General features: G+C 35.0%; 16 protein-coding genes and 1 long non-coding RNA gene across 20 annotated transcripts; 9 read left to right on the top strand and 8 right to left on the bottom strand.

The window, feature by feature from the left end:
- Positions 1 to 11,139: 11,139 nt before the first annotated feature.
- LOC109151240 lies at positions 11,140 to 12,004 on the bottom strand. Its single transcript, XM_019299162.1, has 2 exons — positions 11,405 to 12,004; positions 11,140 to 11,296 (listed from the first exon to the last, which is right to left on the bottom strand). Coding segments are annotated over exons 1-2 (546 nt in total). The 5' UTR covers positions 11,950 to 12,004; the 3' UTR covers positions 11,140 to 11,295.
- A 5,082-nt stretch (positions 12,005 to 17,086) lies between these two features.
- LOC109151052 (replication factor C subunit 2) lies at positions 17,087 to 22,730 on the bottom strand. The gene is made up of 13 exons (XM_019298957.1): positions 22,625 to 22,730; positions 21,622 to 21,738; positions 21,421 to 21,499; positions 21,179 to 21,258; positions 20,460 to 20,579; positions 20,258 to 20,327; positions 20,116 to 20,189; positions 19,050 to 19,170; positions 18,852 to 18,914; positions 18,199 to 18,258; positions 17,897 to 18,022; positions 17,728 to 17,811; positions 17,087 to 17,400 (listed from the first exon to the last, which is right to left on the bottom strand). The coding sequence occupies exons 2-13, from the start codon at positions 21,663 to 21,665 to the stop codon at positions 17,302 to 17,304; spliced, it is 1,020 nt and encodes a 339-aa protein (XP_019154502.1). The 5' UTR covers positions 21,666 to 21,738; positions 22,625 to 22,730; the 3' UTR covers positions 17,087 to 17,301.
- Positions 22,731 to 33,097: 10,367 nt separating this feature from the next.
- Positions 33,098 to 49,263, top strand: LOC109151314 (histone-lysine N-methyltransferase ASHH2-like). Of its 2 annotated transcripts, XM_019299270.1 has the most exons (19): positions 33,098 to 33,345; positions 34,115 to 35,945; positions 36,089 to 36,284; positions 39,257 to 39,420; positions 39,510 to 39,589; positions 40,372 to 40,503; positions 40,583 to 40,699; positions 41,250 to 41,342; positions 41,858 to 41,935; positions 43,153 to 43,209; positions 43,787 to 44,600; positions 44,715 to 44,770; positions 45,059 to 45,138; positions 45,247 to 45,329; positions 45,430 to 45,509; positions 46,295 to 46,374; positions 47,206 to 47,251; positions 47,975 to 48,589; positions 48,632 to 49,263. In XM_019299270.1, exons 2-19 carry the CDS (start codon positions 34,235 to 34,237, stop codon positions 48,992 to 48,994), a joined length of 4,845 nt encoding a protein of 1,614 aa, XP_019154815.1. In that variant the 5' UTR covers positions 33,098 to 33,345; positions 34,115 to 34,234; the 3' UTR covers positions 48,995 to 49,263. The 2 variants fall into 2 exon arrangements, with proteins under 2 accessions (XP_019154815.1, XP_019154814.1); XM_019299269.1 differs by having other exon boundaries at positions 47,975 to 49,263.
- Positions 49,264 to 50,484: 1,221 nt separating this feature from the next.
- Positions 50,485 to 53,011, top strand: LOC109151303 (NAD(P)H-quinone oxidoreductase subunit M, chloroplastic). The gene is made up of 3 exons (XM_019299241.1): positions 50,485 to 50,780; positions 51,696 to 51,968; positions 52,748 to 53,011. Exons 1-3 carry the CDS (start codon positions 50,568 to 50,570, stop codon positions 52,928 to 52,930), a joined length of 669 nt encoding a protein of 222 aa, XP_019154786.1. The 5' UTR covers positions 50,485 to 50,567; the 3' UTR covers positions 52,931 to 53,011.
- A 2,307-nt stretch (positions 53,012 to 55,318) lies between these two features.
- LOC109151304 (mediator of RNA polymerase II transcription subunit 30) lies at positions 55,319 to 60,427 on the top strand. Its single transcript, XM_019299242.1, has 3 exons — positions 55,319 to 55,804; positions 57,051 to 57,146; positions 60,076 to 60,427. The coding sequence occupies exons 1-3, from the start codon at positions 55,463 to 55,465 to the stop codon at positions 60,172 to 60,174; spliced, it is 537 nt and encodes a 178-aa protein (XP_019154787.1). The 5' UTR covers positions 55,319 to 55,462; the 3' UTR covers positions 60,175 to 60,427.
- Positions 60,428 to 61,756: 1,329 nt separating this feature from the next.
- Positions 61,757 to 69,957, top strand: LOC109151300 (ATP-dependent 6-phosphofructokinase 4, chloroplastic-like). Its single transcript, XM_019299238.1, has 14 exons — positions 61,757 to 62,103; positions 62,223 to 62,269; positions 62,378 to 62,417; positions 62,502 to 62,564; positions 62,635 to 62,772; positions 63,244 to 63,402; positions 63,488 to 63,541; positions 63,631 to 63,699; positions 63,975 to 64,104; positions 64,205 to 64,245; positions 64,586 to 64,810; positions 65,388 to 65,436; positions 67,348 to 67,502; positions 69,519 to 69,957. Exons 1-14 carry the CDS (start codon positions 61,876 to 61,878, stop codon positions 69,684 to 69,686), a joined length of 1,566 nt encoding a protein of 521 aa, XP_019154783.1. The 5' UTR covers positions 61,757 to 61,875; the 3' UTR covers positions 69,687 to 69,957.
- Positions 69,958 to 71,897: 1,940 nt separating this feature from the next.
- Positions 71,898 to 74,395, top strand: LOC109151299 (pentatricopeptide repeat-containing protein At5g66520-like). Its single transcript, XM_019299237.1, has 2 exons — positions 71,898 to 74,200; positions 74,235 to 74,395. Exon 1 carries the CDS (start codon positions 72,266 to 72,268, stop codon positions 74,138 to 74,140), a length of 1,875 nt encoding a protein of 624 aa, XP_019154782.1. The 5' UTR covers positions 71,898 to 72,265; the 3' UTR covers positions 74,141 to 74,200; positions 74,235 to 74,395.
- Positions 74,396 to 79,733: 5,338 nt separating this feature from the next.
- LOC109151302 (derlin-1-like) lies at positions 79,734 to 83,748 on the bottom strand. Its single transcript, XM_019299240.1, has 7 exons — positions 83,647 to 83,748; positions 83,216 to 83,351; positions 82,999 to 83,072; positions 82,609 to 82,702; positions 82,270 to 82,398; positions 80,121 to 80,275; positions 79,734 to 80,009 (listed from the first exon to the last, which is right to left on the bottom strand). Exons 1-7 carry the CDS (start codon positions 83,661 to 83,663, stop codon positions 79,769 to 79,771), a joined length of 846 nt encoding a protein of 281 aa, XP_019154785.1. The 5' UTR covers positions 83,664 to 83,748; the 3' UTR covers positions 79,734 to 79,768.
- A 4,486-nt stretch (positions 83,749 to 88,234) lies between these two features.
- On the bottom strand, positions 88,235 to 95,900 carry LOC109151301 (derlin-1-like). The gene is made up of 7 exons (XM_019299239.1): positions 95,676 to 95,900; positions 93,072 to 93,207; positions 91,832 to 91,905; positions 90,965 to 91,058; positions 90,327 to 90,455; positions 88,893 to 89,053; positions 88,235 to 88,629 (listed from the first exon to the last, which is right to left on the bottom strand). The coding sequence occupies exons 1-7, from the start codon at positions 95,690 to 95,692 to the stop codon at positions 88,371 to 88,373; spliced, it is 870 nt and encodes a 289-aa protein (XP_019154784.1). The 5' UTR covers positions 95,693 to 95,900; the 3' UTR covers positions 88,235 to 88,370.
- Positions 95,901 to 103,291: 7,391 nt separating this feature from the next.
- Positions 103,292 to 104,296, top strand: LOC109151319. Its single transcript, XM_019299278.1, has 2 exons — positions 103,292 to 103,355; positions 103,801 to 104,296. Exons 1-2 carry the CDS (start codon positions 103,313 to 103,315, stop codon positions 104,292 to 104,294), a joined length of 537 nt encoding a protein of 178 aa, XP_019154823.1. The 5' UTR covers positions 103,292 to 103,312; the 3' UTR covers positions 104,295 to 104,296.
- A 720-nt stretch (positions 104,297 to 105,016) lies between these two features.
- On the top strand, positions 105,017 to 106,564 carry LOC109151316. Its single transcript, XM_019299275.1, has 3 exons — positions 105,017 to 106,210; positions 106,287 to 106,451; positions 106,541 to 106,564. The coding sequence occupies exons 1-2, from the start codon at positions 105,440 to 105,442 to the stop codon at positions 106,353 to 106,355; spliced, it is 840 nt and encodes a 279-aa protein (XP_019154820.1). The 5' UTR covers positions 105,017 to 105,439; the 3' UTR covers positions 106,356 to 106,451; positions 106,541 to 106,564.
- Positions 106,565 to 107,062: 498 nt separating this feature from the next.
- LOC109151318 lies at positions 107,063 to 108,285 on the bottom strand. Its single transcript, XM_019299277.1, has 2 exons — positions 108,208 to 108,285; positions 107,063 to 107,768 (listed from the first exon to the last, which is right to left on the bottom strand). The coding sequence occupies exons 1-2, from the start codon at positions 108,248 to 108,250 to the stop codon at positions 107,275 to 107,277; spliced, it is 537 nt and encodes a 178-aa protein (XP_019154822.1). The 5' UTR covers positions 108,251 to 108,285; the 3' UTR covers positions 107,063 to 107,274.
- Positions 108,286 to 111,154: 2,869 nt separating this feature from the next.
- Positions 111,155 to 124,005, bottom strand: LOC109151315 (putative leucine-rich repeat receptor-like protein kinase At2g19210). Of its 3 annotated transcripts, none has more exons than XM_019299271.1 (13): positions 123,860 to 124,005; positions 123,181 to 123,763; positions 118,732 to 119,228; positions 117,759 to 117,900; positions 116,073 to 116,144; positions 114,804 to 114,875; positions 114,512 to 114,589; positions 114,219 to 114,382; positions 113,626 to 113,861; positions 112,400 to 112,523; positions 112,177 to 112,239; positions 111,862 to 112,051; positions 111,155 to 111,737 (listed from the first exon to the last, which is right to left on the bottom strand). In XM_019299271.1, exons 1-13 carry the CDS (start codon positions 123,954 to 123,956, stop codon positions 111,320 to 111,322), a joined length of 2,736 nt encoding a protein of 911 aa, XP_019154816.1. In that variant the 5' UTR covers positions 123,957 to 124,005; the 3' UTR covers positions 111,155 to 111,319. The 3 variants fall into 3 exon arrangements, with proteins under 3 accessions (XP_019154816.1, XP_019154817.1, XP_019154818.1); XM_019299272.1 differs by having other exon boundaries at positions 113,626 to 113,855; XM_019299273.1 differs by having other exon boundaries at positions 123,181 to 123,754.
- A 3,490-nt stretch (positions 124,006 to 127,495) lies between these two features.
- On the top strand, positions 127,496 to 128,092 carry LOC109151186 (ATP-dependent DNA helicase pif1-like). The gene has a single exon (XM_019299104.1). The coding sequence runs from the start codon at positions 127,496 to 127,498 to the stop codon at positions 128,090 to 128,092; it is 597 nt and encodes a 198-aa protein (XP_019154649.1).
- Positions 128,093 to 133,904: 5,812 nt separating this feature from the next.
- Positions 133,905 to 135,997, top strand: LOC109151317 (60S ribosomal protein L15). The gene is made up of 4 exons (XM_019299276.1): positions 133,905 to 134,010; positions 134,105 to 134,271; positions 135,058 to 135,255; positions 135,544 to 135,997. Exons 1-4 carry the CDS (start codon positions 134,007 to 134,009, stop codon positions 135,787 to 135,789), a joined length of 615 nt encoding a protein of 204 aa, XP_019154821.1. The 5' UTR covers positions 133,905 to 134,006; the 3' UTR covers positions 135,790 to 135,997.
- Positions 135,998 to 136,452: 455 nt separating this feature from the next.
- On the bottom strand, positions 136,453 to 138,519 carry LOC109151185 (probable LRR receptor-like protein kinase At1g51890). Its single transcript, XM_019299103.1, has 6 exons — positions 138,339 to 138,519; positions 137,828 to 138,048; positions 137,530 to 137,656; positions 137,315 to 137,377; positions 137,004 to 137,193; positions 136,453 to 136,875 (listed from the first exon to the last, which is right to left on the bottom strand). Exons 1-6 carry the CDS (start codon positions 138,517 to 138,519, stop codon positions 136,461 to 136,463), a joined length of 1,197 nt encoding a protein of 398 aa, XP_019154648.1. The 3' UTR covers positions 136,453 to 136,460.
- Positions 138,520 to 140,180: 1,661 nt separating this feature from the next.
- Positions 140,181 to 141,591, bottom strand: LOC109151320. The gene is made up of 3 exons (XR_002049285.1): positions 141,495 to 141,591; positions 141,191 to 141,262; positions 140,181 to 140,268 (listed from the first exon to the last, which is right to left on the bottom strand). It is a non-coding gene; the product is annotated as an uncharacterized LOC109151320 (long non-coding RNA).
- Positions 141,592 to 142,113: the final 522 nt, after the last annotated feature.

Genomic DNA, 142,113 nt, shown 5'->3' with positions numbered 1-142,113 from the left:
GCCTCCGCCTCCGCCGATGGACGACCGAGCAGCGGACGAGGATACGGGTAAGACTTCTAAATATTGTCGCTATCACAAATCTTATACTCACAGCACAGAAGAATGCTACTATCTAAAGAAGATTATGGAGGGGATCATCCAGCAAGGGACACCGCCCCCTAACCAATGGAAGCGAAGGTCGACCGGTCGAGGAGGTGAGGGACCCGTCGCCGACTCAGAAAACAGCCGAGGCAAGCAGCCGGCTTCCGAAGAGGACGAAGCCCAATGGCGCCAGAAGCCGGTCATTAACATGATAGTCGGTGGGCCAGAAGGCGGCGATTCCGCGAACACCCGAAAAGCCTGGGCTCGGCAGCTATATGTCGGAACAGTCTATGGTCGAGAAGAGAGCTCCAAGAAGATATGCCGGGAGCCCATCGTGTTCACCGATAAAGACCTGCCAGCCGGGGAAACCCCGCATCGAGACGCGTTGGTCATCGCCATGGATATCAACGGTGTGGTCGTTCGCCGAATCCTGGTCGACACCGGGAGCAGCGTCAACGTACTGTACTTGGAGACCTTTACCAAGATGGGGATGACCCGAGAACAGCTCAGGCCCGTGAACACCCCTCTCGCCGGTTTCACCGGGGACTCGGTAGAAGCGGAAGGGTCCATCACTCTTCCTGTGGAAATGGGCAGCTATCCGAACGTACAGCAGTTGAGCATGAAGTTCATCGTGGTCGATCTAGCCTGCTCACACAACGCCATACTCGGCCGCCCGGGTTTGGAAGACCTCGGGGCTCTGATCTCAATCGAACATTTGTGCCTGAAATTCCGCACGCCGAACGGAATAGGAACGGTGCGTTGTGACCGCAAGGTCGCCCGCGACTGCTATCTGCAGGCATGTAGAGGTATGGGCAAGCGTGGGATGCAGGTCCATGAGATCACCGAGAGGCCCCCTAAGAAAACAGTGATACCACGCCCGGAGCCGGCCGTCGAGCTAGAGGAAGTTGAAGTGGACCCAGCGCAGCCAGGCAGGCGAGTGAGAATCGGAGTCGGCCTTTCGGAGAAGTTAAAGGGGGAAATCACGAGAGTACTCCAAGAGCATCGGCAGGTTTTCGCCTGGGGCCCAGAAGATATGCCCGGCGTAGATCGATCGATCATATCGCATCGACTCGCCATAGACCCGGAGCACCGGCCGGTCGTGCAAAAGAAACGATACTTGGCCAACGATCGGAGGGAGTTTGTGAAGAAAGAAGTCAGCACGCTGTTAGCAGCCGGACACGTCCGTGAGGTTAAGTACCCGGAATGGTTGGCTAATGTGGTCCTTGTGCCCAAGCCCCCGACGTGGCGAATGTGTGTAGACTACACGGATCTTAACAAAGCATGCCCAAAGGATCCGTTTCCTCTGCCCCGAATCGACCAGCTAGTTGACGAGACGGCCGGGTCGGCGTTGCTCAGTTTTATGGATGCCTTCAGAGGGTACCATCAAATATTCATGCACCCGGCAGACGAGGAGAAGACCGCCTTCCTAACTCCGGACGGAGTGTATTGCTATCAAGTCATGCCATTCGGACTCAAAAATGCCGGGGCTACGTACACCCGAATGGTCGCCCGGTTGTTCCACCACCTGCTAGGAAAATCGATGGCCGCATACGTCGACGACATGCTCGTCAAGAGTCGAGAAGAGGGCAAGCACGCGGAAGATTTAGCCGATTGCTTTAAAGTAATGGTAAAGTACAACCTCCGATTGAACCCAAAGAAGTGTGCGTTCGCCGTCCAGGGCGGTAAGTTTTTGGGCTACATGGTCACCAAGCGAGGCATTGAGCCTAACCCAGAGAAAGTACAAGCCATCCTCGACATGCAGCCTCCTACTACTATCAAGGACCTACAACGCTTGACCGGACGACTGGCCGCTCTCAGCCGTTTTCTGAGCAAATCGGCGGATAAGACTGTGCCTTTCTTCGAAGCCATGAAGAAGAAAGAGGGATTCGCTTGGACTGCCGAATGCCAACAGTCGTTCGAGGAATTAAAACGATATCTGTCGACTCCCCCAGTACTGTCTACCCCCCAGGAGGGCGAGCCCTTACTGTTGTACCTCGCCGCCTCGGCCAAAGCGGTAAGTTCGGTGTTGGTTCGAGAGGAGGACCGAGTCCAGCACCCGGTTTACTATGTAAGCCGCTCGTTGAAAGCTGCCGAGATACGGTACACTGCCCTGGAAAAGATTGTGTATGCCTTGGTGGTCACCGTGCGCAAGTTGGCACCTTACTTCCAAGCCCATACCGTCCGGGTCCTGACGGATCAGCCACTCGGGAGTGTGCTACGGAACCCCTTGTCCTCCGGCCGGCTGGTAAAGTGGGCCGTTGAGTTGACTCAATACGGGATCGAGTACCAACCCAGGCCCTCCATCAAAGGCCAAGCTTTGGCCGACTTCCTGGTCGAGTGTACGGCGAGCGAGGAGGAGAAGGAAAGTGCCTCGGAAAGCACCCCGGGCGAGTGGTGGGAGATGCATGCGGACGGAGCATCAAGTCGACAGCACTGCGGAGGCGGCGTTGTGCTCATCACCCCGGAGGGATTTCGGCTGTATTACGCCCTAAGGTACCTGTTCTCTGTATCAAATAACGAGGCCGAGTACGAAGCAGTATGGAACGGCCTCCGACTCGCCAAGGGTCTAGGAATCGAACGGCTACGAGTCAAAACCGACTCCCGACTAGTAGTCGGGCAGATCTCGGGTACGTGCGAAGCTAAGAACGCGAGGATGGCGTTGTACAAAGAATGTGCCACCAAGATGTTGAAGGGGTTCGAAGCTTATGAAATAGAATACATATCCCGGGCGGACAACGTAGAGCCCGACATCTTGTCTAAAATCGCCCTGGAGGGGGTGCCGGACCGCTTAATAAAGATTTGCCAGAAGGAGGAGCTAAGTCGGCCGAGTGTCGAAGAGGCGCCGCTAGATGTCCAGCAAGTAAGCATCGAAGGGTGGGATCGAGAGAAAAACCCGGAGATGTTCTGGATAGATGACATCCGGCGATTCAAGGAAACAGGCGAGCTGCCAGTTGACCCGTCAGTCGCTGCGAGGGTTCGGCGGAAAGCCCCCTCCTTCCGGATCGTGGACGGAGACCTGTGTAAACAGTCATTCGGAGGACCCCTGTTGAAATGCCTACTTAAGCCTGAGGCCGAGAAGGTGATGGACGAAGCCCACAGAGGCATTTGCGCTGCGCACCAGGGTGCTCACACGCTCGCCCGAAAATTGGTCGTTCAAGGGTATTACTGGCCGACCATGATGCGAGACTGTGTTGAACGGATGTCCAAATGCGGCGTTTGTCAGGCATTCGCCAGGAAAGACACTCGGCCAGCCACCTTCTATACACCAGTCACCACTGCCATTCCCTTCGCCAAATGGGGAATAGACCTGTTGGGGCCATTACCCGTCGCCCCGGGAGGATTGAAGTTTTGCGTCGTGGCCATCGATTACTTCACCAAGTGGGTCGAGGCGGAACCCCTGGCTACCATCACCGAGTACCAGTGTCGACGTTTTCTGTGGAAAAAGGTGATCTGTCGCTACGGTTTGCCCGAGCACATCGTCAGCGATAACGGGCGACAGTTCGATTGCCAGGCGTTCGCCGAATTCTGCCGCCGACACGGCATTAAGCATACCAAGGTGTCGGTGGCCTACCCCCAAGCGAATGGGCAGGTTGAGAATGTGAACCGAACCTTGGTCGATGGGATCCGGAAGAAACTCGAAGACGTCCAAGGACACTGGGCGGACGAGCTTGATCAAGTCCTTTGGGCCTATCGCACTACCCAGCGGTGAGCGACGGGAGAGAGTCCGTTCTCGCTCGCATACGGCTTTGAGGCCAAAGTTCCCGTCGAAGTGGTCGAACCCACCCACCGGGTTCGCACCTACTCGGACGCAGCAAATGAGGAGAGCCTACGGATTGAGAAAAATTTCCTAGAAGAAAGAAGGGAAGCCGCGAGTGCGCGAATGGCCGAGTATCAGCAAGCAGTGAAAAGATACCGCGACCGCAGAACTCGCCCGCGAACCTTCCAAGTTGGCGACCTAGTGCTGCGGGATCGACAAGCCAGCCAGCCTACCGAAGGAGGCAAGCTCGCGGTCAAGTGGGAAGGACCGTACCGCATTGCGGCCGTAGTTCAGGCCGAAACTTACAAGTTAGGGACCATGGAAGGCAAGCTTATAGATCGAACATGGAATGCTACGCATTTGAAAAGATTTTATCAGTAGCCAATGACAAGTCATGTATGAGATCGAGGATTCCAAGAAATCTGAATAAAAGTGCGTGGGTTGCAGCCAATCGTCCCCAGGGACTCGGCAAGTATATATATAGAAACGCCGGGGCACTGACCCTGAACCGTTTCTGAGAACAGAAAAAGCCTAAAGGAGTCGCCTCGACTGAGAGACTCGGCAAGTATATATAGAAACACCGGGGCACTAACCCTGAACCGTTTCTGAGAACAGAAAAAGCCTAAAGGAGTCGCCTCGACTGAGAGACTCGGCAAGTATATATAGAAACGCCGGGGCACTGACCCTGAACCGTTTCTGAGAACAGAAAAAGCCTAAAGGAGTCGCCTCGACTGAGAGACTCGGCAAGTATATATAGAAACAACGGGGCACTGACCCTAAACCGTTTCTGAGAACAGAAAAAGCCTAAAGGAGTCGCCTCGACTGAGGGACTCGGCGAGAGAAAGATAGGAAACAAGGGCCCAGACCCTTAGACGTTTCCGTGAAAAAGCCAAAAGGAGTCGCCTCGACTGAGAGACTCGGCAAGTATATATAGAAACAACGGGGCACTGACCCTGAACCGTTTCTGAGAACAGAAAAAGCCTAAAGGAGTCGCCTCGACTGAGAGACTCGGCAAGTATATATAGAAACAACGGGGCACTGACCCTAAACCGTTTCTGAGAACAGAAAAAGCCTAAAGGAGTCGCCTCGACTGAGAGACTCGGCAAGTATATATAGAAACAACGGGGCACTGACCCTAAACCGTTTCTGAGAACAGAAAAAGCCTAAAGGAGTCGCCTCGACTGAGGGACTCGGCGAGAGAAAGATAGGAAACAAGGGCCCAGACCCTTAGACGTTTCCGTGAAAAAGCCAAAAGGAGTCGCCTCGACTGAGAGACTCGGCAAGTATATATAGAAACAACGGGGCACTGACCCTAAACCGTTTCTGAGAACAGAAAAAGCCTAAAGGAGTCGCCTCGACTGAGAGACTCGGCAAGTATATATAGAAACAACGGGGCACTGACCCTAAACCGTTTCTGAGAACAGAAAAAGCCTAAAGGAGTCGCCTCGACTGAGGGACTCGGCGAGAGAAAGATAGGAAACAAGGGCCCAGACCCTTAGACGTTTCCGTGAAAAAGCCAAAAGGAGTCGCCTCGACTGAGAGACTCGGCAAGTATATATAGAAACAACGGGGCACTGACCCTAAACCGTTTCTGAGAACAGAAAAAGCCTAAAGGAGTCGCCTCGACTGAGGGACTCGGCGAGAGAAAGATGGGAAACAAGGGCCCAGACCCTTAGACGTTTCCATGAAAAAGCCAAAAGGAGTCGCCTCGACTGAGAGACTCGGAAAGTATATATAGAAACAACGGGGCACTGACCCTAAACCGTTTCTGAGAACAGAAAAAGCCTAAAGGAGTCGCCTCGACTGAGGGACTCGGCGAGAGAAAGATAGGAAGCAAGGGGCCAAACCCTTAGTCGTTTCCAAGAGAAAAAAAAAAGCTGAAAGGAGTCGCCTCGGTTGAGGGACTCGGCGAGAAAGAGCTGGGAGACAAGAGCCCAGGCCCTTAGTCGTTCCTCGGAGAAAGCATGAAAGAGTCGCCTTGACTGAGGAGCTCGGCGAGGAAAAGGTAAAGTTCAAAGCCTTAGAAGAATGCCAATATTAAAAGAGCCCAAGGACAAATTCCGTGAAAAGAGATGGAAAAGCTGTTTCTTTATTAAAATACGGCCGATAAGGAGGCCAGCCCTTACAAAAGAGGGTCTATTCTAAAAAAGACCCTAGGCTACAGCAGAGGAGGTATCGACGGCGACCCCTTCCACTTGCACCCCCGCCGATGGTCCAGCAAGGGGAACAGAGGAAGGGTCCTCTGCCTGAGGAAGGGACTCGGCAAGCTCTGGAGGCGTCGCCGCAGGAAGAGTCGCCGGCTCAGTAGGCGCAGTCGGCCCATCAGCGTCCAGCACCGGCTTGAGGCCCCAGCTCTCGGGAGTGAACGAAGAGTCGCGGGCCAACAAGGTGGCGTGAATCTCCATCTGCGCCTCGCGGAAGCCGAGGCGGTAATCTCGCTCGCCCAGGTCGAGGAGGAAATCATCGCCCTCCGGGGTCGCCAGCCACTCCTTGGCCACCTCTCTCCTTCGAGCTGCCACCGCCGCCTGCACGTCCGCCTCGAAGGCCGCCGACTTCTTATAATCTGCGACGGAAGTCGCGGCGATCGTGGCCACTTTGCCCTTCTCCTCCTCCCATTGACGGGTGACCCTCAGCAGCTCGGCGTTGTGCACCTCCACCATCTTGAGTTGCTTCGCCTGCTCTTCCAGAAGAGCTTCCTCTGTCTGGCGCTGCTTGGCGGTCATGGCCCGCATATCGTTCCTAAAGCCCTGGAACCGATTGCCCAGTTCCATCTGGAGGGCGAGGTCCTGCACACCCAGCCGTCAATCGAACAGAAAAGAAAAAAAAAAAAAGAGAGTAAACAGAGGGAAAGGCCGAATGAGTAACACTTACGCGATATGACTGCCGGAGCAAAGCCTCGATGATGAACCCGTCGCCAAGAGCACGGGTCGACTCCACATCCTTTGGCAAAAGGACATCCTTGCACCACTTGCGAACGGAGGTGTTGCCCATCCAGATTTGGGCGTCCTCGTCCACCTCGTGGCACAGCCTGATCCTCTTTGGAGCCGGCCCCTCCGTAGGCTCAGCAGGCCGCTTAGAACTCGGACTCTCAGTAGAGGGAGGAGGCGGCTGCCGACTGGGCGATACCACGGGCGAAGGTGTGAGGTCGACCACGTTGTGGGAAGGTGGAGGAGTCGGCCGGACCGCCGGCGATGGCTGAGAAGAGGACGCAGTGGCCGTACCCGTGGAGCGTTGCGTCAGGCGACGCCTCATCTTTTCCGCTCTATTGGCCATCTCAGGAGTCGGTGCGATAGCTTCGCCGGAGCAGGAGGTATCGGAGTCGTACGGACCTGTAAAAGAAATACACTCACTCGTGAGTGTTCCCGTAGAAAACAAAAAGCAAGACGAGAAAGAAGAGGAAAGAGACGCTACCTATGGTGGCGGCGCCCTCCGGCAGAAGGCCATGCTTGGCCATGGCCCGGACTCGAGACCAGTACTTAACGGAGTACGGCCCGAAGCCCTTCAAGAAGTCACCGCCCATGACAGCATCCTCCGTAAAGACGGCGCGCCGAGAGCAGGGCTTGAAGAGAGTCGCCGGCCAGAGGGTCGGAAAGGTGAAGGAAGAGGAGCGAGGTCGGACGAAGAAATAAAGGGGCTTCCACTCTTTTATCGAGTCGGACAACCCCTCGAAAAGTTGTCGCCCCGGACGGGCGGCGACTTGGATGAAGCCGGGCGAGTGAGAGCCGACCTTGTTCACGGTAAAGAGGTACCGGAATAGGTCCAAATCTGGCTCGCACTGCCACCAATGGCAGAGATTGATGAAGCTGGTCAGGAGTCGGTGAGAGTTAGGCACTAACTGGCCCGGGACCAAGTTATAATGCCGAAAGAGAAGCGAAAGAAATGGGTGTGGGGGCACTCGGAAGCCGAATGCAACCGAGTGCAAATGGATACCCACAAAACCCTCCGGCGGGTCGTGGATAGGCCGGCTCTCCGCCGCGACGACCATGGCCGAAGGGCCAAGCAGAAAGCGGGCCATATCCAGGTCCGCCGCTGTGGCGGACGACGGAAGACCGGATGGCCGGACAACCGAGTCAAACTTGCCTCGCGGCCGTACAACGCCGCCCGGCAAAGCCGCCACCGTAGTTAACGGGGCTGGGCTCATCGGAGTGGCCGCCCCAGAAGAAGAAGGGGCTAAGAGGGAAGAAGAAGACACCGCCTGGAAGCCCGCCGGCATTTCCAGGCGGCGGACGACGGAAGAAGAAGAAGAGGATGATGGAGAAGTCCCCGCCGGATTGTCAAAAGACGGCCGACGGGAGGAAGAAGAAGAATGAGAAGAGGAAGGCATTACTTACAGGTTGGAGTTGAAGCTGAGAAGACGATGAAAGAGCAGAAGCTTGGTGAGGGAATTGAAGAAGAAGAACGGAAGGAAAAGGCCTTTTAAAGGGAGAAGGAAGTCCAAGAGGCTGTCACGCGGCACCTCCGTAGTGGAGGAATCGGAGGCGACAAGACGTCGAAGGGACGCCGCATTTAATGCCTCGATAGGCGGAACGACGGTTCAGGCCTAGGGCTAGCCTGCAAGCGGCGCGTCTACCCTAGGCCAAGGCTGAGTGACGATGACCCGGCCTGCCAGACCAAAGGCCCATCAAGGCAAAGACTATGGGGGCCCATCCATATCTCGCTGGAAGTTTCTAGAAGTGACTCGGCCGGGTCCGGCCAAATAGAGAGGCCCGGACGAGCTTCAGGTTGCAAGGTCGGCCGACAAATTTGCCGAGTCCTACACCCACGGGACTTAGTCGGACAGAGTTTACAAGTCGGTCATAACGACCAAGAACCGGCCAAAGGAACACGCAAAAAACCAGGGACCGAAAAGTAAAAACAAGATTTTATTCCATAAAGACAGGGGTGCAAGGCCGAGGACTCGGCTATAGGCATTACACAGAAAAGACAGGCCTAGGGCTTAACTTCCTCCTCCTCCGCGTGACGCACCGGCTCCGGACCCTCCAAATAGTAGTGGGGGCGGAAAGGCAATGGACTCGGCTCAGGCTCGGGCTCGGGCAGTTCATCCAGATACACAGCAGGCTTCCCATCTACGACCATCTGCAGGGGCCTCTCCAGAGCGCTCGGTGACATGGCCACGCCAAAAAGCGGAGGAGCCTCCCAGTCTAGGTCCCCCTCTGGCTCTGGATCTTCTACCATGGGCACCATCTCGTCCTCCTCCGGTTCCACAACCGTCGGATCAAGCATGTCAGGAGGCACCACGATGGGATCAGAAGCGGAGTCGCCCACCAGGTACCCTCCGCTAGCCGCCCTCTTCCGCCGGAGCTCCTCCTGCCGAGCATGCTCCTTATTAGGGATGGACCAACGACGATCACCGTCCCTGAAACTCATAGCTTGAGGTTTTGAGGTGTAAAATGGTGAGAAAGCACAGAGCTACCAAAAGCCCTTATATAGAGCCTCGAGAGAGCAACGACCAAGGCGCAAATCACGGAGGGAATCGTAACTGACATAACTGAGCCGGATTGGATGGGCAGCGTGAATCTCTGTCAGAGATTAATCCCATCCAATTAGCTCGGGAAGGGTGAGATTCGCACGCTAAACTGAAAAAAGCCTGGCTCGCCCTGGGAAGCGAGATTTACAGGTGTCAAGCGGAAGGAGGACTCGACATCGCAACCGACTCCTCGACAATTGAGACGGACGAGTGCACTAAATATACTGAAAAAGATGAAAACTGAAGGCCGAAAATATCTTATTATAAAATAAAGAAGGTGCAGGTTACAAGGAGCTTATTACAGAGTAAGCGAGTGCTCCTAACAGAACTACCCCTCTAGAGAATCCGGCCGACCCCAGTTCACAAAGATCACTCACTCGGCGAGGAGGAGCCGCTTCCAAAGAACCCTCCTGATGGCCCAGGAGAAGGTGGGCAAAGCGAGTCCCAGAACGCCGGCATGAGTGGCGGCACAACCAGCTCCTCATCGTCCGGGTACCTCTCCTGATAACGAGCAAAGTCTTCCTCATTCATTAGCCCGGTAACCGGACCGTCCAAGTCATCCAGAGGAATAGAAAAGGTCATACGAAAGGTCAGCTGCTCTGGGACAGGCACGTCAACAACGGTCCCGCCTGGAGAAGTTACTCGAGCAGACCCCGGAGGAGGAGAAGGGAGAGAAGTCGGAGCGACTTCACGACGAGCAGGAGTCGGCGGATGAAAAGCCATAGAGGCAGCGCCAGCAGGTGATCTCTGTGGAGTCGGACAGGGAGCCTTCCTTTTAGGCTCCCTCTCAGGCCGAGTCCGTTTCAAAGGCAAAGGGCGCCGGGGCGACCCAAAATCAATCTGCTTCCCTTTCAGTGGTGAGCGACCCATAAGGAATCAGTAAGTTAAGAGAAGAACGGCCAAGGTCATTTATAGGTGCCAGGCCAGGCCGAGGAGATCAGAACGGTCCCGCGAGATCCGGGAGATAGCGAATAATCTGGGCCAATCCTGAGTCATTCAAGGCACGGATTCGGTGAGCAGGAGATGGTTACTACTTTTCCAAACCCAGGTTGGTGGACCGGGTATGGAAAAGTGAGGGACTAGTTGATGGGGTGAGAACCCCGGCCCAAGAAAAGAGGCCCAGAAAGAATGCATGGGCCGAGTCCTGGGAGGCCCAGTTCAGAGACCGGAAGGACGGCCCAATGCCAAACGGGGACGAAGAGTCGGCCCAGGCCCGGCCCAGGAGAGGACTCGGTCCAGAGAGCCGTTGAGGGAGCCTGCAAAGCAGTTAAGACAAGGAGCCGTTGGGGCATTAAAGGCCGGACTCGGTCCGCCAGTTACTAGCCAAAGAGAGCCGTTGGCAGGGTCCGTAACGTCGCCCAACGGCTCGGCACATTGAATGTAATCTTTAAGTCGGTCATCATGAGCCTTTAAGTCAGTAGAGGAGGAGCCACTATAAAGAGGGCTCCTCCACCCTTGTACGAGGCAGATAAAAGGACCCGGAGAGGGAAGAGACAAGTACTATTAAGCATCATATTTTACTAAGACTCAAACCCTTTTTTGTGAAAGGTGTATCCTCCAACTTAAGGTTGTGTTGGACCTCCTTGGGCCCGAAAACCCAAAAACCATCAATTATATTATCTACTCATAAATATTATACTTTAATTCACAACAGTATTATACAAACTTTATACGGTATATAACAACGTCAAACGGTAATCTGAATGTCGCCAAACATAAATTTGAATTTCCAAAAGATAAATATCGCCTATCTAAAAGGCACTTTCCCTGATTGATATCCAACTTTAGAGATTTCCCCTATTTCGAATCCCATGCTAATTTCTTTTCCCCGATCAGTTAATGATACAAACTTAAGAACTTTCCTTTCCAATTCAAGAAAATTAACAAAATTAATTTCAGCGATCCATGGTTTTCGTCACCGTCATATGCATTGACTGGGCGTAACACGACAGTGAACCGCCTCAACAACTCAACACATTACGAACTATACTAGAATGAGAGAGAAAGATATGCTCTGCTCTTATCTTTTATATATATATATATATATATATATATATATATATATATATATATATATATATATATATATATATATATTCTAAAACAGAGCGAAGCCGGCCCATTCGGCGTCGTTTACGGGCCGGGGCGACGACGATTCATTCGACGAAAATGATGAAGATACGGGCGACTGGGAGAACGGGGAAACAGATTTCCTGCTCGAAGCGGACCATCTGGGCAGCGTCTCCAGGTCGGAGCAGTAATCCGGTTCGGGCTCCGGCAGGGCCTTCGCGGTTGCGCGCTTTAGCAATGGGGACGGGAAGCACCGGGCGACGGGCTGGGTAATGCCAGATAGGTCAAAACGGTAGCGCTCCGATCGAGTGCGCGGCGCGGACCTGAAAGACCGGGAGCGGGGCTCCACCGCCGGTGTAGGCTGGTAGTAAAGCCGGCCGGCCGGCGGAGGCCTGAGCATCCTCGGGGTGTGTAAATGTAAATCTGGACGGCTGTGATTGCTCGGCGCCTGCTCCTCCTCTTCACGGTATGGTAGTTGGAGAAGATCCGACCCGTTGCTCTTGGGCACACCGGGTCGGACTTCCCACTTAAATGGAACGGTTCCTGGTTTCTTGAACGAGCCATCCACCACCATTTTCACTCTCTCTCTCTCTCTCTCTATATATGGATTCAGTATAAGAGAGAGTGAGTGTGTGTATAGATGTAATGTGTGTATATATATATATATATATATAGGTGGGAATGAGAAGACAAAATGAAGAGAGTAACGGCTTGATGAAAGGCGAGATGAGTGGGGGGGCTGATATGGTAGGAAAACAATTATTATTGACAAAATGTTTGTCTCTTTGACGGTTTTGTGTATGATTTTATTTTTGAATTACTAATTACTAATTTGACTATACTTTTTACTTTTAAATTTGACATTATTACTAAATCCAGCGTTTTACACTTATTATTATAGTTGCTTTTAAGGAATGAAAAGATTTACTAATTTTGATTAGGAAACCTGCCTAAATTAAAATAAGTTGCTTTTAAGGAATGAAAAGATTTACTAATTTTGATTAGGAAACCTGCCTAAATTAAACCAGATTTTGATTTGTTTCTTAAAGAGTAAATACCCAAAATGGTCCCTCGACTATAGCTAAATTCACAAATTGGTCCTCAACTTTCAATTTCATCCAATTAAGTCCTTAACTTTGTAATTTTAACACAATTTGGTCCTCTGTCTATTTGACCGTTTGTTGACTGTGATTTTTGAGGATATATATGTAATTTCATGGTCCATCGTCGATTTTTTAAGGTTCCGGTTGCATTTCCAGACCGCACTGTTACATTTGAATCCACTGTCGAAAGCAATCTACCAAACCCGGTCACCTTCTTCATCCTCTCTTTGGATTCAATGTAGTTGAATTCGTACCAGAGCGAAGAAAACGACGTGTTTCCGAATCGGTGCAACGTCATCCTGGAGGCCTCCACGTGCTCCGACGAGAGCTGAAGGTTTTTCTGGAGATCGTCGATCACGGTCAACAAACGGTCAATTAGATGGAGGACCAAATCGTGTCAAAATTGCAAAGTTAAGGACTTAATTGGGTGAAATTAAAAGTTGAGGATCAATTTGTGAATTTAGTTATAGTCGAGGGACCATTTTGGGTATTTACTCTTTCTTAAATTGCAAAATCTTCTTTCTAAATTTTGAAAAGAGGAAATTCGCTGAGATTTGGTAAAGATACATTGCATAGGAAAATTATTGTGTGGACCATGAATATCAGGGACATTTTTAATATATTAAAAGTATATTATTTTTGTACTGAAGATACATTATATAAAATAATGTACCTTTAGTATATTAAAAATATACTTTTAAAAAATATATCTTACGTACATAAATAATGTACCATCAATATATTAAAACGTACCTTTTATTTATGTTCCACACAATTATATAGACCATGGTCCATGTAATAATAATTGCATTGCATATTCATTTGGGTATCCTTGGTCTTGCTGTCAGCTTGGCCCGGCTCAACAAGGCGCTTGACTACCTCTCGAACAGATTGCCTAACAGGTGACCCCGACTAGATACCCTCGCTACTTCGCTAAGTATTCATCAATAATAATAATAATAATAATAATAATAATAATAATAATAATTATTATTATTATTATTATTATTATTATTATATTTAAGAAATTATGTGAACAAAAATTGAAAGAAAATAGATAGGTAAATGACAAAGTATTAAGGGGAAGCATGCTCAAACAGTATTTCATGTTTTAAAGCCGTGATTGAGTTTTATTGATTGCAAGTCTAGAATGTCCACATACATCTTGTCTAGGGGATCAAAAGAAATTGAGTATTCTATCCATTTCCAAAGAATAAAATTCAATTTAATTTATCTAATCTTTAACTTTTTACCCTTACTCACAACTTGTTACTCAAAAACTAATTGAGCTATTTGTAAAAGTTTAATTTTTTACATTACAGTATTTTAGCCAATATATAAATTAGTTGAATTTATCATATTATCATGCCATCATAATCATAAAACATTGATGGTATAAATTGAATGAGGACAGAATTGGAGACCTAAAGTAATGCCATAATCTATACTATATATAAAAACAAAATCTTGAAATTTTAACTTCCCGCTCAATTCCTAAAAAATCTCTCTTCTCAATAAAATATATTGATTTCTACTTTCTCATTCGTACAATAATTCTGGGTAAAAAATTCTATTCTAAAATTATAAAATAGTGTAATACAATTCTCTTTGCACATCTAATCTATATCTATACTATATATAAAAACAAAATCCTGAAATTTTAACTTCCCGCCCAATTCCTAAAAAATCTCTCTTCCCAATAAAATATATTGATTTCTACTTTCCCATTCGTACAATAATTCTGGGTAAAAATTCTATTCTAAAATTATAAAATAGTGTAATACAATTCTCTTTGCACATCTAATATATACTATATATATAAACAAAATCCTGAAATTTTAACTTCCCGCCCAATTCCTAAAAAAAATTTCTTCCCAATAAAATATATTGATTTCTACTTTCCCATTCGTACAATAATTATGGGTAAAAATTCTATTCTAAAATTATAAAATAGTGTAATACAATTCTCTTTGCACATCTAATCTATACTATATATAAAAACAAAATCCTGAAATTTTAACTTCCCGCCCAATTCCTAAAAAATCTCTCTTCCCAATAAAAATATATTAATTTCTACTTTCCCATTCGTACAATAATTATAGGTAAAAGCTGTGAAGTGTCAAAAGTTCGGCAATGCATAACTTTTGACTCGGTTGTCCGTTTTGGACAAATGTTTTTTTGAAATTGTGTATTTTTTCGAGATATATCCACCGCAAACAGCCGTTGGCGGTTTGGCCCACTAATTTCTAAAAAAAATGCTTTATTAAATAGTTTCTAAGAAAAAACTATGAGAACCTTATGTTTTATTAATAAATTTTTAATTTTTTTAATTAAAAAATTGTCCCGTGCATTTTTTAATAATCTCTCTTTATAATTGGTCAAATTATTTAATTATGGTAAATTAGGGATAATTAATGATGGTAATAGAAATCCTATAAGCGACCTCTGGTGAAATTAACTCTTAAATAATTATACATCGATTTAAATATTCTTAGTATATTCCAACAATTCTATTCCGTGCATCGCATGGGTGAAAATACTAGTAGATATAAAACTGCAATATTTATTGAGTATTTGACTTGTAGTATTGCCAAATGAGTTATTTCCAATGAATCATTGATATGATGAGATGGTTGAGAGTTTGAACTTGTTAGGACAGTTAGCTCTGTTTTTTAGAACGTTAAAGATGTTCTTCAAAAATTGAGTAATGATGTATATATATTGGACTTAATACTCAAGTGGCATATGATCGCTACTACAAAAATTGATTTTTACGTCAGCACAAAGAGTCAACACCGTCTCTACTGAAACCCAATCTTATGACTTTCCATATGGGAGAGTTACTACATGTCATCTGAGCACAAGAGTTAAACACAATAATAACTAATAAAGAATATGCCCTAATAAATAGTCAAATACATAACGGATTAATCCTTTGAAGGTTACGATCTAGTTAATTGCGCACTATATGCTAGCTTTGGGTTGAAGAAATTAAGATTTTCATCTTATCAAAATGGTATAAATAAATTCCTTTTGGAGAAAGAAAAAATTGATTGGATAATTTTACCCTTGCCTAAAATGAACTTTGACCAGAAAATTTTTTGGAAGGACCAGAAGTGTTGAAGATTTAAAAGTTTGGATGATTGAAAGCAAAAATGATAGTCTGGAACTAAACGTAGAATTGCTACGAAAATATTAATTGTGGCTGCTAGTCTAAAATATTAATACAATTTCTTTCCCCCCCCCCCCCCCCCCCCCCCCAATATTATTGTCTTTCCATTATTATTTTTCTCCTTTTTTCTATATTATATTTATATATATTGACCAACTATCATGTAGTGTGATGTTATCACGGTTACCATTCTAAATAGGTGGTCATAGGTTCAAAATCTGGTGATGAGAGCTTAGATTTTTTGGGTTGAAATTGTTTGAGAAAATATAAAATTGATACTAAGCTACCTTGTAAAGAATAATAAGTCGCATATGAAGATACTCATATATGCATTCGTTTTTCAATCCATGTACAATTATCATTTTTATTATATGTATATGTTTGTAAATAACCATATTATATCATTATAATTGAAATTTTTAATTTAGATAATGGTATAAAAATGGTTTTTCAATTATTTTAAATTTTAAATTAAAATTTTTTTTGAACGCACAAGTCCAAAATTATTTATAGTACGATTATAAAATTGCAACTCATAATTTTAAAAACAAATGGGCTTGTTGAGCATGGTGTGTGATCATACTCCTTTGACTATAGATTTATTTACAATTTTGGAATGAATGCAATGGTATTAAAAGTGACTGAGTCGGAAACAAGGGAGAGAGTCAATTTTGACAATAGGATAAGTGTCTTATAACTAGGATAAAACCTTTCTCAAGAACATTCCAGATTCCTATTACATTCAACTATTCAAGGGCACTCTCATATCTCAAGAACATATAAAAGGCGTTTCCTCAAACACTTAATGTCCTTAACACCACAAACACTCCTCTTTTCTCAAAGGTGAAGTGCGGTTGAGTGGCCCATTGAAGTTAGAATAGGTTGTCAACCCCAATAAATCCTCAATCATACCAAACAACAATCCAAAGTCAAGACTCAATCCCCTACTTTACTAGTCAAAGGCATTCTACCAAACACCTATCATGCACACCTATCCTCCTCCAAGACGAACTACTCACACATGATAGAGAATCAAATAAGGACAATAACAATCATCAAAGCACAATAAATTGCACAATCAAGAAATAAATTGAAGTTCACAATCAATTGTAAGTAAAGAACTAAAGATTCAATTAGAAAGATTTAGCTAATTGTAGAAGATGAACTTGTAGAGATCCCATCCTTGCTTGAAAGTAGAGAACAATCGAATCTACCAACCCACTTTAACTGTACTACTCATTAACAAAAAGATTGAAACCTTTTTTAATATATTTTTCCTTTTCTTTTTATGGGGCAAAAATCTCAAGGAAATGGTTAATGGTGTCAGAAACTACCAAACATGCAAGAAAACATTCTGAATTAAATAAATTGTTAATGTCAATCATGACTAGAATAAAGCTCGAACCTAAAACATTCCTTAAGAAAGATAATAGTGATGCCATTCAAAGTAAATTAGCTGGATTTTAATCAATGAACTAAACATCTAGTCTCATGTCAGGGCAAAAACATCTTACATCTACTTGCATAAAAACACTCTAATTAAAGCATTCAAGAACACGTCACACAATACTTTCACAAACAAAACAGACCAAGTGTTAATTTACAACATCTAATTGACATGAACCACTATCATAACCCTAGCCATCCTACTCTAGTAGGTCATTTCCTGCGGCATGTTGCAAAGTGTTTGCATAGTGATGCTTGCAACATCCAAAAGCTGCAAATATTCATCTGCTCCATCTACAAGAAACTGCAGTAAAGGTGGGGTATTGTTTTCAGCTCATGTGTTCTAGAAGATAATACCATTTATACATGTAGTTCCACATAAATCCACAAGTTTGGCACATGGGGTTAGAATTGAATTAACAATTTCAAAAGCACGGCATGCAACATTGCAACTATGTTAAATGCTGCTCAGCCAAAATTTGGACATACGTAGTAAAGTCAGGTTTTCACTTTGTTATCATAATCATCCTCATTCTATTTTAAACATGAACAAGCCAAAGATCAAATTAAAATGCAGCAGAACAAAGGCTTCATTGCTTATTTGATAACGATGATAATAATGAGTCATTACCTTATCTGTTTCTCCCAATTTCTTGCATATTCTTGCTTTCTGTTCATCAGATATGTCATCTGCTTCAACAACTAAATCATATAGCTGCAAGAAACATTGTGTTAGGATAACAGTATTGAGCAGAAAGCATAAGTTGATTTAGTATGAAATGAGGCAGAGATAATGGGACCTGGGAAAGCATCTGAGAAGCTGGATATCCTTCTGCTATTACATTATTCACTTCTTTGTCTGCTAAGTCAAAGTTGCCACTTTTACAAGCTGAAAATATTGCATGAACAACTTCCTCTGGGATTACCTGATAATTACAATAAGTATGTTCAACTAAAAGAGTAGTCAAATAAACAGCAAAGGGAGGGGCAGAGGGAGATAGAATTATTTTCATCTTTAGAGTTAAATCCATGCCAATCACAATGGTAAGTTAATATGTAAGTCACAGTAAATGAAGTTGAAAGACCAGTATAATCAACTTACCCCAGAAACAGTTATCAAATCCCTGGATGAAATAGATGATCCAAACAAGCGAGCAGCACTCTGTAGCAGATTCAGAAAACAAACTTATTGAGGTCAATAATATTCTTCGTTCAGGAGTCAAAATCACAACTTACATACAGTCAACCTTCATTTACGATACAGCATGCATAATCAACTGTTCATAAGCATGGAATGCATGACTGGATCGAATATGGTAAATATCCTTCTTAGCTCCCTCCTTTGTTTTAGTCTTTTTTATTTTTATCAGGGACTTTGAGAACATATGATAGGGGATGGAGGAGGTAGGATTTGAACAGAAGTCTTAACTCATAACTCTTATATACACAGCACTTCTATTTGAATCATGTCAGCACACCATTCCACTACATATATCAATTATGTACACTTGAGTTCCAGATGAAAATTCTATATTAACAGTAATCATACTTAATTGATTTCCTAAATAAATTTCAGGAAAAAGCTGGATGAATGAGCTTTCACCTTATGTGTACAATGGATATTAGATTATAGGTTGGATAATTCCACATATGCTTGACAGTGCATGTTACCATTTGTGATTTGACAGAAAATTAATCGTTGTTTTGGCTATTTCAGTTGGCCACAAGTAAAATGAAAAATAAAAGGTGCCGTACTTGTAAGTATGTTATACCCCTACGTAGATCACCTTGAGAGATAGTACTGAGGGTTGAAAGAGCCTACAATCGAGAAAAAAAGGATACAAGGTTACTAAAAATAAAAAATGTTATCTAACGATTAGAAATGTGGGTGAAAACACACTTAAACCAGAAGTACACAACATGCAGAGAAAGCATCAATTAATCTATACAAACCTCTGAGTCCAAGTTAAGACCTTCCTCATTGCAAATGTGTAGTATGCGGCTGCTCATAATTTCTTCTGTAAGTGGCTTGAATCTAAATTTGGCACATCTAGAAGTAAGTGGCTCTATGATCCTACAAAGTAGAAGTCATTTAAATACAGAAAACAAAAATAATAATAATAATAATAATAACAACAACAACAACAATAATAATAATTGAAAACCCATAACTTGCTTAACAGAACTCAGTTAACTGTACAAAACACACAATATAATAAACAAAAGTAGTCTACTTTTCAAGGGACTAATTACCATAAAAGTTACAAACTTTGCCTCAATTGACAATAATGCATTACCTGTGAGTAATTACCTACTCAGGCACAAACTTAAAATAACAGAGGAAACAATCACAACACAGTTAAAACTTGTGTAGTTTTCTTATAGCTACGAAAGGTGAAATCCGGACGCATAACCCTCTTCTATTGATTTTAGTTTAACACATTTTTAATAAACCATTCCGTAATAGATGTGAAGGATGGTAAAACCAATTTTATTAGCAATTCTATAACGTCTGCAGCTCACTTCCAGTCCATTTTCGGTAGATTTTATCCAAAGATGCATGCAAGTGTAAACTTGTCTCTGTAACATTTAAACTAAATAAAAGAGGATTCAGGATTTATATTTTTTTTGTCATGCAGCCATATTCATCTTATAGCATACCCACCCTAACATGCATGAACCAGTGTTTTTTTATCACTATTAATTTTGGGGTTACCTTCTTACAGTGGGAAAATTTCAAGCTCTTAAAGCTACTGGGCGTTTCTTGCCTATTATCTACTCAAGAATTCCTTTTGAGTGTTGTTTATGATGATTTTGTAACGCATAATGAATCTCTTAAAATCCAAACAGTCATGTGCCCATCCCATAGTTCAATACAAGATTGCAACTTAAGCCAAAAGCAATATTAATTTCCTCAGCAAGAGGGTAGCCATTTATCAATGTCAAAGTGCAAATTCCTCTATTTCAAGTTTGGGGAAAATCAAATAGTAGCACATCCAAAAAGTTTAAGACAACTAACCTGCTGATGTAATTACAAATAAAGAAGAATCTTGTAACTCTGGAGTACGTTTCCATAGTGCGTCGCAAAGCATTCTACAAAAGGAAGTTGAATTACCTCAGCAAAACTGATTAATCAGTTAATGATTAAACAGTAGACTTGCCTGAGCATCTTCAGTCATTGAATCTGCTTCATCAAGGATTATGATCTTGAAAGGTGGGCAAGGATAGCCACTAGAAAAATGCAGAAAAGATATTCAGAAAATTTTATAGAATATAAGAATAAATAAGATGTTGTGATTACCTCAAAGAAAGGAAAGGAGATAAATTAGTGTGACCCAAAACTGAAATAGACAAGATTGGTACCTTTGGTGACCAGAACCAACAGCAACAGCAGCAAAATTCTTTATTTTTGTGCGAACAACATTTATACCACGGTCATCACTAGCATTAAGTTCCAACACCCTCGACTTATACATTTCAGGCCTGTCAAAGTAAACAGTGTCACTCATGTCCATGCCAGCAACACATGCCCAACATACACATGGAAGCCATCGAATAAAAAGAACCACTTCTCAAATGGATCAAAAGAAAAACATGATTAGTATCTCTAAAGAAAGAACAATAAAGATACAAAAACAAACAAGCCAAATATTTGCATGTCGCCTTATGTTGTGACTTAAATTGGAGATAACATGTCAGACAAGTCTACTTAAAAAGGTTTCTGGACCGCAGTAGATTCAGTACAAAATGACCAAAAAAAACAAAAAACAAAAATCACATAGATTCCAATCTTCTTGTTATAAAAACAATGTAGTGTGCCAAAACAAATTTTCAGACAAAGTTCAAAGAATCAAAAAACTGAAACTTAACTTGCTAGCTGTTCTCATATTTAAACACTTATGTTCAGGGGAGAAAAGAAAAAGGTAATACTGTTTTCATAAAGCCATGAAGGTTTTCCCTTTTTGTGAATAAAATCTTAACTTATACAATTATTAATAAATAAATTTACACATGCATAATACAAATACATGCACACAAACAGATATATATATATACACATAACAGAGAGATATAGACAGTACCCGAAAAGCTGATGAGCAATGGCAAGAGCAGTTGTTGTTTTGCCAGTGCCAGGAGGGCCATAAAACAGCATGTGCGGGCACTACACAAATATAACAGTGTGCAGAAATACATAAATAAATAAAAATCTAAACAATTATCATAAACCCTAGTATCAAAAATTAAGAGCTTGAATCAACAACTGCAAAAAAAAAAAAAAAAAAAAAAAAAAAAAAAAAAAAAAAAAAAAGGAATAATTGCATACATTAGCAGTCTCAAGTGTGTTTGTGAGGACTCGAACAACCTCATCTTGGTGAGCTACATCTTTCACTTGCTTCGGTCGGCTGTGTAGCAAATAAAAACAGACAAAAACGAACATAAATTGTAAAATCAAAGAAATATCTGCAATGTAAAAATTGGACTTGTTAGATTGTTTAGTTATGAAATATAGAGAGGTAGAAGGTACTATTTCTCCACCCATTGCTGAGAACTTTGCAGAACAGGCGCCATTCTTCTCTATCACTCAAATGAGATTCTCCGCCTCACTACAGGTATACCCTTTTCGCTCTCGAGCGGCCGGGAGCTGCTAGGTTAGATATTTATACACCATATTAATTTATTAATTACTTGGCCCAAAAAATAATAATAATAATAATAATAAATCAAACATTGGAATCTTACAACTTAATACAAACTGCCAAGCCTCTGTATACCAGAGTAGCAGTGGAAATAGGCTAGGCCCTACGACTAGCCTATTTCCATCCCTACACCCGACTAGGGGGTCATTTTGGTATTAAGTTTGATTTTTTTCAGTTTTGATTTTTCAGTTTAAAAAAAAATAATAATACCATTCGGTTTAACATTATAGTTTGATTCAGTTTGAAAAAGTTCGGTTTCGGTTTAAGAACCCCAATTCTCAACATTTCCTAATTTTTTAAACACACTACCCAACGAAACATATTCACATGGTCCAAATCCAAATTCTAAACATTATATAACAAAATAGCAATCCAAAGTCCAAACACACTACTAACTACGAAACATCACATAGTTCAAGTCCAAAGTTCAAAGGCTACAAACATGAAACACATCACATAGTCTAAAGCCAAAGTCTAAAATATAAATATTACATAACAATATAACAATCCAATAATCTTCGGTTGGCCTCACATGTAGACATTGTAGTGTTTTATTGAAGAATTATCCATCTATATAGTTAATATTTAGGGAACAAGAATTATTAAATCAATAATTTTCAAGTATTCAACAATTAAGAATTCAAATAACACAGTTAAAAAAATACGAACATACGGCAATGTTCAGCCTTGAAGGATGGAATTTCCAGACTTTAACGCCGAAAATTCCAGCCTTCCAGGCCAGATTTTCTAGCCTTGAAAGCTGGAAAAAATTCTGGACATAATGAGATATGTTATGAAATCAAGAAGCTGTTAGTAGATTAGTATGAGTACCTTCGTCGATGAGCTGCGGACGGCGGAGAGCCGGAGAGGCGCGGAGCAGTCGGCACTCGCCAGAGACGGAGAGTGAAGACGTGAAGTTAGGGATTTAGGAATTTCAATCCTAATTTCTTTGTTTTCAAAAAAAATAATAATAATTTACCCTAATAATAATAATAATAATAGGGAAAATGACACTTTCCCCCTGAGTTATATACTTAGGGAGCGTTTGGTTCAGGTTATATAACATAACCAAGGGAATGTGACATTCAAAAGCTCACATTCCGGTGTTTGGTTCATATTATCTTTGGCAATCTAACATTCCCAATAAATGTCACATTCCCTCCACATAGGATTTTGAAGGGAATGTGATTCCCTTCAAAATCTTAGGTAATGTAAGATAACCTTGGTTATGTTAGTTTATTTTATATATATATATATATATATATATATATATATATATATATATATATATATATATATATTTGTAATTATATATATATTTTGATTATGTTATGTTAGCATATAAAATAATTTTGTTTCTCAAGTTCAAGATTTTAGTTAATATTTTAAAATCATGTAATTATATATGATACCGTTATTTTATTTATTTATTTTAATTTTTAAATTTATTAAAATATATGAAAATATGTTAAGGATATTATAGTGTGCATAAAAGATAATCCTAAACCAAACATGATTATATTACATACCCCAATTTTAACCAAACACATGAATCTAACATTCCCAGTAATCTAACATTCTCAGCAATCTAACATTCCCTAAGGTAATCTGACATTCCGTGAACCAAACGACCCCTTATTGTACTTTTTGCTCCTAAATTATTTAAGTGGCTCTTTTTACCCCTGAAATGTTAAATGGACATATTTATCCTTAAAATAAATATTTCATTTATTTTTCTTCTCCAAAAAAATTATTACTATAATTTGGTTCAAACCAAACAGATACTATAGCACCAAATCAAAATATTCCAATTACAATTTATAATCAAAATGCGATATTTAGAGTTTATTAAAATCGCGAACTGGAATAGTCGGTTCATGTTCCAAACTGAAAAATAAAATACATTTATTGTTGAATTTAGACTATTTTAAAATAAAGACGGTTCAAAATCGCAAACCAGATCCGGAACCGCCGGTTCACGGTTCATGATCCAGTTTTTTTATTCTTAAATTTAATAAATTGAAATCTAAATATTGGGTTCTAGATCTGAATTATAACCGAAAACGTTTAATTCGATTGCTATAGTGTCTGGTTCAGTTCGAACCGAACCGTGATAATCGCTACATATACACAATAATTTTTTGGAGAAGTAAAATAAATAAAATATTTACTTTAAGGGTAGAAATGTCAATTTAATATATTAGGGGGAAAAACCACCACTTTTAAATTAATTGAGGGGACTAATGTGCTTACATAAATAATTGAGGGGGAAAAAGTGCTATAAATATATAACTTAGGGGGAAAAAGTGTCATTTTTCCATAATAATAATAATAATAATAATAATAATAATAATAATAATAATAACTGTTATTATTATTATATTATATTTTAAAAAATGAAAGGTATTCGGTTCAGTTTGATTTTTAATGAATTGAACTGTTTGATATTCCAAAACTCCTTACCGAACAGTACTTTGATACCGAACCGAAACAGTTCACCAGCTTACTTTTGAGACTTTAAAATTAATAATTAAAATTTTAAAATAAAAAATAAATCTCTTATAATATAAATATAAATATATAAAAATAAATAAATAAATAAATATATATATATATATATATATATATATATATAGAGAGAGAGAGAGAGAGAGAGAATCGCACTCACATGCGAATGCTTCGCCAAACCCGAAATATGAATGATTCTGTCCGTCCACATGTCCAGATCTAATGGATGAGAAACATTGATTTAAAAAAAACGCGGTGGCATTTTCATAAATAATTGAACATCGAAGTGCAAGTAAAATGTATTACAAGTGCATGTAAAATGTATTATAGGTGCAAGTAAAAGTTTACACTGAGCATCAATACTAAGTGCATCAATAGTTATAAGTAGTTGCACCTATAGTTCTAAGTAGTTGCACATATAGTTATAAGTAGTTACACATAGGTGCATGAATGTTTGCGGGTGGTTTTCAGGGGTATTACTACCCGCTAAACTCAGATCAATGAATGTTAACAAGGCAAAATTACATGCACTTATAGGTAGGGGTGTTAGCGAACAGAGCTTTCGACAAACTACTCGCGTTCATGTTCGGTAAGCGTTCGTTTATGTTCGTTTGTTAAGGTAAACGAACCATTACCAAACAAAATTATAGCTCGGTTAATAAATGAATAGAGCTTGAACAGTTGTATGTTCGTTTGCTAAGAGATCGTGAACAAGATTGTTTGTGTTCATTTAATAATGTTCGTGAACAAACCGTTTGTGTTCGTTTAATAATGTTCGTGAACAAGCTCGTTTGTGTTCGTTTAATAATGTTCGTGAACAAGCTCGTTTAGTGTTCGTTTAATAATGTTCGCGGACATGAACGTATATTATTTATTGTTCACGAACGAATTGTGATCATAAACATGTAAAGGTGTTTGGTTATTAAAGGTTCACGAACGTGCTCATGAACGTAAACCAATATGTTCGTTAACGTGTTTGTTAACGAACATGTTTGTTAAGGTTAACGACCATGTTCGTGAACATGTTTGCGAACGTGTTCATTAACGTAAATGAACATGTTCGCGAACGTTAACAAACACTAATGAACGCTTAACAAACGAACACGGGCATGATTTTCAAAAACCTTAACAAACGAACACGAACACGAACACCCCAAAATTCTTAACAAGCGAACACGAACAACCTTCGTTCGTTTATGTTCGGTTCGTTAAAAGTCCTACTTATAGGTGAAAGTAGGTGCACCTATAGTTATAAGTAGTTGCACCTATAGTTATACATAGTTGCACCGATAGTTATAAATAGGTGCACCCAGGTGCATGATGTTTGTAGGAAGTAAATGTTAACAACGCAAAATTACATGCACTTATTGGTGAAAGTAGGTGCACTTGTAAGTGATTTTACTTGCACTTCGATGTTCAATTATTTACGAAAATGCCACCGCATTTTTTTAATCTATTAGATCTGGACACGTGTCGCGCGCGGATTCGTTCGCATATTTCCTCCTGGGCACTTATTCGCACCTGAGTGCATCCATATATATATATATATATATATATATATATATATATATATATATATATATATATATAAATCAATGTTAGTAAGGTTATAATGTGAATAAAAATTACGTTGGTGTAATAATGTGTATTCATAACTTGTACATTTTGATTTATTCATTGTACAATGATAAAACATTTTCAAAGTTACAATTCCCTTTTTACTTTTTTATATAGCTATAAGCTTTAATAACAGAATATTATGTTGACTTATTATTATTATTATTATTATTATTATTATTATTATTATTATTATTATTTTGAAAATCAAAACCAACAATATATTAATTTCCATCCATTATAAGGTCATTACAAATAAATAAATGAGGGTGTAGAAACCACTCCATATGGTCAAACATATAAAGGGATTCCCAGGCAAGTCTATGGGCAATCCTATGCGCATACCGTTTAACAAAATAAATATCCACTAACTGGAGTTGACCTAACATATTTTTTATATCAAGAATAATGAGATCAAAATAATAAACATCAATTGGGCTCTTTAAAATTTTGCACAAAGAGTCAATTTCAACCCATACTTAGGAGTAACCATGATTTTTTATCTAGTTCAAGGCCTCTCGGATAGCCAATGTCTTTGTCTCCTTTGCTGAATAACCACCCTTGCAAGGTGCACTCACTTTTGCCATGAAATTTCCAACTTCATCCCTTAGTACCCATCCATAACCTACCATATGATGTGTTATGTCCACCACCGCATTAACATTTATCTTTATCCATCCTGAAGGTGGCCTCTCCCATCGTGTCACAACGCTTGGATTTGTTTTTTTTTTTTTTTCTTTTTTTTTTTGAATCAACTGATTGTTCTCTCCACTCGTTTAGGAAGTGAACTGCTCTTTCTGCAATGACTCTTGATCCCATTGATCGATCATTCCATACTAAGTTATTCATTGCTTTCCATAAACTCCAACAAAACATCACACATCTACTAGCTTGATCTTCCTCTATGGTGCTTGTAACCTCTTATACTCATTATGATAAGCATATGCTTCTCACTAGAGGAGTTGGGTGATTAAATTGACCCCATATGTTGCTATTGCCACTTCACACTCCACCATAACATTTTACTTGGATGACATTTTTTAACAACACCTCTCTCCCAGCTTTTGACAAAAAAAAAAGGGTGGTTCCAACTATGTATTATGGGTACAATTTTCTGTTTTATAAATCTCAAAACTTCCTTTTTGTTTCTCCCTATTAGTGAGGAACGACCAAGATAATTTCCAAATTGTTCGTGACCTCTAATTCTAATTGTTTGACTGATCATCTTTGTCATATTATCAGGTACATTAGGGCTAAATGAGAGCACAAATTTGTTTAAGTTTACTACCTTACCAATAGCTTCACCATAATCTTCAATGATAGCTTTGAATTTAGCTGCCTCTTATGGGTTTGCCTTAAATAAAAATGAATTGTCATATGCAAATAACCAGTGATTCTTGGTGCATTCCTAGCAACTGCAATCCCATGTAACTCCCTTTAGCTACTGCTCTATCAATTAGTTTGCTAAAAACCCCCAGCCACAATGATAAAGAAGTATGAGGATAGGGGTCACCTTGGCGTAATCCTCATTACCACTTTCAAGGATATTATACTTCATAGTTGTTACACGGGACATAACAATAATGTGTGGATTTGACATGAATGAGACAAAAATGTGTAAAGTACTAATGCTATTACCGTATTTTCATAACTCTATTTGAAAAGAAGGTAATTGGACCACCTTCTTCTATTCTTTTTGTTGCTTGGATAGAAAATGTCACAAACTTTTCACATTCTTTTTTGGAATAAGAGTCAAATTGGTCACTCAATTGCGCATCATATTACAATTGAGCCATTGAACTAAAAAAGAATGCAATTGGATCCCTGAACAACGCAAACTAATACCATTGAATTCAAAATGACTTGTTTACCTGGAAACATATGTTACTGAATTTAAAAATATTTTTTAAATAATTTTAAATAAAATAATAATTATAATTTTTTTTTTTAAAAAAAAAACCTCCTTCGTCTCCGGCGGAGACAAAGGGGAGGATTCGTCTTGGGTCGTCTCCATGGCCAGGGAAACGGCCTGAGATGTCGCCTGCCACTTCGTCTCCAGCGGAGGCGAAGGAGGTTTTTTTAAATTAATTTATTTAAATTATAATTATTATTTTATTTAAAATTATTAAAAAATATTTTTAAATTCGGTAACCTATGTTTCCAGGTAAACAGGTCATTTTAGATTGAATTGCATTAGTTTGTGTTGTTTAGGGATCCAATTGCATTTTTTTTAGTTCGATGGCCCAATTGCAATTTGGTGCACAGTTGAGTGACATATTTGACCCTTATTCCTTCTATTTTTAAAAGTTTTTTTTGACTATTTTGCCCTTGCTTATTTTTATAATTCTAAATGTATCATTTATTTGTTTTGTATGTAATTTTTTATTTTGTTAAATACTTATATTTAAAATTTGTATTATTAATATAAATTATACCATATTAAATATCTCGTTGAGGCGATCGAAAAAGACTAATATTGAATATATATTAATTAAAATTTCAAATACATCAAACATAACTAGAACATAATAAAAATTAAAATGCATACGACATAATATTGATATTATAAAATACAACACAATTTTCAAAAATATTGTGAAATTCATTTTTTAAAATAATTAACGTTATAAAAAAATTAATTAATGTTAATAAAAATTATTATTTATATCACAAGTTATATTTTATATTAAACTAATTTAGTTTGAACTAAATTATATTAAACTATTTAAATTCGAACTAATAATTGAGAAATCAAATTATTTTAGTATAGAAATTTGGTGTTTTGGTATTTTGGTGTAAATTGATTGGAGATGCTTTAACAACGCCCAATGTTCCGGTGAGATTTTTACAGAACTACCTGCCTCTCAAACCAACGACTTCAGTATCTTTGCTTTACAGAACTACCTACCTCCCAAACCAACGACTTCAGCCTATTGTCCCGGCAAGAGATAGAAGCTTTCTTCGTCGGACGATGAAGCTTATTTATTTATTGGTAATTTTATTTATTTATTTAAACAAATATCTTTAACTTCATTTATTTACTTAATTTTATTAAAATAATTTATTTATTTTTTTAAAATAACCTGATATCCGCTATTTTAACAATAAATACATAAAATATTAATCGTATTTTTACATTGCAGATCACTAATTTAAATATTTCGGCATTGTAGACTAGTACCGCTACTCGTGTTCCAAAGTTATCATCTGGGATTAAACCCAAGACCTCTAGCATGGCCTAAGCACACCTCAACCCACCAGGCTACACCAGCTATTGTATACCAAGGCGCTACAAATATATATATATATATATATATATATATATATATATATATATATATATATATATATATATATATATATATATATATATATATATATATATATATATATATATATATATATATAGTTGTTCTATATTTTTGGACTGGCAGCATTAACCACCGCTCGGTGACTGGCCGACGGTGCGGCCAGCCGGCACCTCAGGCCATGGCGTGGGCAGCGGGGGTGGTGTGCTCCTTGGCGCACCATCGTCGCCCCCACCAGCTAGGGGTGGTAGTAAGGGGTAGAGATGGGTGGTAGAGAAGGTGGAGACGTGGGTGAAGGCACGAGACATGCATAGACACGTGGAAGATGGATATAGAAGATTAGTCGATGTCGTACACTTTTCAACAATTCGGAAGGCCCTCTACACTATATAAGGCACCTTCCATCCATTTAAGGCATCATCATCTAAGCACGATAAGCACTATAGTCTAGTGGTCTTGATCTCATACTCTTAACCCTCTTGTCTGTAGCATTCGGGTTGCCTATCATTTGGGCCTTGTTTTTTGTTCTATATTTAAACCATCAATTTCCACCTTCCATGAAAATATGATCGAGGATGATATCACAATTTGATTTGCCCAAATTTAATAATTGATGAAAAATAGCAAAGATGAAAGAACCACAATTTGAATTGCCTAAATTTAATAATTGATATTTGAAATGCTTAAAGAATAAATGGTTAACGGTGAAAAAGAAAAACAAAACATGAATTTTGACACTAAACATCATTTTGAACCAGGTTTGCCTTGCAAGTAACCCTAGTCCACAATATAATTGTGTGTCATGAGTGATATTTAATAGTACATCATTGTTATAATTAATTGTAATTGATAAATTTTGATGATGCTGATTAAATTGTAATAGGATATTAGATTCTACAAATTAATGTACGTGACAAACAACAAGGAGATATTGAAAATGACGAAGCTTATTGCATGTGATTATTTATTTAAAAAGATTAAACGTCTATTACAACAGTGGAATGAACTTCCATCAAGTTTAATGCAAGTACAAAAAACGTATACAAAATCTTTTCTTTTCTAACATTTGTCTTGTTTTAATCAAATCACTTGGAATGCATTTATTTTATAGATAGGGTGTGTAATAGCTAGCAAGCCTTCTCTCAGCTCGCTCTATATAAACCCTCATAAGTTTCATGACTTATACACAAAAGTCTTCATTTTACCCAAAAAAAAAAAAAAAAAAAAAAACTTTAAGATCTTTTTATGCAATCTTTCATTCAAAACTCATAAATCTTTTCCTATAAAAAATTATGTCATATCTCATTAGAAACAACATAATTTTCTCTATGCTTACAAAAATGGGAGTCAATTCAGACATATCAAAATGAATTTGATAACATACCTTTATAACCCTAGATTGGAGAAACACCAGATGGTAATGTGGCCTAGTTTTGATAGCTAAATGTCAAAAGAAATATCTATTACACTTACTCATGGGAATGGCGCATTATGTACCAAAAAAAAAATGGGAATGACGCATTGACACTGAAGTGTTTAAAGATGTATGCTACATCAAAAGATAAGTGCAAATTTTCTTTTACAAAGTTTGCATGTCTCAGGCATTCCTTGTGCTTACTAATGAAACCTTTGATGCGAAAAAAGGGGGAAGTAATAAGGAAAAATGCACAGAAATGAAAAGGAAAGGAGAATAAAACATCTTCCTCTTGCTTGTTGCTATTTCTCGATGCTAACCATTATAGATTTTGGATTACATCTTTTTGCATAAACACAACTTCTTGCTCTTAGCTTTGATTTCAACATGGCAATTTCTTCATTGTTCCAGTTAATCCTCCTTAACAGTTCAATAATTATGTTTTGTATTTTGAGCACATAGGAATATCTAACCACCATATGAAGTCGCTACACTCACCAACTTGTATTCATTGCACTCAAACCATGAAAACAATTAAGCCAATACTTGTTTCTTTTTTTATTATTAAACAAAAATCAAACAACAAACAATACATTCTAATCACTTTCTCTAGAGCACACTCATAGTATCTTCGTTGTTCATGATGCTGGTTAAATTGTAATATGAAAAAAGTTTTCACAAATTAATGTGCACGACAAGCAAGGAGATCTAGAAAATTATGAAGCTTATTGCGCGTGATTACTCATTAAAGAAGAGTAACTGTATATTTCACTCACAATGCATTTACTTTTTAGAAAGGGTGCGTAATAGCTAGCAAGCCTTCTCAGCTCACTCTATATAAACCCCCTTAAGTTTCATGACTTCTACCCAATAAGTATTTATTTTACAACAAAAATCATCTTAAGAACTTATTATGCAATCTTTCCTTCAAAACTTATAAATATTTTCCTATAGAAAATTATGTCATATCTCATTAGCAATTACATAATTTTATCTATGCATACAAAAATGAGAGTCATTATTAGGCATATCAAAATGAATTAGATAACATACCTTCATAGCCTTAGCTTAGAGAAACATCATATGGTATGGGGCCCGGGGGCCTAGTTTTGCTAGTTGAAGGTCGAAAGAAATATATATTACCCTTACTCATGGGAATGAATCATAAATTATTTGACACTGAAGTGTTTAAAGATGCATGCTACATCCAAATAAATAAGTGTAATTTTGCTTTTACAAAATTTGCATGTCTCAGACATTCTTCGAGCTTACTAATGAAACCCTTGATGCTAAAAAAAGGGGGAAATAATAAGGAAAAATGCTCATGAATGAAAAAGGAGAGGAGAAGAAAGCATTTGCATCTCCCTTTGTTGCTAACCATTATAAATATTGGATTACCTCTGTTTACATCAACACAACTTCTTCTTCTTAGCTTTGATTTCAACATAGCAATCTCTTAATTGTTCCAATTAATCATCCTTAACAATTCAATAATTATGTTATTGGTCTTGATCACATAGGAATATCGAATCACCGACCTTATAAAGTCACACCCACCAACTTGTATTCCTTGCACCCAAACCATTAAATTTAAGCCAATACTTGTTTTTTTTTTTTTTAATATATATGTATTATTAAACAAAAATTAAATAACTAATAATATATTCTAATCACTTTCTTTGGAGCACACTCCTAGTACCTTCTTTATCCATGATGTTTTTAGCTTCAACAACTATCCACATACACAATATAGATTCTATAACACATTGCCATAGTAAAGGACTTTATACTATCTTCGACTTGAAGATGAATCAGTCTTGCCATAGCTTGATTGCATCTCAGTTGCAGATAATAATTTGCAGAGAGAGAATGAGTGGTTTTTTTTTTTCTTTCAGACAAAATCTAGGGTTTCACTTGTATACGAGTGAACATAGAAGGATAAAACATGAATGCACTAAATTTCTAAAGATACCCTCTAGTTCAAGTGCTTTTGCACAAATTAAACAACTTAATAGATGTTTTTTTTTTTTAATTTTTTAAATTTATTTTAAATGAATAGTCAAATAACCTAATTTGATAATTGATAACCAATTTTGATATTTTGTAATACTCGAAAAATGATTTTTGTGTCGCCCATACATTAACACTGAGGTCTTTTCTATGTCAGGTTGTGGGGAGTGGTTTGATCACCCTCCTGTTTCCTTGTAAGTTGTCTTCATCATAGTTTAATGAATTAAGTTTGATTTCTAAAAAAAAAAATTATGTTTAACATATTCTTTTATTATTATTTTGAAGAAAATAGGTTAAACTTTATCTTATATACAAGATTCAAGATATCGATCTATATCATTCAATGACAAGATTATTGATATAGTTGATTATTCTTGTTGCAACATAAATTATATTGTACTTTTAATTTGTTACAACATATATTATATTGGAGTACAATATGAGTTGCATAAAACGCTCCAATCAAAATCGGTCGGAGCTCCTTTCTTCTGTCTTTTCCCCTCTCTAAAATCCGTTTGCTGATACCGCCCAGCGATTGACACCCGCGCTCTCTCCCTTCCAATTCTCTCTCTACAGACAGATACATACATACATCTCTATATCCCAAGAGATTTCGGAAATTTCGTTTTCTTTTATACAAAGTCTCGAAATTATTCACCGTTGATTTTTTTCTACGCGTTCTTCTCTTTCAACAGGTATGATCTGTAGGTATCATTTTTTTTTTTTTTTAGTTTTTTATTTGTGTGAATGTGATTATAGACTTGTTCAGATATAGTTTACATGTGTACATATCTATCGACATTGGTGTTTGAGGAGTGGTTTTAGGGTTTTTTATTTTTAATTTTTTAATTTTTTTATGATGTTAAGATCAGCAAGCCGAGTCGTCGCTAGGGTTTTGATGTTCTTCTGACTCATTTTTGGGACTTATTTACAACTACATTTATCTGAAAATAATAAATTAGTAACCTTAATTTAATTGGCCTTTGGGATTTTGCTCCTTTCTCTTTCATCTTAGTGCTTATATGGATAGCTGCCCAAGTAGTTATGCAGTAATGTTTTTGAAGGGTTTAATCTGAGAGAGGTGGAGTGGGTTGGTATTTCATGGGCCAAGTGATTGAAACTTTGTTATGTCTACAGTAGTTTCTTTTTTTTTTTTTTGAAGTAAATTTGTAGCCTTTATGATATTGTTGAGCTCTTGTGAAGTTGGAAAAGTGAATAATAAATTATCCTGGAGTCTTAACATATAAAACATGTTTTGGTTTTCTCTGAGGTTGCTATGAATGTGGATTTTCATGGTTACCAGTTCTTTTGTTTTAAGCACAATTTGTAAAATCCTCCTAATTGCCTGTAGGCTTATTATTCTTTTGGTTTATTTAAACATTATTAAACTGTGCATGACCTATTATGTGGAATGTTGTATATACTTCTTGTAATCGAGATACAGATAACCGTTTCTCTTCACAGATTGCTGTTGGAAAATTTTGAAGGTTGCTCTATGCCCTATGTTAGTGGGAGTAAAGAGTTGGATCATTCCTTAGGTTTCTACATCTTTGAACAGCTGTTCATACTTTTAAGAATACTGATATGATTTCTCAGATATCAGTAGGTGAAAATGTTTGTTATTTCAAGGAAACTTCATCATCTATGGATCCTAATAGTGCAATTGTAAAATTATCAGCCTCTGTTCAATCATCTGAACCATTTAGTGAGATAGATGACAAGTTGTCTGAGAGCATGGTTACACCTAATGTTTCAGGAACTGACGTTCTTGTTACTGCCTTTGATGATGTAAATACAGCTGAGCTGTCTGAACAGAAGCATGAAAAAAGAAGTGGCATCCCTAAAGCTGATGATGCATCAGAAAGAAAATGTCCTGACATTGTATGCATGGATCCACCAAGGAGGAGTGCGCGCAAAAGCTTACTGCTCCAGAATCAAGTCAACCCATCTATAAGAAATGCTGGGAGAACAGCAGCTAAAAGAGGAACACTGGATATTAATAATTTGAACATCATACGCCGGAAAAGAACTAGTTCTAGAAAGCCAACTCGATCATCAGTTTGGACATCATTGGGGAATGATATACAAACTTCTGAACATGGTGAAGGGGCTGAGGTAGTTAAAAGTGATCAAAGGAAATCAAGAAGAGCAAAACGGGGTCAGAAAAGTGAAAAGCACGATAATAATCAGGCAGTGCAAAACTTACAAACGTCAATGGCAAAGAATCGCATTTGCTTGAAAGTTAAATTTGGTCAACGTTCTCTTATGGATGTTCTTCCACTTATTGAAAATGGCAATGGAACATATTCATCCACCAGTAAAGAACCAGTAAGAGTTCCAGAAAGCATTTGTGATCAGTTTGAAGATGAGATGAATAAAATAACAGGGTTAAATGGGATCAATGCAAGCTTGGATAGTTCTTTTACATCGTCTGACGCTTCTGTTACAAACATGGGCCCAGCTGGCAAGAACGTTGATGAAAGTCCAACTGAAAAATATTTGGAGAGTCATAATGAGTCACCTACACTCGCAGAGGTTGGTAAATTGGGAACACCAGTTGATGACAGGTGCTCAAATCCTGGAACTTCCCCTGATTCAGAAGTTATCAATCTTATTCCTGATGCTCATATCAGTTTAAAAGGTCTAGACAACTTGCATGGCTTAATGTCAACCCAAGCAAGTGGTGCTTCTGAAGATTTTGCAAGTTTTGGTATAGTAGAGAATTGCCATATAAAAGGAAAGAAAAAAGATAGGCTTGTCAAGACAGCTGATTGCAGTGTAAAAGCTACTTTCCCTAGTTCAGAAATTATTAACAATGAACAACCATTGGGGCAATTCACGCTGGGAGAATTCATTGGTGATGGCTCTTATTCTGATCGGGCTGATACTTATATTTTAACCACATCCAAAAATGCATCTGGGAGTGTATCTAGCACTGAGTTGTGTCCTGGGGAACCAGAACCTTTATCTAAAGTGGATGACTTTGGAGGGTCCTCTGCTTCTCCCATGCTTGAACATAGTGTGGTGGTAAATCTTTGTTCTAGCCTTGATACTCATTCACCAGATTTGCAGATGCCTGAGAAATCACTTTCTTCTACTGAGAAGCTCAAACCTTCAAAAAGGGGAAAGTCCAAGTGGGTAGGAAAGAACCAGTCAGAAATCGTCAATTCATCAAGTAGAGCAAATTCATCTAAAACAAAGGTTAACAAGGGTAAAAAATCTGGCAAGTGTGAAGTAAAGAATAAGCCTCATGGTGTTCAGGGTCTTACTGAATTGGGAAATGATCCAGAACCAGGTAAAAACTTCCAGGCTTGATGATATGCTGCTCTCAGTGACTTCTCCTAACCCTCTCCCCACATTTCTTCAGTAGAGGCACTTAAGTAATATATTTTTTCCTGCCGTCATGAAGATGTAATTTATCGTGAATTAATGTTGTAGAAAACCAAACATCATCTCAGCTTGGACAAATTGGCTCTGGTATCAAAATCTCATGTTTAGGGACATCAAATCAAACTGAAGGTCACACAGAATCTATGTCACTAAGGAATGCTTGGGTGCAGTGTGATGATTGCCAGAAATGGAGGCGCATACCAGCTGTACTTGCTGATCAAATTGAAGAAACAAACTGCAAATGGTATGTAACTTCGCATCTCTATACTAAGTAATTTCAACTGATTGTTTAATGGTATTTCTCTTTGAAGCTCATTTGGTTAAATAGGGCTTCAGCTTTTCCTTTCACATGTTCAGAAATTTAGTTTTGACCTTTGTTTTTTTAGGAAAAAAGGGTCAAACTGCCCCTTAAGTCGAACAGAAGCAGCCCGCTAAGTAAAAAAAAAAAAGAAGCTCCAGCCCCTAAACTAGCAAAAAAGGTTCAATTGAGTTCTAATGTAACATGATTAGCAGGTTAATGCTAATGTGGCTGACACGTCTTGTTTTTTTTATTTTTTTATTTTTTATTTCAATACAGCTCATGGCTGTCTCCTTTCACAGACAGCCGTGGCTGTCCGACAACAGCAACAGCTGTCCCAAAAGGACGGCCGTGGCTGTCATCTACTTCAATAATCTGAAACTAAGGTGGCGACCATGGCCTGTGGCTGTTTGACGACAGCCACAGCTGTCCCAAAAAGATGGCCATGGCTGTCATCTACTTCAATAATCTCAAACTTTGGTGGTGACCATGGCCACCGTCTTCACATCAGATTCCCTGAGAGGAGGAGATAGAGGGTCTGAAACAAAGGTGGCGGCCATGGCCGCCTTCGTTTCAGACCCTCATCTCCCTCTGAAATGAGGGTGGCTGCCACGGCCATAGCCCTCGTTTCAGATGTTCCAGATCTGGACCTCATCTTTGAGGTCCAGATTTGGAAGACAGCCACTGCTGTCTGTGAAAGGAGACAGCTGGTGGATGTATTAATAAAAAAAGAAAAAAATTAAAAACAAAAACAAAAATTCATAAAAAATGATACATTTTAGCCACATAAGCATTGACCTTCTAAGCTGGTTACATTAGAACTCAATTGAACTTTTTTGCCGGTTTAAGTTAAAAAAAAAAAAAAAATTACTTAGGGGGCTTAGTTGCACTATCCGTTTGACTTAGGAGGCCAATTTGACCCTTATGCCCTTTTTTTGAAGAGGGGTGGGGGTGGTATAAGAAGATTTATGGTAAGAGGGAGACAAATTACAGTGTGATGGACAATAAGTCCTCTGAAGTATATCAATGCATTTTGATATTTGATCTGCTACAAACCTTGATATGTTTACTATTTATATCTGTTACATCATTAAAATTATGGTTATAGGAAATTGACTGCAAGATAATTATAAAAGGAAAATGCTCAATGTAAAAGGAATGAGACAAAGAGCTTGTTATATTTGGTCAATTTCCTTTAGAGTACAATAGTGAGTATTTGAACAATACACAAGTACCTACAAGGCTAGGATCAAACTATTTATACAAGAAGTTTAATGGCTCATTTATTAATGCGCCGCATGACCCTGACGTTTCCTGAACGAAGTGGCCCATAACAGTTGTAACGGCTGTTGGTAGGCGCTATTTCTCTGACCCCATGCTCCAGCCCAACTCCTTCTCAGGTCGACCCTTCTAGGCTGACCCCGGGGTCGGCATCCTTGGTCCAGATTTTGAGTTTCTTGGGTTTAAAATCCTTGGGCCGGGTCTAATATATCCATCAAAAGTAATTTGATTCTCAGGTTAGTTTAAAGAGTTAGTTGCATTATCATGGCAGGTTTGGATAAAAAATCCACTATGTTATCTTGGCCAGTTCTCACCTGATATATGGTACCAATTGGCAGGCTCTGATCAAAGAGCTGACATACTTTCTGCCTTTGAATACCCACAGGCTGCTAGGGGGTTTTCCATATAAGATAGATTTACTGTATCCATTGGGATGTAAGGTTGTTTATTCTCATTTTTGTTTTGCACTATTGTATGGAGTTAGATCTTCTGAACCATTTAAATTTTTTTATTAAATAACTAAATAAAAAAAATAAAAATTAATTTCTTTTTAGAATGTTACCTTTTGAAAAGTGTATCCAAACCCGTGAAAGCCACATGAGTTAATGTAATTTTCTTTGGATTCATTTAGGTTATCTTACTCTCCATTTCCAAAGCTTAATAAAAATTCCTAAAAGTTGCATTTTTACCAAATATCTTCTAACAATTTAATTGGATTGTTCTTAAATCTTTTATTTTTGTTATTATTATTATTATTATTATTATTATTATTATTATTAAACGTTCTTTTCCTTATTTTATATTCTTCTATAAAAGAGATGACGTCAAGGTCTTATTTGGTCTTGTTTTTGCGTTAAGAGATACATTATAAATCTTCCTTAGAAGATTGACAAGCAACCAAACCAACAAACTAATTGTCAAAATCTGTTATGCAAAATTTGTATTTCAAAAGTTCAACTTTATACTTTACTTAGAACTTTGAATTGCTGGTTCAATAAAAAGAATATATATTTATATAATAGTATTTTTTGAAGTTTCTCTAGATCTTTTGGTGTTAACTGTTAAGTGTCCCTTGTTGCAATGTTAGTTCATTTCATTTTTTTCCTTCCACTATTGCCCCCACACTTCCTGTTTGCTGGCAATAGAACTTTTCTTTCCCTTTCCCCTTGCCCCCAAAGAAAGAAAGAAAAAGAAAGATAAAGGTCGGCCTTTGGTTATTCATTAAATTTGAGAAATCATCAGAACAGAAACTTCTTTTGAGTTCATACACCAGAACCTGCTGAAGCTTATATGGAGTGTGTTCAAGCCTTTACAAAGTTGCAATATAGAAGACCATTAATATATGAGAAGTGTGCCATCTCAACTAATTTAATATCTGTAACCATAGCTTCATTAGTTATCAGATTTTTGTGCCATGGTTGAGGATAGTTATCCATTATGTATTTTCTCCCAAATTAATGCTGCTGATATTAATTTTTCATTGTGCTGAAGCAAAATGAAATATGCACTGGAAAATTTTAATTTACACTGCATATGGGGAGTATTACTGCACCCTTTTTTTTTTTTTTTTTTTTTTTTTTTTTTTTTTTTTTTTTTTTTTTTGTTCTTATCATTTCCCTATCCTATTGATGTTAAAGGATTTGTAAGGATAACATGGATAAAGACTTTGCTGATTGTTCAATTCCTCAAGAGAAGTCAAATTCAGCAATCAATGCTGAGCTTGAAATATCTGATGTCTCAGGAGATGAGGATGCTTCTCATGCTTCCCTCAATCATAATTGTTCAGGAAAGAAGTCTACAGGTATTTGTTAATTATGGTAACTGTATTTTCTCAGAGCATTATTTCGATGACTAAGCAGATTTCCACTTCATTATTTATATGGACTGCAGTTGATCAGAGCTCATCATGGACATTGATCAAGTCGAACTTGTTTCTGCAGCGTGCCCACAAATCTCAGACCATTGACGAGGTTAATGATTAATCAACTTTACATAGTTTCTGATATTATTTTCTTGGGGTGATACATCTGCCTTTTGGTTTTATATGTTTTTGAACTGCAATTATTCATTTACTTCGGAATTTACGGTATTATGGATGCTGAACTATAAATATTTTTGAATGATTGAATAGATAAGAAATATAGCTCCATGTAAATGTTGCCATGTGTGTTTGAATATTATATTTTTATTTAGTAATTTGGGATTTGGTCGAAAAGTAAATGTTGCCTACTTCTAGGGGGTGTTTGGTTCAAGGGATGTTTTGAGGTAATGTAACATTCCTAAGAATCTTACATAACCTAAGAATGTGGGGGTATGTTATTCAATGAATGTTACCAAAAATGAACTAAAAACGAAGTGTGGGAATCTCACATTCCTGAGGTTACATGAGATAAGCTAAAGCAAATGAACCCCCCCACCCCCACCCCCAGAGTATTACCTAAGAATGTGGGGGTTTTATATGTTTTTTTTTTTTTTCCTTTCATTCAGGTACTTTTGTTAGGATTAATGACTAAGAACACATTACAGTTGACGTGGTCATTTTAGTAGTGTTACAGAAGTTCATTTGGCTAAAACATTACCTCTCCATTTTTGGGCTGGGAATGTGTTGGAGATGGAGCTAAGTGAGAGGGTTAATGAATATGTGCACCATTGGATCTAGCTGCAAAATAGGAATTTTCATGGTTCTTACTTTAGGTTACAGAACACATTTATTTTCTTAAAATGGTTTTTTGTTTTCTTTTATTCCTGCTAGGTCATGGTTTGCCATTGCAAGCCACCTTCTGATGGCCAAATGGGCTGTGGAGATGGATGCCTGAATCGAATGCTTAATATTGAGTGTGTTCAAGGGACATGTCCATGCGGAGAACTCTGTTCAAATCAACAGGTTCATAAAATTTCAAGGAAATTATTTGCTTCTTATCTTCAAGGAAGTCAACACAATCCCTGTTTGTTTCTGCTTGCAGTTCCAGAAGCGGAATTATGCTAAATTGAAATGGTTTAAATGTGGTAAGAAGGGATATGGCCTACAATTGCTTGAAGATGTGTCTGAAGGACGGTTTCTAATTGAATATGTTGGAGAGGTAGACATGCTTTTTCTACAAATCTGCATGATGTTTTGTTACAATTAAGCAAAGTATTGATGGACTTAATGCATATGGATTTCTTTTAGTAAATACTTATTTCTAAATCTTACTGACCTTTTTACTATTTTACATTTTACATTTTTTTCCATTTGAGGGACATTTTAGGTTTATCATCTTCAAGAAAAGATTTTCCTAAAAATTTTTGGGAAGATGACTGAGATGTCAAATTGGGAATGGAGGGTTTATTTTGTTTGCCAAAGAAACCAGAATATCAAAATTGTCACCCTACATTGTATAATTTTTCCTTGTTGCCTCCTTTTTTGTTCAATAATTAGGGGCCAATATTCAAGTTCAACAACATTTGAATTTGTGAAAACTTAATCTGTCAAACTTCTTTCTTAATTCTGTATGAGGAGTCCCATTCCAGTATACTGAATTTTCTTTACCATTTTGAAATTTTGACTTTCCAGTGGGCATATGCACTGTATAAGTATTTACTTTCCTCTGACATGATATTGCTCATGTGCCATAAATTCTGTCTTTCTAGGTGCTTGGTATGCAAGCCTATGAGGGGCGGCAACGTGAGTACGCATCGAAGGGTCATAGACATTTCTACTTCATGACACTTAATGGTAGTGAGGTATTGCAGATTGAAATGGGTGTTCAGCTATCAGAACTTGCTAGTTGCTACGTTCATTAGCTTTTCTAGATATATTATGATTTGATTGTATAACCTGTTAATTATTTCCTATCTTGAAAAAAATAATATTACCTGTCCCATTTATTCGATGATCAAACCGACATTTCTTTTTTCACTTGTTCTCTTCAACATCTCTTATAATTTTCAAATTTGACTTTTTGTGTTTAGTAGAGCTTTTAATGTAGTTTCTAAATATATAAATTTTATTTAATAATACTAAATTAAATAATAAAAACAGTTCAATTGTAAGTAACTTGAGTTAACCCTTGTTGACCATACTGGACACAAAATGGAACGTAGTAACTGATGATATTAATGTGTTTAGTTTGTTGGTGCACTTAGACATGTAATTTTAAATCTCTAATTTCTTTTAGTAAATACATATTTATCTTTTGTCTAGTTTACTTCAGTATTTTGTTAATGTTGCCTAATGTGCTGCATGCTTCACATTTCAGGTAATTGATGCATGTGCCAAAGGGAATTTGGGTCGTTTCATAAACCATAGCTGTGATCCTAATTGCAGTACTGAGAAGGTGCATAAACTTTTTAATGAAGTACATGGTTAAGAATTTTCCACTTTGTCTAGTAACAGTCTTTTAATATAACCTGAAAAGGGTAATGAAGTGTTGCTTTGCTCTTTTGGTCTTCCTGTTGAGAACTACTATCTAGAAAAATTCTAGGAGTTAAGGAATACTAGAAGTTGTGAAATACTAATGTTCGAATGATTAGTATGTTTATACCTAGCTCACGAAGACTATGAGACTAAGGGTCATTTTTATGTATATAAATAGGTGCTTATGCTCATTTCACATGCATTACATTAATATATAACTTCTCTTCTTTTCCCTTTCTTTTAATTCTCCATGGTATCACCAGGTTCTTGTGGCCTGGTTATTTTCAATTTTTTTTTTCCTGAAAAGAACAATGGATGAACAGTACTTGGCTGTTCATCTCAACCACATGGTTATTTTCAATTTTAATTCTTCAGTGAGCTGATTTCCTACAATTGAAGCTGCCAAACATCTTAGGATACCAGGTGAGCCTAGGCAATTCTGTCATCCACCCGAATACCCGCATGTGCCACCACCTTCTACCACACTCATTGTCATGCGCCTGTGTGATGACATCTTCAGTAGGGAAGCAACTACTGTTAAAATTGTCCAGATCCCTTTTCTGGCAGCTTCTAGCCCTAGTGATGAAGTTTGAGGGTTTTATAATAAGAATGACTTTTGATGAAGATTATGTGTCGAGCATTAATGTTCTAGATTCTACTACTACACCAACGGCCATTCTAGATTCTGTTAGTACACTTACCATCATGTTTGTCCCTAATCATTCCAGAGTGAAAGTTATTGTTGCTGAAAAACTAGCCAGGTCACAAAATTATCAATCTTGGTTTGCTGTTGTTGAATTATGGTTTATGGGCCAAGGAGTAGTTAACTGCCTGAACAAAATGGTAGATAATGTAACAGAAACTAAAAGGCAATTTGTGGAAGGATTGATGCCCAACTATTTAGTTTGTAATGGTAGTCTCTCTTTCCAGTTTTGGTGCATCTTTTCATACCATTCAAACACATGATGTATACATGTGAGCAGTTAAAATCTATCAAGCCTTATAAATTAATCAAGGCAATGAGAGAAACAATTCAATGATAATGTTAGGAATCACTATGCTTTTGCTAATCTCAGAATTATTTGATATGGTATTGTGACTATTGGTAACTTACCTTTCTTTTATTTACTGAAACAGTGGATGGTGAATGGAGAAGTTTGTATTGGACTTTTTGCTTTAAGGGACATTAAGAAGGTACAGTTGCCTTCTTTTAGTAGCTGATTAATATTCACTTTTATTTGATGTCACTTCGTTGACTACAGGTTTTCTAAAGCACTGACACTTCATTTTTGGTTAATTTGTATGAATCTATAGCATGGTCTACAATATCTCGTTGTAGCTGATTAATTTTCACTCATGTGTAATGGTCACTTCATAATCATTCACCATACAAGACATTGTAAACCTGAGTTCTTTAGGCCTTAAAAGAAGGCTTCTTGGATTTTTTTCAGTTTCTATGCTGATTTCTGATGAATAATGAACTCTCGTAAGAACATAGTTCACATTAATAGAAGGATCTATGGTTTCTCCATATGTGGTCTGAAGTATTCTTGCAATGTATGAGAAGGATAAGACTGGCTATACATACATTTTTCAGTTCTAGATTTTTTTTTTTTTTTTTTTTTTTTTTTTTTCTCCTTTTAACTCAGTAGCCCTTTATAAAAAACAAAAGGAGAAAAAAAAGAAAAAGAAAAAAGAATAGAGCACAAGAACATTGTTTTTCTAAATGCTTATAATATTAAGTGCTTATGGTTTGGACTTTTCTAATCAGGGTGAAGAGGTGACGTTTGATTATAATTATGTACGGGTCTTTGGTGCTGCTGCCAAAAGATGTGTGTGCGGTTCTCCTCAGTGTCGGGGTTACATAGGTGGTGATACCCTAAATGCTGAAGTAATTGTTCAGGATGATTCGGATGATGAATATCCCGAGCCTGTTGTGGTATGTGAAGACGTAGACATGCATGATGAATTAAACTACATTAAATCATCAGCAAATTCTTTCAGTGGTCTAGAAATGAGAACTGTGGATGAAGCTTCCGAATACAATGACATACTTGTTGGGCATGGTTCTGTGCACACACCATGCTCCGTCAAAACGAAAAATGGGGATATTACTTGTCCAGAAAGTTTTGAGACCAACAAATCTGCTGCTGCCATTGAGTGCTTGAATACTACTTTGAGAAGTGGAGAGTTGCTGGATTCATCAGCCTCTTCTGCTGTGAGAGTGGAAACTTCTGTCACTTTGGAGGGTTCAGGAGGATTGCAGTTCTCTGGAGCTAAAGAAGAGGGGTCAGAGGGTGAAAAAGTTGTAGAAAATTCCGTGTCTCCTGTGGAGTTGGAGGTGACTTCTTCACCTGCAACTCTTAGCAAGCCATTGAAAAAATCAAAATCTGGTTGTGTAGGAGGTAAGGCTGAAGGCACAAAGTCTTGTCCTCTTGTGAAAGCTTCTCGACTTTCATCTTCAGTGAAGAAGGCTAAATCTAAGAGTACCAAAGCACCACTAGAGATAGGTAATAGGTCAAAATTGCCAGAACATAAAGTCAAGAAACCTCCAGAAGGCTCGTTAAATGCCCGTTTTGAAGCAGGTAAATGACATTTTTCTTGTTTTAATTCTTTTCTTTTTCTTTCTGTTTGGTGAATTTGTTTTTTATTGAGGTATGCTTGCTCCTTGGTGTAACCAATTATATTTCATCACGCAGTTGAAGAAAAGCTCAATGAGTTACTAGATCCTGAAGGAGGAATAAGTAAACGCAAAGTAAGTTGTTCTTGGTTTTTAGTTGATTGATGGCACACTTGTTATTCTTTGTAGATTTTAGCTGATTGATTTTGCATTTGTAATTTGTGAGATTTATTTATTGGAAGGGCGTTCATGTCCTTGATTCTTTATTCTTTGCTTTGTATCCATATCTAGTTTTCCAAAAATAAAAAATAAAACACAATTTCGTTTACTGATCTGAAATGATGGTTGAATATTACTGTCACTAGGTGTGCCAATTTAACCGTTTCTAAGATTAATTAATTATTTATTGAATACTTTAAACAGGATGCATCAAGGTGCTACCTGAAGCTTCTCCTATTGACTGCTGCGTCAGGGGGTAGTGGCAATAGTGAAACAATTCAGAGGTACGAAAAGGCTAAACATTTTAATCTTTCCTGCTATGAAGCTACAACATTTGGAGTTGTATATATTATCTTTTACATTAAGTGATTGATGTTACCCATAATTTCCAGCAACCGAGAGCTCTCTATGATCCTTGATGCACTCTTGAAGACAAAATCACGGACAGTTTTGGTCGATATTATCAATAAGAATGGTATTATTTTTGGGATTTTGTTGTGTCCAACAGTTATTTCATCATATAAGGTATTTTGTAGTTGAGAAGTATAACCTAACTTTTGGTTGATGGTTGCTAGGTTTGCAGATGTTGCACAATATAATGAAAAGATACAGAAGGGAATTCAATAAGATTCCAATCCTCAGAAAGCTGCTTAAGGTGATCTAAACTAGAAGTAGTATATAACTTGTACAGTTCCGCCTTTTCTCACCATCTGGGAATCTTATTCCTAAAATCTTAAAAATGTCATCACTAGCTGTTACTTGAAGGCAACAAGCCTTGGTATAAACTAACATATTTCAGATGAGGTTGCTTAAAAGATTATCTCATCCAACATGGCCTTTGTTGGCAGCCTAATACGTGTATGTATATGTTATCACTAGTTGTCATTAATAAGGCATCATGTAACAATAAAAAAAGGCAACAACTCTTGGTATTCATTAGTTTATTTCAGATAAGATTGTGTCAAAAGTTGAAAGGTTGCCTCATCCAACTGTCATTTCTTTATATTTCTGTATGCTTTCCATTTATTTCATTTTCTTCCATCACAAGGTGATAATGCTACTGCTCCTATTGTTCCATTAGATGAACATTCATTTCATTTTATAAGGTACTGAAAGTTAAATGTTCTAAGTTAAATCTCCGTGATACATATAAATTTTTTAAAATTAATGGGCATTCCTTTCAATTCAAATGTACCATGCACTTTCAGAGTAATATCCACTCTTCTCCTGGAACTTCTGAATGCTGATTAGAAATTAACTACAATATTGTCATTCTGAAGTTCTGGGGAAAGTGTGGTATGTGCTGTATTGTAATATGCTTTTGTAGATGTTGACATACTTTTAACATTTTACTGATTTGCACAAAATCTGATTCTTTATTTTGTATATTGGATAAATGTTTTAATTAGGCAAAATCACAATGGGGTTTCTGTTGTTCAGGTACTGGAATATCTGGCAATGAGAGAGATCCTTGCATTTGAACACATTAATGGGGGACCCTCTCGACCTGGAGTGGAGAGGTTGGTGATTTATTGCATTTTCCTTTTCTTCAAATGATGCTGTTTTCCTAGTCCGATACTCTGTTTCTTTCTAATATTTTTAGATACCACATATGGGCATGATATTTGTGTAAAATACTTTGCAGTTGCCAGTAAACTTTTGATTGTGAATACGTATATTCTGCAACCTAATCAGTGCGAAGCTTTCCATACTATTTATTGGAAGAAATTCATATGATATTCATTAATTTGTTTCTATTGCTTGAACTGAATTGGATCTAACTATTCTCCAGTTATCATTTTAATGATTGAATGTGCACACCTCTCGCGTCTGTGGGTTCTTTTTTATTGTGATTTCATACTTATGTTATCTAATTTCTCACATGGTTTTTATATCCATGTACAAGAAGTCAAGAAGAAAAACTTGGAAACATGAATGGTTGCATTTCTCATTCTCAAATGGGTTCTTATTCAATATAAGAATCTATAAATGAAATAGTCTTCTCCTGGTATTTGGTGAACATACATAAGCAGTTAAGCACATAGTTACCTTCCCATTCACTGAATTTATTACTTCAATCTAGGAAGTAGAAGTTTGGATATCTGGTGAGGAGACTTTTTTTCCTACACTTGTTTCTTCCTCATCATTGTATGGTTAATTTTATTGATGTAGTTTTTTACCTCACTTATATCTGAATACACTATGTTGATCAAATTCTCTGGAAATTGATACTCCTTTGCTTATCTCTGTGGCGAATGCATTTCTCAGTTTTTAATCATCTCTGCAATATAGTTTTACACTTCTATTTCAAAGGTAAGCAGTGTTTCTGAAACTCTAATATTTTTTTACAGCTTCAGAGACTCAATTTTAACATTGACAGAGCACATAGACAAACAGGTAATAATCCTTTTGAGCAATTTGCTATGTTTTGTTTCTACTGGATTATAGAATGAATTTCATTGTATTCTTGTGGTGCATTCAGCAACATATACATCTATGGTTATTATTGAGATAAAAGGATTTATTCTTATTTCTGTGCACTGAAGTATGGCACTCTATGTAGGATGAAAGTGTGCTTGAATTATACAAAGAAACTGTTAAATATATGGAGCTAGATTATTTGGTGGGGTCGACATTCCTGTTGGATGTAATACCATGAAGTAGGAAATTAGTCATAGATTAGAAAATAATATATGGTATGGTATTGTATTGTTACACGCTATAAGTCTTCTAATATAAAGATCCAAAGCTGAGTCATTCTCTTTGGCTCCTTCCCCTTTAACCGATTCTAGGGTAGCAATTCCTGATGTAAACTGTTGAAATCAAGGGATTGAAGGCCTTGGCTTGTATTCATACATGCTTTATCATCCTGGGCCACATAATGGGCTAAACTTAGGTTAGTGGTAGGGTTTGTATATTTCAATATGAACAACTCCAGAATTGATGTGCCTTGGAATCGTGGATGATATCTAACCGTGCTTTCATAGCTATCAAATTGTGTCCATATCAAATAATATCATTGCCTGCTTTAATCTTTTAGCTATTTCCTATTTCCTATTATTTGGACTGAATTTATGTGGGGAGTGTCAGTAGTTGACAAGAAGTATTTTTGTTTGCCAGGTTCATCAAATTGCAAGAAGCTTTAGAGATAGGTGGATACCCAGAGCTCTCAGAAAAGGTTGCTTCATGGACAAGGATGATGGGAGGACAGCGTTTCACTCCCATTCGACAGTTGGATCCAACACAGCAGATGCTTGTGCAGTAGATGGCTCAACTGTATCATGCTCTGGTCTTGGGGTATCTAATGGGACAAAGACTCGTAAACGTAAAAGTCGATGGGATCAAGAGGCTGAACCAAAAGATGATTGCGAACAGGACAAAGATGACGCCCCTCCTCCTGGATATGAATTTCCTCCTGGCTTTTCAGCCCCCATAAATAATCCCAAAGAACTTTGCACCTCAAAGCCAGTTACGGGACATTGCCAGCAGACGTTCATTTCACATTTGCCAGTCTCATTTGGAATCCCGTTTAACGTGGTGCAGCAATTTGGAACACCACAAATTGGAACCTCAGAAGTCTGGGCTGTTGCTCCAGGCATACCCTTCCAGCCCTTCCCTCCATTGCCTACATGCTCCCGTGGCAGAATGGACAACGTTCCTCCTCTTCCTAGTCCTCAGCTCTCACATCAACCTGCTCAAACGCCTCCTCCTCAGTGTCATAAGATTGATCCAATGGCTTCTGCTTCTACTACTACTAATAACCAGAAGCTGAATCAGCCTTCACAAAACTGTTTTCAAGAGTATCCGTGTCACACACAAAACCCCACTGGAAGAACATCTGGAGCAAACCTGCCACCTGAGGTTGCAACGGGAGAACAGAGTCATCAGCGACCTAATGGCTCTTTTAACTTGGGAAGGAGATACTTTAGGCAGCAAAAGTGGAGTGGCTCAAAACCACCTCCTCCGTGGCTCCGAATGAGAAATGGTTGGGGATATGCAGGAAACAATCCGAAAAACGTGATGTGCAATGTAGGAGTAGGAAGTGTGGCAACTGATTTTAGGAGTTCTCATGGCCCAGAGGATGTTGGCATGGTGAGGGAGGAGGGTTCAGGGACAGGGCCAACATTTTCTCAAAATTAGCCTTGATTTTCTATAGGAAATCTATGGAGGCTCAGCAAATTATTATTATCTAGTGGTCCTATGTACTTTTAACAATTTTTTTGCGACACAAGTAGCCAAAAATGAAAATTTCCTCCTTTCTCTAGATTTGATTCATTTGTAGATGTAGGACCAATAGTTACTGTGGTTATCCTTGTGCAGACAAATTCATGTTCAGACTTCAGACCTCAAAGAGGTAAAGATTTATTGATTGGAAATTGAAATGAAAAATGTCAAAATTGATTCAGTTACACCAGTTGTCTCTGGATTACCATTTTCTTTCAACTCTCTACGCCCTGCAAGAGAATGAATCTATGGAGTAATACTACACATCTACTTTTTATTTTATTTTTTTTACTTCTTATTTAACATGCTCTGATTCAAATGGATCATGAAAGTTGTTTATGGTCTATGATTATAGCTGAAATTTTGGCAATAGCCAACATGAGTGCATGAAGCAAATAATGATTTATTGGACAACCTTGCAATCATCTAATAGTGACATCAATAATTGACAAACCTACATCTTTAATCTTTTTGCAACACTATCGAAAATTTAATCCATCGATCTTTTACTACTGTGTCCAAATATATGTTGGGAAAATGGTATGTTTTCCTCTGGAATTATAGGCTTAAAGCATTTTTTCTTCTTGAGTTATTCATGTGTCCAAATTTGTCACCTCAATTATTTTAAAAGTTGCAGAGTATATAAATTGTGGACATTTAGACCCGGGACCACATTGGTCCATAGAATAATTTGTGAAATAATCTTGAGTGACTCGAGTTATTGGCAAGTTTGTTTAGACCATCGACCTTATCAATATTGGACTTATTGGGCTAAAATTTGTTTATCAACTAATAATTAATTGTCGGACATGCCAATAATTCAATATAATACACCTTATTGCACCAAAATGCCACGTGGATGACTGTTGGTCCTTAGAGCAACCTCAATAGTAATAAATTTTTGGTGGTTTTTTTGTTATGACAATTGACAACTAGAAAAGAGAAAGAAGGGAAGAGGAAAACAAAAAAGAAGAAAAAAAAAACAAAAATAAAATAAAATTAAAAAAAGTAAAAAACTAAAGATTAACGTGTGTAAAAAACTAAAGATTAACGTGCCCAGCCGGGTGCATGCAGTGCACAAAATTTGTGCCACACGCGAGTTGACTGTAGTAGCTTTGCTTTCCTTTCTCTCATTTGAGTCTACAAAAAACTTACATTTGCAAGAGAAAAAACACCCAAAAAATTCTCTCCCATTTGTTATAATCAGCCCACAAATTTTTTATTGTTCTAAAAACTATCGAAAAACCTCTATTGAGAATCTTATATATATATATATATATATATATATATATATATATATATATATATATCCACAAAATTGGAGGAATAGATATACTAAAGAAAAAAAAAAGTGATGGACCCACAGATTCCCTTAGGCTACTAAAAACCAGGAATTTTTCATCCACACAAAACCAAGCTATACATATCGCTCTGAGACATAACTAACCACTGGGAAATTAAGGAAAGCAAAAAAGAAATTTGTTTAGCCATGGCAACAGCTTCATCCTACATGGCCCGACCCACCCTCTCCATGATGGGCGGCTGGTCAAAGGCCTCTAATATGAGAAAGAGAATTGGTTTTACAGTATCGGCATCATCATCATCATCATCAGGAGTAGAAGAAGAACAAGAAGAAGCTTCTGCAGAGGTCAAAGTTGAAGAAGATATCAATCAAGCACAAGAGCCGCAGAAGAAGCTTGAGGTAATATAAGCCTTTTCTGCATGCTTTCTGTGTTCATTATATTCATATACTAATTAATTAACTATTAGTATCAAGCGCTTATCAAGTTATCACTACACATATTTGAGATGTTAGGTGTTGGACTTGGCCCAACCACCGAGTGTTAAATTGGCTTTTATTGGCCTCCCTCCAACTAGCACTAATCAACTGACTCTATTACTTGTTAGGATCAAACACTTACCATAACAAAAGTTGTAGCTAGTAGCGAAGACATAACTTTATTTTCTTATATCGTTACACATTTTCAAGACCTTAGGTGCTGGACTTGGTCCTTTAAGCCTGGCCTCCGCCGAACAATCCCATGCCAAAAGTTATAACTAGTAACTAAGACACAACTTACCACTTTATTTTCGAGACGCTGGGTGCTGAATTTGGTCCTTTAAGCCTGGCCTCCGTCTAACAATCCCATGACAAAAGTTATAACTAGTAACTAAGATACAACTTATCACTTTATTTTCGAGACGCTGGGTGTTGAATTTGGTCCTTTAAGCTTGGCCTCTGTCCAACAATCCCATTACAATTTTTTATTTATTTATTTATTTTTTTTGAGAATAAAAGCTTAATGCATTATATCAGAACCAAGAATGTTCACCAGGAACTGAGGAGCAGTGTGAAACCACTCCCCCCAACCTGACAAAATTTTTGCAAGAGCATGGGCAACTAATAGCGAAGACATAATTTTATTTCTTTATACTGTCACACATTTTCGAAACTTTGTGTGTTACATTTGACCCTTTAATTAAGCAGGGCCTCCGCTCAATAATCCCCAGTCAAAGAGTGCTAGACTTGATCTTTACGAGTCTCGACCAACATTAATAAACATATATAAACGTAAAAAAATGAATGAATTGAAGTAATTAATTAATGTGAGTGCAGGAAGGAATGAAGACTCCGTTGAGGCCAGTGGAGGCGCAGATAAATGTGAAGAACAGGAACATGGGGAGAGAGTACGGAGGGCAGTGGCTGAGCAGCACGACTCGGCACGTGCGGATATTCGCGGCGTATATCGATCCCGACACGTGCGCGTTCGACCAGACGCAGATGGACAAGCTCACCCTCATACTTGACCCAACTGATGAGTTCCTTTGGACGGATGAGACTTGCAACAAAGTCTACTCTTACTTCCAAGAACTTGTTGATCATTATGAGGTATATATGCAATGCTTCTACTCTATTACATTGTAGTATCTGTTTAAACATAATGAAGCGCCTCCACCGAGGCTCGATCTTATGACCTCTCACATGGAAGAGGTCACTACATGACAGGGACGGAGTTAGAAATTCGGAGCGAAGAAGTAGGGACGGATTTAGAAAATATTTATAGTAAAGACGAAACATTAAAACAAAAGAGATAATTTTTTTATACTAATACTAAAACCCGTACTATATATACATATAAATATTATATATGGAGTGTGGGTAGGGGTAAGGGTGAGGGTGGGGTGAGGGGGGACAAATGCCCCCTGCTCCCCTTTGGCTCCGTCCCTGCTACATGCCATCTGAGCACGATCCATGACCTCTCACATGGGATATGTCATTACATGTCATCTGAGCACAAGGTGCTTGGCTCTTACCATATTAACATTAAAATACATAAAAATATCCATTTTAGTATATTAATATTAAGGACATATGAGGCTCACATTATTTATCTGTGTATTTGTTACGGAGTATATTTTAACTCCTGTTGAATAGCTGTATAGGTTGGTTAGTTGTTGTAACTTTCCTTCTATCTTTCCTCCTCTGTACATTGTTTATAGTTGCCTGAATTTGCATTAAATAATACATTCAGTTCATAAACTCTATAATTAAAAGTTCATTTTTAATATACTGCACATATGTACTTTTAAATTGTATACTAAAAATGAAATTACACTATATTTTAAATGAAGTTTCAAAAAATGAACTTTGAATTTGATTTGTACCAGGGAGCGCCTTTGACAGAATACACGCTTCGGCTGATTGGTTCTGATATAGAGCACTACATCAGAAGGCTTCTTTATGCCGGAGAAATCCAATACAACATGGATGCAAGAGTCCTCAACTTCAGCATGGGGAAACCAAGAATTGGTTTCAATTACGATGGCAAGCTTCAAGACGTAAACCAATAAGCTAATTAAGCACTTTGAATCTATTGTGTCAATTACAAAACAATACAAAAAGAAATTAATGAATTCCTCTCTCTTGTGTTTACTTGGTTATGTCGAGCACAAAGTATATAAGTATAAATATACAGTCCAACTATCAATTTAAACTATTTCTAATTGAGATAAAAAACTTCAATTTAGTACCAAAATCGATCAATCCCAAAAGATCAGACTATGTGTCCATGTCTTAATTGGAGCCTATAAAAGTAATCGGCTCTGTTAAAGACGCTTTAAAAGTTAAAACAACCTCATTCTCAAATCTCAACCATGAGGCACTACATGGTCTTTCCTACTAAAATTAAAGGGAGTTTTCTTGAAATGATTTTATTCCAAAAAATGACTTTTGATACTAAAAATTTATGAGTTAGCATGATCAGGTATAAAAGCAAGACATGTTAATTAGTCCAAAGTGGGCAGATTCATTGTGCGCATCGACATTTGGCCTTGTCTATTGAACCATTGAATCACCGTGATTTACATCATCTCACATGTTCTGTTGGGTCAGAGTGCGAGGGACCCTTAAGGTTGGGGATTCAACCTTTTGGAACAAGACATGTTAATTAAATCACCCCAAGGCTTGCATTAATGAATTAACCGGCCTTCTATTGGAAATTTATTGAGTAAATGTAAGTGGAAGGAAACATAAACCAATGACTTTGTGGTCAAATGGCATAAAGTAACTCTCTCAATAAATGGGAGGTCATGGGAGCATAATACTAAGTGTGTGTGTGTGTGTGTGTGTATATATATATATATATATATATATATATATATATATAGACACACACACACTAGTGTTTTATCTGTTCGATGCACGGAGAAAAAATTTGTTATTATGAATTTAAATACAAAATTAAAAAAATGAAAAGATATTAAAATGTACGATATAATACTTCGTAATATAGTTGAACTTTCATATATTTGGCCAGTATCAATTTCCCTAACATATAAAATTAAAATTAAAATTTTGTATGATTATTATAATCTCTGATCATGTACATATTTAGATAAATTTATAGAGAAAATTTACATAACTAAATTGATTTATTCCTTATTGTATTTCATATATATTAGGCACAAGTGTCAAATAGGTCTATCTACTACTGCGAAGTGCTCAATTCCCACCACGAACTAAATTAAGTGTCAAATAGGTCAATTTACCCGCTAAATTTGTTCAATTAACTTTTTTATAGGTTACAAACAGGTTACCTAATTATTAATTATTAAAAAATAAATAAATAAATAAATAAAATAATTAATTTTTTTTAAAAAAAGATAGCCGGTGGCTATTATCTTTTTTTTTTTTTTTTAATTATTTTATTTATTAATTTTTTAATAATTAATAAATAGATAACCTGTTGGTAACCTGTAAAAAAAGTTAATTGAACAAATTTAATTAGTAGATGGACCTATTTGATACTTAATTTAGTTCGGTGGAAATTGAGCATTTCGCAGTAGTAGATGAGCCTATTTGGCACTTGTGCCTATATATTATAATTCTAACAATATGACTAATAATTAAGAAAATTATATTAAGAAACAAAAAAAATATAAATTTTAAATTTTGTATGAGTAAATTTAAATTCTAATCAGACGCATTTTTCATGATTCTAATTTAACAAAATTAGAAAATTACAATTCACAATTCCCTCAATTAAATCAAACAATGTAATTGAGTTCTTCATTGAATTACAACAACTAAATTAATTCAATCAAATGCCCTGTAATTAGAGGAGCTCGAGGATGACGTTGTACTGGACCAGGGTCCATAATATGGCTGTTAATAAATCGGAGGTTGTTCGTGTTCGTTTGTTAAGCGTTCATTAGTGTTTGTTAACGTTCGCGAATACGTTCACGAACATGTTTGTCAACAAGCACGTTAACATTAACAAACACGTTCACAAATATGTTCGTTCACGTTTATAAACACGTTCATGAATACTTAATCACCAAACATATGAACATTTTATGATCACAATTCGCTCATGAACAAGAAATAATATATGTTTACGAAAAATAACCAAACAAGTAACACAACTATAAAGAGAATACAAACAAATATTAAACGAACAGAAACGAGCTTGTTTGCGAACATTATTAAACGAATACAAACGAGCTTGTTCACGATCTCCTAGCAAACGAGCTTGCAACTATTTAGACTCTGTTCGTTTATTAACCGAGCTCTAAAATTTATTTGTTAATGTTCGGTTATCTTTAATAAACAAACATAAACAAACGCTTATCGAACACGAACACGCGTAGTTTACCGAAAGTTCTGTTTGCTAACACCCCTAGTCCAGAATAAGAATTGCACATTGGTGACGATATAATAAGTTGAGTCGGTCCTTTCAAAAAAAAATAACTTGAGTCGGTCAATAAAGCTAGCGGTTTGACACTAATCCAGTTTCCCTGCTTCGCCGTCTCCGCCACTATACAATCACAGTTGCGCCACCACTGCTCGCCGGGAACTATTAGCAAATCCCTTGACGTACATACATGGAGGAAAAGACAAAGACCATACAGGAACTGGCAATCGAGGGACAGAAGCACTTGGAAGAAACAATCGAAGCAGCGTATGAGATTCTCTCCGCCATGAACGATGAGCTTTGCAACCCTACTCTTTGGTCTACCACTCCCTCGTCTGCCGCTGCACCTGCTTCCGCCATTTTGAGCAACGGCCACCACGCAAGCGGCGAGGTTTCATCCGATTCGTCGTCCTCTTCGTCCACTCACCACTTTGATGTCGGCGGTGGAGCCCTCGATGAGTCTCGTCTTCGTTACAAGTCCTCTGTTGCGGCTCTGCGAACTGTTCTCACTGCCATTTCTAATTCACAGAAGGTAATTTACTTTGTATTTACATATTATACAAATATCGCCCTCCATCTGTGCATGGTGAACTCTTTTCACGCTCCATCTATCAATTTTGTTACTTAAAACCCTTGAAGTTTACATTCTATTACATAGCTCCAATCGCATAATTCTGTCAACAAAACCAAGTGACAGAAAATTTGTATAGCATATCGTTTAAATTTTCAGATTTTGTTACCCTGGAGTGAAATTTGTGTGTTCCTATGGCTGCCCTTTTTCTCTGCCCATTCTATCGTTACTCCGGGAGATTCCAACCAAAAAAGCATATTACACTGCAAATGAGAAGCAATTTAGCAAAATAATGTGAATCAACCCTAGATCCTCACAATACTATCTTTGAGAATGCAACCCAAGAACTCCCAAGGATTCTACCAACCATTATTAGCTTGCGCACAAATGAATATCCAGGGTAGTAATTCAGTATTGTATTAAAGAATGATGAAGAGTTAAGGACCCTTTGTTAAAATGGAATAGAGAATAGTTCTCAATATTCCATCAGCCAAAATTTTTGCACAAACATACACAGGTTCTCGGCAACAATCTGTTTATGGGTGGCATGCTTGCAGTCTTTCGTTTTGTATTTATTTGAAAATTGAAATAGACAATGAGTTGAAAGGGGGAATAATAGTGCAAATATCTTCTATCAGTTGCTCTTAGTGCAAAGTGTATTTAATTTGTACATCCACGGCTCTACCCAACTTCTTTTGAACTCTCACTTTTATGTGAAGTAGTAAATTTTCATTGGTTTTGCTTGTGGAGAAGAACACTTCGAATTGATTAACTTGTTTATCTTTCTGGTGATCTTATTTGAGAGAGAGGATAAGTATATAATTAAAATTATTGTTGGAGTTAAAATATGGATTGGTTATGTTGCTGAACAAAAGCCTGCTATAAAGTATAAAGTGCTTTGAATATTTTAGTTATATAAAAAAAAAATTAGTTAAGATTCTCAAGTCTCCAAATAGTTAGAAAAGATTACTTTTCATACTAGTTTCATTTGCATTTTGGATAAAACTGAGAGAGTGTGTGTGCATGTGTGTTTTGACTGGAAATTGATTAGTGCAATGAAAGAATTTTTTAGTAACCAATACCTCTATTACACTTGGTTTTGCAAGAATTGGTCTATGTGCATGAAATCTTCACCTATGTTTGTTATCAATTTTATGCATGGTTACAAGTTGCAATATAAGACCGTGTTGCCATTCTTGCTAACTAGGCTAAAGCACTTGAAGTCGCTTCAAATGGTCCAACATCACCTGCAGATGAGGCTGAAATTGAGCAGCTAGAAGATCAAGCCTGTAACTTGAGAAAGGTATTTCTGAATGTTTGAAATCTCAGAACTGTCAATTCTATGCAAAAAATCACCTCTAAAATTAGTGTTCTTTTTATGATTTGTTATTATGCATCAAGAGTAGCAGTTACCTTTTTCTAGAAAGGGTTTAGAGAGATCTAAATAATTTATAGTTTATTTTTTATTTTTTATCATTATGATGATTAGAACTTTGGTGGAATAGGTAGGATGGATATTCTACAGTAAATATGAACATTAGTTGTAATTGAGGGTATTAAATGTTCTGGATAAAAGAATAGTGGTGAAAATGATGCTCAGAAAGTGGATGACTACTGATATTTGAAAGTGGAAGGCCTACAAGTAACTTATTAAAAGTTCTCTTTGATCGACTTGTGCAAAGGCCATGGGATGGTAGGCAGGCAAGTTTGGTTTTTACTTTTTACCGGTGCAGTTGGTTATTCAATCAAGGACGATTGGGCTCTTGACAGAAATGGGAGAAATTGATTCGCCTAAGACAAAATAGGACACTTTTCAAAATTGACAAAAATGGGAAAAGCTTGTTTCCCAAATGCATTTGATATTTTGCCTTGTCAGAATTCAGAAACACATACTCCATAGTCCATATGTGTTTGGTGGTATTTTTTGAAAATAAAAATCACATCAAACGCATATCCCAAATGAGTTTGATGTTTTTCTTACAAAAAAAATACTTCATATGCATATGGGAAATGCATTTAACGGATTCTATACGCCAAGCGCATTTCCAATATGCTATTGTCTATTATAATTTTTTTAAAATAAGGGTTAATGCATTTATGGAATGCGTTTGTCATACTGAATGTGAACTATTCAATGCAGAATGCAAAAAATACTCGGAGACTCCACATCAGTTAAATCTAAAAAAGAAATATATTATATATTAAAGAATTATAAATTTTAAAAATAATGAAATAGATACTCCTGCAAATGAGTTTAAGAAGAAAACCACCCTAAGATAAAATCGCAGCAATGAATTCATGCTTGATGCTTTTAGAAAAGAAATATGAAAAAGTGGTTTCATGTTCCTAAAAACACCAATTACTATTAAAAAGAGTTGCCCATGAAACATGATATGGAATATAATTATCCTCTATGAAAAAAAAATCATTAAAAAAAGTTCTAGTAGCCTAAAGTGTTAGGGGTATAGAATAGGTCAAATGCATTTCTCATGTGTGTTTGATTATTATTATTTTCATTAGAAATACAGAAAAATAAGAATCATGTTAAATGCATTTGGGTATTTTTTGACGTGAATTTATTTTTTCCGACCCAACAAATGTATGTGGCATATGCATTTCTGACAATGTAAAATCTCATATGCATTTGGGAAACAAGTTTTTCCTATTTTTGTCCAATTTTGAGAAGTGTCCTGTTTTTGTCCTGGGAGTCAATTTCTCCCATTTTTGTAAAAAGCCAAGGACAATTTGAGTATGTGGAATAATAGATTCCACATCTTAATCAATACTCTCCTGAGACACTATTCTATTTCATGCCAATTCCATGACTCCAATGCAACCTTTGAATTGGCATTTTGTGAGTCCACGGACAATTATGAGGCTGAGGTTGGGAAGCTGCTCCACCTATGGTTGAGAGAGTAGTCAAGAACATATTATGGAGCTGGTCATGTGGTCGACACATTGACGTGTTTATTGAGTTCCAAACCATGTTAGCCTGGGCAGATGATGTCCATCACTAACAGCTCCATAGTCTGCTCTCACCTACTCTCTCCACTGTAGGCAGAATAGGTTTCCAACCTCAGCCTCATAATCCTCTGTGGGCGCAAGCTTATACCCGGGAACATAACATTTTGGTTCTGTCGCCAAGCGTCAATATGGGCGATTTGGCTACCATCCAAACTAAGTTACACTCCATGCAAAACACCCTTCAAAATCTACCTGGCCTTCCCAAGATGGTGCAGTTGCTGGCTGAAACAGTGGCAGCCTTGAGTACCAAGGTTGACTCCATTTTGGCAATTGGCATCTGTCTTCAACACCTCCATTTTTGCAGACAATGCCTGAGCAGAAAGAACTATTCTCCATATTTTCTAGTGCTCTCAGTTTCTCCTCGCAGACTATAATCTTCTAGCACTGGGCTCATGTGACATTCACACAAAATGAGCCTTAGGAAAACAATCAATTTTCCATATGTAAAGTTTAGGGTGGGAAATTTTAGGTGAATTAGGTTTTCAACCAATTCAATTGGTCGGTCAACACTTAGAGGATTGATTTCCTTAATTAATTGTGTGCTAAAGCCATGCTAACCTGTGGGTATCCATTTTAGAATAGATTTCAGTGATTAGGAAATCAAATTTGATGTGAAAATTTTCTACAATGAAGTGTTGAATACAGAAGCTTGTGGGGAACTATTCCCCATTGTTTGATCTGGTGTTTATCATAATAAAGAAGTAGAAAATGTTCTAAATGAGATTGAAACTCGAGTAATATATGTGATTTTTGGTTGGTGGGTATGGAATGCTGGAATAGTGGAATTAGAATAACTGATTTTATGTTTTTAGAATTTTGTTCTCCTGGGAATAGGAATGGGAAAATACTTTTACCATTCCTTCTTTTACCGGTTTTGTTAGAGGAATAAAATTTATATCCTTGCTGCTAAGATCAAGTTGACTTCAATCTCTGTTCAAACCTGAAACCTCCACCAAAAAAAATGTATGTGCGAAACTATAACATGCTTGCCATTTTTGTTTGTTTGTTCTCTCTCTCTCAAAATTGATTTGCATGCATGTGCATATGTATTTTTCACAGCATAAATCTTTCTATTTCAGTTGGAAAATGTGAATTTAAACTTGAACAAGAATGGAAATAGTAATTGTTTCTTGATATTTTAGATTATGATGCAAGAATCCAATGAATAACCTACTTCAGGTAACCATTTTATATTTCCAATACTGTAGGAGCTCACAGAGAAGAACAAGCATCTGAAGCACCTAATAGATCAGTTGCGAGATGTTATTGGTGACATATCGACCTGGCAAAGCCCTTGTTCTGTATAAAAGTTTGGCAAGTCTTGTGAGGCCGGATTCGTAGAAGTAGGAAGTAGAAAGCATTAATCTGTGATTGATGTTCAAGAAGAAGAAGCATCAATTAATGATGTAAACATGCTTTGTTGGTGTGATCTTGAGAAGGCTTCTCCAAGCAGATCTCATGTAGTCATGTTCAAGCAACATGAATTGGTTTTGAACTAAATTTATATTATGTTTGAATTGTTTAATTATAATCTAGTTTTAACAGCTTTGTTCTTTGATAGCTATTTTTCTTTTGGAAATATTCTTTGATAGATATTTAATTTTTAGTGTTGTGTTGATTAGATGATATAAGAGCAACCTCAACAACTAATGCACATCTCGACGTCTTATGATGTACGGCACTAAGCCCATCAATGTACATCCTCATATTTTACGATGCACCACTCTCCAACAAATATTTCCAGTGACCAAAAGAAAATCCAAATGTATTATGCCCTCCAACAAATGTACAACCTAAAGCCCTATGTTGCACCATAACTAGTGCACACTAAAATTGTAGATTTATCATCAAACAAATGAAAATACATATAAAGACAATAGACGCGTGTAATACTAATTATAACGCAAATTATCACATATGGAATAATTCATTCATTATTATTACAAATCATGATACAACATGTGCATACTATGGGGTGTTTGGTTATTGGCTTATAACATAATATACCTATACCCTTAAAGGTCATTTTACATATAATCAGTTAATAGTAAACAACTGATTTATCAAACACATTTTTTCAATCAGCTAATACTAAACTCGATCAGCTACTAGCTTCCAGCTATCAGCCATTTACCAAATATTCCCTATATCTCTAAACAAAACTAACATCAATTCAAAAAAAAAAAAAAGAAAGATGGACACTATTAAAGTCCTCCCACAATAAAACAAATCACAACCCCAAGTTACTTATAAAAAGTTTACATTTTTCAAAGGTAATCAAATCACAATTTCTTTTTTAGGCTGTGTTTGAAATCCCAAAAAATGATTTCTTCCGGATTTTTGGTGTTTGGCTACACTTGGAAAATCCAGTCAACGGAAAATATTTTCCGTTGACTGAGAAAAATGTGCTCAATTTGGCAGAAAATAACTTCCGTCAAATTTTGATGGAAGTCATTTTCCGCCATTTGTTATTTTTTTTTTGAAGTTCCGCCGGAAACCATAATTTTTTTTTTTTTTTTTTTTTTAGTTTTAAACATTTAAAATGTATTTTTTATTCTAAATAAAATAATTAAAATATTTAATTATATCATTCTTCTCATTTTTCAGAAAATGAACCAAACACACCAAAACAGTTTTTCAAATACAACCAAACACTGAAAAATATTTTTCAAAAAATAACTCATTTTCCAAAAATTATTTTCTAAAAGTCATTTTTCTACTTTTCAAACAGATCCTTAATAATTTTGACACTATTACAAAAATTAATGTTCCAATTAAAATTTAAATTTGTAACATTCCATTAAAGAGAGTCACAGTTAGTTATCCGCTTGCCCGTCTTTGTCAAATGGCAAAATTTATAATTATACAAAGATGCAAAGAGAGGAACAGAAGTTAGACTAATCCGTTCTCTATGCAGAATCCTCAAGAACTGGAAATATCTCGTGATCTCCTTCTCCAGTTGACAAATCAAATACAGTACAGTTAGTTCTTCATTCAATTTGATCACAATGGAGTTAACTATTTCATCGTCGCTCCGCTCTAACACTTATACGCCGCTTCGTTTCTCCCGAAAAGCATCGCTGTTTCCTATTGGTTATTCCCGATGTCTAGGATCGTTTCCTTCTAGGGCGCAGAATACAGAGGCTTGCGATGCTAGTGATGGTCATCATGTGGAAAACGATGGTTTTGTGCTAGATGATGTTCCTCATTTGACCGATTATCTCCCTGATCTCCCGGTAATTTATAACTTCATAGAATAATAAGGAGAAAATTTATGCTCTAATTTCATAATATTTTCTGTAAGATTTATGTCGTAATGTTGAAATTCATGTTAATTTCTACATTTTCATTTCAGACCTATACGAATCCCTTGAAAAGGACTCCGGCATATGCGATAGTCAAGTAAGCTTCTCTGGAGCTTCAATGTAACTGTATTATGTGGAGATGCATATGCTTGTTGGTAATACTAAATCCATTGCTTAATAGTTCTATATCATCTTTATTGTCCAGGAAAACCTTTGTCAACCCGGAAGATCTTGTAGCTCGAGATGTATGCGCTTTCAATTAGTGCTTGTGCTTGATTGATCTTTTACTTTCTGAATTCAGTTTGATGGTTGTCATCTTTTTTCTTCAGATTATAGGTCAGAGAGGCAGTTCGAGAGGTGTACATTTTAGACGTGCAGGGCCTAGAGAAAAGGTTTTTACTATTTCATGCATTATAGAAGTGAAATCAGATTAGCCTGGGTCTAATGTACTCCTGATATCAGGTTTATTTCACTCCTGAAGAAGTCCGCGCTTGCATTGTAACATGTGGTGGTCTTTGCCCAGGAATCAATACTGTTATCCGTGAGATCGTATGTGGCTTAAAAAATATGTATGGAGTAGATGATGTGCTTGGGATTCAGGTTGGTTAATGTGAAGCACTTTTAAGGTTCTAAACATAGTCCTGTAGTTTATTTCTTTTTGAACACTAGAACTTATGGCCAAACTCCAAAGTCATATATGCATTCTTATGTCCTATTATACCTTATTAATGTATCTCTTCTATTTTTTCTATGAGTGTCTCTTTAATTGTTTTCTTTTAAATCCTGGAAGGGAAGGGCTTATAACATAGGGTTATCCATCATTTGTTGGGAGATGGTTATCTGGGAAATAAGATGCTTTCATTTGTTGTTATTGAAATAATGTTATTTAAAGACATCCCTTTTCATGTTAGGAATGAAAAACACAACATCTGTAGTTCCTGTCCTAAAGTCTATACAATTGGTATGCTAATCTTTTTGGCAAAGGTGTAATGTCAACATGGCTGTCAAATATTTTTATTTTCTGTAATTCTTAGCTCCTATTTAGTGCTAACATCATTGCTTTTTATTAAGGGAGGCTATAGAGGATTTTACTCCAAAAACACCATGAAGTTGACACCAAAAATTGTTAACGATATTCATAAGCGAGGTGGTACCTTTCTTCAAACCTCTAGAGGAGGTCATGATACCAAGAAGATTGTAGACAACATTGAAGACCGTGGAATAAATCAGGCATTTTAAATTTTTTTATGGGATCTTTGTTAATTTTACAAGTTTTATATCTGTACCTAACATCTTTCTTAATTTCCAATTATAGGTTTACATAATTGGAGGGGATGGCACTCAAAAAGGTGCTGCTGCAATTTTCAAGGTATTCATAAAAGCGTCTTTTCCCTTTTTCCCAATCAATCCATAATTACTGCATTTATTTTGTTAATTGTGATTACTTAATTTGTCAAGGAAGTTACAGAAAGGGGCCTTAAAGTGTCTGTAGCAGGGATTCCCAAGACCATTGATAATGACATTGCTGTAAGTATGTCAGAAAAAAAGTGATGCTTATTGTACAATTAAACGAAGAAATAAAATTTGTGTAGCCAACCCCATCTAGATTGGGAGTACAGCATGGTTGAGTTGAATTGAGCATTGTGCTGGAAGACTGAGATACACTTGGTATCACTTATTCTTTAAGCTTGTGGTTGCTTAGATATAAGTTCAGTAACCTTTTCGGTTTTTGTTCTTACTGAATGTTCCACTTTAGTTCTAATTTGCTTTAGTTTGTTGTTCTTGCATTGATATGCGTTTAGGTAATAGACAAATCCTTTGGCTTTGATACTGCTGTTGAGGAAGCTCAGAGAGCAATTAATGCTGCACATGTGGAGGCAGAATGCATGGATAATGGAGTAGGGATAGTTAAGCTTATGGGTCGACACAGTGGTAAGTAGTTCCCCCCATGTATCAGAGGAAATTCTTTCTCATTGTATCCAGCCAAACACTTTCTAAAGTTCTCTAATTTGTCTTGCTTGTACTGGGATAGGGTCCATTGCTTTGTATGCCACTTTGGCAAACCGAGATGTGGTGAGTCTTCTATCTAGAACTTGTGGTATCTTGTGATATTCTATAATGTCACAACTTATTGCTAGTTTGTTTTCAGCTCATTGTCTGCAGCAAATGCTAAGATTTGATCGGATGAAGTCTGATGTTTTGGTCGATTATTATTTATTATACATTTATACCATTCTTCTTGTCAATTTAATATTTGCTCATTGCATGTGTTCTGGGATTTATTCAAATGATTAACAATACGGGAAAGAAAATTAAAGAGGGCCTGCAATGTTTAGTGCTGCAAGAATGTGAATACTCTTTGCAAGTAAAATAACTAGAGAATTATCATTAATTATTGTTGGGTTGGTATCAGGACTGTTGCTTGATTCCTGAGTCCCCCTTCTATTTAGAAGGTCCAGACGGTCTATTTCAATATATTGATCAAAGGCTTAAGGAAAATGGGCATGTGTTGATTGTATTGGCAGAAGGTGCCGGGCAGGAATACGTTGCTCAGAGTGTGCAAGCTTTTGATGGGAAAGATGCATCTGGAAACAGACTATTACTAGATGTTGGTCTGTGGTTAACACAAAAGGTTAAGGTATATCCCCCCCATGTAATGCATGCCTAAAGCATGTTTTCTTGATGGTTCTTTGAGGTTCCTACTTCCTAGTGTTCTATAAGTTGGCTGTCTATTCCTAAATGATCCTGAAGCAGCTAAATGGTTTACTAATCTGTTTAACTTTTTCTTAAAAAATTGTTATGACATTATTTTAATGAAATTCATATTATATCATCATAAAGAACCTCACATTACATCAGATATTTTGAATGCAATCTCCAACTTTAGTTTCCTTGAGCAATGATTTCAGTTCAGTGAAATCTTTAGATTGTAAGATGACTGAAATGAAAATTTTCTCCATGTCTTGTGCTGAGCCCAATGCCAAACAGCGCTTTCAATTGGAACAGTTGTAGAAACACAATATTTCTTTCCATCTCTTTTTATCCTCCATTACTTTTATTCCCTTCTTTAATAAAGTTTCCTTACCATTGCGTGTGTTAGTATGCATTATTTTGGGACTCTTGTTTCTTTCATATTAAATGATTCACAATGGTTGGTTTATTTATGACTTTGCTTTTATTTATCTATTTCAACTCTTGTATCCTTTTACTTGCAGGATCATTTTACAAATGTTCAGAAGATGACAATTAATATGAAATACATAGGTACCTAGCCTGTCTATTTATAATATGTTATTCTGTTCTAGACTTCTAGCAGCTTTTATCTATTCGTGCTCACTTGCTCAGTACTGTTAAGCTAGTATTTTTCATTAATGTATATGGAGTTGGTAATAGTTTTATATTAATGTTGAAAGTAAAACCCTAGTGTAGCCTAGGTATAACCTTAAGGTTGGTCCTTTTTTAGTCTGTAATAAGAATATAAGCATGTACGTCATTCTCAGAAAGTCAGAATGTATGCATTACAATAATATTAACATAATCAATATACATATTCTTTCTCTAGTTTTCATACATTATCTTCTACCTAACTTATAATTGGTGGCTATTCACCATCCACTAGCCCTTCAATCACACAATTTCAACATGCTATCGGCTCTAAACCCTAGAATATAACCAAAGGCTTATTTTTCCAATAGAAACTCCTTCTCGTGACTGTCTTCTTGTTTTGAGCTTTTTTGGTGCTTGTCTCAACAGAATAATGTAATTGGAACCTTGTCATGATCTAATGCCAAAAGTCTTGCTGTTGGAGTCAGGTGGATCTTCCCTCAAGTTTTTGCCTAGATCTCACTTTCTAGTGATTGTTTACTGACATTGCCCACATCAGTGTGCTCCTCCCCCCTCAGAGACCGAGTTTGTGAAGTTTGCTCGCCATATCCACCATCACACTCCCACACGCCACCACCATGTCCCACAATCAGTAGCCTACCTATATCCTATCTTCTTGCTTTTATCACTATGTCCCAGACGAATCCCTTCGTTTCTCCATCTTTCACCTCTATTGTTTTTTTAGAAAGGAACCCTTTCTTTTTGATGTCATGTCCTAGAGTGCTTGCGGCCTTGCGTCACTGTATTGTTTTGAGGGTGTTTGTGCTGGGTTGTCTCTTGATGCTTTCATCTTAATCTGTGAGGGTCGTATATAATACCATGTTTCTTGGAGCTATTCACATCAGGTACTTTCATCCTCTAGCCATGTCGATTGGGTTTATGATCTTATTTAGTACAATGGAGTGTTTGTCTTAATTTAAGCTTGGAGCTTCCAGATGTTCTAGTTTGAGGGTGAACGTTGAAATATAGAAACCCTAGTGTAGTCCTATCTTAGGATTACCCCGTTATGCAGCCCATTATATTCCTTTATAACTTATAAGCATGCTTGTCTCTCTAATGTAGGCCTAACATTATTCTTAATACAATTCTTTTTTCATAGATTAGCTTCTGCCTAAGTGGTGGGCGGTGGCTATTTTCCTCCCGCCAGGCCTTCAATCCTTTAATTTCAACAATATATTCAAAACTTGTTTCAGTACATTCATTTCAATTGATCATCTATGCAAAGACATTCATGTTTGCGTGTGGGGCTTGGTGGTTAACTCTGACTCTCTGAGGCCCCTTTGCTTCTTCAGTATAATATGACATTATTCTTTATACAATTTTTTTTCTTTATTTCTTTAGTTTTCATAGATTAGCTTCTGCCTAGTTGGCAGGTGGTGGCTATTCGCTTCCCACTAGACCTTCAATCCTTTAATTTCAACAATATATTCAAAACTTGTTTCAATCATTTCATTTGAACATTCATCGTTACATGTGGGCTTGGTGGTTTACTCTGGCACTCTGAGGCCTCATTTTTTCTTCAGTATGATGTTACTTCTAGATTTATTACTCAACCATTATGCACCAATGTCAATATTGCACCCCACCCTCCGTGTGTGAGCATTTGTATGTATGTGGCTGTGGCTATTTCTTTTAGTATTGGATAGTAAAATTCATTTGGGGATTAGAATTGGCTTAAGTGACTAGATGGGCTAAAAATCATAATATTGCTCAATTAATATCTGTACATAGCTTCTTTCTTTCATAGCTTTCAGCAGGTCATTAATTTCCATACCTGTTTTATCTCTGCAGACCCCACATACATGATCCGAGCAATCCCAAGTAATGCATCAGATAACATCTACTGCACACTTCTTTCACAAAGTGCTGTTCATGGAGCAATGGCAGGGTATACAGGTTTCACTGTTGGACCTGTAAACAGCAGACATGTTTATATCCCAATAGAGGTAAGTTTTTTGCGAGTCAAAAACTTGAGAGGTCCCTTTATACTATAGCATTTTGTTTAATTTAGTCCCTATACCCTAATTTTGTTCAATTTGATCCTCTTACTTCATAAGATAGTACAATTAAGTGCAATCACTAACACCATTTAATATTTTTGTTGAGTTTTCTAATGTGGCAGTAATGTCATAAATGCCATGTCAAAATATTTTTACATTGTATAGCCATGTCAGATTTTTAAAAAAGTAATTAAATTATTAATAAGATATAAATTTTGAGGAGGATTACAGTTAGCCTTCTTTCTTTCTTTCTCATTCCACTCCCCTCCATCACCTCAATTGGGGAAAAACCTTAAAACATATTGACAATCTGGGCTCCTTCCACAGCATTGTGGTTTAATAGAATCCAACTCTGAATAGTGTAACTGTTAAACAATAAACTCAATTGTATATTTCTATATGTTCTGTGTGTCAATGTACAAGGAAGTATAGAGCTATTTATATTAGACAAGAACTAATCCTAGCCATAGGTTTCAAATACCTAAAACTAAGGCTAAGAGAGATCCTCTCAACTAACACCCTATTTCTCTAACAGTAACAAAGTGATATCAATGGTTGTAGGAGTGAAGCCATCTTTCAGGTTCCTTCCCCAAGAAATGAATTTATAAAAGTTGATCTCCAGAGTTGAATTCTCCCTGTAATGTATCAAGAAAGTCAATTTATCTATTTTATTTATTTTTGAAAAGAAGATTGGGGGAGGATGGGAAGATGAGATGATGATTGATGACACATTATACTAACAAAAAAGTGAAAAACCATTAGAGGTGGAGAGCATGCATTGAAGCTTGCATTAGAATAACTGGGAGAAGAGGGTTGGTGATAGTGCCTGTACTTCAGGGAGTCGAGCAAGAAGCAAAGGAAGAAAACTTACTAGTCTCTCCTTTAAAAAAATCAAAATTTTAATTAATAATTTTTTTAAAAAAAAAACATCAAAATTTTAATTAATAATTTTTTTTTTTAAAACAAAAACAAGTGAAATTTGACATGGATTTATCATGTTAAAATATTTGATGTGACAGTGACGTCATAACTGCCATGCCACTATGCCAGTGGACTTTACAGAATTCATAAATGATTTTAGTACCATTTTTGGTGTTAAAGACTATCTTGATTGTACCATTTTTGAAGTACAAGGATCAAATTGAATAAAATTAAGGTACAAGGACTAAATTGAACAAAATGCCCCAAGTATAGGGACCTCTCAAGTATTTTGACCCTTTTTGTGCATCTCTGTGCTTATAAATATTACTTTAGTTATTACATGTGTATTTCATTCTCTGTAATCCTGCATTGGTTAGAGCCAAACAGTTACTCTTTAAAATCTGTTTGACCTCTTGTTTGTGACCCTTAGGACATTTCTAGAAAAAGAGGTGTTTGGGAGTTGGGGTTGATTGGTAATGCCAGGGTGTCAGTTCGGTTTATAATTTTTGATGGCCAAGTTATCTATGCCTGACACTGAGTCCTTCAACTTTTCTTGTACTAAATTCATCAGTAACCTGTGTTCTAGCTTTTCCCATGGAGAATAGTGAAATGCTTTTAAGGATGAGCAATAGTTTCCTTCCTAAGGATATGTTGTTGCCGGTAATATTATTATTGTTATTATTGGTATATCTAATGGGGATGAGAGTTGTGATTTGAACCCAAACCCACAATTTAGAAATGGATGTAGACTACAAGCCAAACCCTTAATATGGTTTTTTTATGGGAAGAGCTAAAATTTCCTTCTAACCTGAAACTCTAAGGCAAGAGCGCTATAGTTATCGCTTCTGTGATGATTTCATGGTCTTAAGGCGACTCTCTATGGTGATGTTCTTCTCCAAACTTTGACTTAATATTTTTTACCAATAAATTCAGTATGTAATAATCAACTCTTCTGGTTTTGCTAGTTTTTGAAATTGTAATTTTTATTTCCTTTAAATGTTTACATGAGATCTATTGCTTACTTGGTGGTGTGGCTTGCAGCGTGTGACTGAGACTCAAAACAGGGTGAACTTGACAGACAGGATCTGGGCTCGGCTTCTTGCGTCCACTAATCAACCAACTTTCCTCCACAAGTGCGAGTCTATTCGAGAAAGAGTTGATAAGAAGACTATGGATGCTATTAATGACCAAAGGATTACTTCTATCTAGGTTGATTCTTAAGCAGCTGCTGTGTGTAGTGATTGAGAGGAGGTATGGTTGTGCACATGAATTAGTTGAACAAGGCATGTTCAAGATCCACTTGATGTCTGTTAAATGAATTTTAAAATTTGTTCAAACTTGTTTATTTTACTCGTAGTAAACAAGTGTACTGTTTATTTTTGGTAAATGTATTCTTTTAAATTGAATGCAGACAACTACAAAGAGAGAATGCAAATTTTAAGTGAACCGAGTTTGAAGACTATTCAAAGTTTGGTTTCTATATAAATGAGTTTTAAACACTTTAGGGGATCATGGAATGTTAGATTACCATAAAGAATGTTAGATTACTTTAAAGAATGTTAGATTGTTGGGAATGTTAGATTTTTGTGTTTGGTTTATAATTAAGGTATGTAAATAAGACAACAGTACTAAGAGAAATTGATTAAAATGGCAAAAGTCCAAAATTAGTAATAAGAAAGTTCAAAATTAGTAATAAGACAAAGGAATGTGAGATTACCTAAGTAATTAAAGAGTATCTCATTGTTTCACTTGTCTAATTTATTTCATAATACAATAGACAGTCATCTCCCAATGACCTAGATATCTCTAAGTCATAACCCCATTGATCATCAAATAAATGTTCAACATATATATCCAAGTCCTTGTTTGTTGGAACTTCTGCAATTAATCTTACAACATCATTGCTTAACTTCCTAACTTGAGTTTTTCTTGAGTTACGTTCTTTCTACTCTTAACCTTAACTCAAAAGTTCACATTTTTATCACAAAATCTTAATTGTTTTATCATTTCTTAAATTAGTATACTAGCTCATCACAGTTGAAATGGTCAAAATACTCGACTCTATCATCCCTATAATCAAATTTTGGATGCCAGGCCAAATTCCCACCAATATGGAGTTTTATGCTAAAGATAAATGCTTCCTCACTAACATCTATAAAATGTAGTAAAATAAGTTCTATTTTTACCTTTCACAATTAATTACGGTAAAATAAGTAAATATAAGAAGTCCCATCAAACAATAACAACACAATCATATGTAATGCTATTGAATGAACTTTGGTCTTTGATATGTGGGTATATAAAAAAAAATAAAAATAAAAAAAGAACTTTTAAGCAAGTATAAATGGTCTCCATATGCTTTCCCCTTTTTACTATTCAACTACAAAAAAAAAAAAAAAAAAAAAAAAAAAAAAAAAAACAACAACACATTATCTCTTTTCTTTTTTCTTTGTAGCAGAGGTCCCCACTAAACATTAACAAAAGAACCCAACACATTGCAAATGCTAGCATCACTTAAACCAACACAAGTAAGACAAAATATATATACCTTTTATATGCGAGCAGAAAAAAGAAACAAACACTACAACTTTGACTTATGCAAACATAGTTAAAGTTTGAATACTTACAAGTAGGAGTTGTATTAAACTCACTATCCTCCTACTAGTCATTGCAAATGAATGACGTCCTTTCTTCAATGGGTTAGAGTTTTGGAAAGCTAGGGTTGAAAATTAGGTTGCATAAAAGGAAAAAGGGAAGAAATTGGATAAATATATTAAAAGGGGAAGAAATTGGATAAATATATTAAGTGGCATATGAAATTTTAAAAATGTTCATGGTCTAAACGGTGTTTAACGGAATTATATAACAGAAGGGACTAAATTGGCTAACGTAAGAAAGATTGAGGGATCGAAACTGTTCAAATTAAAAACTAGGAACTACGTTACAAATACGTTAATAATTGAGGAATCAAAAATGCGATTCCCTTTTAAAAATAAATTATGCAGACAATAGTGTCAGATATTATTGTTTTTCAACTGCCTAAAATAAAATTGATACATAGTAAAAAAAATTTGATATTTCAATTTCACTCGTGTGAGTCGTGACTACATGACATTTTTTCCACAACATATGACTTATCTTTAATGTTTAGTACTCACCGTAAGTTTCTACACTTGCGAATCTCTAAGAATGATAGTTCTTTTTTCTTTTTGGTAACTAGAGAATTGTAATTGGTAATCAAGTCTCCATTAGATAAATCCCTTATTTTTGCAGTAAATTCACAATTTTATTTTATATTTTTTGTTGAGAATGCAGTAATTCACAAATTATATAAAATAAATTTTATTAAAAATATATATGCAGAAAGAGATGTTGATAAGAAATAAATTGAATTATGGTTTGCTCACCGGGCATGAGAGTTCTCTTTCACTCACTTCCTGGCTGGTACCACTCTTTTCACTGTCTATTAAATTTCCACTTATCTCTACTCTACTTGCGTCTAATTTCTTGAAACGATTTCATTATACCTATTTGCCCCTTGTTCTATGCCCGTTCTATTATCTCCCCCAGAGACTTGAAATCCCAGATTCTCAAGAATTTGTGAAACCCAATTGCAAGGTCGAATTTCAGCTCCCAAAGCTTCATGGGTTTGCAGTTAAAGCTGGTACCTTTACCCCATTGAAGCCTCATAAATTGGAAATTAGGATTGGTTAGTGGAAATCTTGTCTTAAAATGGCAGAAAATTAGAAGAAAAAAGAGAAAACAGTGAAACTGGGTATTAAGATCATATGGCCATGATGATGCTTCACACTGTATCCAACCCTTCACCACCCAAAGCCCCCACCACTGCCTTCAAATCCAATACCTTTCAGGGAGTTGAGTCGTGCTCAACAATGGCGGAGCTTAAGCAGCTCCATGCCCAATTCATAAAGCTTGGCCTTTCATGTGACAATGATGCCATGGGCCGAGTCATCAAGTTCTGTGCCATATCTGAATCTGGAGACTTGAACTACGCCCTTAAGGTGTTTGATACATTGCCTGAACCAGATACCTTCATATACAACACCATAATCAGAGGGTACTTAAAAAGCCAGTTTCCTGAAAGTTCAGTTCCTTTTTACTCCAAGATGTTACTGAACTCAGTCATACCCAATAACTTCACTTTCCCTCCGTTAATTCGCTGTTGTTGCGTCGCCAATGCGATTGGAGAAGGAAAGCAGGTACATGGTCATGTGATCAAGTTTGGATTTGGGTCTGATGGGTTTTCCCAGAACAATCTGATCCATATGTATGTGAATTTCAACTGCTTGGAAGAAGCTAAGAGGGTGTTTGATAGGTTGCCGGTGAAAGACGATGTGGCATGTACGACGCTAATTAGTGGGTATGCCCAGTGGGGGTATCTTAATGAAGCTTTGAGTGTTTTTGAGTCAATGCCGGAGGAAAAGAACTCTGTCTGTTGGAATGCTATGATTGCATCATATGTCAAGAATGACCGGTTTTACGAGGCATTTGCTTTATTTCAGAGAATGCGGGCTAAGGGCGTTACGATTGATAAATTTGTTGCTGCAAGTATTTTATCGGCTTGTACGGGACTAGGAGCTCTAAAACAAGGGGAGTGGATACACGACTACATCAAGAAAAGCGACGTTTATGTGGACTCCAAGTTGGCAACAACGATTATTGATATGTACTGCAAATGTGGATGCTTGGATAAGGCATTCGATTTCTTTAATTCACTCCTGGTGAAAGGGCTTTCTTCTTGGAATTGCATGATTGGAGGGTTTGCGATGCATGGCAAAGGAGAGGCGGCAATTAAGCTTTTGAAGGAAATGGAAAGGGAGAAGGTAGTTCCCGATTACATTACCTTTGTGAATGTCCTGAGTGCTTGTTCTCATTCGGGTTTGATTGAAAAAGGGAAATATTACTTCGATTATATGACAAAAACTTATGGCATTGAGGCCGGGATGGAGCATTATGGATGCTTGGTTGATATGCTTGGACGAGCGGGATTACTAGAGGAAGCCAGGAGAGTAATCGAGGAAATGCCTATTAATCCCGACGTAGGCGTCCTGGGTGCCCTTCTCGGAGCCTGTAGAATCCACAACAACTTGGACCTCGGTGAAGATATTGGGAAGAAAGTAATCGAGTTGGAGCCTCACAACAGCGGGCGCTACGTGCTGCTAGCCAATCTATACGCCAATGCGGGTAGATGGGAAGACGTGGCCAAAGTGCGAAAGCTGATGAACGACAGAGGAGTAAGAAAGCCCCCGGGCTACTCTATGGTCGAATTGGGTGGCGTGGTTGATGAGTTCATCGCGGGAGGAAGGACTCATCCTCAAGCACGAGAGATATATGGCAAAGTGCATGAAATGCTGGACAGGATTAGGCTCGAAGGCTACGAAGCTGAAGCACATGAAATGAGCGAGGAGGAAAGGGAGAACCCGGTGTACTACCACAGTGAGAAATTGGCAATTGGGTACGGGTTACTGAAGACTGAAGCGGGGGAAACCATTCGCATCACGAAGAATTTGCGAGTTTGTAGAGACTGTCACCAAGCCAGTAAGCTGATATCGAAAGTGTACAATCGAGAAATCATTGTTAGGGACAGGAATCGGTTCCACCATTTTAAAGGAGGAGAGTGTTCTTGTAATGACTACTGGTAAATATGGACTATATTGTGCATTCCCTTATCCGTAAAACGAAAAAAGGAAATGACAGTTTAGTTGAGGGTAAATACTATTGCATTTAGGTCTAAAGTTGGGGCAGAATTAGTTGTTGAGGTGACAAAACTTGTAGTTCTTGTGGGTCTTTGTATAGAGAAAATGGCTTCTTGCTTTGGTTTGGAGATTTGATGGACATTAATGTGGATCTTTACATATATATGATATATGGATGGCTTCCTCTGGTTCAGGTAACAATTTATTGTGGATATTCTGGCTGTTGCTAAATTCACTAATTCAAAGATTCAAAGTCACCAACTTCAATTCCCTGGGATAGTTATGCTGTGCATGGTACATACGGATGCAAAAACGACGTCGTTTTATTAAAAACGCGCGTCTTCCCTTAAAAAAAAAATTCAGGTTTGATTCCCAGCAACAGCATTATGTTGTTCATTCATTCTGGAATTTTAGTTCATAGATTATGGAATTTTAGTTCATTGATTCTGGAATTATAGTTCATCGATTCTGGAATTGTAGTTCATCGATTCTGAAATTTTAGTTCATAGATTCTGGAATTTTAGTTCATTCATTCTGGAATTTTTAGTTCATAGATTAGATTCTGGAATTATAGTTCATAGATTATGGAATTATAGTTTATCGATTCTGGAATTATAGTTCATCGATTCTAGAATTTTAATTCATATGTTGTTGCTGGGAATCGAACCTGTTTTTTTTTTTTTTTTTTTTTAAGAAGAGACGCGCGTTTTTAATAAAACGACGTCGTTTTTGCATCCGTATGCACCATGCATGGTGGATACGGATGCACAGCATGCCAGTGGACCCAGTTCACCTTGCAAGGTGGACTAAGGTCCAAAACGTGCGTTTGGAATGGGACCTTTTTTCAGCCAATGATTTTTTTTTTTTTTGAATATAGAGTTCAAGAATTATGAATATAGAGTTCAAAAATTGTGAATATAGATTCAAAATTGTGTTATACTGTTGGATATAGAGTTCTTAATTGTGAATATAGAGTTATGAAATTGTGTTTATAGAGTTGTAAAATTGTGAATATTGAGTTCAAAAATTGTGAATATAGAGTTTTGCCATTGTGAATATTGAGTTCTGTAATTTTGTATATTGAAATATAAAATTGTGAATATAGAGTTCAAAAATTGTGAATATAAAGTTAAAAAATTGTGAATATAGAGAAACGAATTCTGAAGACAAACAGCAAGTTAAAGACAAGGAAGTAAGCAATTTTTTTTTTTTTAAATATTCAAACAGCGTCGTTTTGAAGCAAAACGATGCCGTTTTGGACCTGGATCCACCTTGCAAGATGGACCTGGGTCCATGGCATAACAACTGTTGTATACCCGAGTAGCGATGGAAATAGGCTAGGCACTTATCAAGGCCTACGGGCTACGACTAGCCTATTTCCATCCCTATACCCGACTAGGGGGCGTTTCGATATTAAGTTTGATTTTTTTCACTTTTGATTTTCCGATTTAAAAAAAAAAAAAGATGATGTCATTCGGTTTAACATTATAGTTTGGTTCGATTTGAAAAGTTCGGTTTCAAATCGGTATTCGGTTTAATTTAAGAACCTCAATTCTTAATATTTCCTAATTTTCTAAACACATTACCAAACAACACATATTCACATAATCCAATTCCAAAGTCTAACACATCATATAACAAAATAGCAATAAAAAATCCAAACACTCTACAAAATACTAATTACGAAACATCAGATAGTTCAAATCCAAAGTTCAACAACTACAAACATGATATAACAACATAACAATCCAATAATCTTCGATTGGCTCATATGTAAACATTGTAGTGTTTTGTTGACCATATGAAGAATCATCCATTATATAGTTAATATTTAATATTAACTTGACCTTTCTCATGTGGGAGGTCATGAGATCGAGTCTTAGTGGAGGCGTTATTGACTCTTTGTGTTTCATTAGATTGAGAAAGTATGTTTGAACGGATACTACAATGTAATAGAGTCAGTAGCATTCAAAAAGAAAAAAGCCAAATTAAACTACCTCAGACGAGCCACAGAACCCGAATTATTATGAATGGATGGTTTACTCCCTATGTTAGTTTATAATAGAGTTAATTCCAAACTTTTTTCTAATAAAGAGGACTAAAAGTTGACTGTCATCTATAAATCTAGAACTAAAAATAGAATTAACTCTTTATAGTATAATATACTACATTTTAAGTGGAGTTAATTCCATTTTTTGTCCTAAATTTATAGGTGGTAGTCCACTTTTAGTCATTTTTTTATCAGAACATCCCTTTTTGGTCCTAATATTATTCTGACATGACCAATTTTGTTCCTTTATCAAAGAAATCGTTAAAGTTTCGTTAAATACAAGGGCATTTTGCTCTTCAATTATGATTTTTTTTCAAAAAAATAAACATAAAAAATATAACTGGTCATCGCACTTTGTATTAAAAAGATCAAAATGTCCTTCAATTTAACAAAATTTCAACGATTTTGTTGATAGAGGACCAAAATGGGCCATGTCACAATAATACTAGGACAAAAAATGAATGTTTTGATAAAAAATGACTAAAAGTGGACTGTCACATATAAATCTAGGACAAAATTAAAATAAAATTAATTCTTCTAAGTGCAATGCACGAATCTGAATAGTGGTAAGTATCATTATTCCAAAAGGCTGAACCCCAACCCTAAGGGCCCCCCACACCCTAGTGGTAAGTATCATGATTGAATATAATGATGCGTAAAGCTAGTTTTTAAAAATCTAACGAACAAATTAAAATAATTATAGGTTAAATATAAACTTCATACTCATTATTTATATAATTTAAGAGTTAACATATTATAGTGGAAAGACATCGGGTGCAAATAATTATTTTTTCATTGAAATCTAAACTTATTTGAGATCATTATTTATTGCACATTCCTAAAACTTTATAAATTGTCTTCATATACATCAAAATACATATGATTGTTTTGCACTCCAAAATGTTTTCAATGAAGTTAGATCACACAAAGGTAGAAGACACAGTAGATGTGTGATGAAGAAGTTAGGTATAGCACACAAAATATGTGATTAATTAAAACCTTCCTATAAATAAACGAACAATATTGTATATCTATCAAAAGTAAGAAAAGTATTCTATCACTTATGACAATTTAGACAAAATGAAAAACATATTTAGGTTGTTTATTTTTTCTTATTTGTATCAACAAAGTTGAGCATGATGCTTTTGGGTCATAATTTGGCCACCTGGGTATTGCAAAATATTTTGGAGCTCATGGTTGTTATCCACACAATTAGTGTGAACGTGGAATGAGGAAACAAAGTCAAGGTCTAAGGTTTCCTACTTTTATGTGAATGCATGGCTGTGTTTAGAGCTCCTTTAGTATAAAAGTTGTGTCCTTCACTATTCATGATGCACTCAAAAAGTTGTGTACTTAGTATATAGTCAGGTTCGCCTACGTGATTGCTAGTGCAAGCTATCCGTAGTAGGTCTGTGTAGCCTGTCGAAAGCGTGTCAGGGTTTTAACTGCACCGTTATCGGGCAAATAACGCTTTTAAGGTAGTGTTATTATAACACGGCACAGATTTTCTTTCTACCATACACCCATAGTGTCTGTGCTTCTTAATTAAAAGGCTTCCAGATCGTGTGTTGACGTTGTACATTTTCACAATAGTATTCACGGCATTCACCACTCACGGCTTCTCCCAGGGCCAGAGGATGTTAATTTTGGGTCTTAACTACCAACAAAGCCATTATCTCCGTCGTGGCCCCGCCCTACGGCAAGCTCACACCACCAGGCTACTACTTGATCTTCCTCGCATCGTGGCATATCCGGGGAATGTGGGTGCATATTAATTAAATACAAGGATGTAATTAAGCCATTGTTTTTTTTTAATTTTGTTGTCGGCTTTCTAGATGTCATTTCTTCAGTGATATTTCAGAATAAAGAAACATATACACAATAGAAAGTAAAAACACACACACAATAACAACAAAAACAATAATAAAATAGAGTTCACTACCTTATACCTCTAAGATTGAGTTTCGAAACTTTCAGAATCTCAGTGATCTTGAGTTCTTATAATTATGTAATTTACTAATTTATATCTTGTCCCTGTAAGTTTGTTGCCGCATAGTGTTATAAATTGAGGAATTATATGATGTGATGCAACAAAAGCAGTGGGTTTGTATGTAGTATTTGTCCAGGTCTTTGTTTGCCATCTCAGTTGTCTGTCAAAGAATATATAAATATGCTTCAAGAATGTCACTTTTCAAGGAATTACAAATTTGAATGATAATTCCCAATTGTTATTGACTATTTTATATGTTGACACAATATAATAAATATTTTATTATTTATTTTATATATATTTACAATCATACAAAAATGTGTTGATATTGAACTTTTGCATGCATGAGACCTCGATTTTCTTAGAAACGTAACAGCCCTAAGCGTGGTCTCCAAAAACCAATTGTTATATTGTGAATCCTGATTCAATACACATAATTTGACTTCATAATGTACAAAAATGTATAAAATTTATGTTCATAATACACATACAAATAAACATGATATAATGAACATGAATTTTGTGCATTATAAACATAAATTTTGAGCATTATAAACATGAATTATGTATATTATGAATATGAATTATGTGTATTAATGTATTATGTTAAGTGTTAATTATGTGTCTTTATTATATTGTATTAATGTGTATCTGTATTATGCACATAAATTTTGTACATTATAAACTTAAATTATGTATATTATGAAGTCAAATTATGTGTATTGCACTGTGGACCCTGGTCCACGATATAAATTGCCTCTAGAAACAGACCTAACCGAACCCACGATTCCAAGCTTCATTCAACCATTAATTAATATGAACAATCCAACATGTAAGTTTACCATTAATTAATTAAATCGAGTAATAGGATCTACATGACTACATGAGTAGATCACCATCAAGTACATACTATATTATGCTTTCACATATATTTCATGGCTGCCATATATGAAAGTGTAGAAGAATATTTTCCATATCTCTCTTGTATATATTTAATCGTATTAATTTTTTAATTTCCATGTAATTAGTATTCTACTTTAGGTACATACATTTTCTGTTCATTGTTACATTTAAAATATCTTGTATAAATAGGCTATGTATGTTTATTTGTTTAGCAGCTACTCCAACTACTATGAGAGGTAAAGGAGTCTAAAGCAAACCTCATTGGTAAGTTTATTGCCTTATTCATGTTGTTAAGATAGCTATCAGCTAACAACCATTTTATCAAACAGGGCCAAAATCATTTTTGTGCAAAGGATTTTGCCACTGTGTCTAACATTTGTCAAACCCAAGTACCCAACAAGGGACTAACCACTTGACTGTGTCCAATTTATAAGTATTATATAACTTAGAGACTGAATTAACAATACTGAGAAAAACTAAGTGAAATTTTATTTAAAATAAAAAATTGATAACGGAAAAAATTTACACTATAGACAATAATCGAGTACTATCCAACCAAAACTCGAATTTAAAAACTATGGACAGTGGCACACAAGTTGGAGAAATTAAAGAAGCATTATTGTAGAAGCTATTATCGGCCGCCTAAGCGATAACTTCTGCCACGAAAAGCTACATTTGAATTTGAATAGGTTGATGTTTCCTCGGTTTGTTCTGAAGTGTTTGTCGTTTGGTTCCTCAACGACGACCACCAAGAACTTCTGCTTCCGTTAAGACGGCGGCCCCTTCCCCGGAAAGCAATTCCGGCCGAGGGATCGCTTCGAAATGGACTGTTCACTTGGAAGCCTTTACCCCAATATGCTACCAGTTTGTGACTATATATACAATATAATGTTAAGAAAACCACATACATCGAATTATGAATAAAATTGTGAATATTTTGTATTTTATTTCAATTTAATCAAATATTAATCACAAAAGGATACACCCAACGAGGAGTCTTGAAGTAGTTTTTTGCGAGAGGATGAAGGACCGTGAGAAAGTAATATATATGGCCGGCAGCTATTCCCAACATGTCTGGTTTTAGAGGATTGCCCAAGATCATATCTATCCCAAGCATGTACCATGGAAGATAGAATCCCTGCATATATATAACAACTCCTATTTATTTAACTAATAACTTGTAAACCATGCAAATAATTACAAACATTCTAGTTGATAACATTAGCCGATTGTAGAAAGGTGTTTGATAAATTAGCTGTTAACTGATAACTGTTTGGTATAATTTCTTTTCTCAAAGAGTTCATTGAAAAAGTAATTTTTTGAATTTTAGTATTTTAAAGTTATAAAAAGCTGATTAACCAAATACTTAATTTTTTTTTAACTAAGTCAAACAAGTGGTCAAATAAAACAAACTTAGGGGGTGTATTCAATCCTGACTTTTGTAGAGTTTTAAAGACTTTTAAAATGATAGATTTTAATAAACTTTGATTGACTTTCATAGAGTCATTCAAAACTTTTTAAAACTTTATAAGACTCTATTAAAGTCTATATAAAAAACATTCATAGACTTTTATCAACTTTTTATTTTAAAAAGTCTACAAAAGTCATTGAAACTCTAAATTGAATACATCCTTACAAACTTTCAATGATTTTTATCATTTATAATTTTCTTACAAAACATTTATAATATATCATAAAATTCTTCTTATTATATAGTTCTTCACTCACATCAATATTCTCAACATTATTATTTTCAGCCATAGTATGCTAACACTTATATGTTAATTACTTATATATATTATTAATAAATATCAACAAAAAAAAAAAAACTGTTTCATTAGAAATTCATAACAATATTGAACAATAAAATTTATAATAAAAGAATTGATCAAATAAAATATTTAAAAACATAATTACAAGTTGCATAAAATAAAAAATAAAAATCTTATATTAATAATATATATATATATATAATTATATTTGATATATGGCTAGAAATCACGCAAAGAACTATTATTTGCAATAGCAATTTGAGACTGCGAACAACAACAAGGTGCTACTCTTTGCAACACCAAATTGTTGTTGCAAATAGTAGTTCGCTATTCGTAGTAACCTGTTGTTAAAAAAAAAAAAAGAGAAAAATATATATTACGAATATAAACATAAAAATAATAAAAATCAAAATATATAATTATTTATATGAATATTATGAAACATATACTAAAATTTGACGATGAAAAATTTAATTTGTTCATGTATTTAGGGAGAATTAGAGAAAGTTAGGGATAAAAAATTCATAGAAAAAAATAAAAATCAATATAAACAAGTAATAATGAAGTAAAAATAATATTATTTCGAATTTTTAGATGAAGATTCTAAAGTTTAGGAGAGAGAGAGAGAGAGAAAAATTGGTAGAGCTTAGGTATAAGGAAAATATAGGATAATGAAGAAAAAAATAATTTTATTAAATTTAGATAGGTTTATAGAGTTTAAATATGGAGAAAAAAATAGAGTCTAAATAGAGAGAGAAAACATTCAAAGTTGTTAGAAAGAAAATTTGAAATCTTGGGGTTGATGGTTGGATTTCAACTATTTATATTTGAGAAGGAAAAGTCTACAAAAGTCTTAAAATTAAAAAGTAAGCAAAAGTTCATAGCTTTTTGAATACCACATGACTTTTAAAGACTCTTTAAAAGTCTTAATCGAATACCACACGACTTTTAAAGACTCTTTAAAAATCTTGATTGAATACCGCATGACTTTTAAAGACTCTCTAAAAGTTTGATTTGAATACCTCGAAACTTTTAAAGTTCATAAAAGTCTTTAAAACTCTATGAAAGTCATGATTGAATACACCCCCTTAGCTGATAAACTAACTATTTTTTCAAACAGCACCTTATGTGTCTTTATAATACACTAATACATAAACTCACCGTTTCTAGCAAAAGAAAAAAAAAATGAATATAAAATAATACTCATAAAACGTGATATCCAGAAGACAATAAACACTATTATAATATAATGGACATCTAATTCAATGGGAATGAACAAGTAATACCCTTACAATGAACATTCTATAATTATGAGATTTTCAAGTTGCAATTTGCAGAATGATGAGTAAGAATGTCATACCTTAAATTCCACAAGACCGTATACATTAATACGCGCATCTGGAAATTCTCGGCCCCAAATATATACGATCATGAATACCAAGGATGCCCCCATGAATGGTGACCACAAAAAGGGAAATATGGCCATCACCTAAGTGCAATTTAATTTTAATATCAACAAAAAGATAACAATTGGTTTAAATATACTCAGACTGTTTGGTAAATAACTGTTAACTGAGCTGATTACATACAAAATAATTTTTCTCAAAAAACTGATCGAAAAAACTGTTTTGAGCAGCTTTTTGAATTTTTACGTTTTGAAATAATAAGCTATTATAAAAGACTAATTAATAACACTTACCAACAAGCCAATTGCTCCAGATAAAAACATCCATACATAGTCGGCTGTCCTCCTGTCAAAAGGCCCCCTCTCCAATTGAACCCCATACCTCAATCTGCTCAATGTTTAGGCATATGCATTATGAAATAAATGAATATTGATATATTGATGGTTAATACTTAGAATTATATTTAATAAAATTGATTAATTCGGGCCGAATTGATTAAATTCGGGCCGAATTGATTAAATTCAACTAATTGAAGGAAATATAAAGACAAGATATAAGTTTTGGAAGAGATAAATAATTAAAGTGTCTTAGTATTGCTTGTGTAATGAGAGTACAAGTATATAGTAACAAGACAAGATGATGCCATAATAAAAATATATCAAAGTTTTTAAAGTTTAACTTACATGATTAGGAGACGAAATGCAAATGTAAACGAAAACGGTCCTATAAAGAAGAAATTTGTCACAAGTCTCCACACCTGCATATATCAGTATTTTGCAATGTTCAAAATAATGCATTTTCCAAAACTGTCTTTTTGTAAGTAAAGACGTTTTTTTTTTTTAATATTTTGAAGTTTTTGATTAAATAATTAATGAATTAGAAGTAGAATTATATATATACCTGAAACCTTCTGAAAACATCAGAATAAAATAGTGAGATGTTCCCCAGATTGTAGAGTTGTAGTTCAAATGCAGCAGTGGTCAAGAAGCAGATGACTGCATAGGTCTTTGCCACAGGTGGCAAAGAATTATAATACCTGAATTGCAAAACATATATACTTCAATAAAAAATCGATATGTAACAGAAATTTTTAATAAATGGGTTAAATTGAAGAAAATTATGTCAAGTTATTAAAATCTTTAAAAAAAAAAAAACTTGCGGACATACTAACCCAGAGTTTTTTTTTTTTCTTTTTTTCTTTTATTCTTTTAATCAAGAATCAAGAATACAGTAATAATAAGCAGATTTTACTTGAAATAGGGTGATGAAAAGCATATATCAACAAGTATTAATAGTGAATTCAATTAAATGAGATGAAAGTTTGAACTTACTCCATAGGTGTAGACATCTTGATATGATATTAGCAATTAGCAGTTCTCTGATCTTGCTTAGAAAGAGATGGTGATTCGTAATCTACAACCAAAGTTCTGAATTTCTGCGAAATTGTCCTCTCCAATGTATGAGCCCTAGTTATATTTATACATATTTTGAGCCTAGAGCCTACAAGAAATAAGAATCTTAGAATGCCTCATATTAGGAGTCCTTTGTTATATTAGAAATAATAAGACCTAATTTTATTATACTAGAAATAATTAGCCTAATCCTGATTATATTGGGAATAATAAGCCCAATCCTCTTGAGTTGCAATTGTTATATCGTGCACCAGGGCGCACAATGCATTGTGTGCCCCGCCCTACCCAAAACGACGTCGTTTTGGTGCATTATCAAAAAAAAAAAATCTTTGTTTCGAATGCACATAAACTCATAACAAAATACATAAACTCATAACAGAATACACATAATCTAACATAATACATAATACACATAAACTCTTAACATAATACACATAAACTCATAACATAATAATACACATAAACTCTTAACAGAATACACATAAACTTTTAATATAATACTCATAAACTCTTAACATAATACACATAAACTTATAACACAATAGACAGAAACTTTTAACTGAATACACATAATGGGATTGGTCCGTTACGTCAATCCCCGTCAACAGCAATTGAAACGGTGGCGTTTTGTGCCTGGGTGCACATTGCTATGTGCGCCGTGGTGCACAATATAAATTGCCTCTTCAGTTATTCTGTATTATGTATCTTTCTTAGACTTTCTCGATCCAATTGCTTTCTTGGACCGACTCATTTGACCTAGACTTGTATACCATCCATCACTATTGATTTAAATAACTGCTTTGGAAAATCCACACACAAGATAGATTTTTTTTTTTTTTTTTTTTTTTTGAAAAAATGACACTTTTCGCCCTGAATTATATGCTTATAAAACAATGATTGACAATTAATTACTATACATGAAAAACACTTATGGCCCAAACCAGCTGACTAACACGAAGCACAATCATTATTGCATGGACCGTAGTCCACACATAAAGTACATTATTTTAACTTATAAAATACATTATCTTATTCTAGAAATTTTATTATTCTAACACATGAAGTGTATACACTTGTAACTCATAAAATAAATTATTCTAACACATAAAGACATAAAGTACATTATTCTAACTCATAAAATACATCTCTTATCCAAAAATTTCGTTATCCTAACAAATATAAAGTACATTATTCTAACACATAAAATATATTATTCTAACTCATAAAATATATAATCTTAATACAAAATGTTTATTATTCTAACACGTTATGAGGATGGTAATTCCCATTTCTTTGAGAGTATTTGGTGAGTCTTTGAAGTTGACTTCTCTCTATGATTTTGAAATGCTATATACAGTATTTCGTTTCGAAATGGTTTTGATTTATACTTATTTATATATGCTATTTAATGCGTATTGATGGGTTACCAGCAAGATTCGCTGACCGGGTGTTATCCCCATGTTATTTTCCTTGTTCTACAGGTTTTGAGTAGATGTCCGAGAGCGCTAGACATGGATCGCTAGATAGATTAGCTGTCCTGTGTAGACGTTATGTTTTGTTGGCTTGTGAGCCTAGTTAGCGGCATGTGTGCCTTGAAACTTTATGTTTTGTTTAACTTGATAGATTTTCCCGCCTGTGCACCTATGTCTGAGATAGGTGATAACTCTCCCCGATTTTATATAGCTTCCGTTGCTTTATGTCTTGATGATTAGATGTTTTCCTCTGCATTTAAGTTTTAAAAATGTGGTAAAAAACGGGGGTGCTACAGTAGTAACCTGTTGTTAAAAAAAATATTAAGAATATAAATATAAAAAGAATAAAAATAAAAAATAAACAAGAAATAATGAAGTAAAAATAATATTATTTCGAATTTTTAGAGGAATATTGTAAAGTTTAGGAGAGAGAAAAAATTGGTAGAGTTTAGGTATGAAGAAAGTATATGATAATGAAGAAAAAAATAATTTTATTGAATTTAGATAGATTTATAAAGTTTAAATAGGGAGAAAAATAGAGTTTAAATAGAGAGAGAAAACATTGGTAGAAAGAAAATTTTGAAATCTTGAGGTTGATGGTTGGATTTCAACTATTTATATTTGAGAATGAAAAGTCTACAAAAGTCCTAAAATTAAAAAGTCTATAAAAGTTCTGTCGGATATTTCATTGGTAAAACCCAAAACATAATCCTACAAAATAAGGATTATTATTTACAGAAAATTTGGGAAGGAAAGAGTGAAGAGATATGGCTCGGGTTTGGGGTAGGTTGTTATTTGCTACCTCCCACAAGTGCTAGGAGCGTTGTTGCCTAAGTTTTCCAGGATAGAACGTGCTACGATTCAATTGTTTGAGCACCCAAACAATGAACCCGGCGAACTAAAGCAAATTTTAGAACACAATTTGGCTAAAGAAAGGAGTAGAAGCAGAGAGTTTTGGAGCTGAAAACTATGATCTCTTGTTATTGTAAAAATATGCTGCTCTACCCATTCGTATATAGGGCTTGAGGATTAAATAACATTTAATTTTGGCATTTAAACTGATATAAAATCAGTTTGCAACAGCTGAAACAGCAGGCCACTACCTAAAAATTAAATTCAGAATTCAAATTAACGCAATATTAATTCCGTAACGGATGAATTTAATCTTCACAACAGTTGGCGTACATGGTCCGGCCCGCAGGTGCCGGCGTAACGAGTTCAGACCTGAATCAAGCCTTTTCAGTCTCAGTTTGGGATTTTATTTGCGCCCCCTGCACGCGAGAGAGAGCCCCTATGCTATACAATTCAATAAGCCTTAGAAGAGCTTTTGTATAAATAGTTGTGCAAATCCACTTCTCAAACCAATGTTGACAAAAGCTACCCCCAAGCTCTTTCCCTTCATTTTTCCAACTCAAATGAGTCTACTTTGAGAATCAATATCTCATTCACCCATTATCCATTTTGAGTGTAAAATATATCAATCTCTTCGTCTCACTACGAAGAACCCGAATCCGCTTTCACCCGACCCAAATCGGAAGTGGACACCACTAATAATTGTATCACAAAATAGCCACTTAATATGCCATTTTAATCTATTTTTTTAACAATTTCATAACTTTTTGAATACCGCATGACTTTTAAACACTCTTTAAAAGTCTTATTCGAATACTACTCAACTTTTAAGGACTCTTTAAAAATCTTGATTGAATACCGCCTGACTTTTAAAGACTCCCTAAAAGTTTGAATTGAATACCTCAAAACTTTTAAAATTCATAAAAGTCATTAAAACTCCATGAAAGTCATGATTGAATACACACCCCCTTAAGAAAAATAATGAATATTGTAAATATAACTCAAGTTATATATAATTGTGAGGTAAAGAACAATTTTGGCAAACAACAAAAATGCAAAGTAGAGAACAAGTCATAAAGAAATTAAATAAAAAAATTAAGGGAAATACCAGTGAGAATAGGAACTAAACGCCGGAACAGGCGTCAAGGGACTTGGATTTACTTCATTCATCATCATCATCATTATTATATTTATTTATTTAAAAATCACATGGTATTCAGTTCAGTTCAATTTTTACCAAACCGTTCGGTTTGGTTCAATTTTTAACCGAACCGTTCGATTTACAAGAATTCTGAACCGTTTAATTTTTCGGTATAATACTAATTCGGTCCGATTCGAGTAAACCGAACCGAATTTTCCACCCCTATTATAATCAGTCACTTTTCCTACAAAATTATAAGTCATAGTTTCATTTTTTACCCACCCCAGTCAAAGTAATTACTGATTCTTCATCTATACAATATAAAAAATTTAAGCAACTAAATTTATTATTTGACCAAGTCAAACAGTTAATAGTGATCAAACAAGTCAATATTGGCTGATAAACTAACTATGTTACCAAACAAGGCAAATATGTTGTTAAAATATTATGTGTCTGTAGTTAACATATTATACTCTCGAGTGATATATGCTCTCAAGTGGTTTACAAGTAAGTCTCGATGGGGCATTTGTTGACATTGAAAATTTGATAAAGATAATATTAAAATATTTGAATATATTTTGAATAATATTGATATTCTTCCAAGAAGGCTGAACTCCAACCCTAAGGGCCCCCCACACCCCGCCCCGACAGAGCATTTGGGAGGATGTAAAAAACGAAATGTTGAAAGCAAATAAGGTGAAATGTTGAATATATTTTGAATAATATTGATATTATCTAATTTGTTTAATTAGATAATATCAAAAGAGTTTGAACTTATCAAAACTCTTCTCATCCTAACTATAGCTCGCATTTATCCTGGAAAGAATCATGTAAACATCCTGAAAATATTATTTAGAGATCACAATAAAATTATCCTAAAAGTAAAAGTCCCTCCATGAAGATCATGCCAATGGTTTTGATCCAAATCTTTGAATTCAGAGACTCTTCAACGAAGAAAAAACATATAAGCTCTTCTTTGAAGACACTTGAATTTCGGAGGCCCTTCAATGGAGTCTTCAAGACATGCAATTAAATAATTAGAGAATCATCCATAAATCTTATACACATACCACATTAATACTATTTGTAACCATATTAAAAGTTGACAAAATTTAGTCCATTGGAAGTGGCACAAAAGTTGGACAAATTAAAGAAGCATTGTAGAATGAAGGAAGCTATTATCGGCCGCCTAAGCGATAACTTCTGCCACGAAAAGCTACTCCTCCTCCTCGGCCGCCTCCTTCATTCGAATTTGAATCGGTTGGTGTTTCCTCAGCTTGTTCTGAAGTGGTTGTTGTTTGGTCCCTCGACGACGAAGAACTTCTGCTTCCGTTAAGACGGCGACCCCTTCCTCGGAAAGCAGTTCCGGCCGAGGGATCGCTTCGAAATGGACTGTTCACTTGGAAGCCTTTACCCCAGTATGCTACCAGCTTGTGACTATACATAGGATATAATGTTAAGAAAACCACATACATTAAATTATTAATTAAGCATTAGTTTATTTAGTCAAGCTGAATAAAATTGTGAATATTTTATATTTTATATTTTATATTTTTATTTCAATTTAATCAAATATTGATTAAAAGTGAAACTATTAATTTCAATTTATTCAAATATTTAAAGTGAAAATATTACTATTTCAATTTAATCAAATAAAGTATAATGTGTATTGTATATATTATATATTATGAAAAGGATACACCCAACGAGGAGTGTTGAAGTAGTTCTTTCCGGTTGCGAGAGGATGAAGGACCGTGAGGAAGTAATATATATGTCCGGCAGCTATTCCCAACATGTCTGGCTTAAGAGGATTACCCAGGATCATATCTATCCCAAGCATGTACCATGGAAGATAGAATCCCTGCATATATATATAACAACTTCTCTTTAACTTCTTAAGTTGTAAACCATACAAATAATTACAACCATTCTTCATTCTCCAAAAGTGGGCCCCATACCCCAGCTCTACAGAGCATTTGGGTAATTACAATAATTCTTGAACCTATAGGACAAGAAATTAAAATTGATATAACACTACTAGAAATTATGGAATTTCCAACCACCTGAAAGTAATTTTATATCAAGTCAAAAGCAAAAAGTGATCGGAAATAGCAACAAAAGTTTTTCCGGATACCAAAAGTGGTCGGAACAAGACTTTCGACTTGATTTAAGATCAAAATCACCGCTTATTATTATTATTATAACAAAAAAATATGTCAATTTTCTAGAAAATGAATCAAACAAAAAAAAATGTAATTTCTTAACTTCCAGTTCAGAAAAGGACAGTTTTCTAATCATCGTTCAAACATGAGAAAATTAAAATATTATTTGAAAAATGAGTCATTTCCTAGAAATCATTTTTCAGATTTTCAAATGGATTCTAAATTTAATTAAGTTAATAATTAAAATAAAAAAATAAAAATATCATTATAATTGAAAGTTGAAACATCGAAAAAGATCGAAATTAATTTATTAATATTTGTAGTGTTCCTAACTTGAAGATACATATTTGCATGATGGGCTTTGAGGTAGAACCATTTTGCACACTTTTCTTACCCCAAATGCTGAATCCCCAACTTTAAGGGACCCCACACTTCGGCCCGACAAAGCATGTGAGAGGATGTAAATCACAGTGACTCAATGAGTTAGTAGACAGGGCTATTTTACACACTTTTCTTTTAGTACTATTGTTGTCATACTATCATCCCAAAGTATTTTAACACTAACGACTTTATTTTTCACACATTATTCTTTTAGAACCACCATTTGTATTGCCATTATTCCTAAGGATGCGTTTAATTCTATTAATCTAAGATTAATTTGGTGATGTGAGGAAGATTAGTTCACAATTCACTAATAATTTTGTACTTTAATTCTTAATAATTATAATGTTAGTGATATATATAAGATTACGAGTCTTTATAATACACTAATACATATAACTCACCGTTTCTAGCAAAAAAATGAATATAAAATAATACTCATAAAACGTGATATTCAGAAGACAATAAACACTATTATAATGTAATGGACATTTAATTCAATGGGAATGAACAAGTAATACCCTTACAATGAACATTCTATAATTATGAGATTTTCAAGTTGCAATTGCAGAATGAGTAAGAATGTCATACCTTAAATTGCACAAGGCCGTATACATTAATACGCTCATTTGGAAATTCTCGGCCCCAAATATATACGATCATGAATACCAATGATGCCCCCATGAATGGTGACCACAAAAAGGGAAATATGGACATCACCTAAGTGCAATTTAATTTTAATATCGACAAAAGGATAACAATTAGTTTAAGTATACGGGAAGTATTTGGTAAATAGTTGTTAGCTGATTAAGTTAGTGGGTTTGACTAGTTGATAGCATTAGCTGATTGTAGAAATATGTTTGGTAAATTAGCTGTTAGCTGATAGTTAATTACATGCAAAATGACTTTAAAAAATAATAAAAAAAAAACTGATCAAAAAAACTGCTTTGAGCCGCTTTTTGAATTTTAGCATTTTGAAGTAATAAACTATTACAAAAAAAAAAAACTAATTAATCAAACACTTATATTGGATGTTTAACCAAGTCAAACAGCTAATAGTGATCAAATAAGCCAAAATTAACTGATAAACTAACTATGTTACCAAACAGGGCCACTACCAGTTATCCTATAAAGATTGAAAAATTAAATACAAAGTTAGTTTATTTGATTGTTATTGTAACACATTCCTAAAAGTCTTATTAAATGCTAAAGTGAGGGGTAGGAATTACCAACAACCCAATTGCTCCAAATAAAAACATCCATACATAGTCGGCTGTCCTCTTGTCAAAAGGCCCCCTTTCCAATTGAACCCCATACCTCAATCTGCTCAATGTTTAGGTATACATTATGAAATAAATGAATATTTGTATTGATGGTTAATACCTGATCTGATGAAATTAATTAATTCAGGGTCGAATTTACTAAATTCAACTAAATGAAAGGAATATAAAAACAAGATATAAGTTTTGGAAGAGACAAAGTGTGTTATATTGTATTACTTGTGTAATGAGAGTATAAATATATAGTAACAAGACAAGATGATGCCATGGTAGAGACAATATGACTCATTTTATACTAGGATTCACCCGTAACTGCCTCACTCTAAATGGATGGGCAGTCACGGTATTCATTTGACCAAGCTTCGGCCGACTTGGCCTAGCTAGCTAAGGCCCCCACTAAACTCCAGGCCTCAACCGGCTCGTCCGTAACTATCCTTGAGGTCGGCATCGAGGTCTTGAGGCCGGTTACGAGGTCAGCCCCGAGAGCGACCAAGGAGATCAGCTTTGAGTCCTCTAGGCCGATCATAGAGGTCGGCTTTGGGGCCTCAGGGTCTACTATTGGCTGCATTTGGTTCACTGCAATTGAAATTTCTTAGAGTCTCAAACTCTCAATTGTAAATTCTCATATTTGGTTGTTAGGAGTTTTTTTCCTTAAAATTTCAATTCCCTAAATTTGAGTTACATCTAAACAATGAAATATAAAATATGCATTAATTAAATTTTAATTTTCATAAATTCTTTTTTTTTTTTTTTCGAATCGAACATGCTTTAATTTTTCTAAAAATATATAAAAGATTTTAAGTTAATTTGGCTTACATGATTAGGAGACGAAATGCAAATGTAAACGAAAACGCTCCTATAAAGAAGAAATTTGTCACAAGTCTCCACACCTGCATATATCATTATTTTGCAATCAAAATAATGCATTTTGCATTTCATAGGTTATAACATTTCAAATTTAATTCTTCGATTTAATTAAATATATTTAACTTTTTAAATCAATTTTTAAAATACTTTTTAAATCAATTTAATTTAACTCAAATTGTCTAAAAATGTTCTTAATTTTTGGTAGTTTCCAAAACTCTGTCTTTTTGTAACTGAAGACATTATGAATATTTTGAAGTTTTTGACTAAATAATAAGGTCAGTTCAAAAGGTTGAAAAACTATATATATGATCACGAATATTAGGCTTTCAAAAAAAAAAAAAAAAAAAAAAGCTTTTTATACTTTTGATTGCATGACTATTGGACTTTTATTTAAAAAAAAAAAAAATATTTGGTCCTTTATTATTAATTTTTTCACATTTGGTCTCACAACTTTTAAAATCTTTTCACATTTCACATATATGGTCCTCTGACCTATTTCGATCACCGGTGACTAAATTTTTTAGTTGAAAATTGTCATAAAAATGACAATTTTATCCTTCAAGATAAGTCACTTAACTGTAACTCATGCTCAATAACATGAAGATGAAATTTTGATTACAGGCAGGTGACCATACATTAGGCCGAAGGACTAAAGGTGGCAAGATTTTAAAAGTTATGGGACCAAATATGAAAAATTAATAGCGGGGCAACAAATGTGAAAATGGTCCAATAATCATGAGATCAAAAGTAAAAAAAAAATAAAAAATTACTAATAATAAAAAAATTAAAACGAAAATGTAGGTTATGATAATCGATGAATTAAAAGTAACATTAAGTCAGATATATACTTAAAATCATGGTTACATGCAGTAGGCGTTAGGTGTTAGTCGGGCAGTAGAATAGCACCTAGCGCTTAGGCAACTAACTAAAAAAAAAAAAAAAAAAAACCATACACGTGATATATAAAATTTAAAAAAATAAGTAAGACCGACTCGGCTGAATTAAACTAGTTAACTCGGTCGAGTTGGGCTACTAGGCGGTCGCGAGCCTAGACAGCCGCCTAGTGAGTAATTCACCTCGACTTAAGAGTGTCTAGCGCCTAAGCAGTCGTTTAAATCAATTTTTACAATAGTGATTAAAATCAATGATTAAGTTGACAATCTAAAATTAAATTAAATTATATATATACCTGAAACCTTCTGAAAACATCAGAATAAAATAGTGCGATGTTCCATACATCGTAGAGTTCTAGTTGATATGCAGCAGCGGTCATGAAGCAGATGACTGCATAGGTCTTTGCCACAGGTGGCAAAGAATTATAATACCTGTATTGCACAACATATATACTTCAATATATATCACTAAAACAACAACAACAAAAAAACAAAAACAAAAAACAAAAAAAAAAAAAAAAAAAAAAAAACCAGAATTTATTGTTGGTGATAATGAACCACAATCGATTTAATATCCGTAAAATAATATTTATATATATACACACGAAATATATATAAAATATTATTGGATATATATCCGAAATATATATATACACACAAATATATATAAGACGGACCCAACGGTTATATATACATGTATATCTACGAAAAAGATATACCAATATATATCAACCAAAAGGAAAATATAATCCTTAGATTATAATTCCAAAACAACAAGAAATAACGGATTTTTGCTTAGAGCATAATCCAAAACAAAAAAGAAGAAGAAAGAAAGTACGAGTTAGGCAAAGTGTCTGTCTTTCCTTAAAACCTTATTTGATACCTCCCAAAAGTGCTAGGAGCGTTGTGGCCTAGGTTTCCCAGGATAAAACGTACAACGGTTCGACGTTTGAGCACCCAAACGAACGAACCCGGCGAACAAGAGCACGGGCTAAACACGGCTTCAAGAATGGAGTAGGAGCAGAGTTTTGGAGCTGGGAAAAACAGAATTTTCTGTGTTGTGTGTGTTGTTCTCTCTAGCTCTTCCCTCACGTTGCCTCTCACTATGCAGGTCAAAAGCCTCTACTCCCACTACACTCTTATATAGGAGGTTGGTACTTAATAGCATTATTATGACACATTAACCAACATAAATTCAATTTAAAAATTGAATTATAACGTTTGAAACGGTCGTACTTATTATCGAAATAATATCAACGGTCACGAACTTAATATCCGATTAATTCGTACCGACCATAACGACCCGTTTCAAATATCTGAGTGACCGAGAAGTCCGTACAAACCCGAAAGGTTAACGAATTGGGACCGAAAACCACACCCGAATGGTCCGCAAAGTACCGAAACGGTGTGGCACGAATCAATGCACATAGCATTGACTCGTGCAGCACGAAAGATAGCTCACACGAAAGGAGCTTAATTCACTAATTAACTTGCTTAATTACATGTAGCATCTTTCGTCCATGCTTAACATTCGTCCATGCAAACTTTCGTCCCAATTCCTATTTCACTATTTTAAGCTTTCCAAAGCTTAATCACATGCTTGACAACTCATGTTGTCACACTAATTAAGCTTAATTAAGCTTAATTTTAAGCTTTAAGCTTTCTAAGCTTAATTTGACTTCTCTCAAATAGGTTCACTTTGAGAATCAATTTCTCATTCACCTATTACCCATTTTGAGCGTATATTATATCAAATTCTTCGTCTCACTACGAATAACCCGAATCCACCTTGACCCGACCCAAATCGGAAGTGGATCCCACATATATTTGTACCACAAAATAATCACTCAAAATATCATTTTAATGCTATTTTTCCAACATTTATATTTTTTCAAAAAATATTAATTGATTCTTAATTATATCACATCTGCTCTGTATTTTTCTCAAAATTTTAATAATTTTGTATAATTTCATTCATTTTATCATCAGTCACTTTTCCTACACAATTATAAGTAGTCATAGTTTCATTATTTTACCCAACCCAGTCAAAGTAATTACTGATTCTTCATCTATACAATATAAAAAATTTAAGCGACTAAATTTAGTCTTCCATCAAACTCTCATATTTTGAATATTATTGTTTTTATTTGACAAATTTCAGACTTGTCAACATGTACAATTTTATTTAAAAAACAAAATCTTTACTAGCATTATATACATTTGGAATTTCTTTTTATACATATTGGTCATTTTTGGTAACATAGTTAGCCTATCCGTCAATTTTGACTTATTTTATCAATATTAGCTTTTTGACTGGGTTAAATAATCAATATGAGTATTTGATTAATTAGCGTTTTGTAATAACTTATTGCTCCAAAATGTTAAATTCAAAAATCTGCTCAAAGCATGTTTTTTTGATAAGCTTCTGGAGAAAATCATTTTGCTTGAAATCAACTATCAGCTAACAACTAATTTACTAAACATTTTTTTACAATCAGCTAATTTTATCAAGTCAAACCACTAACCCAATTAACTAACAGCTATCAGCTAACAACTATTTACCAAACAGACACATTGTACTAGTGGGGTCTATAGTTAATTTAAAGAACGAATAAAAAATCGATATGTAACAGAAATTTTTAATAAATGGGTTAAATTGAAGAAAATTATGTCAAGTTATTGACATCTTAAAAAAAAAAAAAAAAAAAAAAAAAAAAAAAAAAAAAAAACTTACGAACATACTAACCCAAAGTTTTTTTTTTTTTTTTTTTTTTTTTTTTTTTAAAATCAACAATACAAGTAATAATAAGCAGATTTTACTTGAAATAGGGTGATGAAAAGCATATATCAACAAGTATTAACAGTGAATTCAATTAAATGAGATGAAAGTTGGAACTTACTCCATAGGTGTAGACATCTTGATATGATATTAGCAATTAGCAGTTCTCTGATCTTGCTTAGAAAGAGATTATGGTAATTCGTAATCTACAACCTAAGTTCTGAGTTTCTGCATACTACAAATTGATTTAAATAACTGCTTTGGAAAATCCACACACAATAAGATATATAGAGACTTCTTTTTCTTCTTCTTTTTTTTTTTGTCATTTTTATTTTGTTTGCTTTGGGAGACTTTGAAGTCATCTATCCAAGTCAATTGAGATGGCCGGGGACCCATATGCTTAATGCTAGCTTGAATAAGAAAATTGACAACCTTTAATATTACCGTCAATTTATTGGCGCTTGTGTTGTGGCTTCAATTTTTTTTTTTTTTTTTTTTTTTTTTTTTTTGTTCCAGTGTTGTGGCTTCAATTGTTACACCGTGAACCAGGTCCATCCTGTATTGTGAATTTTGGTCCGAAAGTAGTTGACAAATTCTGTACGTGTAATAAACTGTTCATATGTGCCTGTAAATAAATGAAAGACACATAATCTAATAATTACAGATATATAATATGTTAATTGTAGACACAAAATTAGGGTAGGTTGGTAAATAGCTGTTAGTTGATTAGGTCAGTGGGTTTGACTAGTTGATAATAACATTAGCTTATTGTAGAAAGATGTTTAATAAATTAACTGTTAGCTGATAGTTGATTACATGCAAAATATCTTTCTCAAAAAGCTGATCGAAAAAGTTGTTTTGAGCAGCTTTTTAAATTTTAGCATTTTGGAGCAATAAGCTGTTATAAAAACCTAATTAATCAAACACTCATATTGGTTGTTTAACCAAGTCAAACATCTAATAGTAGTCAAACAAGCCAAAATTGGCCGATAAGCTAACTATGTTACCAAACAGGGTAAATATGTTGTTAAAATATTATGTGTCTGCAATTAACATATTAACAGGGCGTTTGGTTAGAGGGATTTTAAATTCCCTTCCCACTTAATTCCCACATAATTCCAAAGGCCATTAAATTCCGTAGTTTGGTTGGAGGGAATTGCAATTCCCCCATTTTCATGGAATTAAAATCCCATGTCCCCCCTGGTATTTTAATTCCTGGGAAAAAAAGATAGTGATGAGTCAACATTACCCCTTCCTTTTTTAACTTAAAATTAATGTCTAACAACAATAATTGACATTTTTGACTTTATACTACTTATTCCCTTTCAATTCCCATGTATACCAAACATTGGAATTGAAATTCCCAGTAATTCTATTCCTGTCAACCAAACACTGGAATTTAAATTCCCACTTTATTCCCAGTAATTCAATTCCCATGGAATTACAATTCCTTTCCCACATAATTCCCCTCCTCCAACCAAACACCCTGTTATGTGTCGGTAGTTACCATGCTATGTGTCTATGGTTAACATGCTATCTATCTTCAATTTATTTATAGACACATAAATTATTAATTAGAGGTACAAAATATGTCAACTACGAACATATTAAAATTATTTTGCACTAAGGTGCTTAATGCAAGGTAGAGACTAGTATAATTTGCCTTGTGGCTTCAATTCCACTTTGCAATAATGGTTGTATAGTCAAGTAATAATTAAGGCCTCCATTTGCTTGTCATCTCTTTCTATCTTTCATTTGTGGAAGATAATGGGAATGAAAAAGTCCACAGATGACTTGGTCAAGTACCAAAAACCACGACACATTGTGATTTTCAACGGTGCGGCCAACATTTTCCATAATTGATTAATTGGAGTAGGAAAGGACCAATCTTGTTACTCCTAGTCCTAGTCCTAGGCGGCACAACGCGGAATCAATCATTATTGTTTAGAACGTAGTCCTCACAGAGTCACAGTTGTATGGACAATTAATAAAAATTACATTATTTGTGTATGTAGAGTATATTACTATCAAATAATATACATTCAGTACACAAATAATATATTTTTAGTATATTAAAAATATACATTATATTTAGAGAAAATATATTATTTGAATACTGAAGTATATATTATTTTGTATAATGTACATTTAGGAAGTATTTGGAAACCTGTAAAATAATTTCTAGAAATCATTTTTCGGGTTTTCAGTGTTTGGACGCGCCTGAAAAATCAAGTTAGCAGAAATCATTTTCCGTTAACTTGGGAAAATGGTTGTTTTCGAGGAAAATAACTTCATCTCTGTGTTAAAGCAAAAAAAAAAAAAAAAAAAAAAAAAAAAAAAAAAAAAAAAACTGTGAAAAGATATTTATACCAAGACTTGAATCCTTGATCTTTAATATAATCACACACATGCTTTGCCAACTCATCTAAGTGACTTCTTATTATCATTTTTCTGTTGTATATACTAATACTAAAACTCGTACTATATATACATATATACATACAAAGGGTTATACATGGGGAGGGGGTGGGGTGAGGGGGGCAGCTCCTTTGGCTCCGTCCTTGACTGCATGACGAGTTCGATGGCATACCAGCATAGCGCCAATATAGTTCATTCTGATTGATTGTAGTGTTTGGGTCTCCCCCGGGGGAGACCCAAACACTACTTTATATAAAAATATTCTAAACAAAATAATTACAAATGTTTAATTTACAATTCTACTCATTTTCTAAAAAATGAGCCAAACACATCAAGACATATTTCTGAAATGCAATCAAACACTGGAAATGAAAATGTTTTCTGAAAAATGACTCATTTTCCTAGTTTCGAAACACCATTAGTATACAAATAATATACTTTTAGTATATTATATAAATCACTACTACAGAATTCACATACAACGTCGGGTCTTTAACGTCGGCTATATATATATAGCCGACGTTAAAAACATTTTAAAAAAAAAATTTATAATTAAGTTTATAACGTCGGCTATTTAGTAATAGCCGACGTTATAAATAAAAAATAATAATATAAAAGAAATACATAACCTACGACGTCAGCTGTATTAATAGCCGACGTCGTAAGTTGTTTATTATTTTTCTAAAAAAAAATTATTTATATATAACGTCGGCTAATTCCGTTTAGCCGACGTTATATACTAAAAAAAAAAAAAAAAATATAATACGACGTCGGCTAACTATCTAGCCGACATCGTATTCTTTTTATTTTATATTTTTTAATTTTTTTACTTTATAACGTCGGCTAAATAATTTAGCCGACGTTATAAAGTTTATAAATAAGCCCAGATCTGAGAACTTACGGTCAGACGCACCACCACCGCATCCATCTCTTCCATCCATCTCCTCCCCACCGCATCCATCTCTTCCATCCATCTTCTTCCCACCGCCTCCGCCGACGCCGCTGCAACTCGCCGACGTCGTCCACCCCGCTGCATCTCGCCGACGTCCTCCACCCCGCTGCATCGTCCACATCGCCGACGCACAATCCTTCCCCGCCACTGCAGCTTCAACCCCGCCGCCGCCGCTTCACCCTCTCCTCCCCGCCGCCGCACCGTCTCAGACCGGCCCTGCCCTCCGCCACCGCCGCCAGCCATCGCCGGTAAGTTTTATAATTTTTTTTAATTATTATTAATTAATTTCAAATTTTATTAAATTTATTTGCAATTTAGGGTTTGTTTGTATATATTTGTATGTTTTATTGTTTAATTTCGAATTTTAGTCAATTTATTTGCATTTTAGGGTTTATTTGTATATATTTGTAATTTTTATTGATTAATTTCAAATTTTAGTCAATTTATTTGCATTTTAGGGTTTATTTGTATATATTTGTAATTATTATTGATTAATTTCGAATTTTAGTCAATTTATTTGAATTTTAGGGTTTATTTGTATATATTTGTAATTATTATTGATTAATTTCGAATTTTAGTCAATTTAGGGTTTGTTTGTATATATTTGTATGTTTTATTGTTTAATTTCGAATTTTAGTCAATTTATTTGCATTTTAGGGTTTATTTGTATATATTTGTAATTTTTATTGATTAATTTCGAATTTTAGTCAATTTATTTGCATTTTAGGGTTTATTTGTATATATATATATATTTTTTGAGATTAGGGTTTATTTGTATATATTTGTAATTATTATTGATTAATTTCGAATTTTAGTCAATTTATTTGAATTTTAGGGTTTATTTGTATATATTTGTAATTATTATTGATTAATTTCGAATTTTAGTCAATTTATTTGCATTTTAGGGTTTATTTGTATATATTTGTAATTATTATTGATTAATTTCGAATTTTAGTCAATTTATTTGCATTTTAGGGTTTATTTGTACATATTTGTAATTACTAGTCTATTTTCACCACAACAATTATTTTAGATAGAGTTGAATCAATGTTAACAAAAGTTTAATTGGAATTAATATTATCCTAGATTGACTTGTGATGGATAAAAGTTGGATGAAAGCTTCTCGGTTGAGTACGGAATATGATGCCGGAGTTAGAGAATTTATAGAGTTTGCAAAACGTCATCTTCCAAATAATGATGCAACGTTTTGGTGTCCTTGTAAGAAGTGTTGTAATCTAAAACTATTAAGTGCCAAGGACATATATGATCATCTAATTTGTGATGAAATTAATCAAGGTTGCAAAAATCGCTAGGCGCCCCCTAGGCGCCTGGGGACCGCCTAGGGCGCCTAGAGCGATTAATCGCCGCCTAGGGCGCCTAGGCGCCGATTGGCGCCTAGGCGCGATTTTTGCAACACTGGAATTAATCTAAATTATACAAAATGGATATGACACGGTGAAGGAGGAAGAGAGACTAGTACATCTAACATGTATGTTGACAACGAAGCAAATGAAGATGATGAGTCTGAAGATAGGTTGGACGAAATGTTCCGTGATGTTGGAGAAGAGTTCACAAATCGATCAAATGAGTTGGATGAATTATTAAATGATTCAAAACAGCCTTTATGGCCCGGGTGTAGTAAATATACTCGCTTATCTGCTGTTTTGAAATTATTCAACTTAAAAGCTGGGAATGGATGGAGCGACAAGAGCTTTACTGCTTTACTTGATTTAATAAACGATATGCTTCCAGAAGATAATGGACTCCCGAAGAGTACATATGATGCAAAGAAGATTATGTGTCCCATGGGTATGGAGTATGAAAAGATACATGCTTGTCCTAACGATTGCATATTGTTTATGAATGATTACAAAGAATTGAATGCATGTCTAATCTGTGGGGCATCTCGGTACAAAATAAGAGAGCATGTTGTTGGTAAGGCAAGTTCGAAAGGGCCACCAGCTAAAGTTATGTGGTATCTCCCAATTCTTCCAAGATTTAAGCGTATGTTTGCAAATCCAAGCGACGCGAAAAACTTAACATGGCATGCAGATCAAAAAATTTCTGATGGCAAGCTTCGACACCCAGCTGATTCTACTCAATGGAAAACCTTTGATAATGTTTTTCTTGAATTTGGCAATGAGTCCAGAAATCTTAGACTTGGACTTTGTACTGGTGGTATAAACCCTCACGGGAACCTAAGTAGCAAGCATAGCTCGTGGCCAGTTATGTTAGTGATTTATAATCTACCTCCTTGGTTGTGTATGAAACGCAAATATATATTACTGTCCTTGATGATTTCTGGCCCAAAACAACCCAGTAATGATATAGATGTCTTTTTGGCACCTTTGATTGATGACTTGAAAAAATTGTGGGATGAAGGTGTGTTAGTGTTTGATGCCTACCGGAAAGAGAATTTTAAGTTGCATGCTATGCTTTTTTGCACAATCAATAACTTTCCAGCTTATGGAAACGTGGCTGGGTATAGTGTCAAATGACATAAGGCATGCCCTATATGTGAAGATAATACATGTTATACACAACTTGTCCATGACAGAAAGACAGTCTACTTGGGTCACCAGAGGTTTCTTGATAGATCTCACCCTTACAGGAGATTAAAAAAGGCTTTCAATGGGCAACAAGACTATACAGATGCTCCACAACCAATGACTGGGATTGAAGTTTATGAATGTGTAAAAGGTATAAATGTTACTTTTGGTAAAACTCAAAAGCTTATATCTCAAAGAGGTAAGAGGTCAAGAGCTAATGTTGAGGTACCTCCAAATGAAAAGAGTCCATGGAAAAAGAAATCCATATTTTTTGATCTTCCATATTGGAAGACATTAGATGTGAAACATAGTATTGATGTGATGCATGTGGAGAAAAATGTGTGTGATAGTCTTGTTGTTAGCTGATGTTGTAGGTATTTATTAATTAAATTAAAAATATATATATAACGTCGGCTATTTATATAGCCGACGTTATAGGTTATATATACAACGTCGCCCAAAACAACTTCGGAACTTAGCCGACGTTAAAAGCTCTATTTAGCCGACGTTAAAAGCCTGCTGTGTAGTAGTGAATATAAATGTATTTTTTTATGGTCTACACAGCACTATGTGGGCCATAGTCCACAATAATTTGCCACGCGCAATCATTATTGCGTGGATCGTGGTCTACACAACTGTGTGAACCACGGTCCAAAAACATCCTATGTTCACACCACACAACAAAAAAAAAAAGCATGGCCACCTACTATTAGTCGCTAGAGCACTGCGATTTAAAGCTCAGTTGCCTGAGTATTTCTAGGGTGATTGCCTTTTGCTGCCATTGACAATCAGATACCATACCAGAAATAAGAATGCAACATATTTCTTTCTGTTCTTCTTCTTTCATCCTCCCTTGTCTTCAATACAATTTCTAGATCATCTTATTAAGTGTTTGATTGTCAGGTTTAACTTTAAGGAATGGATATCAAAGTGATTGGTATTGTTTGGTTGATAGGATTTTAGAACACCACTATAGGTTTTAAATACGGCAAATTATGCTATGGACTCGTGTCCACCATGTGCATGGTGGACACGCTGTACATTCATAATTTCTATACTGTAGATTCATAATTTCTAAACTGTAGATCCATAATTTCTATACTGTAGATTCATAATTTCTAAACTGTAGATCCATAATTTCTATACTGTAAATTTATAAAATCTATACTGTAGATTCATAATTTATATACTGCACATTCATAATTTCTGTAGATTTATAATTTCTAGGGAAAATGGCACTTTTTCCCCCTGTGTTGTTTACATATAGCATATTTCCCCCCTGTGTTGTTTATGTAACCACTTTATCCTCCTCAATTGTTTTTGAAGTGGCTATTTTCCCCCCTCTCCGTTAAATAAGTGTTAGGGTTGTTAAATATGAGGGTAAAAATGGCATTTCACTTATTATTATTATTATTATTATTAGGGAAAATGACACTTTTTCCCCCTGTGTTGTTTACATATAGCATATTTTCTCCTTGTGTTGTTTATGTAACCACTTTATTCCCCTCAATTGTTTTTGAAGTGGCTATTTTCCCCCCTCTCCGTTAAATAAGTGTTAGGGCTGTTAAATATGAGGGTAAAAATGGCATTTCACTTCTTATTATTATTATTATTATTATTATTATTATTATTATTATTATTATTATTATTATTATTATTATTATTATTATTATTATTATTATTATTATTATTAATGGATCGGAAGGGCCGTTCACCGCCATCAACCACTCTCTAATTACCTGATTCCCTCTCTAGTCTCTTCTACCATTGATTTTAACCCTAATTCTCTAAAATCTTGCAAAGAACACGCAGAAGCAATCGGAAGAAACTAGCGCAACCATGAGTAGCATGAGGGTGCTTGGATTGGATAAAACTCCAAACTGTAAGTTTTTTTCTTGAAACCTTATATTTTCATTGTACTTGTATATGAGTATATTCTAAGAAATTAAAGATTGAAAATTTTCGAAATTGGAGATTTGGATAGTGCAATTTGTATGGCTGCTTATCCATATTTGTTTGTTTGTTTGTTTTTTTTTTTTTTTTTTTTTTGCTGAAAAACAAAGCTTCAAGAATTTGTAAAATGAGATCAGAGTGTCATGTTGCCGTAATAATGCCGTAATAGGGATCAAAATTTTTGTTTATGTTTTCAGGGATGTGTGTTTATTCTCTTATTTGTTTAACAGGGAGTGTCATGTTGCCTATTTTTATTTTTTTTAAAAAACTTTAAAGTATTTGTTTATGTTTCCTGGACTTGTGATATATCTCTTTTTTATTTACTTATTTTAGTATTCTAAATATTGTATTACTATTTTGCTATTATTTCTTAGATGTTGGGGAAGATGAGTATGTGTACACTATAAAGCTATATTATGGAGGTGTTCTAGTTGTACATCCTTATTTAGACTATTTGGGAGGAAAGGTGGAATATTTTGATTATTGGCCTGGTGATCATGGTTCTATGTTAGGTTTAAGACAAATGATTAAATCATTGAGATATGATGATAGAAAAGTTCAATTTTGGTATAAATATGGGGATTGCACCTCACTTAAAATAAGGAGAATAGATAGAGATAAGGATGTGATTGACCTTAATTTTGAGATACCTAAAAACAAAGAAGTAGAGATAATTGTTGAGCATTTGGAGAAGGAAAACTGGAACTATGATGTTAATGTAGACTACTACATTGATGAAGAGTTGCAGAAGATATATGAGAGGGTGAAATGTCATGATAATAGCAAAGAATTAGAGGTTGAATCACAGAAGTATGCAAGTATGGAAGAGAAGAAAATCAGTTTGGTGCTACAAACAATACTGCAATAGAAGAGAATCAGTTTGGTGCTAGATTTGAAGAAGATGATGAAATAGACTATGTAATTTCTGAAGATGAACTTAGAAGGTTATCTTCTGATTCAGAAACTGAGTCTGCAAAACCTTCTTTAGTTTATAGGGAAGGGGATGTGAAGAAACCAGTGTTCCAATGGCAAGTACACATGATTTTTTCTAATCACAAAGAATTTAAGTGGGCAGTTGAATGTTATGCAGCTATGAACAAGAGGGCAGTGAAGTTTGTCAAGAATGAAGCTGGGAAAGTAATTGCCAAATGTAGGGTTGATCATTGTAAGTGGTATATGTATGCTTCAAGAAGTAACCCTACTTCTGCCTTTACACTTAAGACAATTATGCTAGAACACACATGTCCAAGCCAAAATGAGAACAAAACCATTCGTTCAGGTTTCCTGGCCAAATTTTATAAAGAGGAATTAAAAGATGATGACAAATGGGGTAGGATAAAGTTTCAGAAGCATGTGCAAAGAGATTTGAAATGCCAAGTGTCAAAGTACCAAACGTATAGAGCAAAGAAAAAAGCAAAGCAAGCATTGACTGGCACTCAAAGTCAGCAATTTGAATTACTGAGGGATTATTGTGAGGAGTTGAAACGATGTAATCCAGCCAGCAGTGTCATCAGTGACTTAGATGAAAATGATAGAGTACGTGATAGGTGTAGGTTCAAAAGGTTATATATATGTTATGCAGGCTGTAAAGAAGGGGTTTTAAAGGGTTGTAGGCTACTTATCGGGGTTGATGGTTGTCATCTAAAGGGATATCAACGAGGTGGGCAGCTACTTTCAGCAGTTGGTGTTGATGCGAATAATGGTATGTATCCAATTGCCTTTGCAGTGGTTGAAGGAGAATTGAAAGAGAGTTGGAAATGGTTTCTAAGTTTATTAGATAATGATCTAAAAATTTCAAATAACCCTCATGCTTGGACTTTCATTTCTGATAAACAAAAAGGGCTATTACCTGCTGTTGATGAACTATTTCCTGAAATATAACATAGGTTTTGTGCAAGACATTTACATCAAAACTTTGTGAAGGATGGTTTCTCTGGGCAGCTACTAAAACAAGCTTTTTGGGCAGTTTGTAAATCAACAACAGAAGCTGAATTTAAGAAAAATATTGATTCAATGGCACTGTTGAATCCAAAAGCAGTAGAGTGGTTAAGTGAAAGGAGTCCTAGGCATTATTGTAGAGCTTTTTTCAACACTTTTATTAAGTGTGACATGTTATTGAATAACCTATGTGAATCCTACAATAGTTCTATATTAAATGCAAGGGATAAACCTATCTTGACGATGTTAGAATCTTTGAGAATTCACCTAATGACCAGAATGCAGGCCAATAGAGATAAGATGAGATCTCATCCATTTAAAATCTGTCCAAAAATTATGAAGATAATTAAGGAAAATAAAGATAAAGCAACTGAAATGAGAGTTTACAAATCCATTGGTGGTCTGTTCCAAATTGAAGATGGTAATGTCAAATTGTTTAAGGTGGATTTAAGCAAACATATTTGCAGTTGCAGAAGATGGGATTTAACTGGCATTCCATGTTCTCATGCCATTTCAGCCGTTTGGTGGGAAGGGGGTTCACCAGAAGATTATACACACCATTGTTACACAGTAGAATCATATCTCAGCACCTATGAGCATGCTATCATGCCCATAACTTCTTCTGAAATGTGGCCAAAAACTGGTTTACCACCACCTCTTCCTCCCAAATACAAAGCACAACCCGGTAGACCTAAGAAACTCAGAAAAAGAGATAAAGCAGAGAAGGAAACCAGCAAGTCCACAACAAAATTGCGAAAGAAGGGGCAGAAAAAGAGGTGCTCAGTGTGTGGAAAAACAGGCCACAACAAATCCACTTGTAACAAAAACAAAACTCCTACAACATCGGTATAACATTTGTTAAGTTCTCAAACATTTTTTCTAGTGTACTATAAACTGTCTTAATCTTTTAATGTGCATGCAGAGTTCTCAACAAGTTCAACAACAAATCCATAGGGATGAGAATTCAATTACAATGGTAGATGAACAATGATATCAGAATTCAATTCCAGTGGTAGTTCAGCAAGTTCAACAACAATTCTATGGAGATATGAACTTTCCATTGATGCAATATGGTCACCAACATGAAGTAATGTTACTTATCATTAACAGAATTTTCAATATAATAACTTTTAATCTTTAGTTAAGTTTGTTAAATATCAAGCTAACAATTTGCAGGTATTTAGTAGCTCTCAACCTCCACCTGTAGATAGTCAATGCAGCTATGCGCGTTCAAATATCTGATCTTTGTAAGCAGCCAAGGAAAGCCAATATGAAGCAACATTATCTTTCAGAAGTCATTAGAAAATAGAATATCTAAAGAATGTATTTTGGATACAACTTTTTAATGCATTTTGGATTTTTGGTCTAATTTTTTTTTTTTTTTTTGTTGGTCTGCACTTCTATTTTATATATTCTGACTTCAATTAGAAGTGTAAAAATCAACGATGTGTTTAAATCATAGTTTGTTTTTTTATGATAAAAAATGTCAGGTAATTTTTGAGAAATGGTTGTATTTTGCATTTTATAATGAAAGCTGGAAAGTAACTGAATTTATGTGTATTTAAGGACTTTGGTTTGCAATATAATTGTGCATTTTACATTTTTACTGCATCAATAATGACTGAGGGAAACTCTTTAATTCGGGCGTACTCCACGAATTATTGATGCAACTGCCCACTTAAATTCAGCTGCATAACATTCAACTGCCCACTTAAATTCTTTGTGATTAGAAAAAATCATGTGTACTTGCCATTGGAACACTGGTTTCTTCACATCCCCTTCCCTATAAACTAAAGAAGGTTTTGCAGACTCAGTTTCTGAATCAGAAGATAACCTTCTAAGTTCATCTTCAGAAATTACATAGTCCATTTCATCATCTTCTTCAAATCTAGCACCAAACTGATTCTCTTCTATTGCAGTATTGTTTGTAGCACCAAACTGATTTTCTTCTCTTCCATACTTGCATACTTCTGTGATTCAACCTCTAATTCTTTGCTATTATCATGACATTTCACCCTCTCATATATCTTCTGCAACTCTTCATCAATGTAGTAGTCTACATTAACATCATAGTTCCAGTTTTCCTTCTCCAAATGCTCAACAATTATCTCTACTTCTTTGTTTTTAGGTATCTCAAAATTAAGGTCAATCACATCCTTATCTCTATCTATTCTCCTTATTTTAAGTGAGGTGCAATCCCCATATTTATACCAAAATTGAACTTTTCTATCATCATATCTCAATGATTTAATCATTTGTCTTAAACCTAACATAGAACCATGATCACCAGGCCAATAATCAAAATATTCCACCTTTCCTCCCAAATAGTCTAAATAAGGATGTACAACTAGAACACCTCCATAATATAGCTTTATAGTGTACACATACTCATCTTCCCCAACATCTAAGAAATAATAGCAAAATAGTAATACAATATTTAGAATACTAAAATAAGTAAATAAAAAAGAGATATATCACAAGTCCAGGAAACATAAACAAATACTTTAAAGTTTTTTAAAAAAAATAAAAATAGGCAACATGACACTCCCTGTTAAACAAATAAGAGAATAAACACACATCCCTGAAAACATAAACAAAAATTTTGATCCCTATTACGGCATTATTACGGCAACATGACACTCTGATCTCATTTTACAAATTCTTGAAGCTTTGTTTTTCAGCAAAAAAAAAAAAAAAACAAACAAACAAACAAATATGGATAAGCAGCCATACAAATTGCACTATCCAAATCTCCCATTTCGAAAATTTTCAATCTTTAATTTCTTAGAATATACTCATATACAAGTACAATGAAAATATAAGGTTTCAAGAAAAAAACTTACAGTTTGGAGTTTTATCCAATCCAAGCACCCTCCTGCTACTCATGGTTGCGCTAGTTTCTTCCGATTGCTTCTGCGTGTTCTTTGCAAGATTTTAGAGAATTAAGGTTAAAATCAATGGTAGAAGAGACTAGAGAGGGAATCAGGTAATTAGAGAGTGGTTGATGGCGGTGAACGGCCCTTCCGATCCATTAATAATAATAATAATAATAATAATAATAATAATAATAATAATAATAATAATAATAATAATAATAATAATAATAATAAGAAGTGAAATGCCATTTTTACCCTCATATTTAACAACCCTAACACTTATTTAACGGAGAGGGGGGAAAATAGCCACTTAAAAAACAATTGAGGGGAATAAAGTGGTTACATAAACAACACAGGGAGAAAATATGCTATATGTAAACAACACAGGGGGAAAAAGTGTCATTTTCCCTAATTTCTAAACTGTATAGTTATCAAATTATGAACACATAGTTATCAAATTATGAATCTACAGTACAGAAATTATGAATGTGCAGTATAGAAATTATGAATCTACATTATAAATTTTATGAAGCTACAGTATAGAAATTATGAATCTACAATACAGACATTATAAATATGCAGTATAGAAATTATGAATCTACAGTACAGAAATTATGAATCTACATTATAAATTTTATGAATCTACAATATATATTTTTTTTTGTTCAAACAAAATTATTGATAATCATTCTCATTCCACCCTACTACCAAACATGCAAAATACTTTCACTAAAACTCATTACTATTATCATGTATTTGATACCCATTCCGATTCCCATGTGCGAACCAAACACACCCTTTAGTCTGAATCTCAACAGGATTCACATTAAAAATAATGAAATTTTATTACAATATACTCCGCTCTGTAATCGTAACATTCTTTTGACTCTTAGTGCCACCAAGAAATATAACTAAAGTCATTATGATGAGAATATAATTGTGTTGTATTCAATCATAATGTCTGAGAGTACAGAGAGCGAGAGTACTGTAGATTCATTATTTATATACTGTACATTCATAATTTCTGTAGATTTATAATTTTTAAACTGTATAGTTATCAAATTATGAACACATAGTTATCAAATTATGAATCTACAGTACAGAAATTATGAATGTCCAGTATATAAATTATGAATCTACATTATAAATTTTATGAATCTACAGTATAGAAATTATGAATCTACAGTACATAAATTATGAATGTGCAGTATAGAAATTATGAATCTACAGTACAGAAATTATGAATCTACATTATAAATTTTATGAATCTACAATATTTTTATTTTTTTTGTTCAAACAAAATTATTGATAATCATTCACATTCCACCCTACTACCAAACATGCAAAATACTTTCACTAAAACCCATTACTATTACCAAGTATTTGATACCCATTCCGATTCCCATGTACGAACCAAACACACCCTTTAATCTGAATCTCAACAGGATTCACATTAAAAATAATGAAATTTTATTATTACAATATACTCCGCTCTGTAATCGTAACATTCTTTTGACTCTTAGTGCCACCAAGAAATATAACAAAAGTCATTATGATGAGAATATAATTGTGTTGTATTCAATCATAATGTCTGAGAGTACAGAGAGCAAATATATAGGTACTAGATAGAATCCTAGTCTAACACGAATAATATAGTCCTAGTCTAATATGGATAACATAGTCCTAATACTCCCCCTCAAGCACAAGGTTGGCTAGCCAAAACATTGAGCTTGTCACGGAGAGAATTAAAACGGATAGACGAAAGAGACTTGGTGAAGATATCTGCTAGTTGATCCTTGGTTGAAATAAAGTGCACCTCCAACTCCTTTTTGGCTACTTTATTGCGAACAAAATGATAATCAACCCCAATGTGCTTCGTGCGGGCATGAAGCACTGGATTGGCACATAGGTAAGTAGCTCCCAAATTATCACACCATAGTCGAGGAAGGAACGCAGGTGGGATGCTGATCTCGTGTAGCAGAGAAACAAGTCATGTAACCTCAGCAGATACATTAGCCAGACCCTTGTATTCTGCTTCAGTTGAAGAACGTGCCACTGTCCGTTGCTTCCGACAGACCCAAGATATAAGATTACTCCCCAAGAACACATCAAAACCACTAGTAGACTTGCGATCATTCGGATCGTCAACCCAGTCTGAGTCAGAATAGGCGTGAATATTCATCGATGCAGACCGAGAAATACGCAGACCAAAATGCAGGGTGCCTTTGATATATAGCAGGACTCTTTTTAGAGAGGCCCAGTCCGTAGTAGTGGGAGCATGCATATGTTGACACAAGAGATTAACATCATAAGATAGATCAGGACGAGTTACCGTAATATATTGGAGAGCACCAGCAAGACTTCTGTATTGTGTTGGATCGGCATAGGGAGTGGCAACATCGTCGGCGGTTTTCGCGGCAGAGACAGGCGTGACCACTGGCTTACAGTCCACCATGCCAGCACATTTGAAAATATCCTTCATGTACCGTTGTTGAGATAAAAGCATATCACCAGATAACGGGACAGTTTCAATTTTCAAAAATAAAGAATGCACACCCATATCACGAACTTTAAACTCAAGTGCCAATTTATCAATAAGAGCAATAACACGGTCTGAGTCAGACCCCATAATCAAAATGTCATCAACATATACCAGGAAATAAAGATGAACATTATCACGAGAATAGATAAAAAGAGACACATCAGTCTTTGAGGGTGCAAAATCCACAGAGACTAGATAGAATCCTAGTCTAACGCGAATAATATAGTCCTAGTCTAATATGGATAACATAGTCCTAATAATTATCACTTGATAATCCTTGTTTTAGATCTTCAAACCAAACCCCTGTACCTAATCATGAATACCCCTGATCCAAGATCAAACAATAAATATCCCAATCTTTGTTGTACCAAGTTACAATATAATTATTGCTTGTCCTATTGATATAGTTTATAACAAAAGTAAATATCCAAAATTACAATTTGTGTTTAAGAAGACAAAGATCAAAATAACAAATATATGAATATATGAATATCCATCTATAGACCAGAGTAAAAATCTTCATGTCCATTTATTTTCCTATCTAGGACCAATAATGCTATTGTCTGGAGCAATGGGCATAAGTTCTAATACTTGTTCCGAATAAAATACTTGATCATCATTCCCTTCGTCTTTTCTCGCCTTCTCAGCACTCAAGCATTCCTTCAATTTTGTGACAACGTAGTCCATGTTTGGTCTTCTGTTTGAAGTAGGAGAAGCACAAGCCATTGCAAGCTCTAATGCTTTCCACACACAATCCACCTCAAATTCTCCCTTCAGCTTAGGATCAATGATCTTCCTTATGTCTCCCGTTTCTACGAAGAAGTTAACCCATTGTATAATGTGTGGTTTCTTGTCATTCATTATCACCGTCGGCCTTCCTGAGATCAACTCCAAGATAACGATTCCAAAACTAAAGACGTCACTCTTTTCTGTCAACCTACGAGATTCAAAGTACCTAAAAAGGGAAAGAAAAAAAAAAAAAAAACTTTCGTCACTAAATAATCAAAAATTTTGGATTGTTGACTTGTATGTATTTGATATTTGTCAATCACTTCAAACAATTAAATTGCAAAACTTACTCTGGATCAAGGTATCCTGGAGTACCAACAACCTTAGTGGAAACATAGGATTTTTCTTCGACCGCAAAAGTCCTGGATAGTCCAAAATCTGCTATTTTTGCTTGTAGTTTCTCATTTAGAAGAATGTTGGTAGTTTTCACATCTCTATGAATTATAGGTGGTTTACATCCATTGTGCAAATAATCCAACCCTGATCAATATTACAGAAATACAAATATCAAATTAATAGTACAATAACAACAATTGCAATAACAATAAAGAAATAATAGTGAATATAATGCTACAAATAAAATATGCATGGTAAAGGGACTTGACCTTGTGCAGCATCCATTGCAATCTGGAGTCTTTCTATCCAGCTCAAAACATGACTAGTTCTCTCTGCATTAAAGACCATATATAAAAGATGTTCTTATTACTTGTTCAATTTGTTTTTTTTTTTTTTTAATTTAAAATAATACATCAAAGTGGGTTAAAAATCATATGTATTTGATTATATTGCCATAATCTTTTGAGTTAAAAATTATATGTATCTTTGTACCTGACAACATATCTCTCAGGTTTCCATTAGCCATGAACTCATAAACCAGAGCAGTGTTTGTACCCTCGTAACAATATCCAACTAGTGAAGTTAAATTTCGATGATGGACTCTTGTTAGAAGCTCACCTGTGATCAAAGGGTAGCATATTATTATTATTATTATTATTTATTATTTATCTATTATTATTATATATGGGCAGGATTAACAAGGTCCTCTTTTAAAAATGAGGACGGATCTTATTTTCCATCATGGTTCATCAATGGTTACAGATTTTAGTAAAAAAAAAATACATTGTCAATTATATATATATATATATATATATGTGTGTGTGTGTGTGTGTGTGTGTGTGTGTGTGTGTGTGAAGATTAATGACAGAATAGGCTCAAAGTAAAAATAAAAATAAAAATAAAAATAAGTAAGAAATGAAATGATCCAATCATTTGGATAGATCAACAATTGAGTAAGGGCTAGGGGTTGTGTCAATTTTATAAAGAGTTAATACTCAAAATCGTCCTCGACTATAGTGGTTTTTCTCAATTTCGTCCTAAACGACTTTGGTGACCTAATATCGTCCCAGACTTTTGTGTTTCGTTCAATTTAGTCCTCCATTTGTTATTCGTCAAATTGGTGTTAAATAAAGGGACAATTCAGTAACGTCAATATTGATCTCTCTTTACTTTCAACTTGTGAAGTGAGAAATTCCTCTTTCTTGTACGAATTACGCCCAGAATTACTCCCGGACCTGCAAATCAAATTTTATATTCGCAGTTTTAGGAGTAATTCTGGGAGTAATTCGTAAAAAAAAAGGATTTCGCAGTTCACATGTCTATGAGTAAAGAGATGCCAATATTAAAATTACTGAATTGTCTATTTATTTAACACCAAATGGACAGAATAACAAATGAGGGACTAAATTGAGCAAAAACACAAAAGTCTGGGACTAAATTGAGCGAAACACAAAAGTTTGGGACGGTATTAGGTCACCAAAGTCGTTTAGGACGAAATTGAGAAAAACCACTATAGTCGAGGACGATTTTGGGTATTAACTCATTTTATAAATATTATAAACTTGAAAATTTACAATAATATAAAATTGACTCTATATATATTTTTTTACTCACAATGGTTTCCATTAATATTGTTAAATATTTTGAAAGGAAAAGTGAAAAATAAAAATGAAAAGTAGTACAATTTCAAAATAATAATAATAATAATAATAATAATTTACCTCAGTTTGAAACTCATGGTAACCTTGGACAGATGATTGAGATAACACCTTAATCGCCACTTGAATGTCATCCCCTAAACAACCATGATACACAGTTCCAAAACCTCCTTCTCCAAGAACCCTTTTAAAATTTTTGGTGATATTCAGAATTTCTGAATATGTAAAACTTTTATTCTTTGACTCCACATTAAAGCCATCTTTCCTATCAGATTTTGCACCCATGCGCACTATTTTTCAATCAAAATGTTAAACAAAAAGAATCATTATTCAAATAATAGTTATTACACAATACGAATAAGTGTATAGGGAGATATATAATGATGTATTTTGACAAACAAAATGTATAAATTGGATAAACAAAATGTACATACAACCAAAGTAAAATGTATAATTTGTGCAAGTACAATACATAATATCCAAAAATACCGTGTAAATATTCAAACTAAATATTATTGTAATATCTAGAAAGTAGACATTATGTAATTTACCACTTATGAGCTAGTATTTATTAATATATTAAGGCTAGTATGTATCATCCATGATTAATTCAAGTGCACAATATACTAATTGCATTTTGTTATAATAATTACCTTGGTTTCTCTTCCTTTTTTGTCGCCAGCAGAGGAGAAGCAAGGCAGTCAAGAGGATGAAAGTTATAATAACAAGTGCAACCATTGGAACGACAAATTTCTTCGATGTTGTTTTATCATCATCACAATTGTTTGGTCCACAAGTAGCCTCATAACCTTCAATTCTAATCATTTTCAATTTTATGGTAATCAGTTAAACTATTGCGTTTATATTGTACTTGTATCGTCTATGATGTTATTCACAAGTAAAAGTAACTTGATTATTAGACAACAATAGCTTCACGAAGACAAACCTTAGTATTAATCCATTTTTGGTTCTTTCTATAAGCTCTTGTGGAATTGGACCCGAGAAGTGATTCCCAGTTAAGTTTCTGCAAATTATACAAAAAAAAACCAAATATATGTAATTATTGCTCATTTAAAATATTTAGCAACTATATTTACTAAAAGGAGCATTGTATTTGACAATTACTAGGTAATGGCAAGAATAATTGATGTATATAGAGACAATTATTTTTTAACTTTAACCATATTATTACAAAGTTAAGTATGACCCTTGCTAGTGTGAAGAAATTAACCACTTACAAGACTTTTAAAGATGACAATTGACTTAGAAAATTAGGTACTTGTCCAGTCAAGCCATTATTGGATAAATCCCTGTAAAAAGAAAGAGAATAATAATATTATAATTTATAATCAATAAATTATACATTAAACTATGAAAACATGAATCTCTCAAATTAATATATATATATATATATATATATATATATATATATATATATATATATATATATATATATATATATATATATATATATATATATATATAATCGCACTCAGGTGCGAATGCTTTGCCCAGGAGCGAAATAGGAATGGATTCTGTCCGTCCATGTGTCCAGATCTAATGGATGAGAAACACTGATTTTTTTTAAAAGCGCGGTGGCATTTTCGTAAATAATTGAACATCGAAGTGCAAGTAAAATGTATTACAAGTGCATGTAAAATGTATTATAGGTCCAAGTAAAAAATTTACCCGGAGCATCAATACTAAGTGCACATATAGTTATAAGTAGTTGCACCTATAGTTCTAAGTAGTTGCACACATAGTTATAAGTAGTTGCACCTAGGTGCATGAATGCTTGCGAGTGGTTTTCAGGGGTATTACTACCAACTGAACTCAAATCAATGAATATTAACAAGACAAAATTACATGCACTTATAGGTGAAAGTAGGTGCACCTATAGTTATAAGTAGTTGCACCTATAGTTATAAATAGTTGCACCTATAGTTGTAAACACACCCAAGTGCATGAATGTTTGCAGGAAGTGAATGCTAACAAGGCAAAATAGTTGCACCTATAGTTATAAGTAGTTGCACCTATAGTTATAAATAGTTGCACCTATAGTTATAAGTAGTTGCACCTATAGTTATAAATAGTTGCACCTATAGTTGTAAACACACCCAAGTGCATGAATGTTTGCAGGAAGTGAATGCTAACAAGGCAAAATTACATGCACTTATAGGTGAAAGTAGGTGCACTTGTAAGTGATTTTACTTGCACCTCGATGTTCAATTATTTACGAAAATACCACCGCGTTTTTTTTTAAATTTATTAAATCTGGACACGTGTCGCGCGCTGATTCGTTCGCATTTCCTTCCTGGGCACTTATTCGCACCTGAGTGCATCCCTATATATATATATATATATATATATATATATATATATATATATATATATATATATATATATATATATATATATATATATATATATATATATATATAATAATAATAATAATAATAATAATAATAATAATAATAATAATAAAAGTGTGAATGTGATTTACTTACAAGTACTCTAGGGATATAAGATTGGATATGCTAAGAGAAATGTTGCCGGCCAATCCACTTGCGGACAGATTCCTAATAATTCACCAATGCAAACAATGTATTTATTTGTGGCTCAGTGCCTCAGTTCAATATATACAGATGTACAAAATATTATTTCACGCTTGAATTTATATACACTTTTAAATAAAATTAGATTAACTTTTTCATACCTTCAATTCCAACTATATATTATACTAGAAATTCAATACTTAACATCCAAAAATATATTTTTTTTTTTTTAAATAGAGATTACAACTGGATTGAGTTGAATTAACCTGAATGGCTATAATAGTGGCCCACACTGTTCATGAACTAGTTTGACATCAACTATAATAGGTTAGGTTATCTTGCGAAAATAAGTACAAATTACAAATTAAAATCTAATTATCTTTTCAAAAAAAAAAAAAATCTAATTATCTTGTTCTCCCAAAAGGTTGAATCCCCAACCCTAAGGACCCCCCACACTCCGACTCGACAGAACATGTGGGAGGATGTAAATCACAGTGATTCAATGGTTTAGTAAACAGGGCCAAATGTCGGTGCGCACAAGAAATCTGTCCACTTTGGACATAAATCACAGTGACTCAATGGTTTAGTAAACAGGGCCAAATGCCGGTCCGCACAACATTGGTCACTTCTCCCAAATACTGCCTACTAAACTATTGAGCTAAATCCGTACGGGTAAAAAAATCTAATTATCTAAACATACATTATATATAAGCACATGAAATTTGTTCAAAATGTTTAATGTGTTGCATTGATAAAGGTAATAATTCTTAACTCACAAGTTAAAGTTTCAAATCTTAAAGTATACATACATACATCCGTGTGTGTCTGTGAGATTAGGATCAGGTGCGAAGAGCATCTCAAGTGCGAAAGTGTAGATAAGTATGATTAATGGCTCTTTTAAAAATTCAATACAAAATGTAAACTTGAAGGCTAGAATTCTGCACTCGAAGGTACAAAGATGTGTAATTGAAGCAATTATGGTACCAAAAAGGAGAATTATTCAACTTAAGTATTATTGAAGCAAAGGAGAGTTATTCACCTTAAGTATTATTGAAGCAATTACCCTTACAAATTGTTGGTAAATCTCTCTAATTTCATTAGAAATTTAATTATATATACGTTGTTGAAAAGTAGACAAAAGATATAATAAAATTGACACATAATTATGCACTTGAAGGCACAAAGATGTGCAATTGATGCAATTTAGAATGTCAAAAAGGAGAGTTATTCAACTTTAAGTGTTATTGAAGCAACTACCTTTATAAATCATTTGTAGATCTCATTATATGTTATTAAAAAGAAGACAAAAGATATAATAAATATTATTGGCGGCATATATAATTAAACACTGAAGACAAAAAATTGTGCACGGGAAGGCATAGAAATATAGATTCGAATGCCAAACTTGTGCACTCAAAGAAAAAACTGTATATTGATCGAAACAAAACATATATAAGCACTCGAAGACAAAGACAATTATTATTATAGCTGATCGGGGTTTGTTCATGAACAACTCAACCTATTTGTTATATTTTTTGATAAAATGGAATCAATTTGTCAGAGTGTGAAAAAAAAAAAATTAATGTGTATATTATTCCATTGATATATAATGAATTTAGGGAAATGATAGAAGCTTACAAGTGTGTGATGATGGGGGGATCATTATCATTATAGCTGCAATGGAGCCCTTCCCATACGTATGCTTCAGGCAGACAAGGATCTCCTACCCAATTGTCCCGCTTCAATCTATAACTTGCCTTCATATTCACCATAGCCTGGACTAATTATTTAAAATCGAGGTGGTTAGCGCAAGTTGAGTTTGACCAATTGTTATATCCCGAACCAGGTTCATATTGTATTGTAAATTCTAATTCAAAAATTATGTGTTTACAGTTAATAAATTTTGTACTTTTAATTAATTATAATTTCAATACCGATAAACTAATTAAAGATACATAACATGGTAATTACAAACACATAAATTATTAATTGTAAGTATAGAATATGTTAACTACAGTTAACATGTTATCTGTCTACAGTTAACATATTTTATATTTGTATTTAATAATTTATGCATCTATATTTGTCATTTTATATATATGTCTGTAATTATCATGCATGTGATGTGCTTTTAATTTGTTTACATATGCAAAAATAGTTAACTTCTCCAAAAGGTTGAATTCCTAACTTCAACGCCCCCCCACACCCTGACAAATTAAAAAAGAGCATTTGGTGGGATATAAATCATGGTGACTCAATGACTCAGCAAATAGGGTCAAATACCAGTTAACTGTTAACTGTAAATACATAATATAATGTGTATGTCTGCATGAGCAGCTCAACTGGTCATAAAAGTGAAGTTTGAAAAGAATGACCAAGGATTGAGTCTCACCAGCCACAGTGTGGGAGCAACCTCTTAAAGTGAGGGGGCTCCTTGTGCGCAGTAAGCAAATGTCGAGTTACCATGATTTACATCCTCTCGGTTGGGGTTCAATCTTTGGAAAGAATAATATAAAGTGTATTATTAAAATAGGGTCCAGGTTTTTGGTTGATGCTATAATTTGAGGCCAAGTTTAAAGCTTATAATTGACAATTAATTAATTAAACTTACCATCATTTTCGCGGGTTTGTGATTTCAAGAATCTTTTAACCGTATAAATTTCGACGGCGTTGATGAGCGGTGGGAGGGTGGAACTCTCAGTCTTGACGAATTGAATTTCCCATTTTGACTGAAATGCAGGTCTGGTCATGAATATAGTGGTGGTGTTCCAATAACTCGGGGATACCGGCTCCTCGTACCACTTCTTATTGTTCATTAAAATGTTGAAAACTCGGGTTTGGTTCTGTGGCAACCTCATTACCTCAGCGAAATGCATGTACACATAATAATTGGTTGTCGAGTCTTCTGGATCCCAAGAAAATGTCAATACTTTCCCTCCCGTTTCCTTATTTGAGATGGCTGTTTCCATGACGTTGGAAGGCACTTCGAATACGTTCTTAGGTATTCCCTGCCCTGGGCTTGGTGGGATTGGGCTTAATGTTATAACGGTCCCGTTTTGAGGAGCAGGATATGGGTACCACACCCGATCTCTGATATCATCTGGGTACCTACCAAACCATCATCCAATTAACATACTTTCACTTGCAGATCATCGCAATTCAGTTCTGCTAACCCAATGTTGTATCAGCCTCAACCATAACAAAAAATACAATTTTTAGTAAGGAAAATAGCGAGTTTCGTCCCTGAATTATAATGATAGTGAGGACTCAATTCCTGAATTATGACCGTTTTATCCACTTTTAGTCCATCAGTTATAGGGATGGCAATGTGTCCCGCCTCCGATGGGGATCCCCGATCCCCACCCCGACAGAGACGAGTATGGGAAAAATTTTCGAGGAACGGGAACGGGAACGAGGAATTAGATTTTAAAAATTTTATTATTAAAAATTATAATTATTTAACATTTTGACGGGGAATGGGGAATCCCCGTCCCCGCTTAATTTCCCGCGGGGACGAGAATGGCGAGTATTTTCAATTCTCCGCCGGGGACGGGGATGGGGATGGGCACGAGGTCGCGGGGACGGGGACGGGGAGTATAATTGCCATCCCTAATCAGTTATGACTTATGAGCGAAGTGACGCATTTGGTCTTTGACCGTTAAAACATACGGAAAAATTAAAAAATATTTAAATTTGAGGGGTAAAGTAGAAAATTCACATTTTATTCAATTTCTTATATTGAAACCACTTTTGCAACATTATTTTCAACTTCCTAGCATTCTATTTCAAGGTTCTTCAATTCAATAATCTTCGTATGACTTGTTAGTAATCTGAGTCTCGTATAAGGAACCTGTGACTCAGTTCAAACAAGAGAACAGTTGATCATTGTCTTCAAGCATGTAAAACACACCATCAGATTTTTGATTTCCCTTACTAAACATAATGGTAATTAAACCATAACTTTTGAAATACAAGAAGATATCAAATTTCTCAGTTATTTTTATGACAAATTCACCAAGGGAGTAACTTGGATTTTTAGTACGTAAAATTCTTCCGTAAGCTCTGCAGTAACTTAATCAAGAATCATATATCCTAACAATATATGAAAATTATATTATATATATACCATCACCCCCTCTGTCTTATTAAAAACTAGAGTAATAAATTAGGAATCTAAAACTCAGTTATGAAATTTCTAAAAACTTTTGTAACTTCTAAAAACGATTATTGAGTTGCATATGAAAAAATTTTACATATTAAAAAGCTCAAGTTATTCCATTGGTGAATTTATCATAAAAACAATATGAGAAATAACATCATTTTTGTATCTCAAAAGTGGTTTAATTACCTTTGTTGCTTAGTAAAGAAAATTAAAAATTGATAGGATAGTGTGTTTCACACGTCTGAATTGAAGATAATGATCAAGTGTTTCTTTGTTTGTGCTAAGTCTTAAGTTTGTTATATGAGAGTCAGGTTCCTAACAAGTCATACTAAAGTTATTAAAATGCTTTTAGAATTGGACAATCTTGAAATAAGAGGCTAAGAAGTGGAAAATGATGTTGTGGAAGTGATTTTTATAGAAGAAGGAGAATAAAATGTGAATTTCCTACTTTACCCCTCAAATTTTAAATATTTTTTAATTTTCCGTCAGTTTTAACGGTTGGGGATCAAATGCGTCACTTCGTTCATAACTGAGAGACTAAAAATGGATACGGTCATAACTCAGTGACTGAGTAGGAACTTGGGTATAACTCAGGGACTAATGATGCAATTTTTCCTTTTTAATATATCAAAATTATATTATTTGTGTATTGAATGTGCATTATACAAAATAATATAAAACTTTCAGTACTCAAGAGTAATGTATTTTTTCCTGAATATATAATGGACATTTTTAATATAATAAAAAAGTACATTATTTGTGTATTGAATGTACATTATTTGATAGTACGGTCCACACAGTAATAATTGAATATTGTAGGCAAATTTTATCATGGACCATGACGTAGGTACTCTAGATTTTAGTTTCATTTTCCATACACTAATTTCATTATAGCATAACTAAAGTATCATTTTAATTACACTACAGTTTATTTTGACAATATACATGATTGGATGAGCTCTGTCTTTAATTTCATTTACACACACTAGTTTCATTATAACAGCATAAAATATCATTTAAATTCTACTACAGTCAGTGTTGAAAAAATTTTGCCTAGGCACTGGCCGGCCGCCTAGCGTATTACTATAATTGGTGGTCTAGGTGAAGTAAAATACACGAGCGCCTAGGCGTCGATTAAGCACCTCTCGGGCATCGGAGGAGCGTTTAATAATTTTTTTCAACCATGACTACAGTTCCATTTGACAACCATGGACACCATGGTTTGGATTATTTTTGGAATACTATTGACTTTATTACAAGGTAGTTTCTGTTCTATACTTTCTCTAATTATTGTAGCTCAAAGAGCCAATACCCCACCATCGAGGTTCGATCATGTGACATTTCTTCAAAGGAAGTCACAGAGGTGTCATCTAAGCACAAAATGCTTAACTCCAGTTTGGATTTTGATTTCTAAAATATAAAAATTGGTTTTGGAAAAAAATTTAATTATGAAATTATTATTATTTGATTTTAAAGTTGTTATACAATTTTTTAAAAAGAAAAAATGTGTTGAAAAGTTGACTTATCTTAGTAAAATTAAGTTTAAGTTAAAAATAATTATTATTATTTTATACGGAGTAACAATTGTTATTATTATTATTATTATTATTATTATTATTATTATTATTATTTAACAAATAATATCTTTAGTCCTAAATAGAAAAGGATAATTTTTTGATTTTAAGTTAAATATTAAAAAATTAAATTATTTTTGAGAAATGAATAATTTTCCAGGTTTCTAAACTGAGATAGATTTCTTCAAGATTGTATTGAAACAGAGGGAGTACTGGAGTAGGTTTAAAAAAAAAAAAAAAATGTAACACATACAGGTAGACCCAGCTGCAGGAAGCAATAAATAAAGGAAAATGATATATGTATTTCCATGAGTATAAACTCTCGCAATCTGTGCCAATAAATTAAGTGCATGAAGAAAAATAGTGGTTCATTTTGTTATTTAAATCAATTAAATAATGACACTTTAGCAGGGAGTACAAAATAGAGTAAAAAGTGAAGTGAAGTATACTCATAAATAAAATTAAGGGAGAAGTGTCAAATAGGTCCATGTACTATTGTCAAGTGCTCAATTCCCACCATGAAGTAAATTAAAGGCTAATTAACCACACTTACCTACTAAATTTGTTCAATTAATTTTTTTTTTTTTTGTAGATAATTGACTTTTTTTGCAGATTACCAATTCAATTATTAAAAAAATAATTTCAAAATAATTTAAAAATTATTTAAAAAAAAAAAAAAAAAAAGAATACAGCCACCGGCTTTCCTCACCGGAAGCCGGTGGCTGCCATTTCAAAGACAGTCGTGGCTGCCCGGCGAGGACAGCCGGACAGTCGTGGCTGCCCGGCGAGGACAGCCGGACAGCCACGGCTGTCTAATATGAGGTCCAGATCTGGACCTCAAACGGCCTGGAACAAGGGTGGCGGCCATGGTCACCGCCCCCGTTCCAGGCCATGGCCGTCTAAAAAAAATTCGAATTTTTTTTAGATGGCCATGGCTGTCTGGGGACGGCCATGGCCTGGAACGGGGCGGCCACATGGCCGTGGTCCTCGTTCCAGGCCATTTGAGGTCCAGATCTAGACCTCATATTAGACAGTCGTGGCTGTCCGGCGAGACTGTCTTTGAAATGGCAGCCACCGGCTGTCCGGCGATGACAGCCGGTGTCTGTATTTTTTTTTTAATTTTATTTATTTATTTTAATAATTAAATATGTAACCTGTTATTAACCTGTAAAAAAGTCAATTGAACAAATTTAACTCGTAGATGGATCTATTTGACACTTAATTTAGTTTGTGGTGGAAATTGAACACTTCGGAGTAGTAGATGGGCTTATTTGACACTTGTGCCTAAAATTAAAGAATGGGATTGATTTGAGGAATTAGTTACCTTATTAGAGATTGACCACCATAGTTGTTCCGTCTGTAAAGAAGCAACGACTCATTCTTACCGGCGGATGCATTGGTGGCATAGGCGGCCTCGTTCATTGGGCGCAGCTCAAGTGCCGAAATGAAAGGCGTCCCCTCCCCCGTGTTCACAAGGCAAACATGCAACAAATTGGAGGACGGAACGTGCAGGATCTCTTTCCTTACCACATTCAAAGGGCCTTTCAATTTCACCCGATCCCACAGTTCCACTCCAAGATGAAGCTCGAAACTGGGGATCTCATTCTTCCCGTCATAATTCCCGTACAAGAAACTGGCTCGAACCAGCACCCTCTTCCCTTTCGCCTGCGCGGAGCTTAAGTTGTAACAGTTTCGAGATCCGTTTGGGAAGCTTCGGAGTGTCCAGAGTGGCTTGCCAATTAGGGCGGTATAGTTGTGGATGTAGCCCTGCTCAATAGTGGCGCTAATGCCGGTGCCTGATTCTAAGAAGTCTTTATCTGGCTGGTAAAGTAAGCCGCCGATTTCATCTTCGGGGTAGTTACCTCCTTCTGCAAATCCGCAGTCTATGCTTATGAACTCTGAGACAGCTGCGCACAAACATGATCAGATTGTGATTCAAAAATCAGCTAGAGATCGGAGGTATATATATATAGTAGTTGAACGAATATAATTGATGAACTAACCTGCAGAATTCTGGCCGTTGACGACATTTGTGAGAGCAAAACAAGAAAGCAGCAGTAACACTACTCGAACATAGCCTTGCATTACTGCCTTGTCCATTACTTTCAGCTTCCTGCACCTTAATTAACTTAGCTTGTTTCTACACCCATTATATATTTATATAGATGGATAATTGGGTGTGAGTAGACTATGTACTATAAAGTCTTCTTTCTTTTCTTTTCTTTTTTTTTTTTCGGAATTTTAAATTTATTTAATTATGGACAATGCAAAATGCTAAATATCTTGGTGGGGTAAGTTTTAAATGTCTTGGTGTGTGTTCTCATATGAGAACAATTCCTTCTTGAAAAAGTGAGCATTGATCTCAACATTCACTCATCAGCGTTTTAGTAAAAAAGATATGTGTTAATTTTATAATTATTACAAAATTTAAATTTTTTAATATTTATAAAACTAACTCACCATTTTTTTCCCCAGGTGCGGTTGTCATTCCCATATGTGCGGTTGTGCGGTTAAATTTAAGCCATTGATCTTGCCTAAATCAACGTCTAGGATTAATAGTGAGCCTAAATCAACGTCCAGGATTAACAGTGATTAAAAAAAAAGCGTGGTGACAATTTGATCTTTTGCATCTAGGTCAAATTTAATGTGCGTGATTTTTGTGCTTAAGGTTAGTGGTTTTTGTACTGTGTGCCTTAAGGTATGTCAGGTGTTGAAAACTTAAGTGCGTCGATCTAAAGTTTTAGGTGTGTGGATTTACTTCTTAAGGTGTGTGGTTTGTGTGCTTAAGGTGCGTCAGTTGTTGAAATTAAGGTGCGTTGGCCTAGAGCGTTAGCTGCGTGGTTTTCCTTCTTAAGGTGGTGCGTAATTTGTATGCTTAAGGTGAGTCAGTTGTTGAGACTTGGTGTGCCAATTTAAAACTTTAGGTGCATAGTCTGTGTTCTTAAGGTGCTTTGTTTGTGTGCTTAAGATGCGTGGTTTGTGTACTTAAGGTGTGACATTTTAAAATTTTAGGTGCGTGGTTTGTGTTCTTAAGGTGCTTTGTTTGTGTGCTTAAGTTGCGTGATTTGTGTACTTAGGGTACGCCTTTTTTAGTTAACCGTACAACCGCATGGGAAGCTATACACGCACCTAAACCCTTCTATATATATATATATATATATATATATATATATATATATATATATATATATATATAATTCATTAATAATAATAATTGTTGTTGTTTACACATATATAACATTCAATATAAAGAGCATTTATTCTTTTTCTATTCATTTGGTCTAATGGTACTCAGGTTGGACTTCCATTTGGAAGGTTGTAAGTTCGAGCCTCAGTGGAGGTGATATTAGTTTTTTGTGGTTCTTTGTGTTTCAGTAGGTTGAGAAAGTATATGAACAGTTCTTTGTGTTTCAGTAGGTTGAGAAAGTATATGAATAGATACTACATTGTAATAGAGCCAGTAGCATTCAAAAAACTAATCAAGAGTTAATTTCATTTGTTTTTTTGTTTTAGATTTATAGTTGTGATTCCATTTTTAGTCATTTTTAATTCAGAATATCACTCATTGGTTCTAGTATTATCGTGACATTATTATTTTTGGTCCTATGTCAACAAACTTGTTTAATGGGGTTAAATTCGAGGGCATTTCGATCTATTTAGTGCTATGTATTAATTCCTTTTTTGTCATAAATTCATGTGTCATTTCACTTATAGTCTCATTTTTTTTTTTTCAAAATATCTCTATTTTTCCTAACATTATTGTGGCATGAAATATGTCAACCACTGATAAACAGGATAATAATATGTCAACCGCTGAGAAGCGGAATAGAAATATGTAGACGGTTGAGAAGCGGGATATATAGAAATATGTTGACCGCTGAGAAGTGATATAATAATATGTCAACCGCTGAGAAGCAAGATAATAATATATCGAAAGCTGAGAAGAGGGGTAGAAATATGTGAACCGCTGAGAAACAGGATAATAATATGTTGATCGCTAAGAAACAGGGTAGAAATATGTCGACTGCTGAGAAGCAGTATAGAAATATGACCAACCGCTGAGAAACAGAATAGAAATATGCCTACCGTTGAGAAGCGGGATTATGCATTGACCATCATTTTTTTTCTCTCTTTGTTTTTTCCTATTGCACACTAGGCTGCGTACCTTGCCCTGCAGGCCCGTGTGGAGATGCGTACGAGCCGACTATTACGCCTTACGGGTACTGTACGAGATGCGAACTGCCTACCTTACTTTGTAGGCCCCTTTTTTTTTTTTTTTTTTCAGATGCATGTTGGGCTATGTACCTTTCCGTGTAAACCCAAGTGAAGATGTGCACACCGGGATGAGGGTCGCGCCCTACAAGTCCGAGTGAGATGCATACGGGTCGCCTAGTACGCCTTGCGGGCACTATACAAGAGATGCTGGCCGCTTACCTTGCTCTGCAGGCCCATACTTTTTTTTCTCCTCCCTGATACTGTAGTTGTGGTGAAATGAAACTGCAGTTTATATAAAATGAAACTGAATAACATTTCACATATTTGAGTGTTTATTATGCAATGAAGCTGTAGTTATATCAAAATGATCATATAGTTGTGTTCTAATGAAACTATAGTGTATATAAAATAAAATTAAATAACATTTTCACATATTTGAGTGTATAAATGTCGAATGAAATTGTAGTTATATCGAAATGAAACTGTACTTGTGTTGAACTGAAACTGCAGTGTATACAAAATGAAACAGAATAATAGAGTTATTTTTTACGAAACGACGCGAAACGGGTATCGTTTCTTTTCATTAAACAAAACGACGTCGTTTTGAAGCTCGGTGCATAATCGATTATGCACCGCAGTGCACGATAATAATTGGAGCGTTATGTTGTGCAACCGTGTGCACCATGCATGGTGCACACGGTTGCAAAAACAACGTTGTTTTGACGTTCGACTTAAAAATAAATAAAAAAAAATTCAGTTTCGATTGCCGTTAATGACGTTATGTTGTGCATAATTTGAACTATATAGTTCATTCATTCTGGATATATAGTTCATTCATTCTGGATAATTTGCGCTAATAACTTATTATACCATAGACTATAGTCCATATTATAAGATGAATCACTTATTTAAAATATATTTTAATAAATTAAATGTTCATATTTAGTACATTGAATGTTTTTTTTTTTTTTTGAATATTCATTATTTTGGTACTGAAAGTTTATTATTTTTGGTAGTTACCAAACAATGAATCTTTTAGTATATAAATAATATACATTCAATATATTAAAAAATAACATTTACTTATAGTTTACAGTATAATTTGCCGACTTAACGAGTCTTACAAAGCAATGACCAATTGTTATATCATAAACTAGAGTCCAATTTGCATTATGGACCCTGGTCTAAAATAACATTCACATTATGTGCATCTTTGTGTCTACTGCAATTACTATAATAATATACAGTTAGTAGGGGTTGAAATACCTCAAGAACATGTGTTAAAGACAAATACTGATCCAATTCGTGCTATTGTTGAAAATACATTTCCTAGGTTTTCTGAACATCAACATGATGGCAATTATCTAATTGGAAGAGCAATTTTAGCACCGACGCTTGAAGTTGTCGATAAAGTGAATGAGTATATGAGTAATATGAATGTGGCAGAATGTCGAACATATTTTAGCTCTGACTCAGTTTGTCCGACGGAAGGCACTCCTGATTCAGTCGCCGCTCTTCACACCCCAGAGTTCTTAAACGGGTTGAAGTGCTCTGGTGTGCCTAACCATTCTTTGGCTTTAAAAATTGGGTCTCCAGTTATGTTACTACGAAATATAGATCATTCCGCTGGTTTGTGCAATGACATGAGGTTAATCATTTCTAAACTAGGAGACCACGTTGTCGAAGCAAAAATTCTATTCAGAAGTCATGCAGGAACAAAGGTGTTGATTCCAAGATTGTCATTGACTCCATCAGATCCAAAGTTACTGTTTAAATTTCAGTGGAGACAATTCCCCCTAATGTTGTCTTATGCTATGACAATTAACAAAAGCCAAGGTCAAACACTGTTTACAGTTGGGCTATTACTGAAAAAACCTGTTTTTGTTCATGGACAACTTTACGTGGCTTTGTCAAGAGTTAGCAATCCAAATGGTCTTAAGTTACTTATTTGCAACGACAATGGAGAATATGTTTCTTCAACGTCAAATGTTGTATATAAAGAAGTATTTAATAATATATAAACTTTGTATGTTCTTTCTTTTTTGCAACATACATTTATATATATATATATATATATATATATATATATATATATATATATATATATATATATATATATATACTTACTTTATTTTCTGTCCGTGCATCGCATGGGTGGATAACTAGTATATTATAAATCTAATTGTAATTAACATATTATGTACCTTCGATTTATTAATAAATAAATAATATATTAATTGCAAACACATAATTTAAATATGTAAAAGTTTAAATACCTAAAATAGTCCCTCGACTATAGCTAAATTCACAAATTGATCCTCGACTTTCAATTTCAACCAATTAAGTCCTTAACTTTGCAATTTTAACACGATTTGGTCCTTCGTCTATTTGACCGTTTGTAGACCGTGATCTTTGAGGATATATATGTAATTTCACGACTCTGCATCATTCGTCGCGATTCTGCGTCATCGCCAGCGGCTGCGCCGTCATCGACGATCTCCAGAAGAACCTGCAGCTCTCGTCGGAGCACATGGAGGCCTCCAGGATGACGTTAGTTGCACCGTTTCGAAAACACGTCGTCTTCTTCGCTCTGGTACGAACTCAACTACATTGAATCCAAAGGGAGGATGAAGAAAGGCGACCGGATTTGGTAGATTGCTTTCGGCAGTGAATTCAAATGTAATAGTGCGGTCTGAAAATGCAACCGGAACCTTAAAAAACTGACGATGGACCATGAAATTACATATATATCCTCAAAAATCACAGTCAACAAACGGTCAAATAGACGGATGATCAAATCGTGTTAAAATTACAAAATTAAGGACTTAATTGGTTAAAATTGAAAGTCGATGATCAATTTATGAATTTAGCTATAGTCGATGAACTATTTTGGGTATTTGCTCTTATGTAAAATTTTCAATGCAAGATATGCACTGGTACATGGTATAATTTCCCGTCAACGACGTTGTTTAGAGCCAACGAGTCCACTTGCTTCGAAAGAGATGGTAATGTACCATCCAAGTGGACCAAGTCGTGAGTTTTTGTCAGGTTCTACAAATTGATTCAAATAATTTTTTTGAATGCCATTGATTCAAATAATTGATTGTCCAGACCCAAGACTTTTTTGCTTTTTTTTTTTTTCTTTTTCAAAGACTCTTAAATCATCAATCCATACCAAGTCAAGTTGGTAGGACCGTGGTCCACACAACAGTGTAAATCATGATCCAAAATAATTCTATTTGATGAAAAGAAACAGTAATCATTTTGCATAATTAGTTCTGCTTGTATAACATATTCAGTTTCATTATAGTTTCATTTCGTCACAATTACAATTTCATTTTATTTAATCTACAGTTTCTTTCAACATTATACATACAATAGTCTTATTACATTGAGACATGTTATTGAATTTAATATACACACTGTAGTCTTATCACAACACCACTAAATTATAATTCTAATTCAACTACGGTTTCATTGGACAATATACACTCGAATATGTGAAACTGTTATTCAGTTTCATTTTATATACATAGTAGTTTCATTACAACACAACTACAATATCATTTTGATATAACTACAATTGTATTTGACAATATACACTCAATATGTGAGACATGTTATTCAGTTTCATTTTATATATACTACAGTTTCGTTTCAACACAACTAAAATATCATTTCAATTCAATTACAGTTTCATTTGATAATATAAACACAATATGCGAGACAATTTCATTTTAGATATACTGTATTTTATTTTTTATGAACACATAAAAATTACAAAATTTATTAAAATGTGACGATTGTCGTTTCTTTACTTAAAGAAACGATACCGTTTTCGGACCATGATCCACAGTATAACATCTGAAGTTGGTAATAGAAGACCTATAATGTTCAGAAACTCTAAAAGGATAACATTTCTCTATTTTAAAAAAATTTCATTTTCGAAACTCACAAAAATTCAATCCGAAAATATTTTCAGGATGTGACCTAGAAAGAAAAAGTTCATGAACTCATTTCTAGGTCCGAAAGCCCGTTTGGGGACCATTTCAAAAATAAATAAATAAATAAAAATAATAAATTGGACCAAATTTTAAAATGTTAATTTCTTAGACCCTATTTTACGACATAGTGAGATTGTCATCAAACATGTGGGATGTTGGATGAGACAATTTGTGAGCTAATAATAAAAAGTTCATGACCTCATTTCTAGGTTCAAAAGCTCGTTTTTGGACCATTTCAATAAATAAATAAATAAAATGAACCAAATTTTAAAATGTTAATTACTTTTTTGAAAAATTAAAAACCAACGAGACCGAATATATTAATTTTTCAAAAAGTTCGAACCAGCAATACAAGAGATAAATCTAAGAATAAAATCAGCATATTCTACCCTGCCCATCTCTACATTATCCAAAGATTTTTTTGCAATTTCATGAGCTAGAGTATTTGCATCCCTTTTAACAAAATTTAATGTAACCATATTCAGCAGGTCTCCTCATCACTATTTGCTACTTGAGATCACTCTTGGTCTGTGAAGGAGTTAACCCTTTGCCGACAACTTATATGCATTATTCTACTCATTGACTTTGATGCGGTCTCCCCCGGTCCCCCGTACCATATCTATCTCGCTTTTGGACAGTTGTTTGCTTGCCAGTTGCGCCAGCTTTCTCTTTTTTTTTTTTTTTTTAGGAAAACGCCAGCTTTCTTTCTTTCATTCTTTCCTTTGTATTTTTTTTTTTTTTTTTTTAGAAAAAGAGAAAATTCGTTAAATGACATCCTGCCTTAGAGCATTCTTAAAAGGGACTTTTAAACCAGATTTTGAAAAACTTTTGAAACCGTTGGTGAAAAACAAATAATAATCAAATAAAAATAAGATTATTATTTTTTGGAAAAACTAAGGGAAGGAAAGAATTTGGTTAGTGTTTGGTGTTGGGTTTTTGTAAGAGTCAAGTGATCACTCTTTCCTTAAAACTTTATTTGCCACCTCCCAAAAGTGCTAGAAGCTTCGTTGCCTAGGCTTCCCAGGATAAAACTTGCTTGTGATTCAATGTTTGAGCACCCAAACAAATGAATCCAGCGAACAAGACAAGGCTATGAACACAGTAGGCAAAGAAAGAGTAGAAGCAGATAGTTTTGAAGCTGTAAATTATACTTTCGTGTTGTGTAATTCTATGTGTAAAAAATTCTGTTGCCTCTACCCTCTCTTATATAAGGTTGAAGGATTAAATAACTCTTATAAAGATTGGAATTAATTCAAAGAATTAATTCCGTAACAGTAGAATTGAACACCCAGGTTCGTGTAGGCCGAAACTTCCAGTTTCGACCACCAGGCCGAAACTGGAAGTTCTTGGGCCGAAACCTCCCAGGTTTCGGCCACACCCAGTGGCATGTGTTGGAAAATTGATTCCGAAGTTTGGCATAACTTAACCCGCAGGTGCCGGCGCACACGAGCTCGGGCTTGAATCAAGCTTTTTTCAATCTCGTCTAGTTGGAATTTGAATATAGATTGTCACAACAACATTTATTTAAATATAGATTGTCACTTAACATCAAATAAAAAAATTTGTCAATTATTTTGTCACCAAATTCTTTCATAATTAACTTATATTCATTTTACTGGTTAATTGAATATTTCAAAATTTGAGAGATAAGACAAAAACCAAGACGAATTAAATAATCAATATTAATTTTTGTCAATTTCAAAACTAATAATTTATACTAGCAATTGTACATCTTTAAAATGTAAATAAATAATTAAAACACATAATAAAGCACTAATTAATTAATCAACATATATAACTAATAAAACTAAAGCATATATATCAAATTTGGAGATTTTTTTAAATTAAAATGTATACTTGATGTCATTCATTATTAAAATCTTGATAAAAGAAATAAGATAATAAAGAAAAATGGTCACTTTAATTATTTGATTTATTTCTTTTTTATTTAATGAATTTAAACTTTAATATATATTTTGAGTTCATTTAATATAAACATAATAGATTTTTTTTTTTTTTAAAAAAAAAATTTGAGGGAGGCCAAAAGTGTATTTTATTCCTACTATATCAATATATACATACATATTTACGAAAAAATTTAGGATGAGGGTAGGGGTAGGGGTAAGGGTAGGGGTGGGGGTGGGGGTAGGGGGGCCAAGGCCCCCTTACCCCCAAAGGTAGCTCAGTCCGGAAAGAGAGGGAAGAGAGAAAGGGAATTGGGTTGTCCTGCAAAAATGGAAATTTTGCAGTGGATAGATCCCACCAGTGAAGAGGTAGAGTTGCGCCTCACGCACCCTCGCGCCCAAGCAGGCTCGTAATTTTATTTTTTTTGTTATTTTTTTCAAATTTTAATTTTAATTTTCTTTTTTTTTTCTCCCCTCTCATTTTCTCTTTCATAATCACACATGTAAAAACTACTCAAAATCTTCACACTATTGTGGATGTCCTTAGAGGATTCATATCCATTGGTTTTTTGCACAATATTTGAGAAGCCAAGTATGAGAGATAAGGAGGAGAGAGAAGAAGAAAAAAAAAAGAAAAAGAAAAAAGCATTCTGACTCGAAAAGAAATGCCTTCTTTCATTCTCTCTCCTTGGAGTCCACAACAAACCTTACCTTGCAGGATATCAAAATGCATTCTCTCTCCTTCTTCTCTATCATCCACCTCACATTGTGCCCTACAAAAAAAATCAAGAAAAAACCACTAGTATGGATGCTCTTAGGGCGGTTTTGGCAACCATTGAATACACTCAATTATGAAACAAGCAACTCTAGCTAACACATGAACTACATTTTTTGTTGAGCGTCTAAGTAATGAGAAATCTAGATGAGGAATTTGCTCGTAATTTATTTAATATCATCCAAAATAACTCCAAGATAATCTTACATTCCCAAAATCTCACATTATCTTCATGGAGGTAATCCTATTATATGGGGTAATCTAAGATTCCGTGAACTAAACGGCCCCCTAAAGGGGAGTGAATGATGTTTACCTGTAGACACTGAAAACCCACTTTAGAATCCATCTCCACTATAACATTATCTAAGCCAAGATGTTTTGTCCAACTTAGGGCCTCTCGAACACTTAAAATGAGCTATGATGACTAGCACCAATCAATCCTCACATTTTACAGGAGGAACTTGAAAGTTTGCAATAATTATAAAATTGACATCGTGTTTTCATTTTTATTAAAACCATCAATCTTTGATGAGTCCTGATAGACGAATGTGATTAGTCTTCACTTTTTACAATAATAACCATATTCTTATTTGAATCGCCACACACACACACATAACAAGACTTTTTATAAGTAGTGTAGACAAATACTAGTCACCAATATCGTAGATCTAGCGGGTTGAAAATAAAGAAAGATAAGGGGGGAAAAACAACTGGGAGTTGGCTTAGTAGATGACCATTGGAGTTGAAATATTAAGCAGTAAATAACATACAGCTTTATAAAAAAAAAAAAAATCGTTTCAAGAATTATTAAGGAGATAGGAAGTAACTTAGTTGGCTTTGTTAGCAACTAGTGTGAATGACTACATTTCATTCGTATTTGTATCATCTAATGAAATCCTCCTTAGTAATATGGTATGAAAAGAAAGAGAGCAGAATAAAAAGTTTTCGAACCACTATAAAAATATAATCTCAATCTCTTCCCTAATCCCTACTCGCTTTACTTATAAGTCGGATCAAAATCTCTCACACATTTTCCGAATATAATTTGCCGGTCATATATGGGCCCAAAATTAAAATTTATGGGCCATAATCGATTTCATAGTCAAAAATAAATAAGCAATTGACTCTAGTTGGGCCTCAGATCCAAAAACGTTGAGCCCATTCGAGCTTATAGAGTCTTTAACCTAGTTTTATACCTTCATAGCTGCATCTCTCAGCGAAAGCTTCCCCAGAGAGAGCGGCGCTGCGAACAATGGGTATCGATTTCTATCTACTAAGCTTTGGTCTTTTGTGTTCATTTCAAATCTATAAGCACAAATGTGTTTGTTAATGATTTTCGGTGAAATTCAGGAGCCTACACTTACGTTTCGGAGCTATGGAGGAAGAAACAATCAGATGTAATGAGGTTCTTGCTGAGGGTGAGGTGCTGGGAGTACCGACAGCTTCCCTCCATTGTGCGTGTCACCAGGCCTACTCGCCCCGATAAGGCTCGCCGCCTCGGCTACAAAGCCAAACAGGTACCCTCATCTCAGAGACGTTTGTGTTGTAGTGCTTCGAATCATATACCCTTTTAGGGCTCGTTATGGTTTTTATGTTTGATTGTTCCCATTTTCTTTGGATTAGTGTGTCGTCTGTGTTCTGTGCGTTTTGTTTCAGAGCCTCTTAGTTGGCATAATAATTGAGAGCTTTTTCCATGGCCATTTTATGTATTATGTGAATGCTTTTCAGTTTTATCTAAACCAGAGTTGCTAAAGTCTATGTTGCCTTTTGTGTTCTTCAATCCCTAAATTGCATTTTGATTTAAAAGTATTATATTTTTTTTCTCGAAAGTTTTTTGATTGTTATTAGACTTTTTCCCACAAGTAACTCTTTTAATCCTTAAATATTACATTTTGGTTTTAAAGTTACATTTTTTCTCAAAATATCACACTTTTCTTTGGGATTACATTTCCATACCCATCTCACAAGAGAGTCACCCTTATATTTTATGTGTAATTGTGTTTTTGTTTGTTGTGAAACATGATTTTAATTTGCTCACCTTTTGTCCATTCTTATTAAAGAATTTCTCTTTGTGATATTTTGTGAGTTCTTGATTGATGCATTGCTAAGTATGTTTGATCTGATCAATTTTTACTCCAAAGTGGATTATACTCATCTTTGACAAGTGACAACCTCCTTTTCTACTCCAAATTTGATGATATGCTTGTGATGTATAGTTATTGTTAGTTGTTCCATTAAAGATTGTTTCTACTGCTGCAATGTCTGGTTTTCTGGCAATAATTTGTTTTCCCCAATCTTTCTAGGGCTATGTTGTCTACCGTGTACGTGTGAGACGTGGAGGGAGAAAGAGGCCTGTTCCAAAGGGTATTGTTTATGGAAAACCCACAAACCAGGGTGTTACTCAGCTGAAGTTTCAGCGGAGTAAACGCTCAGTTGCTGAGGAGCGTGCTGGCAGGAAATTGGGTGGCCTCAGGGTTCTCAACTCTTATTGGATTAATGAGGTTTAAACAGGAACTGGGCTCTTTTATTTCTGATATTGACTTTTGAGTAGAGAATTTTTGTTGCTGCCTGTGGTTCATATGATCCATCTTATATGAATACTACTAATAGTCACTGTTGTCCAACTTGGCTGAGTTTTTTTATTATATTTTTTGGTGTGCAATCTGTACATTGCTGTGTTTTTCTTATTATTACTTGCCCACCTAGGTGCTAGGCGTCCCCTTGGGGACTAGTGCCTAGGGCCTTCTACAACATTGCTTGCTAATAGTACACTTTACTTTCTTGCGTAGGACTCAACGTACAAGTATTTTGAAGTGATCTTGGTTGATACAGCCCATGCTGCTATCCGTAACGATCCTAGGATCAACTGGCTTTGTAACCCTGTCCACAAGCACAGAGAGCTTCGTGGACTCACCTCAGCTGGGAAGAAATACAGAGGTCTTCGTGGAAGGGGACACTTGCACCACAAAGCTCGACCTTCAAGGAGGGCCACGTGGAAGAGGAACCAGACACTGTCTCTTCGCCGCTATCGTTAATCCTGGAATCATTTTTGCCGTTTCTGTTACCTGCCTGGTTTGTTATGGGAATTATAGACTGTCTGGAAGAAAAAAAACAGTTGCAATCATTTTATCAGATGTCTTTGCTAGTTCTCCAGTGATGCTTTGTTTGACTATAAACTCTGCAACATGGTAACTCCCTTGAGATTGTTTTCTAGTTAAATTTTCTTGATATTATTTTTATATCTTAGTACTGTTTGTACTTCTATGACTATGGGTTTTTCCTCTTTTATTGTTGTAGTGTTCTTTGAATGATGGTGATGGTTTTTTATTATCTGTGTTGTTAAGGGCATAATATCTAATTAAGGCATAATACTTCTCAGTATTTAAAGAAGTTTCACTTCATGGTCTTGTGTTAGATAAAAAAAGCTACGGGTCCAAGATAATTTTGTTTAGTAGTTTTGTTTACAAGTTTAAAGGTTTCTAAATAATTATATTATATAAAAATAATAACTCTAAAACATTGCCTAGACAAAACTATAGGTTAAAATATAAGTTACAACAACCTATGTTATTGTGTTGATAACGGAAATAAATACCATAGCGAACTACAAGTCTACAACCATGAGTTTAACAAGAAAAAGATCAAATATCCATCAATACACAATAAAAACTTTTGACCATGATGCATTTTATTTCCATTTCAGTTTCTATCTTGGACCAATAGTGCTATTGTCTTGAGCAATAATGGGGGTGACTTCTATTACTTCTTCGGAATAAAATGTTTGAGCATGCCTTTCTCTTCGCACTTTCTCAGTGGCCAAACATTCCTTCAATTCCATGACAACGTAGTCCATGTTTGGTCTTCTAATTGGAATAGGAGATGCACATGCCATTGCAAGCTCTAATGCCTTCCACACACAATTCACCTCAAACTCCTCATTCAGCCTAGGATCAATTATTTTCTTAATGTCTCCCGTCTCCAAGAAAACGCTAACCCATTGTAGTATGTGTGGTTTCTCATCATTCACTACGATCACTGGCCTTCCTGAGATCAACTCCAAGATCACGATTCCAAAATTGTAGACATCACTCTTTTCTGTCAATCTATGAGACTCATAATACCTATATATAAAAAAAATTCTCTCATCAGTCATCAGTAAATGATTGCAACCTTAGTTATTTACTTGTACCTTGATATTTGATATTACTTAAAACAATTAAATTGTAAGAACTTATGTATTGTATTATACTCTGGATCAAGGTATCCTAGAGTGCCAACAACCCTAGTGGAAACATAGGAGCCATCATCAACAATAAAAACCCTAGACAACCCGAAATCGGATAATTTTGCTTGTAGTTTCCCGTTCAGCAGAATGTTGGTAGTCTTGACATCTCTATGAATTATAGGTGGTTTACAGCCATTGTGCAAATAATCCAATCCTGATAGAGATTACATACCAAAATAAAAATAAGCTTAACAGTAAAATAACATCAATAGTAAATAATAATATCAATAAAGAAATAATTGTGAATTATACAAAATATGGTCACGGGACATAACCTTGTGCAGCATCCATTGCAATTTGGAGTCTTTCTATCCAGCTCAAAACATGACTACTTTTCTCTGCATTAAAGAACATATATAAGAGATGTTCTTAGTACGACTTTAAATTGATTTTTTTTATTTAAAAATAATAAATCAAAGTATGCTTATAATCGACAATTATTTGATTGAATTATCATAAGTTTGAGTTAAAATCATATCTATCTTTATACCTAACAAAGAATCTCTTAGGTTCCCATTAGCCATGTATTCATAAACAAGAGCTTTGTGTTCATCCTCGTAACAATACCCAACCAGTGAAGTTAGGTATCGATGATGGACTCTTGTCAGAAGCTCAGCCTGTGACCAAAGTATAGTAGTATGCAATTAAATTTTTCTTCTCTTTGTTTTATTTAGAGGGGTAAGTATGCAATGCAATATAATTCTTATATTGAAAAATAAATTAAAATTAAAATGGAGTACAATTTTTTTTTTTTTTTTTTTTTTGTAATAAAATATTTTTTTTCATACCTCGGTTTGAAACTCACGGTAACCTTGGATAGATGATTGAGAGAGTATCTTAACAGCCACTTGAATGTCCTCTAAACAACCATGATACACTGTTCCAAAACCACCTTTTCCAAGAACCCTTTCAAAGTTTCTAGTGATTTTTAGGATTTCTGAATAGGTAAAACTTCTGTTTTTTGATTTCAAAAATTCATCTTTCTTATCAATTGTTTCAGCCAAGCGCCCTATTATTTAAAATTGAAACAATAAAAATAAAAATAAAAATGTTATCACTCAAACAATATAGCTATTACAAGATATACAAATAAGTGCATAGAAAAATATAATGACATTTTGTTTCGACAAAGAACATTTTTTAAAAAAGTTGCAAAATGAAAAGTAAAATAATGGGTGTTCTTATTTATTTAGAGTCATTAATGAGTATTGATATTAAGAGTGTATCAACGATGATGAATTGAATGAACAATATAATATATAATATATTAATATACTAATTGAATTTTGTTATATTTACCTTGTTTTGTCTTCCTTTTTCGTCGCCAGAAGAGAAGCAAGGCAGTCAAGAGGATGAAAGTTGGAATAACTGATGTAACCACTGGAATCACAAATTTCTTTGATGGCTTTTTCTCATCACAATTGTTTGATTCACAAGAACTGTGTGGCGTTGTATCGTCGTAACCTTCAATTCTAATCATTTTCAATATTATGGTAATTAATTAGTTTTTTTTATTATAAAAAAAAAAGGTAATTAATTAGTTAAATTATCAGTTTTAGAGTGTGTATCTACAATGTTAATATGTTATACACAAGTACGTAAAAGTAAATTGATTATTAGCCAACAATAGCTTCAAGAAGGCAAACCTTAGTGTTAGTCCTTTTTTGGTTCTTTCTATAAGTTCTTGTGGAATTGGACGCGAAAATTGATTTCCAGTTAAGTTTCTGTAAATGATACAAAAAAAATCAAAATATATAATAAAATTTAACTCTTTAGGGAAATACTAATAGTATAATTATTACATTTAAAATATTTAAAAACTATATATATATATATATATATATATATATATATATATATATATATATATATATATATATATAGAATTAGGTTCTGATGCGGTTAGGGTGTCCAGGTGCGGTTGTGCGGTTTAATCTAAGTCATTCATCTCGCTTAAATCAACGTCCAGGATTGTCAAAATAAAAAAAAATGCGGTGGCAATTTTGTAATTTTTACATCTAGGTCAAAATTAAAGTGAGCGGATCTGTGATTAATGTGCATGAGTTTTGTATATAAGATGCGTGAGGTTTGTGTGTAAGGTGCGTGAGTTTTGTGCTTAATGTGCGTGAGGTTGTGCTTAACGTGAGTAGTTGTTAAAACTTAAAGTGTGGACTTTTGTGCTTAAGTGCGTGAGATTTGTTCTTAATGTGAGTGGAGTGTGTGCTTAATGTGCGTAGGGTTTGTGCTTAATGTGTGTGAGGTTATTGATTAATGTCAGTAGTTGTTGAAACTTAAGGTCTGTGAGTTAATACTTAAAGTGCGTGGGGTTTGTGCTTAATGTGCGTGAGGTTGTGCTTAATGTGCGTGAGTTTTGTACTTAATGTGTTGAAACTTAAAGTCTATGAGTTAATATTTAAAGTGCGTGAGTTTTGTGCTTAATGTGCGTGAGGTTGTGCTTAATGTGTGTGAGTTTTGTACTTAATGTGCGTGTTTCTATTACGTAAGGTGCACCATTTTTAGCTTATGTTTCTTTCTTCCAGACACGCGCGCATTTTTTTTTTAATTTTCATTGATTTGAGCTGTTGATATAAATTTGATCAACGGCTCAGATCTAACCGCACAACCGCACGGGAAGCTATACCCGCACCTGAACCCTTCCCTATATATATATATATATATATATATATATATATATATATATATATATATATATATATATATATATATATATATATATATATATATATATATATATATATATTTTTTTTTTTTTTTTTTTTTTTTTTTTTTTTTTGGTTCCTGTGAGGTCATGTCTTCCTGTGCGGTCAGTGCGGCATACACCATTAGGTATGTATAAATGCACCATACAGTGTTCGAAAATACACCAGAATGAAATGCCAAAAAATACACCACACAAAAAAATACACCACACATAATGATTTATTTATGAACACTGTGTGGTGCATTTATGCATACCTAATGGTGTATGCCGCACTGACCGCACGGGAAGACCTGACCTCACAGGAACCTGACCCTATATATATATATATATATATATATATATATATATATATATATATGTGTGTGTGTGTGTGTGTGTGTGTGTGTGTGTGTGTGTTTACAGGCTTACAGCTATGTAAAGAAATTAGCCACTTACAAGACTTTCAAAGATGGCAATTCACTTAGAAAGCTAGGCAATTGGCCAGTCAATCCATTATTGGATAAATCCCTGTAAAATTATATATATATAACAATAACATACAGTTATACATTGAATCATTAAAAAAAAATCTCACTGCACGGGACTTTGTGAGAACACCCGTTCGAGTAAAAACTATGGATTGATCTCAACTCCTAATATGAATAGTAAAGAAATCTGAAAAAATGCCGTAACCTTTTTGTAAATATTTTCAACTTTGAAAGTGTAGCATGTACAATCACAAAGTGCATTCGATAATATATACAAATACACTCAAGATAAATGTACTTCACATATCATTGTGCACTTTGTTTATTGGTCATTGCACTTTGTAATGTTGATTAGTGCGCTTTGTATGTTGGTCGATGCACTTCAAAATTTGATATGCACTCAAGAGAATATTAATGCACTTCTCATTTAGTGTGCATTTTTGTAGTATTCGTTGATGCATGTGTTTCAGAGTTTGAAGTATATATTTATCAAAATGTCACCGTATTTTTTTTTTGGATCCTCTTACTTTACAACCTTTGATCTTGAAACGATGAAACGATCAGAGATCAATCCGTAGTTTTTACATGGATGTTGGTTTGATGATCTGATTCATTCATTTTTATATATATATATATATATATATATATATATATATATATATATATATATTGGTTTCTGTGAGAACAGGTCTTCCCGTGCGGTTAGTGCGGCATACACCATTAGGTATGCATAAATGCACCATATATAGTGTTCGAGAATACACCAGAATGAAATGCCAAAAAATGCACCATATAAAAAAAAATACACCACACATAATGGTGTATTTTCGAACACTGTAGGGTGCATTTATGCATATCTAATGGTGTATGCCGCACTGACTGCACGGGAAGAACTGTTCTCACAGGAACCTGACCCTATATATATATATATATATATATATATATGAGTTTGTTGTGCTTACAAGTACTCCAGGGATGTAAGATCGGATATGCTAAGAGAAATGTTGCCGGCCAATCTACTTGCGGACAGATTCCTAATAATTGATCAATGCAAACAATGCTTGCTCAGTTCAATATATGCAGATATATCAAATATTATTTGCACATAGTAGTTAAGTAGTACTAATTAATAATAATTAGTAGTAAACTAATAATATTAAAATAAAATTAAAAAAAGAGATAAATTAATTTAGAGTAATGGTTAGAAAGAAAATTAAATGTGTAAATATTATTATTTATGAATATAGGAAAATAATAGAAGCTTACAAGTGTGTGATGATGGGAGGTTGATTAGCATTATATCTGCAACGAAGGCCTTCCCATAAGTATAGTTGAGGTAGACAAGGATCTCCCACCCAATTCTCTCGCTTCAAACTATAATTTGACTTGATATTCGCCATAGCCACCACTAAATATTTCAAATCATTACTCACCAATTACCATCATTATTACTACTATACCTTCTTTAAAATTACATATTTCTATTGTCACTACTTGCCTACTTACCTCTTTTGTCACCTTATGTATCTCATATCGAGATACATTTATTTTACAAGCAATTAATTACGCGCATTACTTATTCACCAATATAACTACGTACATTCATTATCTTTATTATATTCACACCGTTATTTCTCTATCATTACCAAGGAGGTAAATTAGCCTTGTCTGGCTGTCTTTTCGCCCTAGCCGACAAAGGATCGCAAGAAGGTAAATTTATTTAAGTTGTTTATAGCTAACTAGCTCAAACTAATTAAGAAGGCAAATAAGCCATTTTCATTGAGACTTAAACTTGGAACATTGTGGTTATCAAGAAGTGGTTTAATTGGTATTTCTTTGTTGGCAAAAACTTTGTGAGACACGGATCCTTGTCCATGAGACAGGT

This window comes from Ipomoea nil, unplaced genomic scaffold (assembly GCF_001879475.1).
Source record: "Ipomoea nil cultivar Tokyo-kokei standard unplaced genomic scaffold, Asagao_1.1 scaffold2283, whole genome shotgun sequence".
Lineage (NCBI taxonomy): Eukaryota > Viridiplantae > Streptophyta > Magnoliopsida > Solanales > Convolvulaceae > Ipomoea > Ipomoea nil.
This window is presented reverse-complemented; position numbering and strand designations above follow the sequence as displayed.

Coding starts and splice junctions, on each gene's coding strand:
- LOC109151186 (XM_019299104.1), top strand. CDS start 127,496: ATGAGTAATATGAATGTGGCAGAATGTCGAACATATTTTAGCTCTGAC.
- LOC109151301 (XM_019299239.1), bottom strand. Junction 91,906..93,071: donor ATGTTTTCAGAAGGTTTCAG/GTATATATATAA, acceptor TGATATATGCAG/GTGTGGAGACTTGTGACAAA. Junction 91,059..91,831: donor GCATTTCGTCTCCTAATCAT/GTAAGCCAAATT, acceptor AACATTGAGCAG/ATTGAGGTATGGGGTTCAAT.
- LOC109151316 (XM_019299275.1), top strand. CDS start 105,440: ATGGCACTGTTGAATCCAAAAGCAGTAGAGTGGTTAAGTGAAAGGAGT. Junction 106,211..106,286: donor ACAAAACTCCTACAACATCG/GTATAACATTTG, acceptor ATGTGCATGCAG/AGTTCTCAACAAGTTCAACA.
- LOC109151300 (XM_019299238.1), top strand. CDS start 61,876: ATGGAGTTAACTATTTCATCGTCGCTCCGCTCTAACACTTATACGCCG. Junction 63,403..63,487: donor AAGACCGTGGAATAAATCAG/GCATTTTAAATT, acceptor TTCCAATTATAG/GTTTACATAATTGGAGGGGA. Junction 63,542..63,630: donor GTGCTGCTGCAATTTTCAAG/GTATTCATAAAA, acceptor TAATTTGTCAAG/GAAGTTACAGAAAGGGGCCT.
- LOC109151303 (XM_019299241.1), top strand. CDS start 50,568: ATGGCAACAGCTTCATCCTACATGGCCCGACCCACCCTCTCCATGATG. Junction 50,781..51,695: donor AGCCGCAGAAGAAGCTTGAG/GTAATATAAGCC, acceptor ATGTGAGTGCAG/GAAGGAATGAAGACTCCGTT. Junction 51,969..52,747: donor AACTTGTTGATCATTATGAG/GTATATATGCAA, acceptor GATTTGTACCAG/GGAGCGCCTTTGACAGAATA.
- LOC109151240 (XM_019299162.1), bottom strand. CDS start 11,949: ATGGTGGTGGATGGCTCGTTCAAGAAACCAGGAACCGTTCCATTTAAG.
- LOC109151185 (XM_019299103.1), bottom strand. CDS start 138,519: ATGATTAGAATTGAAGGTTACGACGATACAACGCCACACAGTTCTTGT. Junction 137,378..137,529: donor CCTAAGAGATTCTTTGTTAG/GTATAAAGATAG, acceptor TCTTTAATGCAG/AGAAAAGTAGTCATGTTTTG. Junction 137,194..137,314: donor TGCAATGGATGCTGCACAAG/GTTATGTCCCGT, acceptor AATCTCTATCAG/GATTGGATTATTTGCACAAT.
- LOC109151302 (XM_019299240.1), bottom strand. Junction 83,073..83,215: donor ATGTTTTCAGAAGGTTTCAG/GTATATATATAA, acceptor TGATATATGCAG/GTGTGGAGACTTGTGACAAA. Junction 80,010..80,120: donor TTCAAGACTCCTCGTTGGGT/GTATCCTTTTGT, acceptor TTGTATATATAG/TCACAAACTGGTAGCATATT.
- LOC109151299 (XM_019299237.1), top strand. CDS start 72,266: ATGGCCATGATGATGCTTCACACTGTATCCAACCCTTCACCACCCAAA.
- LOC109151304 (XM_019299242.1), top strand. CDS start 55,463: ATGGAGGAAAAGACAAAGACCATACAGGAACTGGCAATCGAGGGACAG. Junction 55,805..57,050: donor CCATTTCTAATTCACAGAAG/GTAATTTACTTT, acceptor CTTGCTAACTAG/GCTAAAGCACTTGAAGTCGC. Junction 57,147..60,075: donor AAGCCTGTAACTTGAGAAAG/GTATTTCTGAAT, acceptor CCAATACTGTAG/GAGCTCACAGAGAAGAACAA.
- LOC109151315 (XM_019299271.1), bottom strand. CDS start 123,956: ATGGACAAGGCAGTAATGCAAGGCTATGTTCGAGTAGTGTTACTGCTG. Junction 116,145..117,758: donor CCCCCCATCATCACACACTT/GTAAGCTTCTAT, acceptor GTGAATTATTAG/GAATCTGTCCGCAAGTGGAT. Junction 114,590..114,803: donor TTGTCATCTTTAAAAGTCTT/GTAAGTGGTTAA, acceptor TATAATTTGCAG/AAACTTAACTGGGAATCACT.
- LOC109151319 (XM_019299278.1), top strand. CDS start 103,313: ATGAGTAGCATGAGGGTGCTTGGATTGGATAAAACTCCAAACT. Junction 103,356..103,800: donor ATTGGATAAAACTCCAAACT/GTAAGTTTTTTT, acceptor ATTATTTCTTAG/ATGTTGGGGAAGATGAGTAT.
- LOC109151052 (XM_019298957.1), bottom strand. CDS start 21,665: ATGGCGCCTGTTCTGCAAAGTTCTCAGCAATGGGTGGAGAAATA. Junction 20,328..20,459: donor GTTGGTTCTGGTCACCAAAG/GTACCAATCTTG, acceptor GCATTTTTCTAG/TGGCTATCCTTGCCCACCTT. Junction 18,915..19,049: donor GTCTTAACTTGGACTCAGAG/GTTTGTATAGAT, acceptor TCTCGATTGTAG/GCTCTTTCAACCCTCAGTAC.
- LOC109151317 (XM_019299276.1), top strand. Junction 134,272..135,057: donor TCGGCTACAAAGCCAAACAG/GTACCCTCATCT, acceptor CAATCTTTCTAG/GGCTATGTTGTCTACCGTGT. Junction 135,256..135,543: donor ACTCTTATTGGATTAATGAG/GTTTAAACAGGA, acceptor TTTCTTGCGTAG/GACTCAACGTACAAGTATTT.
- LOC109151318 (XM_019299277.1), bottom strand. CDS start 108,250: ATGAGTAGCAGGAGGGTGCTTGGATTGGATAAAACTCCAAACT. Junction 107,769..108,207: donor ATTGGATAAAACTCCAAACT/GTAAGTTTTTTT, acceptor ATTATTTCTTAG/ATGTTGGGGAAGATGAGTAT.
- LOC109151314 (XM_019299269.1), top strand. CDS start 34,235: ATGATTTCTCAGATATCAGTAGGTGAAAATGTTTGTTATTTCAAGGAA. Junction 44,771..45,058: donor GAGGAATAAGTAAACGCAAA/GTAAGTTGTTCT, acceptor TACTTTAAACAG/GATGCATCAAGGTGCTACCT. Junction 45,330..45,429: donor CGATATTATCAATAAGAATG/GTATTATTTTTG, acceptor GATGGTTGCTAG/GTTTGCAGATGTTGCACAAT.